This window comes from Scardinius erythrophthalmus (genome assembly GCF_964197995.2).
Source record: "Scardinius erythrophthalmus genome assembly, chromosome: 4".
NCBI lineage: Eukaryota > Metazoa > Chordata > Actinopteri > Cypriniformes > Leuciscidae > Scardinius > Scardinius erythrophthalmus.
The window spans coordinates 39,916,096-40,060,274 of NC_138224.1; the positions used below are offsets into that span (position 1 = coordinate 39,916,096).

General features: G+C 38.2%; 2 protein-coding genes across 2 annotated transcripts; both read left to right on the top strand.

Annotated features, from left to right (window-relative positions):
• Positions 1–23,857: 23,857 nt before the first annotated feature.
• Positions 23,858–80,974, top strand: LOC308689304 (NLR family CARD domain-containing protein 3-like; the record flags this gene model as incomplete). Its single annotated transcript, XM_081362957.1, has 7 exons — positions 23,858–25,563; positions 26,675–26,848; positions 39,802–39,975; positions 52,602–52,775; positions 77,690–77,863; positions 80,199–80,245; positions 80,400–80,974. The coding sequence occupies 7 exons, from the start codon at positions 23,858–23,860 to the stop codon at positions 80,972–80,974; spliced, it is 3,024 nt and encodes a 1,007-aa protein (XP_081219083.1).
• Positions 80,975–133,602: 52,628 nt separating this feature from the next.
• On the top strand, positions 133,603–134,223 carry LOC308689306 (putative inhibitor of apoptosis; the record flags this gene model as incomplete). Its single annotated transcript, XM_081362959.1, has 1 exon — positions 133,603–134,223. The coding sequence occupies one exon, from the start codon at positions 133,603–133,605 to the stop codon at positions 134,221–134,223; it is 621 nt and encodes a 206-aa protein (XP_081219085.1).
• Positions 134,224–144,179: the final 9,956 nt, after the last annotated feature.

The following is a 144,179-nucleotide window of genomic DNA, read 5'->3' on the forward strand; positions in this document are numbered from 1 at the left end:
ATAGGGCAGGGGATCATCCGACGCGATGCATCAATCAGTCGTAGATGGCAAAACGGGAAGCTCTCTCTCTTCTCTCTCCACGGGACACACCAGCCAGCTGGGGGTCTCCCTCCTTCCACAAGCCGGCGGCAGTTGAAATACAGCAACGGACAGTAACTTCCCCACAGAACAGTGATGACAGCATTCAATGGCGAAGGGCAGTTTCTCTATGTTCACAGAACAACAGTGGTGAGTACAGGATTCAACAGTCAACAACTGGGTTTTCTTACCACAGGATGGTAATGGTAGAATGCAGCGGCGGATATCAGGATCTCTTTCTCTGTTCATAGAACAACAATGGTGAATACAGGTTTCAACAATCAGCAGCTGGGTCTTCTTACCACAAAGCAGTGATGGCAGCATTCAATGGCAGAGGCCAATTTCTCTATGTTCACAGAACAGCAGCGGTGAGTACAGGTTTCAACAGTCAACAGCTGGGCCTTCTTTCCACAGGACAGTAGTGGCAGAATGCAGCGGCGGATATCAGGATCTCTTTCTCTGTTCATAGAACAACAATAGTGCGTACAGAATCCAACAGTTACACTGAGTTTTCTTACCACAGGGCAGTAATGGCAGAATGCAACGGCGGATATCAGGATCTCTTCCTCTGTTCATAGAACAACAATCGTGCGTACAGAATCCAACAGTTACACTGAGTCTTCTTACCACAGGGCAGTAATGGCAGAATGCAGCGGCTGATATCAGGATCTCTTCCTCTGTTCATAGAACAACAATAGTGCGTACAGAATCCAACAGTTACACTGAGTCTTCTTACCACAGGGCGGCAATGGCAGAATGCAGCGGCGGATATCAGGATCTCTTTCTCTGTTCATAGAACAATAGTGCGTACATCTCTCATAAATCCTCTTCAACTCCGACAGGATGAAGCTGCATTCCTGTACGGCATATGCTCAACACACAGCAGTTAATTAATTTCAGTTTGACCTTTGAGATCCACGAGTATGCCAACTGGGGAACGAGCAGACATAAAATTACAGTTTCCTCACCGGTGCATAATTCAGTCACTTCAAATGATCACACGTGTTCACTTCACATTAGGCACTGCAACTCACATCAACTCACAGTGAATAAGGTCTCCTCTCGTGGTCCCAGCCGACTCTCTCCGCTCAGCTGCCAAAACTGTACATCCAGGGCTGTGTAGGTAGTTGGCTCAGTTTGAATCAAGTCCGCTTTGCTTGTCTGCACCTCTCCTCTTCAAACTGCCGCTTCTCTCTTCTCAAGCCGTCATGCACAAAAGAGCATCTTTTCACAATGCCACTCTCCTCCGCTTCGGCCAAAGCCGAGCTCGCCAGCTGCCCGCTGCCTCCGTTCTGCCCTTCCGCTTTACCGCCCTGCTCTCGGAACGCTGCACGCCGAGCGTTGAAATAGCCACTTCATAATTCACTGCAGCTGTCGCTCATCAACACGGGCAGCCATGACAGGCCACCGTAACCGGCCTGGTGTCCCGCCGGAACTGCCTCCCCACGGGAACTCGTTTAATTAATTATGGTTCCTAGTTGTCACTCCGTGACACTTACCAGAGAGGATTTTAGATCCCTGTTCACAGTTTGCTGGAGTGAGGCGGGTAGCAACCTTCGAGAAAAGGAGGAAGACACAATCTTCTGCTGGGAGCTCTTTCTGAACAAAATTCAGGGTAAACAGACTAGACTTTCAGTGTCATTAAAGGGATAGTTTAACCCAAAATAAAATTTCTGTCATAATTATCTCCCTGTTGAGTTTTTTCAAATCTGTATAAATATCTTTGTTCTGGTGAACACAGAGAAAGATATTTTGAAGAATGTAGGACAGCAAACAGTTCTGGGGCACTTCTGACTGTCATTGCCAAATTTTCTACTATGGTAGTCAATGGGGTCCGAAAACCCCATTGATTACAATTACTCGTCAAAATATTTTTCTTAGTGTTCATCAGTACAATGAAAATTATACAGATTTGGAACAACTAGAGAGAGTAAAGGATGACAGAATTTTTATATTTGAGTGAACTGTCCTTTTAACGTGGTAGCTTTTAGGATGACTAACAGATGATTAAATACTACAGCCTTGTGGTTGTTTTCAAGATTGCAGACAATACTGCACACAATACATAAAAACATATGTATATGTACCTACACTGTACATATTAGGACCATTTTAAAAGACAGCTTGGTTACATTTTTTGATTATTATTACTGACTGTGCACTAATAGACTTACCTGCTTCCAGTCTGGGAAAAGCAGTGTTGCAAAAAATAAACTCTTTGAAATGTAATTGCTGTGTGGCCAGGTGCAACAGACTAGTTGTTATCAAAATGTTTACAGGTTCTTTCTAATTTTACAGAAAAACAATCACCAATCACCTTTGAGGAGATATTGGTGTTCATTACTGGAGCAGACAGTATTCCTCCATTGGGCTTCCAAGGACAACCATCCATAGACTTTTACACACCCGAAAATCGGAGGCTGCCATTTGCGTCTACATGTGGGATGGTCCTGTTTCTACCTCGAGGCATCCAAGAAGAGGAGGAATTAACCGACATGCTTAACACAGCACTCAAGGTTTTGGAAAAATCTGAATAATTTGATAATCTGTTACTTATTGTTATTAACTTTTAGTTATAGTTGATTGATTATAGTTGAACATTTTAATAGAATATTAAATGAGTTCAGCAAAGTGAATTTGTTTGCAAACCTTATTACTTATATGTTATTGTGAAACTGCAACAGAATATACAATATACATCAATTGTACTTGAAAAATGTAAACTTTAATTAGCATAGAGTTGTATTACTGGAAAGTAACTTGGCAATTGTGCATACAGTATTAATAGACCTTAAATAAACATTCATTTAAAAAACAATCTCATTCTTACATTTTTCTAACAAATTTGAAGAAATTAAAAGTATTCAAGTTAATCTTTTACAAAAATATACAATCCTTGTGGAGTTAGGTTATGATTTTGATTTGTTTTAATAGCCATTACAAAGAGCTTAATGAAATGCTGAGTAATATTGAGAACCTAAGGTTGTCAGGTTTAATTATAGCCAATTACTCTCCCTCATTGTCAATATTTTGAAGGAAGTTAATAACTTGCTCTAGAAGATCAGTTCCTAAATCATCCCGCCTCCCACCAAGAGGGTTGACAAGCTGTACAAGTTGTTCCATGTGTCTTTGTTGGATGTTGAATTGGTTGGCAGGAATTTCAACAGCCTCTGGCCAGTGGAATACAGCATGAGAACCAGGAGGTGGAACAACTGCAGCTGGGGGAGTGTCAATTTCTTCAACTGGTTCCTCATCTGCGCCAAGAATTCCCTGTATACCAGTGTGGTTTCGATGTAGCTGTGAGAGACATCCTCTGATAAAGATCTGGTGGGGAGACATGTAACGTGCAGTTCTACCAGAAAGACTCGGGAGAATTGATACTGTAACAATAACATTTATTTAGAAGCTCAGCAAGCAATCAGGTTCTTTGGCGTAGGCCCCGTTCGTAACTCGCATTCAGAGGGTACGGAATCTGCGAGTCCCGCCTGAAGACGAAGGCGGGGGTGCAGCTCACCCCCGGCGGAGGAAGGAAAGGGGCCATCTGGTGGTGGTGGGGTGGATGGAGGAAAATAACATTCTGAAGTCTTCAGGATGGAGGGGATAGCCTGACTGATGGTGTTGTGGTTGATAGAGGGAGGACCCAGCTTGGTGGAGTAGAGGAGTTGGAGGAAAGATCCCATCTTGGTAGAGGCGGGGAGGATGGAGGTACTGGTGCGACAGCATCTGCGAACTCAGACATGTGTAAGCACTACCCTTTTAAGCTACAGTAAATGATATGATTGGATAGATGAGGAGGTAATTAGTGACGCGAACGATTGAGTCTTCCTGGCAGAACTTGCGCTAGCTTCATTTCTTAGCTTGTGGTGGTTCCACTGATTAACGAACAGTTGAAGATCTCTGTTGATTCGAGGTATATACACATAATGCAATGCCCAGAGATGCATTTCACTAGAGCTGTCAATTTTACCCTCACTCTCCAAAAGCAGGAACAAGGTGTAGTAAGTATTAGTGATGCCCCGCCATACATCACCCCACAGTCTCTCAATCCTTTGATTGTGCGTGCTCCATCCTCTCAGAGCACTTCCTCTGTTTGTGCCCCGGAAAACGTTCATAAAAAGACAGACTGCGTTGTTCTCACCTCCATTATCACAGCGAACTCAAGAAGGTAGTCCGTGTTTTCCAATGGCCTCTACAAAACTATCAAAAACAGTGTTATTGTTGTCAGAAGCCTTCAAGAAAACAACAAGTCTGCTGTAACCGTCAATTCCACCGTGTATGACAATTCCCCACCTTAAAAAAAAGGACATGAGGACAGGATTATTTGAAAAAACATACAGTAGCATATATAAAATTATAACATTATGTAGCGTATACGACTCTGGGTAAATGTGAATTAGCTCAAGAATATGGGGAATTCTGGGAATATTAATTTTTATGACTCATGGTCATAATTCATAAGTCGCATGTACATTTATTTTATCAATTATCGAGATTACCTTGTTCTGTAACTGGTCTGACCAACATTTAATTCGTCCAGCGAAATAAATGTAAAATCATTACAGTTAAGAAGAGGTATTCACAAACTTCACGAAGGTTTTATGTTCTGGCCACGGACATCAAACTTTCTGAGTTTATTAATTAAAACTACTCAAGTAGTCTATATATCGAGCTTTGTAGCTTATAGTTGGATCTTTTAAAGTTTCATTGACTTACAAGGTGGATTTTCAAACACATAGACAGTGAAAAGTATTTATGAATTTTAATAAATGCAAAACTAGAGATTATATGAGCTACGAATATAAACGTATGTAAAAATGCAAACAATAAACAAACAAACATATAACCAAACAATAACATAAGTGATCAGAATGAAACGAAATGAAAGAAAGAAAGAGAAGTAGAGAGAAGGGAAAATTAGTAATTATTACATACAGAAACCTTTGTTCACAAGACCCCTGGAAACTGTTTTTATCAGATAATGTACTTGCAGAATTCTGTGCTCTTTCGAGTGATGCTGAGGCAGGAAGCGAGGGTGGTGTCCTGTTTTCCGCTGCGTCTTCCAGTGCCGCGAAGTTTAAAAAAAATGAAATGTAATATTACCGAGAAAGTCAGGTGTGTCTCCCGGGACGGGAGAGGTTTCAAATCTTGGTTGCAAAGACGGCAGGCTTTTACATGACGCGGGGTTTGCGTCCCAGAGGCCAAGGCGAGGCCTGTCCAGCTGGAGCAGCGCTGCACGTGGAGAAGGAGGAGGAGGTCAGGGACCGGAGAGAGAGGAGGAGAGATCAGCGGGATCGATGAGAGAAGAGAGGGTCGAGGTGAGAAGAGAGTGAAGAGTGGGGGTCTCGTTCTTTTAACAGACATCTGTTTTACGCCCTGTTTGTAACAACAGCGAATCAGGTCTTCTGATCTGATGCGGGAGAAGTCTCTTTGTGTAAAGAAAAACACGCCCCCTTTTACCATATGTCTTATGAGGGAAAGGATTCATACTTAGAAATATGATATTTCCTGGAACAAATGCATATTATTGTACTTTGCAGTCAAGATTCGTCTCCGTGAGATGGAGAGGATTACAGAGATATCAATTATGACAGGTAAAGATTGGGGAAACATAACGTTACATTTATATGCATAATTACACACAAATAAAGTTTGATTAAACACACAATAAGGTTGTCAGTGTTTCCGTTATGGCAAGTGACGACACTTTGAGAAACATAGGAATACATATCAACGTTTTTAGTGGCTTGTTATGTGGGGGAATATCTGTTTCAAAGTCCAGAGTGTGTGTGTGTAATTCTGGAATGCCTGCTTTCCTGGGTCGTAAAGTTTTATGGTCTGAGGTAGGGTTACCACAAGACACTATTGAGGAACTTCTTTCGTGAACCTTCAGAATTAAAGATTTTACTCTTAGCAACCCACATCTCTATTATACAGCAAAGCTAATCACACACATACATATCGGAGGGTATACACTCAAGAGCCATATTTCTACATGAAATTGTACTCAAAGGAGGTTTTGTGTGTGTGGGGGTGTGTGTGTGTGTGGGTCATGAGGTTGTAAAGTCACAGGGAGTCCATGCTGAAATGGGGGTTTTAGAGGAGATTGTCCAGAACAGGTTTCCTTTTGTGACTAAAATGTCCCTCTGGGGAACAACAGATTGCAATTTTGACATGTCCAAGCAGACTTAGCGACGCCCTGGACAGACCCATTGTCTGAAAAGACAACGAAGGATGTGTTTGGAGACAAGGATTTACTAATTGGAACATCATGTTACCGCAAGTCAGGCATTGTCGCTACAATTATGTGACATACTGGCTGTCATCTGTACTACATTTACATTTATTAATTTAGCCGACACTTTTAGGAGCTACCATGTTACTAGGAGAATTAAAGCTGTACTAGATTTGTTTGTATTTGAACATATCTGTGATATCACAGGAATATACTTCAAAAAGACTCTAACATATCTTAATAAATAATAAAAGCCAAAAATATGTAAAATGTATTTTAGGTTTTAACACATGCTATTGTATCTCTGTAACCTAAGAGAAAAAATTAATAATACCTGATTAACTTGTGGTTGCCATCCAAATGCCATAATGAGTTTGGGCCTGCAACTCGTTAAATTCTTCGGTGTAGTCTGCGCGTGGTGACCCTCTGGGCTGCTCCTATTGGATTGGTCCTGATCAAACTTTGTCGCACTCTGCGCCGCTGCACTACAATCCCCTGACCTGCCAGACGAGCTCTCACTGCTTCTGCCCCAAGCTCATCGTTGCCTCCAACTACTTCTCTGACCAGGTTATCAAGATCAGAGTCTGATAGATTGCTGTATCTGTCTCTAAGTGAAATGTTGTACTTCCTGTTAACAGAAAAAAGCACATTAGAGACACAATGGAATATTTTTTTTGTTAAATATCAAGTGAATAATGTACCCAATCCAACTCAAAGTAGTCGCACTCTAGACCATGCCACACTTCTGGCCATTGTCTGCATTCTGTAATTCATAAACATAACTAGATGTAGTAAAACTTGCAATCTTTATGTTGGCTTGAGAAAGAGAGAGAGGGAGACAGAGACCACAACCAGGAAATAACCATGCAATAAAATGTATGTGTTATAAACATGGTTTCTGAAGCTAAAGTGTTCTGTGACAGTACAAATTACCATGCAGCATGCAAATATACAGTAACGTTAATACTGTTTTTAAACGTGGCTTCTTGTCCCCAGTTTATGGTAACACAGAACGTTTAACATAATTTTGACATAAAAAACACTGTTGTTGTAAGGCATGGCATTTATCTTCTATTATTTCATTTAGCATTTCAAGTTGCTGGAAGTCAGCCATCTTGTAAATGTAATATGTTTTGGACATACCTGGTTATGATGATATTCAAATCATCCTCCGTGTTATAAGAGGATGTCAACTGAACGCAGTTGGTAAAAGTTCTTTGACAGTTTACAAAAAATTTCTAAGAGCCATTGTAGAGAGCAATCCACTTTTTTTTTTTTTTTTTTTTTTTTTACTAAGCACTTTTACACAACTTGACATTGAACAAAGTGCTGTACAAACACATAAACAATCATAACAACATACATCATTAACACCACATAAAATAAACATGAAATTAAATAAACCCCTCAGTTTGATAAACCTACAAATGTAACTATACCCCATTGAATGCTAGAGCTAGGAGGTATTCCTTAAGCTTATGTTTAAAAACAGTAAAAGTACGTTCCAGTCCACTTTTCCACGTTACCGGAGACAAAAAACCTGCATGAGTACAAACGGGATGAGATGCCACAGCATGACACAGCACTGACATCACAACCAACGTATGCATCATTGACTCTAAAGTTTTACGCTTGCCTATGTACATGCCAACGTAAAATTACGATCTTATTCATGAACAAATGTTTAGTGTGACGTTTGCATAGGTATTTGCTTACCTAACAGCACATCATCCCTCACGGAAAGAAATGTCGTCTGATGTTTATATATGTATACAGCAACGTGCCATCGCATCACAAATGCAAATGAAATCCTAAATAGAGCAACGCTATTGGCTGTTGTGCGGTCTGACGCGACACCCGAACATATACTTCGTATTTACGCGTACAAACTGTGCGTGTTAATGCATGCAAATTTCACGCGTTGCATATAATAGTTATTGTCCCCAACGGCGTTCCATACTGCTGACTCGCAGCACTTCAACACGTGTGTTTTTTTTTTCACTTGGCAAGCCGAGCTGACGTGACATGGGGGCGTGACAGCATCGACGATTCTATTTTTTGATTCGATAATCGAGATTGAGCATTAATTTCGATCGATTTCGATTTAAAATCGATTTAAAATAAATAAAACCACTTGTTACAAGCATATGACTATATTTTTCCACACAGTGCTATCAAGAATCGATAAGAGAATTGTTAAAGAATCGGATCGATAATCAGAATCGTCAGTGGCATTATTATTGATAAAATCTTATCAAATCCCATCCCTATGTGAAGACAGTAAAATTATAATCAAACATTAAAAAACATAAATGTTTTTTTAATAGTTTTTTTTTTGAGAGTTAAAAGATTTTGCTAACTTGAGGTCTTGTGTCACTGTCAGTCTTTTTACATCAGTGCAAAAATAGGGTATGCAGATTAAGACCACAATTCATCAGCATGCATTGATTAATCCCATGGCATAAAAAAAAAGGTGCGACCAAATCATATGTTGGTGCAACCAACTAAGAAAGTTGGTAGCACCAGTGCAATCAGTGGAAAAGTTAGTCTGGAGCCCTGTAAAGTATATCTTGGTGTGAAAGGCCCCAGGTGGCATAGTCGAGCACCCTAGAGTCAATACCTTTGTCATATGACATGGCTAGTAGCAGTTTGCTATCTAGATCATCCGCAGCCCTACTCATTTAATGTTGAAAAACTAGTTTCATTGGTTTAACTGGTTCTGCAGAATAAACACCTCCACAGTCGAAGTTTCAGAGCTTCAGTTACAAAAGACGTGGGTTCAGGGGAACAATGAAGATCTCCAAACATCATTATTCGTGGTAAGTCACTAAATATTGGCTTAGAAATGTTACTCTGTTTAGTAAGTTAACTGTTTATTACAGTGAAATATTTCTGAACTGGGTTTAAAATCATTGAAGACTGCAGGCAATAGTGGGCCAAATATGATTTGTTTTCCTGATATGCGACACACCTGTTGTTGTTTTTTCCATAACAGTTTGAACTGCACAAATGGAATCAGGTCTTTTCTGTTGAAGTAAAACATTTAGTTCCTTTGTTACCACTTCCATTTCTGTAAACAATTCCAGTGCTGCTATCTGAACTTATTTATTTAATAGCAGACTTCCTTATTCACAGAGCTGGACAAAAGATTTATTTTAATCGATCTCATCCCAGTGTTTTTTGTTTTGTTTTGTTTTTTGCTTAATCTGTTGAACTTTTACAGTATAATCAGGATGTGTCACAGCTTGTTGAAAAAACATGAAAGAAAAGGATCTAAACATGGCACCTTTAACTTTATTTACACAAGAACTCAAAACACTAGACTGGGACAGAACTAAAAGCAAAATTTGATGACAACAGACAAAATGCTAAAATGAACACACCCCAAAAATAAAAATGAATGAATTAAAATTAAACAAACTTAATAAACTAATAATAATACATTAATTAATATAAATAAATAATAAAAATACTCACTCAGTACATAATTATAGTATGTAATACAAAGTATGTAAGGCATCATATGTAAAGTATAGTATTTATGTTGAATCAATAAAGTTTATTATAGAGTTTAATAAAATAATTAAACCATATATAAGTGTATGCACATAAATTGACAAACAACAGATTTAACCATTTAACCATTGCACCATTGGGTAAGTTGTGTCAAAAGGGAGGCTCACTGTCTTAGACTTTGAAAACCCCTGCATTATACTGTCACACATGTTTTCTCTTTCTCAACTGTTTATGTTCGGAGAAAATGAAAAGAGTGATTGAGGAGAGGCGGGTTTGTGTGTAACTCGCTGTCGGAGAGATGTGAGAAAGCGCAGCTGGTATTCTGTCTATTCTGCGGAAAATGAGTATTGGAAGCGTTTCAGATATTATATTTATATATACAGACAATTTTTGGTCCATTTTATATCGCTTTACAAATTCGCTTCCACAAATTCAGTGGTTCAAATTCAACAGAAAATTCAACATTTGACTTCCTGGAACGGCAGGAATTTCAGTAGATTGTCGATTGATAATCTCCATAGCTGTTAGTCGGCCTCACCAGCAGGGGGAGCAAGTGGCTGTTGACGAAGAAAACTATAGAGCAACGGGTGAAAGACTCATTCATTCATAAAAAACGGATTTACAGAAATGGAACAACCAGTAAGTATTTGTGACGATTATCAGGGCCAGCATATGGAAAAGCTGATAAAGACACAAAATTATCAATCGGCAATCTACTGATATTCCTGCCGTTCCCAGATGTGAAATGTTGAATTTTCTCTCAAATTTGAACCACTTAATTTGTGGAAGAGAATTTGTAAAGTGAAATAAAAATGGACCGAAAATTGCCTGTCAAATATTAGGTTGTATTTTTAAACAGAATTAATATTTTGGAAGTGAAATCTGAAAGGTGAATATGGATTATTTAATTTTGATTAATGAAAATGTGTGTGAAATGTTTTGAATTGAAATATTCACAGCTTAAATATACAACCATTGTCAAATTTCAGCCCTTAAAAATGCATGTTGGGTTAATGCAACGCATATTTTTGCAAGTAGTGCAATTCAACAAGCTTTTTTATTTCAAAAACATTTGTCATTATTTTACTTCCATATGAAGCAGAATACAGGAAAGCAAGAAGTTATAGCATTGTTTGAAATTCAGCAGATCAATAGCCTTGAGCAAACCATCAGTTTAGTTCTAACGCGCCCTTCTTTAAAAGGGGTAAGGATACTTAATGTATCAAATAATGAGACTAAGTTTGATACTTGCATGTCTCGCCCATTTTAATTAAACTGTCCTGATGCAATCTGTTGAGTTTCCAGTTGATCTTTGCTGATGTGGTCTTGATGAAAGAGAACCAGTGGTAGTTAGAGGATCCTTGGCGAATGTAAAGACAAGGCCGCAGCCTGGCACAAGCTTGGGGGCCCTTAGAAACTTCTAGTTCAGCATCATCTTCCCGTCAGGATTTCAGAAAGGAATTAAGAGGCGTGATCTTGTGATCAGTGATTTTTAAAGCATGAAGATGTCACACCCTCTGGAGGTGTGTGAGCCAATAAGAAGTTTAATTAAACAATTTGAAAAAAATCGATTGAATTCAAAAATTAACAAAGGGGGGACGAAGATTGGAGTTTAAAGAGACCAAACATGCTGTACATATGATTTTTGTTAACCATAGTATGCAAGTCTGAAACATTAATCCAAAAGAGTTTAAAAGAGAGAATGAATACATAGGCCAAACCATATAAAAGGAAAATCATTAGATGGGAAAATTAGATACATGTTTATATAGGACTAAATACATGTTTATATAGGATTAAAAGAGGTTTCCCCCCCTTCTCAGTAAGAATTAAAGGAGAAGTTCACTTTTAAAATGAAAATTCTGTCATCATATACTTACCCTCATGTTGTTTCAAAGCTGTATGCATTTCTTTCTTCTGCTGAACAGAAAGGAAGATATTTAGAGGAATATCAGTAACCAGACAGTTTTTGGGTCCCAATGACTACCATAGTAGGAAAAAATATACTATGGTAGTCATTGGGACCCAAAAACTGTCTGGTTACTGATATTCCTCTAAATATCTTCCTTTCTGTTCAGCAGAAGACAGAAATTCATACAGCTTTGAAACAATATGAGGGTGAGTATATGATGACAGAATTTTCATTTTAAAAGTGAACTTCTCCTTTAAGTGAGAGTCACAACTCTCTGCAAATTCCTTCTGGATCGTAAAAGTCTTATCAGTCTTGATGTGTCCTATAACAGGACACCTGGTTCTGCCAGTGTGTTAGCTTCATTTGGGATGTTAATTGCCTTTTTGGGGGGGAGTTTCATAGACATTGGGAGAGTGAGTTTGCTGTATTATTCATTAAATATAAAGAATAATTTGTATGTGTCTGATTGGTCTAGATGCTACACAGTGGTATATGGAGTTATTTGGTCACTCTGTGAATATGGAAGATGGCAGCAAAGTTAGTCAGTGGAGGAGGTACAGTGAGCAGTTATACTGATAAGTATTATGGTGACAGTTCTATTCAAGAAACTACACTCACCTAAAGGATTATTAGGAACACCTGTTCAATTTCTCATTAATGCAATTATCTAATCAACCAATCACATGGCAGTTGCTTCAATGCATTTAGGGGTGTGGTCCTGGTCAAGACAATCTCCTGAACTCCAAACTGAATGTCAGAATGGGAAAGAAAGGTGATTTAAGCAATTTTGAGCATGGCATGGTTGTTGGTGCCAGACGGGCCGGTCTGAGTATTTCACAATCTGCTCAGTTACTGGGATTTTCACGCACAACCATTTCTAAGGTTTACAAAGAATGGTGTGAAAAGGGAAAAACATCCAGTATGTGGCAGTCCTGTGGGCGAAAATGCCTTGTTGATGCTAGAGGTCAGAGGAGAATGGGCCGACTGATTCAAGCTGATAGAAGAGCAACTTTGACTGAAATAACCACTCGTTACAACCGAGGTATGCAGCAAAGCATTTGTGAAGCCACAACACGCAAAACCTTGAGGCGGATGGGCTACAACAGCAGAAGACCCCACCGGGTACCACTCATCTCCACTGCTCACCAAAATTGGACAGTTGAAGACTGGAAAAATGTTGCCTGGTCTGATGAGTCTCGATTTCTGTTGAGACATTCAGATGGTAGAGTCAGAATTTGGCGTAAACAGAATGAGAACATGGATCCATCATGCCTTGTTACCACTGTGCAGGCTGGTGGTGGTGGTGTAATGGTGTGGGGGATGTTTTCTTGGCACACTTTAGGCCCCTTAGTGCCAATTGGGCATCGTTTAAATACCACGGCCTACCTGAGCATTGTTTCTGACCATGTCCATCCCTTTATGACCACCATGTACCCATCCTCTGATGGCTACTTCCAGCAGGATAATGCACCATGTCACAAAGCTCGAATCATTTCAAATTGGTTTCTTGAACATGACAATGAGTTCACTGTACTAAAATGGCCCCCACAGTCACCAGATCTCAACCCAATAGAGCATCTTTGGGATGTGGTGGAACGGGAGCTTCGTGCCCTGGATGTGCATCCCACAAATCTCCATCAACTGCAGGATGCTATCCTATCAATATGGGCCAACATTTCTAAAGAATGCTTTCAGCACCTTAGAATTAAAGCAGTTCTGAAGGTGTAAGGGGGTTAAACACAGTATTAGTATGGTGTTCTTAATAATCCTTTAGGTGAGTGTATATTCAACTAAATTATATGGATAGATAAAACTAGATGAGAAAAACGTTGTTCTTTTTCCTTGTCTCTGTCTTCCTTATCACCTGTGCACAATTTCCCTGACTTCAGAGGCATATCACCTTTATAAATGAACACGTAAATGCTGACTTCAGTAACCTGTGTATTTTCATATGACAGTGTGCTGTCTTTGCTGATATTGGCCATATTTATTTGATATTGGCCATATTTATTTGATATTGGCCAAGCAAAAAAATCATATCTGAGAAATAAATCATAATTGAGCACTAAGGCTTGCAGTGTGAACGTAGCCTAAGATTATTTATGTTGAGCTACATTTGAGTAAAGTGTACTTAACATTAACAATTAGTGACATATAATTATGTTACACTTCTGCTTACTCCTGCAGGAACAAACCTTCACTGCTCATCCTCATAGCACTACTCAGCATTGTTTGTAGAACTGCTGTTTTCAGTGTTGTTGTAATAACGACAAATCTTTTTCTTTTGGTCTAGCTGAGGTGATTCAGGAAAAGATGACATCTGTTTCACAGCAGCTTCTGGACACATTAGATACTCTAGACAGAGTAAAACTGAAGAGGTTTAAATGGCACTTAAAGCATGATGGTCTTGCTTCAACTGCTGATGTGGAGAAGGCAGATGTCATTGACACAGTGGATCAGATGGTGGCACGTTGTGGACCAAAAGGAGCTGTGAAGATCACACTGGACATCCTTAGAAAGATGAAATACACCCATCTGGCTGAACAGTTAGAGGACAAAATCAAAGGTAACAAACTCAGGATGAATTCAGCATTACAAAAATTCTAGGGGAGAGAGTCTTTTGGAAATCCCTCAATTCAATTCAAATCGAACCCAAATTTCAGTTCGTTACATGCATAGATTTAAAATCTATGATCAAATCTAAAATCAAATCTATACATATATCGAATTTAAATTTTATTCAAAATCGAGAATTGAAAAGCAGAGAAATGAACAACAGCTACTGTTAGTGCCAATCGAGCGGAAGTTATTTAAATTATACACACCTCATAACTGTGTTAATTTAATCTAGCTAATCTAATCTTAATCTAATGAGTGAGCATCAAGTAGACAGACATATATATGAAAGGAAGTGACTATCATCTAGATCTGGGTTGCGTTTTCCAAAAGCATCGTATGCCTAAATTAATTGATTGGTAATCGTTCTACGATCAATTTAAGCTTATGATGCTTTGGGGAAAAGCAGCCCTGATCATTGGCCGATCGTTTGGAGTTAGAGATATGAATATGGGCCATTGCATTCTCAATATTTATTACTTTAGCCTCAGATAAAGGACATATTCATTCTCTTTTATAGGTGGGTATTTGTTCACTACCACAGAAAACCACTTGAGCATTCACGTTGAACATGCTTCTTGTATGTAAAAACGAAAATAGCCTAAGTGTACATGGAAAGATCTCATAAAAGCTTGACGTGTGCTCGACTAACTAAATTAAACATTATTTAAGGCAATTTTCTATTTGTTAAGATATTGATATGAACTGCTGTTGTCAAGTATAAGCTTCATTCATAATGCTTCCTCCGTTGTGAGTCTGTGCGCTCTCTAAACTGTCTGGTAGGTGCTGCACTGCCGCCTTCTTTGAATTGACATCACATTATTAAACATTTAGAAAATAATTTTTTGAAATTTGTGAATCGATTTGAATCCGCGGAAGATAGAATTAACCCTTCGCAGGGAGCTTGATTGACAGGTGATCTGACCAATCATACTTCGCCATCCGCCATTTTGTCCGACAAAGCAGTGAGGAGAGTTAGTAGATTAACATGGGAGGATTTGAACTTGAAAAACGGAGTGTACTAACGTCTTTCCGTGGTTAAAACAACATTCCTTCTTATGTTCATTCATGTTTATTTGAGGCCATAAATTAACTAGAAGGAAGAGATGATCGGTTCACAAGAACAGCTTTAACTGATGCTCTACAGCGATCTGTCATGGCACATTAAAGAGCCACAAAACGGTATTTATTGTTTAAATTTCTTTTAAAAAATGACCAAATTTGAAAGGTGAGACTTTGTTTAATGTCATGTTAAATAACATTTAATAACATGTTTAATATCAAACGTAACCGAAAAGTAACCTGGTCTGTCCTGTCTGTCATCGTGTTGTCAGTCTCCTCTCTGCTCCGCAATGTATTTTTCACTGCGTGAGAACATGGTGTGGCGTGAGAACGGCGTAGCTTGTCGGACATAGCGACAGTAACTAAGGGGGGCGGGTCTTTGCGAACGGTCAATTGTGATTCATATATGAATAGATTTTTTCCCCCCACCCCTAAATAATTCCAATGCAAAGAGTGTACAACCTCTAGCGGCTACTTGGAAAAACATACTAAAAGACACTGAGAGGCTATGTCAGGGAGTTTTGCATTTGTGGCTCAAAGTTAGTGTTCAGGCTCAAAATACTCTTGATTCCTTATATTGCAAAACATATATCACATCATGACAATAGTCAGGAGTGCTTTTAAAACACTGTTTTGTGAAGCTTTGAAACTTTCTTAAATTATTTGATTCGAACTTGTTGTTCAGAGTGTGTATAAAACTGTAAATGTCATGTGATTTAAGTAAACAAGGCTTCTTTCATTTTATCTTTTTTTTTAAACATTTTGAAATGTCAATGGTTTGCTGCAAGGGGGTGAAATCTATGAACTCATGAACCAGTGTTTATACACTGATCAGTCCCAACAGCTCTGATGCATCTATACATGTACTTCCCAAGAAATTGTCTGTGATATCTTGTGGTATCTGCCACCAAGACATTAGCAGCAGATTCTTTAAGTCCTGCAAGTTGCGAGGTGGGGCCTATGTAGCTGGTTTAATTTTTAAAAAAATGTAATGAATATTATTATGCCGAGTTCAGACTGCACGATTTTAGGCCCGATTTTGGCTTGCCGACAGGTTTTGAGAATCACGCAATGTGAATGAGCAAAGACGCGACCTGAGAGAATCGCAGACGAGTCGCCGACGCCCGTGAGATATTTGGCATGCTAAATATCTGGACCTGTATGCAATTCACAATCCTGCTGTGTGAAAAGTGTTGTGACTGAAAACTACATCAGCGATGACCGACAGCCAATGAGAAAGCAAGATACAGAGCAGCGGGGAGTTCGGGGAGGAGTTATAGACCAGAATATCAGTATTTTAACAGATATATTTACAATTATATCAAACAGAAACAAAGCACAAACATTTGCTTGACCAACAGCAACAGCAGCACATTATATATTTACCCACAACTCTCTTTGCAGAACACACAGTCCTTGCTCCCCTCGTCTTCCTAACCATTTCCTCATGCATAATATGTTTTTCTTTTTCTCATTTTCATGCTGTGGTCTCACGCAAGCGTGATCTTGCGTTAGAAGTGCGTGCGTGAGACCGGAGCTCTCGCAAGACTGAAATTGTTATTAAAAATGATCGCCTGCAAGAAGATTGCGATCCAAATTGAGAAATGAGAAAAATAAACAGTTTATGCAGGAGGAAATGGTTAGGACTGTGTGTTCTGCACAGAGAGTTGGGGGTAAATATATAATTTTGCAATGTGCTGCTGTTGCTGCTGGTCAAGCAAATGTTTGTGCTTTGTTTCTGTTTGATATAATTGTAAATATATCTATTAAAATACTGATATTCTGGTCTATAACTCCTCCTCGAACTCACCGCTGCTCTGTCTCTGATGGCCTGCCCATAGTACATACTGCTGCCATCCCTTCCCCAGGTAGATGCTGCATATGCACCCAGCCATCCACCTTTTCTAAAATAAAAATTAATTAGACCAGACAACATTCTTCCATTGCTCCATGGTCCAGTTCTGACAGTCACATTCCTGTTGTAGGTGCTTTCGGTGGGGGACAGGGGTCATTGTACTGTGACTACCGTCGCATCATCCAAGTGGATTCTGCACACTGGTGGGGTTGAGGAGAGATTCCCTGATGTGATTGTTAAAGTGTTAAGATTGTTTCACTTTCCTTTGGAATGCTGTTCCCTTTCTCGAAATGCCCTTCAAGGGTGCAAATACGTCATTTTGAATTTTCACATACATTTCTCTCTCTCTTTATCTCAGAACAATTCCAGATGAGCAGCAGTGCTCAGATTAGAATCGGTGTTGATGTGAAAGCTGAAACAGGTGCAAATGTAAATGTTCCTGTATTCACTGGAAACACCATCACAGGAACAGTAAACATTTATGGCTCAAATGCTGCAGCACATGGTACATTTACTTTACTATGACATGACATCACTTAATATTTATCTGATGCTGTATTTCTGTAATTTACATATTCTTTGTCCTCACAGATCAACAAAAATGCATAGAGACAGCAGATAAACACACAGAAAAACAAGGTAATCCAACATAAATGTAACAATAAAAACTCAGAGCAAGTTGAACAGATACAACAAAGTATTTGTACAGCCTTAAATTTGAACAATATGTAGTAACACCTGCGATACAACTACACCACTCCAATTTCTCATGGGAATCCTAATTAAGAAAATACCAAAATGCTTAATATAATACTATTAATCATTGGATTCCAAGCTTTACCAATACAGAAGATAGTTCATTCATTCATAGCTGATGTGATACTACACAAAGAATGAAAGGGGGAATTATTAAATACTTGATACTGAATCCCTTCATAAAAATTCATGAAATCAACAAAAAACAGTAAACTACTCCAATTGCTCATGGCAATCCTAATTAAGAAAATACAAAAATGCTTAATATAATACTATTAATCATTGGATTGCAAGCTTTACCAATACAGAAGATAGTTCATTCATTCATAGCTGATGTGATACTACACAAAGAATGAAAGGGGGAATCATTAAATACTTGATACTGAATCCCTTCATAAAAACAGTGAACTATCTCAAGAGTGTTAAATTAATACTTATAATTAATATTAATACTTATGTTGCAGTTTAGACTGTGTTGTGCAAATTACTTCCAAACTGTAATACATTATAGATTACTGATTGTTACTGTTATTTAAAAGTTATCCTTTACCTTACAATATTACTGTCTCGGAATTGTAATGCGTTACATTACTCCTGTATTACTTTTGAGTTACTTTCACCAAAATAACTACAGAAGTAGAACTTAACATTCTAAAATGACAAAATGTACTACAGAGCATTTTACATCCAGTAGAAGGCGATACGATGTATCATAATGACTGTGGGCTATCCAGGCTACTAACAATATAGCATAGAATTGGCAAAGTGAAGGCTCAAGACAATGCAAGAAAGGATGACAGACAGAATCACAAGCGATCCAAGTCTGTTAAAAGCAGTAGAGCGGGAAAGGGGGCTGTGGACTAACATAATATTGTACTTAAAAACGTGAAATAAAAAAAATAAATGGACAGCTTTAACAAACGCTCTTATGCCTAATGTAGTGAGTGTTAAAGCTACGGAGAAAATGAAATAAAGTTTGAATTTGTCATGCTTTGTTCCGATCAGAGCATGTGAGCGGAGAGCGTATTTCTGAATATTCCGCTCCGCTCACTCATTCCACTCAGGGTCGCTCGCTCAACCCAGAATGGCCTGCTGGTTCGAAAATATGTGGAATAAGGGCTGCCTCCGACTAAAGTTTTTTTTCTAGTCGACTAGTAGTTGTTCATTTAAGCCATTAGTGGACAAATTGCCACTTTATATTAATTTAATTACTTAAACCCCTGGGGTCGGCAGGGGTTGATATTCGCTTTTAGGGGTCGGTACTCGCTTTTTTTCTTATAAGTGCAAAAGAGACTCAAAATACTCTGTGATTTTGATCTTACATATAATTTGATGTAAGTGTCTATGTTTTTTGTGTATACTCACAATAAAAAAAGTGTTGTGCTTTTTGCCAAATAAAGAAAAATAAACATGATGCGAGTTCAGCCTTCTCTCTGTCAATAATACAATCGTAATAATAATCCTGGGAAATATACCTCAGAAGTGCGGTTTAGTTTCATTTCGAGGAGCAACGGATCCAGCTGAGGATTGTAGTAATTTCTTTATTCTTAAGTGCTTTGTTCTAATCGCGATATGAAATAGTGTCTGTAAACCACAAGAATACTGTTTAAATATGAATCGCGTGTGAATGAACGCACAGATGTTTACTTCAGATGTTAATTCACACTTGCACTTACTTTAGTAAACATGTTATTTTTACATGAACACATCTACTAGTTTAGCTTTTACCAAACTATATTGCTATTCTGAGATGAGTAAAACAGACGAAATATGAATTTTTAGACAAGATGTCGTTGATTAGTTTTGTATAGATTATAAAGTTTTTTTTACAGTAAAAGACTACTGTCACATCAAATAAGCTTTTGTTCGCCAATTTCTGCTCATATGTTAAATATATAGTGATGTTTTGTCAAAAATAAAGTAGGTATTTTGAATTATCAACTAAGATGTTATTATAGTTTTTGTTCCAGTATTCAAACTAATGAATCCTTAACTTTGAAATACGTATGATAAAATGCACTTTTTTAGCACTTTTTAAAAAGAAAGATAACACTTGAAATATTGTTAAAATTTTAATTGTTGTTGATTTATATGTGAAAACTGTTTGATAAAATAGCAAAACATATATTTACAAGGTAGAAAGCAACATCTTAATAGGTCAATATAAACCTTCTCATTAAATTATTTATTATTGTTTTTTATTAACCTGTTAAGCTGCAACCCCACTTTTGAAAAATCCCCAGAAATGACATACCCAAACTGAAACAGATACAGTTCATGATCCCTTTGCACTAAAAGCACAAGTATGATCTCATTTGAAAGCTGACACCTGGTAGTTTATTGTAAATGTAGAATTAATTATTGTCATAATGAATTTAAAAAAAAAAATAGCTTCAAAGTTTTGTAAAGTTATTAGAAATTTATTTTTATGAAACATATTCATGAAAATACAATTGAAGTTGGCACTGTAGCAATCTAGAAATGCACTGCAGCTAAAGCCACATGTGTGACCATGTTCTATTTAAAATCTGAAAATGATAAGTCTAAAACTCTGTATTTAGTTATATGTTTTTCAAGATCATGTCAAATTACTTTATTTTGATTAGACTCTAAAAATGCTACTGATGTTTAGTCATCTTCTAAGCATCCATTCAGTATTTTGTCTCTATTGTTTTGTGGAGCAAATGATCCCCATTCAGTCTCAGTCTCCCCCTGCACACATTCACACCTCTCCAGCCTGGTTATGGCTCTAAATATGCATTTCTTTTGTCTGCATTATAGTTACTAACGACTGGCTATTCACAGGCTATTCATAGGGTTTCAATCCCTAATTTCTTTTAACAAAGTTCTCACTTCACAAAAAACTGTTGAAACTGTATCAAATGCACTAAAACATTTCAGTAGCTGCTAAGCATTCCTTTTTAGAAAAAAAATCATAAAAGAATAACAGGTGGCAGGTGCACCTGGGCTAGCTAGCATGTTAGCTTAGCACACCATCAATACACGACCATTTATGAGATTAAAACCATGTTTGTGCTCCAAACTTACTTTTATAACGCAAGTCGAGTGTTTTAAATAATCTTCTGTGATCTAATTTGGCTTCAGATAAAAAAATCAGACAGAAAACATATTATTTATAGTTTTCTGCACGATGATAAAGTCTATATAGATTAGCATTACATTATAAATATAATCTATTATTATGAAAATACCTGGCATGGCTTGAAGAACACAGGCAAGTCAAATATCATTGCAATCATGTTTATTGTCTTCAAAACGTCTGTATCTGCATATTACAGCGATATCTGTTGTGTTAGCTTTGTGTGTATCAGTGACGTCCTGGAATGTCACATGATCATGGCTCTTCTTCATGTTCCATATATGGACTATTATTGTGCATAATAGCGCCCTCAGGCTATTGGTATGAATTGAAAACACAGTATCAGAGTATTCAAGCGCTCATAATGATTACATCGACGCATTTGGGTATAAATTCAATAAATATTATTCCTGTCTATAGAAATATGATGTGAATCTATGAGAATATATCAATATTTCTCCAAGTCTGCACATTTTTTAGCTAAAAGCCCTGAGGGACGTTGTTTTGTGTATCGCTGTCATGACGACAGCACAGAGTTTTTTTTTATGAATGGGAGCGGCTGACGCGCATAATTCATATTAAAGGTATCGACTCATTTTTTCATTTCATAACTCCTGACACAAATTAAGACATAACTGTCACTATAAGTTTCTCAGAATACAATAGTGGTCAAATACTGAAACTTATATATTTTTAATGATGTATAGTTTGTCAAGGTATAACATTAAATCTGATAGTAAATTTGAACTAAATAAAAAAAAAAAAACGCTTCAGTGCGCCGACGCACTGGTGAGGCTTAACAGGTTAATGACACATTTGGGGAGAGGATATATTCCAAAACTTTCTGAAAATACAGTATGAAAATTAACTGCATATAGTTACTAGAAATGTTTACCTTGGATATTATACAATTTGCATGCATTCAAAATAAGTCCTCACATTCTTTACTTGTGGTACTCTCAGTGACACATCTGAATGAAAGGCTCATTATGCAGCTCATTATGCGGGTCATTGTCTTCTCAGGTGTGAATCACGCCCCCATGCATATTGCCTTTCCAAACAAAATGTGTCTTACAAAGTTTAAATCAATGTATTGTTTTATGTGAATGATTAGGCAGGATGATTTTGGAATATTTATTCTCTCCCCAAATTTGTCACTAATAAAACATAATAAAAATTATTTAAAGAAAAGGCTTATATTTACCTTTTAATAGTTTGTTTACATCTACCTTGTAAATATCTTTTTTTTATTAAAAAGGTTACAATTACAACAACAATTCAAGTGTAATCTTTCTTTGTAAAAACTAAAGTATACATTTTATCATACATATTTCAAAGTTAAGGATTTGATTGATTATTTGATTACTTTATTTTTGACAAAACATTAATATTATATATTAATAAAACATGATATTTTACAGTAAAAATGTATAATCTATCCAAAACTAATCAACGAAATGTTGTCTTTCATATGTCTGTAACATAGGTCTTTCATTTTTATTATAAGAAATATAAATGTTAATTTGCAGTTTAATACGTTGCTTATACAAATACATGTTATTTCAACATATTTCAGATCGATTTTTACTCAGTATAGCAATACAGTTTGCTAAAACTGAAACATTCATTCACACACAGAAACGCCTGACTGTAACGTTGTTTTATGAAATATTAGGGCATATAAATGTTAATTTGCAGTTTAATACGTTGCTTATAAATAGCCTTCATTTTATTTCAACATATTTCAGTCGATTTTTACTCATTTCAGTATAGCAATACATTTTGCTAAAACATCATCATTCATTCACACACACACAGAAAGGCGATTTAAATTTAAACTGTCTTGTTGCGAGCTGTGGTAAACAGCGCGCATCTCTGCGGCTGCCGTTCATTCATTCACACGGAAACGCGATTAACTTGAGAAGGAAAAAAATCTTACTACAGTATTCCTCACTCAGTCGGATCCTCGCTCCTCGCAATACCCGCACTCTGAGGTAGATTCTACATTATTATTATTCCTCACAGCGCTGCCAGATGGTGTAAACACGTAGGCTACAATGATATGATTAAACTTGTGTTTTCTCGAGCTGATATGGGGGCGTTCACAGGTTTGCCTCAGTAATTTGCATTTGAATAGCACACGCTCTCCGTGGGCGGGTTCACATTACATTTGAATTAGCTCTAATGAGCTCGACTGGAATCGCTCTCTTTTAATACAGATTTCACAAGATGAGAATATTTGTTTTTTATATAAATTACCTCATTTAAAAGAAGAGAATTCAAGCTTCATGCCTGTGTGTCTGTATGCCTGTTTGAGTATTCGCTGAGTTACAGTTCATTTTCGGACGCGTTTCAGAATGGATTTAACTGACAGAGAGAAGGGAGAACTCGCATCACCTTTATTTTTCTTTATTTGGCAAAAAGCACAACACTTTGTTTTTATTGTGAGTATACACAAAAATAATACACATTTAACAGAATCGATTGATGTATGAAACTTGCTTGTAATATCAAAGTCAACAGAGCAAAATTTATTTCTTTTGAACTGAACTGAAAAAAAGCAAGCCTATCGCACCGGCGCGATTGTCGACCTCAGGGGGTTAAAGCTTTTTCCTCAGTCCTATTTGTGTTTTTTGGGTTTTTTTTACAGAATTTTTAAAGCTGCAAAAGTTTATGGAAACTCACAAAACCGGCATGAAAAGAAAAGTACAACACATTTTTGAGGGGAAAATGGAAAATGAGGTACATCTTAAGGACGTTTACACAGAACTCTTCATCACAGAGGGAGATATTGAAGACGTCAATCAGGAACATGAGATTCTGAACATTGATGATGCTTTCAAGATGAAAAAATCACAGGACAGACCAATCAAATGCAATGAAATATTCCGTTTATTGAGGGAAAACAATGAGAAAAAAATTGTGCTAACCAAGGGAATCGCTGGCATTGGAAAAACTGTTTCTGTGCACAAATTCATCCTGGACTGGGCAGAAGGAAAAGCCAATCAGGATATACACTGTGTGTTCCTGCTTCCATTTCGAGAGATTAACATGTTAAAAGACAAAGAGGTCAACCTCCATGAGTTTTTACTGGTATTTTACCCTGAACTGAAGGACCTGGAAAATTCAAAGTTATATTCTAAATGTAATCTAGCATTTATATTTGATGGACTTGATGAGATTCGACTGTCTTTGAACTTTAAAAGTGGAATTCTGTCAAGTGTTAAGGAAAGATCATCTGTAGATGTGCTGTTCACTTGTCTCGTAAAAGGGAAATTGCTTTCATCAGCTCTTGTATGGGTGACCTCACGACCAGCAGCTGCCAATCAAATCCCTTCTCAATATGTAGGTTTGTTCACAGAGGTGCAAGGATTCAATGACCAACAGAAGGAAGAGTACTTCAGAAAGAGAATCAAAGATGAGACTCAGGCCTCCAGAATCTTCTCACACATTAAGACATCTCGAAGCCTTTATATAATGTGTCATATTCCCGTGTTCTGTTGGATCACAGCCACAGTACTTCAGAATATTCTCATCAGGAACAATGAAGAGAAAATCAGCACAACACTCACTGAAATGTACATTCATTTCCTGCTGATACAGATGAACATGAAGAGCCAGAAGTATGATGGAAAAGAAGAAAGAGAACGTAAAAAGCTCTTGGATTCAAACAGAACAATGATTTGTAAGTTAGCCAAACTAGCATTTGAACAGCTGAAGGAGGAGAACATTACGTTCTATGAGGAAGATCTGATAGCATGTGGTATTGGTGTGAGTGAAGATACTGAGTTCACAGGAATAATCGCTGAGATCTTTAAGATGGAAGATGGACTTCATGAGACTAAGGTCTTCTGCTTTGTGCATTTGAGTGTTCAAGAGTTCCTTGCTGCAATGCATGTGTTTCTCTGTTACCTGAACAAGAACAGGGAGGGGCTTCAGTTTTTCTTTGATGACCAAGAAGAAAGCTTCACACTGAAGGACCTACTAGAGAATGCAATTGATAAAGCCGTGAAGAGTCAGAGAGGACATCTGGACCTTTTCCTGCGGTTTCTGCTGGGCATTTCACTGGAATCCAGTCAGAAACTTCTCAAAGGCCTACTCGCATACAATGAAGACACCACAGAGAGCCTCCAAAAAATAAGTAAATACATTAAACAATTACAAGACAGGTGCCCAATCTCAAAGGAAGCATCAGTAAACCTATTTTACTGCTTACTGGAGCTCAAGGATCATTCATTATATGAGCAAATACAAAAATGCCTCAGTTCAGATGCAAATCCAAGAAGAAAACTCTCATCGTCATTATGTTCAGTGTTGGTCTATGTACTGCTGATGTCAGAGAAGGTGCTAAACGAGTTTCACCCAAAGAGGTTTGTGTCATCGACAGCAGACTGCATGAGACTTGTCCCAGCTGTAAGATGTTGCCGAAAAGCTCAGTGAGTAATTTAATTGACCAAGGTTTAATCAACAGTTTTACTTTACAACACTAAGTAATTGTGTCAAAATACAGTATGAAAAAGCTTTCTGTCCTGATTTTGAAGAAAGAAATGTTTAATTGCAGAAACATTAGAAATTAATTCATATAAGTATTGGTCAGAAATACACAAAGTATAGAGGAAATCTTAGAGATTGAGATTGGGGAAACAGGTTATATTCTATATGTTGGTAATATACCAGATTCAGTTAATAATATGATTAAATATTTACTAGCAGCAGCAAATAAGTGATTACTCGTTTATGGCTTCAACATCTTGCCCAACAAGAACTCAGTAGGAACATATTGTCATAAAAATTTATAAAATTGAAAAGATTATGTTCAAGTTAAGACTACAAAAAGAGACTTTTGAAAACACTGGGGAAAATGGACTACACATATCGTCCCCTTGGAATTATAAGGTTCTATCTGTGTTCTGAGCAGTTTTGAAATATTGAGCTTTAAAGTTTTTGCATTCCATTCGACTATGTAGAAAGAACCTTTTTATTTTCTAAATAAAAAGTTCCAAAATGTACACAACTTAAAAAACAACATCACATAATGTAAAGAAGGGGTCACAGAATAAGAATATGTGAATAACTAAATTTTGACAAAAAAAAAAACCTTATAATTCCAAGGGGACGATATATCAAAACAGAGAGAAGGGAGATAGACGTATGGATATAAAATTCCTTTCACACATGTAACCACTGTGAGAGAATATTATTTCAAGCTGCATAAAAGTATGGCTATGGACATGAGAGTATTTGTGTTTGTATGCATGTCTACTTATGTATGATTCTACAAGCACGAATAAGTATATATGTTTACATGATAACCTGTTGACTTTTTTTTACTCAAGGACCTCTTGTACTTGCTGATTATGAAAAGAGTTTTTTATTTTATTACATTTTTTATTTAAAGTTACATTTTGAAATAATTTCTATGTAAATACACATGAAGCTATGTGTTGACTGTTTGTTACTGTTTGTCTTTTTTCATCTTTTTTCTGAAAAGTTATATAAAAATGAAGTTAAAAAAATGTAATTCATATAAACATTTTGGATTGGCAGATTTGATGGCTGTAGTCTTGATGAAACATGCTGTGGAACTGTGTCTTCAGCCCTACAATCTTCAAACTCCCATCTGAGAGAGCTAGACCTGAGTAACAATGACCTGCAGGATTCAGGAGTGAAGCTGCTCTCTACTGGACTAAAGAGTTCAAACTGTCCACTGAAAATACTGAGGTTTGATTTTCAATTTCATTCGCTCAACATCTGAGGCTGAATCATTGAGTAATTTATATCAGATCTGTTTGTTTCATGAATGATTTATCAGCAGTGTTGAACACCAATGCACAGATGACTTGTTAACTTAGACCAGGGGTGTCCTGAATAGGTTCCTGCTGAGTTCAGCTGCAACCCTATTTCATCACCTCATCTGTAGTTCCCTATCAGTCAGTCACATTCAACGTTACGTCAGACTGAACTGACGTATTGGGATTTCGCCTGAGAGCCCAATCACCTTTGAGTGGTAACAGAACAACTCAATGCACATTGCAAGCCACTCCCCGCCAGCTGGGTATATAAGGCAGCATGCATACTCCTACACTAGGCTTTCGCTTCAGAGCTGAGCGGATGTTGTGTAACGAAATCAGCCCAAGTGAGGGGCATGTATAATTAATAATCAATAATTAATAATTAATCATACTGGTTATGAGCCATATTACCTACACTAGAACTGAAGATCTTTGCCCGAACCCGACGGGTTTGGTCTTAATTTCGATCATTTTACACGGGCTCGGGCCAGGATCGGGCTTGCGCTTGCACTCCGGGTTGCGCGGTAAATGAATGATCAGGTGATGCGTTTTGATTAGCGCGAAAATGGATGCTGAGGAGGTGAAACGGAGGCTGGCCTCTGGTGATTATGTTTTGGTTGCACAGACAAAGAAAGCAAAGTCTAAGGTGTGGAAAAATTTTGACCTTGTGCATAATGAGAACAATGAGACAGTGGGATATGTGAAATGCAAAAGATGCGACATTCGGTTAAAGTACGACAGCAAAACGACAGGGAATTCGTTGCTGAAAAGGCATGTTGATCGAAGCTGTTTAACCCTCTGGGGTCTGAGGGGTTTTTGGGGTCATTGAGATGTTCTGACATGCCCTGACATTTGTGCTTTTTTCAGTTGCTTATAAACATATTAATGGCAAAGGTGTAAATTCACTCTATTTAGCACAAACAGGTCTACCATAATATGTGAACAACTTGCATGTACATGTTTGTATTTTTGATAGAATAATGTTTATGCATGGTTTTTTCAAAAACAAAAAACTAAAGTTACTGAAATAAGGCCATAAAACACATTCTAAATATATGTAAATAAGACTTTTGACTAATGGATGACGTTGCCTAGAATTTTTTCTTCAAAATTATGTGAAAATCATCCTGCCTAATCATTCACATAACACAATACATTGATTTAAATCTTGTAAAACACTTTTTGTTTGGAAAGGCCATATGCGGGTGGGCGTGATTCACACCTGTGGAGTCAATGGGGCCCGCATAATGAGGCTGCATACGTAATGAGCCTTTCATTCAGGTGTGTGACTGAGCCACAAGAATGCAAGGACAATATATAACTGGTTTGTTGTTTTTTCCACAAATTTTGCTTGCAAATTGTACAATATCCAAGGTAAACATTTCTAGTAATTGTGCAGTTAATTGTTCTCATACTGTATTTTCAGATTTGGAATATATTCTCTTTCCAAATGTGTCACTAATAAAGCATAATACAATTATTTAAAGAGAAGGCTCATAATGACCTTTTAAGATTTTGTTTACAACTATCCTTATATATATATATATATATTTTTTTTTTTAAGGTTATACAATTACAACAACATTTAAAATTGTAACAATATTTCCAGTGTAATCTTTCTTTGTATTCGCGATTCATATTAAAACAGTATTTTTGCCAGCTGTAGTAGCTCCACAACAGCACGCATCTTTGCGTTCATTCATTCCGATTAGAACAAAGCAAACAGAACTGACCTAATTCCTCAGCGGGATCCGTTTGCTCCTCGAAATGATACTTCCAGAACTTCTGAGGTAAATTTTTTGCAGGATTATTATCAAGATAGTATTATTCCTCACAGCATCGTAAAGTACATAAGTCTGAAAGTAAACTCGCGCGTGTTATCCAGCTGATGTGGGCGTTTCACAGGTTTGTTTGGATCGCCTCACATTTGCGTTTGAATAGCACGCGCTCTCCGTGGGCGGAGCACATTAAAACTTAATTAGCTGAGATGAGAACGACTGACATCTCTCTCTTTGCATACATATTACATAAACTGTGAATATTTGTTTTTTATAAAAATTACTTCATTTAATAGAAGAGAATTCAAGCTTCATGCCTGTGTGACTGTATGCCTGTTTGACTGAGTATTCGCTGAGTTACAGTTCATTTTCGGACGCGTTTCAGAATTGACTTCACTGACGGAGAGTAGGCAGAACTCGCATCATGTTTATTTTTCTTTATTTGGCGAAAAGCACAACACTTTGTTTTTATTATGAGCATACACAAAAATAATACGGAAAAAAACGAGCCTATCGCGCCGGCGCGATAGCCGACCTCAGGGGGTTAACACCTGCTAGTGCCCAGGATCAACCTACAATCACATCGTTTGTTACAGCATCAAAACCCATCCCTGCTAAGGTGAAACGAACGGTGACGGAGAAGTGTGTCAGCTTTTGCTGTAAAGACATTAGGCCTTTTAATATCATAAATGGCAAGGGGTTTGAAGAGCTGGCGCAAGAACTAATTAATGTTGGGGCTGCGTATGGGAGGGTTCCTGTAAATTCTGTTATTCCGCGCCATGTGACAATTGTGAAGAGGTGCACTGACATGGCAGAAGAAAAGAGGGAAGCTTTAGTACAGAAACTTAAGACTTTGTTAAAGGATGGCACAGTCGCAATGACCACAGACATGTGGACAGAGGATTATCAGAAGATTAATTATTTGACAATCACATGCCATTTCATAAGTGAGGATATGGAACTGGTGAATAAAACCCTGACAACTACAATGTTCCCTTTGGAAGAGGCAAAGACGGGAGAAAATATCAGACGGGAGATACTGAAACTACTGGTGACAATGTTTGGCCTTGACGCTTCCTCTCTCAGCAAAATTGTATGGGTGACCGATGAGGGGGCAAATATTAAATTAGCTCTGCGGCCATACCAGAGATTGGACTGCATTGACCATCTCATTAATAGGGGTACTGCGCCATGGACTCGACATTGCCGAGTTATCCAAAGCTGACGTGCAACGGACATAGGAGATACCATTTCTGCTGCTAAATCATTAGTGAGGTACATTAAACAGACGGGGTTGGCTGCGCAACTGTCAACAACATTGCTGCAAATGGGAGACACTTGGTTCAGTACGGTGTACCTCACACTGACTTCTATACAGGCCATTTATCATAAGCTCCATGAAAAGCTGGAGGCACGAGGGGAGAGCGCACGCATTGAGACAATAGCACCAGACACACTGGACTTTTTGATAAACTTTCTGAAGCCATTCTATGAAGCACAGAGGGAACAGAGGGAGACAAGTATCCAACACTTAATAGTGTGTGTCTCTGGAGTGAAAAACTGAAATGCCACTGTCAGCCCAATGCCCTGGACTCCCCTCAGCAAGCTGTCGTGCGTAAACGGCACGAAGACTGGCTCGCGTGTAAAGTGATCATACAGGACCTCCACAAGATCGCAACATTACGCTGGACAAAATTTAACCAGCTGAGAATGTTGTCATACTCAGACAGGAATGCCGTACATGCTCATTTCCACACTCTTCTGCAAGCCATGGCTGCAGGTGCACCAGATGTGGAGATTCGAGACCCAGAGCTCTCAGGCCCCGGAGTCGAACCCAGTGACAGTCCTCTGGCGAAAAGGGTGAATTTTGCGGAGTGGGAAAATGTAAGGCAAGCTGACTGGGAAGATGACGATGTCACTCGCTACATTGAAACGACTGCTGTCATGGAAAATGAAATGTATGTTCTTGGCAGGTGGAAGACCAACAAACCATCCTACCCAAAACTTGCAAAATTAGCCAGATCAGTACTATGCATCCCGGCCAGTAGCAGCAGCAGTGAAAGGGTGTTCAGTGCTGCTGGACGCACCATCAGTGAGCGCAGGACCGCGCTGAAGCCATCTATGGTGGATTCAATAATTTTCCTCCACAAAAACATGTAGCTTAATCTTGGTGAGTAAAGGTTTTTCAAATTATAACTAAATATTAATTGAGTCTTAAATGCATAATGTACAATGAACAGCAGAGTATAGGCTACAGGCTAATGTTGGCATTATTATTTTATTATATTTCAGCTGCTGTTCACTGTCACGTTGAGGCCGGATTGTGGAGAGAAGTGGCGAAGCAAATCCTGCGTCTTTATCTTAATTTCGTTATTGCCAAACACCCATCTTAATTTAGAATTTATCTTAATTTAATTAGTTAAGAAAGACTCCTATAAAGACGCTTTATTAGCGTGTTGGCCTTTTTATATTCGTATTGGTGATTGTGGAGAGAGGCGGCCTCAAGCAAGTCGCGTTTTCGTTTGTCTTTATGTAACTTTTCGTTTTATTTAGTTATTGCCAAATACCTATCTTAGTTAAATTTGTTAAGAAAGACTAATTTTTATAGGCATGTAGGCCTATTTATAGGCTAAGTGTATGCCTAGGCATATGCTGAGATGTTATATTACAGATTTATTTTATTTCTTTGTTCCTTCCAACTTCCAAGTGGCCTATACGTTAGTCATGAATAAATGATGTTAAAAATGTATAAATGAAATGACTCATTCTTGACTTGACTTTACTTGGCAAAAGAGCTGTGTGCGTGCGCACATTTGAATAATGTCGGGCTGTAAAGGGGTTCGGGCTTTTAAAAAGCTGTCAATCAAATTGTACTTGTCGGGCTGGGGCCTTGTCGGGCCTAACTTTTAAGGCCCGATTAAAGCTCTAACATACACATTTTAAATAGCCCAAAAAGGGAATACATAGCCCGTATATTTGTATCTCTATATATAGATAATTAACCACAATAAATTACAATCAATTATGAATTTACAGATGGGCTATAGATCAAATTTGTGAATGCCTACAAAATTAATGTCACACTGAATAATTCATTCGTCCGCCAAACGAATTATGCGATTTTCTTATCGACTCTCAAGGAGGATTCTTCAAAACTCTCAAGAAAGGCTATTCCTCTGGCCATAAGATTACGAACTTGTAGGCTACTCAACAATATAAAGCTTGTAGCTAAGATCACACATTTAAGAGGCTTTGTTCTATGAGCATCAGACAGAGACAATTAAAGGTACTGTATGTAACTTTTTTTATAAAATGAATCCTTTTTTTTATTGCCCGTCTGTGAAGGGGTTGTAATCACACATTACAATGATCCACTTTTCGTGTTTTGCTATTACCTCTGAAGGCCAGTATTCCTATTTTTATGTGAAGTCTCCGGGTCGGATTTTCTGCGAAATCCACCGCATGTGACGTGCATGCGCGCTCCCGAGCCTCTCCGTTTTATATATACAGTCTATTGCGACGGCACTGCAGCTAACGAATTTATCTGCTGAAGCTCGTCAGGCCAAACGTCAATCGGATCGACTCAGGACGAAAACACGGATCAACATTGGCAGAGCATTTTTTATTCTGGTAAATTACACGTTTTCAGATATGCTGAAATAAATAATTATAAACTGTAATGAAATAGCAAGGTAAAATATAACATACATGAGACATGAAATGAATACAAAAGACTGTTCCATGATAACAAAAAGCAGGTGCTTTAGGATGTAACTTTTATTTTATGTACTAGATCTACTGTCTAACGTCACTCATCCCACTACGATCATATTGTTTATAATACAAAGTTCCAGACACGTTCAGTAGGCCTACAGTAATATTACTTCCTACTGTCTTATTGTTACACTGAAATTGTTCAGTCTAGTTGACTAACCGTTTTTGTTATCATTCATTGACCTATGTTGACATTGCTGATTGTGAAAGATACACGAATAGTTAGTGAAATTAATGCTAGATAACACCACATGTCGGCAAAATACAGTCAATGTAACGTTATCATGGTACGAGCATGGAGCATTAGTTCTACGTCAAGCTGATAAAAGTAGCCTATTATGGTAATGTTGCAGTGGGAGTTTACATGAGTTTCCAGCATGTTGTGTGATGCTTTCTCCGTTGTGTTGAAAGTCTCAGTGTGGCCGCCGGTAGTGAGTGCGCACTCTTGAGTTTGAGCACGCGCACGAGCGCTGTTGTTGCAATCTGAAACATCACCGCTAGAGGCCGCTGGATCCTACATACAGCACCTTTTAAGCGTATAATGGGTTTTAATAAATTAAACTACAACTACATTTAACAAAGAATATATATATATATATATATATATATATATATATATATATATATATGAACAGTATAACGAAAGTAAAGAAAGAAAGAAAGAGCAGATCACAGAATGGCAAACATATCACAAACAATGATCCTTTGAGAGCCAGCAAAGAATCAAATCACCTTAAGCAGGGATAGACAACCTTACATGCATTTAAATCTTGGTAAAAATAATACTTGCATTGATCTTTATTGCTGAGCAGGAATGCATGTGTGTGAGTGTCCATTCTCTGTGTGTCAGTTAGTTGGAAGTGTTCTTTCGTTTCCTCTGGAGCTTGTGTCGTTTGCGGGAAGTTCAAACAGTTCCCTTTTAAGTAGAGTTGCCGAATAAATTAAGTTTAAGTCCGTTTCGCTCATAGGTAGAAATGAATGAACACGAGACTAAAACAAGACAAGAAGCCGGTGATACGACTAATACAAAAAGCTAAGAAGCAAAAGTATAACACAAAACAAAACGGAGAGTGGATAAACTTGAAGAGAAGACAAAGCAAAGACAAGACAAGACCAAACAAGAAAAAAAAACAAAGAACCATGGCGTGTGCATCCGTCTTTAAGGAGTTTGAAATCCACACCTCTTTTGGGTGGTTAGACCAATCGGATTAAGAAATTTTGAGCGGGAAAGAGTTTCTTTGTCTCCGCTTGACGGCCTAATTTGCATGGTTTATGACGGTGTTAGATTTTGTCATTTCTACTCCAAATGATGGTAAAGACAGTATAATACATTTTATCATAACCTACTACATATATTTAGCTTAGGCACACCAAGAGGTTTATTTAGGTACCAAGATTGGTATATCTGGAAGATACAAACAGAGAGATACATTCTTATTCTTTAAAGGAGACATATCATGCTTTTAAATTGTTCCTTTTTACATATAAATCATACATTTGTGGTCTATATAAAGCGGAACTGCAATGCTTGGGTCTGAATTCCTCATTATTATAGCTCCACGGGCCCCTTTTTTACCCCTTTTCTGAGGTGCTTCTGAGAGCAACACGTTTTGGTGCGGTCTCTTTAAATACAATTGAGACACTTCATACCCCGCCCCCTCTCCAGGTTGCAGAGGTTCAACTCCACCCCTTTCGGCCATTTTTGTAGTCTGATAGCAGAGATAGGATTATCTAGCGGCACAGAAACTTTTTATTCACACGTTATTAACAAAATGTCAACAACGGAAGACTTGTCCAGCCAGCCTTAGATGTTCGAGCCAGAGTTGGAGCCAGAGCGAAATGAAAATGAAGACGACGAACCTGCAGAACAACGTCTTCATATGGATGTATCGCAATGGTGTGTTACTGTATTTATACATGAAACTTTGGTCTTCCGACCTTTTACCACCGTGCTGATTTATTTTGATTAATATGTGCGAGGGAGAGAGAGCAAGACAGCGTCTAGTTTGGAGACGGTGATGTCTTGTTTACACTTTCGCCGGGCTCCGAGAGAGAGAGAGTGCGCGCGAGACCGGGTCTCTCTCTCTCTCTGCTCGTTCTTTCAGTTAAACATGCGCCACAAGCGTGGCAGTTCATCTACATTAGACGGTGTAATGAAGCGTGTGGGTTACTACATCCAACAACCGATAATTTTAACTTACCCTCTCGTAACTTCTGCATCCTTTAGCTTGGACTACAAAATTACAGCGAGAAATAATAATGGCGGATTGCTCGAAGTGTTGGGCCGGAAGTCAATGTCCTTATTTGGCAGTTCTGCTGCAAATACTGTGACGTGATAGTTCAAAAAACGTCATAGATAACAGAAAAATCTGAACAGGTTGAAAAATATGACCAAAACAGAATATAAAGATATCAACGAAGCACCTGAAGAGAATAATTTCATCTTTTCTGTACTTCTAAACACTCCAAATATACAACAAAATGCATTTAAGGGCTAAAAAAGTGCATTTAGCATGATATGTCCCCTTTAAAATAAGCACTTAGAGTTCAACTAACACAACTAGGAAGTCACACGAGGCTAATAAAAGGGGCTAAACATACATGCATACAGGAATATGTCACATACACTTTTGAAGAGTTAAATGCGAAGAATGTTCGTCTGTTCAAACAGATCGCAATCAATTAAAACCCCTTTTCTCTGCAAGCAAGAAGTCTAGATGGCTCGAAGAGACCTCTCTGTGATGCCATAACAACGTTTAAATATTTTTAGACAGTAGTCTATATAATAAATGTACACAAAGTGACGTCACCTGAGGGCGGCATAATGCGTATTAAGAAGTTAATATAGGTAATATACAAATATATAGTCCATCCATCCATCCATCCATCCATCTTCTTCTGCTTATCCGGGGCCGGGTCGCGGGGGCAGCAGTCTAAACAGAGATGCCCAGACTTCCCTCTCCCTAGACACTTTCTCCAGCTCTTCCGGGTGACACCGAGGCGTTCCCAGGCCAGCCGGGAGACATAGTCTCTCCTGCGTGTCCTAGGTCTTCCCCAGGGTCTCCTCCCAGTGGGACGCGCCCAGAACACCTTCCCGGGAAGGCATCCAGGAGGCATCCGGAACAGATGCCTGAGCCACCTCAGCTGACCCCTCTCGATGTGGAGGAGCAGCGGCTCTACTCTGTGCTCCTCCCGAGTGACCGAGCTTCTCACCCTATCTCTAAGGGATCGCCCAGCCACCCTGCGGAGAAAGCTCATTTCGGCCGCCTGTGTCCGGGATCTTGTCCTTTCGGTCATGACCCAAACCTCATGACCATAGGTGAGAATAGGAACGTAGATTGACCGGCAAATCGCGAGCTTCGCCTTGCAGCTCAGCTCTTTCTTCACCGCGACAGACCGGTACATCGACCACATTACTGCAGAAGCTGCACTGATCCGTCTGTCAATCTCCCGTTCCATCCTTCCCTCACTCGTGAACAAGACCCCAAGATACTTGAACTCCTCCACTTGAGGCAGGAACTCTCCACCAACCTGAAGTGGGCAAGCCACCTTTTTCCGACTGAGGACCATGGCCTCGGATTTGGAGGTGCTGATTCTCATCCCAGCCGCTTCACACTCGGCTGCAAACCGTCCCAGTGCATGCTGAAGGCCAACAGGACAACAACATCCGCAAAAAGCAGAGACGAAATCGTGTTGTCACTAAACCTGACACCCTCCGGCCCCTGGCTGCGCCTAGAAATTCTGTCCATAAAAATTATGAACAGAACCGGCGACAAAGGACAGCCCTGGCATAATCCAACATGCACCGGGAAGAAGTCTGACTTACTGCCGGCAATGCGAACCAAGCTCCTGCTTCGTTCGTACAGGGACCGGACAGCCCTTAGCAAAGGACCCCGGACCCCATACTCCCGGAGCACCCTCCACAGGCCACCGCGAGGGACACAGTCGAATACCTTCTCCAAATCCACAAAGCACATGTGGACTGGTTGGGCAAACTCCCATGAACCCTCCAGCACCCTGTAGAGGGTATAGAGCTGGTCCAGTGTTCCACGGCCTGGACGAAAACCACACTGTTCCTCCTGAATCCAAGGTTCTACTATCGGCCGTATTCTCCTCTCCAGTACCCTGGCATAGACTTTCCCAGGGAGGCTGAGAAGTGTGATCCCCCTGTAATTGGAACACACCCTCCGGTCCCCCTTCTTAAAAAGAGGGACCACCACCCTGGTCTGCCATCCCAGAGGCACTGTCCCCGACCGCCACGTGATGCTGCAGAGGCGTGTCAGCCAAGACAGCCCCACAACATCCAGAGACTTGAGGTACTCAGGGCGGATCTCATCCACCCCCGTGCCCTGCCACCGAGGAGTTTCTTGACTACCTCGGTGACTTCAGCCCGAGTGATGGACGAGTCCACCTCTGAGCCCTCAGCCTCTGCTTCCTCAATGGAAGACGTGACGGCGGGATGGAGGAGATCCTCAAAGTATTCCTTCCACCATCCAACGACATCCCCAGTTGAGGCCAACAGCTCCCCACCTCTACTGTAGACAGCGTTGGTAGGACACTGCTTCCCTCTCCTGAGGCGCCGGACAGTTTGCCAGAATCTCTTTGAGGCCAGCCGATAGTCCTTCTCCATGGCCTCACCGAACTCCTCCCAGGCCCGAGTCTTTGCCTCCACAACCACCCGGGCTGCAGTTCGCTTGGCCTGCCGGTACCCGTCAGCTGCCTCAGGAGTCCCGCAAGCCAACCAGGCCCGATAGGACTCCTTCTTCAGCTTGACGGCATCCCTTACTTCCGGTGTAAGGCCCGTGAAATTGGTCCAATGGAGGTTTTCCAATAACACAGGGAAGGTCTCACGTGCTCTGTCCTCACTCATGCGAAGTATTGGTTGGTTAAATGCAATATATATTAATCACATATTTACTCGTTTATTTCATCTGACTCCATAAATGAAAAGGTTTTAATGATATCTGTGGATCATTAATCATGAGTGAATGTTTGACTATTCCGTTTAACTCTTCAATGGAAATAATATCAAAGTCAGTTAGAATAATCAAATGTAACAATTTATTATGTCAGGTAAATGTATCATGCCAATTTCATAATCAATTCAAAGATAATCGATACAAAACATCAAATTCTCCGGAATAAAGAAAAGATGCAAACCCAACTTTAAGAAATACATGAGGCTGAGAGATCTCGGTCTCTCAGCCTCACGGGCCATCTGAAGTACAGAAAAAGGCCCCGATCTCCCTGCTGTACTCCATTAAATAGCCAGACCTCTTTCACATGTAAACATGTGCTAACAATAGTAAATTTGCATTCTGAGGTACACTGTAGCACCTATTGGGGGGTGTGACCATTTGCTTGAGAGATCAACCCCTCCTTGTATGCTAGTTATCCATAAACCTTCAAAAACCTTATTGCCTTGTGTTTTACTTATTCTGAGATGAGAGAATTGTACCAGTCGCACTGTGACATTTTAAACGATACCAAACATGAATATACTCTGTGATAATCATTCCCATTAAACCATACATTTTCTTGGGTGAAATCAGGTTATCACCTGAGCATGAGAGAGAGGGGGTGAAGGGGAGAGGGAAGGAGATGTAGATTAGATGACTCGGGGGTGAGACTTTCGTCTCGATGGTGCATGAGAGCCAGTTCAAATGCTAATCTCCAGAGAGGTCCTTTTGTTCTCTCAGGGCCTGGTCACCCCCAAAACAGACTGTCTGGAATTTCCTAATTTATCAATTCTTACACCGGTGTCCACCACCGGGTTCGGGGATTGCCCCCTCGACAGGCACCGGAGACCTTACGGCCACAGCTCCGAGTGGCCGCTTCGACAATGGAGGTGGAGAACATGGTCCACTCTGACTCAATATCTCCAGCCTCCCTCGGGATCCGGTCAAAGCTCCGCCGGAGGTGGGAGTTAAAGATCTCTCTGACAGGAGACTCGGCCAAACGTTCCCAGCAGACCCTCACAGTACGATTGGGTCTGCCGAGTCTGTCCAGCTTCCTCCCCCGCCATCGGATCCAACTTACCACCAGGTGGTGATCAGTTGACAGCTCCTCCCCTCTCTTTACCCGAGTGTCCAAGACATACGGCCGCAGGTCAGATGAAACGACCACATAGTCGATCATTGACCTACGGCCTAGGGTGTCCTGGTGCCACATGCACTGATGGACACCCTTGAACATGGTGTTAGTTATGGACAAACTATAACTAGCACAGAAGTCCAATAACTGAACAAAGCTCGGGTTCAGATCAGGGGGGCCGTTCCTCCCAATCACACCCCTCCAGGTGTCACTGTCGTTGCCCACGTGGGCATTGAGGTCACCCAGTAGAACGTCGGAGTCCCCAGTTAGAGCACTTTCCAGCACCCTTCCCAGAGACCCCAAGAAGGCCGGGTACTCTGCACTGCCGTTTAGCCCGTAGGCACACACGACAGTGAGAGACCTATCCCCGACCCGTAAGCCCACGGAAACGACCCTCTCGTTCACCGGGGTGAACTCCAACACATGGCGGCTGAGCTGGCGGGCTATAAGCAAACCCACACCAGCCCACCGCCTCTCACCATGGGCAACTCCAGAGTGGTGAAGAGTCCATCCTCTCTCGAGGAGTGTGGTTCCAGAGCCCAAGCCATGCGTAGAGGTGATCCCGACTATCTCTAGTCGGAACCTCTCAACCTCACGCACAATCTCAGGCTCCTTTCCCGCCAGCGAGGTGATGTTCCCTAGAGCTAGCTTCCGTGTCCAGGGATCAGGTTGTCGAGGCTGCCTTCGACTGCCGCCCGATCCTCTCAGCACCGGCCCCTTACAGTCCCTCCTGCAGGTGGTGAGCCCACAGGAAGGCGGCCCCACGTCGCTCCTTCTGGCTGAGCCTGGCCGGACCCCGTGGGGGGAGGCACGGCCACCAGGCGCTCGCATACGAGCCCCAACCCTGGGCCTGGCTCCAGGGTGGGGCCCCGGCTGCGCCTTATCGGGGCGACATCACGGTCCTCGATTTAATTTTTCTCATAAAGGGCTTTTGAACCGCTCTTAGTCTGACCCGTCGCCTAGGACCTGTTTGCCTTGGGAGACCCTACCAGGGGCATATAGCCCCTGACAACATAGCTCCTAGGGTCATTCAGGTACTCAAACCCCTCCACCACGTTAAGGTGGCAGTTCAAGGAGGGGGTTCACTATACAAAAATATAGTATATAGATTAATTAAAATATTTATTATAGTAAACTGTTTACGAAGATTTATATAATTTTAAGCATTGTCAGACATATTAAGTCATTGACATTTAATGGGTGTTTTAATTACTAAATCCTTGATTGTTTTGTTCAGATTGGCAGGATGTAGATTGACAGGCCAGAGCTGTGGAAGTGTGTCTTCAGCTCTACAATCTTCAAACCCCCATCTGAGAGAGCTGGACCTGAGTAACAATAACCTGCAGGATTTAGGAGTGAATCTACTCTCTTTTGGACTAAAGAGTCCACACTGTCAGCTGAACATACTAAGGTTTGACTTTCACATGTACTCATTCACTGTAAACATCTGTAGTGATCACATTTTGATTCACATTTTGAGATAATCAGCTTCAACTGTTCCAAATCTTCGGATTACCGAGGGTATTTTTTCATCTAGTGTCACTTTAAAACTAAAACAAACACTTCTCAAATTAATTTCTGTTGGATGCTTACGTTTTTATTGTAAAACAAAACAAAAATACTGAATACAAATGTTTGTGTGTGTGTGTGTGTGTGTGCTCTAAGACAATTTCATAATACAGGAAAAAAAAATCAGTTTTTTTTTATAAAAATTTATCCAGATTGGTTGGTCAAATCAGATTTAACTCTTAATGCAACACACAATAAGTGTGTTCGACATCAGCTGCGGCTGGATGTAACCGATCGGCGAGAATTGCCGCATGCAGTCGGGAGGAGCTGAAAACGGAGATGTGAAGTCGGACACTTTTTGATTCCCGTAGTGACGCTCACGCTGTGTTTCCATACTTTAACACAGCTGAAGTCAAGTCAAGTCACATTAATATATATAGCACTTTTTTACAATACAGATTGTTTCAAAGCAGCTTTACAGAGATAACAGGAAAATAATGCAACAAAGTTTGTTTCCAGAAGAAAATAGCGTCACAGTCCAGCTTAAGTAAGTTCAGTGATGTTTCATTTTTGCAATAAACTAGAAACGAAAATTTGATTTTTGTAATTTATTACTGAAAATCACAACTCACACAACAATAGTGAACAGTTTTTGTTATGCTATTTATGCTAGTTATGCTAAATAATGCTATTTATGAAGTTATTCTCTCTCTCTCTCTCATAAGCCCCTTTTACACAGTGTGATGATCCCGGCAAATTGCCAGAACGCCCTCTGTTTGAACGCAAACACGACCCGGGAATGATGCTGGCATCGATGCCAGGTTGGGGATCTAGTAACTTTGTGTTTAGTCCCGGAACACGTGCTGTGTGAACAAAAGCCGTAATAATGCCATGTCGTAGTGATGACGCTGAAGCCAGGATCGTTCGCCAGCTGTGAAACGGTAGCCTACGTAATGCGCAAGTTTATGATCGAATTAGAGAAAAAAATGCACAAGCGTGGTTTCTCAAGAGAGAAATCGCAGCTCATAAGCAAACTTAAGATGCTGCTGAGACATTACAAGTCATATCGATATCACGTGTCTTTACGGGATTTGTACGGGTTGTCTGTGAACGCACTCTCTGATTCTGGAAAATCACTGGCAGTGTGAATGAACCAAAATCAAACAAGCTCAGGTCAAATCCCGAGTCACTTTATCTGTGTATTTTCCGGAATCTCTGTGTGAAAGGGGCTATAGATCTCTGTGCGCTCTGTAATACTCCGCTCCGTTCGCTCTCTGTCTGTTCCACTCGACGCTGTTTGTACATAGCTGTCCCTTACTATGGTACCACCCCTTTCAAGGCTACAGAGTCTTTTGATTAGCTAAAATACATCATGGTGGTAACCTTCCTCTGATTGGGTAAGAAAAATATTCCTCCCAGCGGCAATTTTTCCTATTGGTCGTTGCGCGTGGAATCTGCCTAACAACATCGATTTCATTGGCCTTTATACGCAGTTGTATTACACAACAAAGAAGTGTGTATATATATACAAACTGGATACCACTGTTTTCAGCGGAATCTGAGGAAGACGTCAAAAAAGACAAATCTCTATCATTAATAGTTTTTAAGATAATTACACATTTGTAAAAGTATACCATTTTGGGCGGTACCGCCCAATCCGTCCCCGGAGGGTTAATACTTTATGTACTGCTCAATACAGCGTCTGTTTGTAAAAGAATAAAGTTCAACATAAGCCTATACTATTTAAAACCCAATGATACTTTTTTTTAATACCCAGGGGGCAAAGGGGGTTTAGCAGACATGGGCTGCTGTAAAAGGTTGTCATATAAAAATGAAATCTATGATGTCTGAGGATCACAACCTGGGTGGCCAACCCGGTCAACAAGCTGCTGGAAACTTGTAATTAGGGTCAAAACAATGTTACCTCAAATTCGGCTTTAACCCCCTGAGGTCGGCTATCGCGCCGGCGCGATAGGCTCGTTTTTTTTCGTATGAGTGCAAAAAAAAAATAAAAAAAAAATATTAATTTTTATCTTATATGCTTGTGTTATACATCAATCGATCCTGTTTAATGTGTTGTTTTTTTTTTTGTATGCTCATAATAAAAACAAAGTGTTGTGCTTTTCGCCAAATAAAGAAAAATAAACATGATGCGAGTTCTGCCTACTCTCCGTCAGTGAAGTCAATTCTGAAACGCGTCCGAAAATGAACTGTAACTCAGCGAATACTCAGTCAAACAGGCATACAGTCACACAGGCATGAAGCTTGAATTCTCTTCTTTTAAATGAAGTAATTTTTATAAAAAACAAATATTCACAGTTTATGTAATATGTATGCAAAGAGAGAGATGTCAGTCTTTCTCATCTCAGCTAATTAAGTTTTAATGTGCTCCGCCCACGGAGAGCGCACGCTATTCAAACGCAAATGTGAGGCGATCCAAACAAACCTGTGAAACGCCCACATCAGCTGGATAACACACACCGCGAGTTCACTTTCAGACTTATGTACTTTACGATGCTGTGAGGAATAATACTATCTTGATAATAATCCTGCAAAAATTTACCTCAGAAGTTCTGGAAGTATCATTTCGAGGAGCAAACGGATCCCGCTGAGGAATAGGTCAGTTCTGTTTCTTTGTTCTAATCGGAATGAATGAACGCAAAGATGCGTGCTGTTGTGGAGCTACTACAGCTGGCAAAAATACTGTTTAAATATGAATCGCGTTTCTGTGTATGAATGAATGAACGAACGCACAGATGCGCGCTGTTGTGGAGCTACTACAGCTGGCAAAAATACTGTTTTAATATGAATCGCGTTTCTGTGTATGAATGAATGAACGAACGAACGCACAGATGCGTGCTGTTGTGGAGCTACTACAGCTGGCAAAAATACTGTTTAAATATTAATCGCGTTTCTATGAATGAATGAACGCACAGATGCGCGCTGTTGTGGAGCTACTACAGCTGGCAAAAATACTGTTTTAATATGAATCGCGAATACAAAGAAAGATTACACTGGAAATATTGTTACAATTTTAAATGTTGTTGTAATTGTATAACCTTAAAAAAAAAATATATATATATATATATTAGTGCTGTCAATCGATTAAAAACTTTAACTAGATTAATCACACATTTTTTCTGTGATTAATCGCAATTAATCGCAATAAAAAAAGAAATGTTTTTGTACGTTTTTAATATATTTTATAATGTAATAATTTCACAGTTAATCAAATTAATGTAGAAACAACATAAAAACAGTATATTTTAAATACTTGTTTAATGGCATCTTTTTATGAATGAAGGCCAGTATTACTGATATTAATACAGCTACTGATTTTTTTTTTCTCACATTTATTAGGCTTCAAAAATATAACAGTTTTTAATTTAAGTGAACTTAAAACAATGCTAACATAAACCCATAATAAATGTCATATTTACTCGTGCCCTTCCTTAGCAACGTGTTGACTAACAGTGTTTGTTTCCATTACTGATTAACATTCCTCTGCTATTATTTTGGTGAGAGGACACTCACTAATATTAATATAATATGTTTTTACTAGTGCTGTGTTAGGAAATATACAGAAATTTAATAAAGTTATCAAAGTTATATGCAGTCTGCACTGCATAAACTATAAATTAAATAGTTAATCCTTATTAAAGCTACAAAAGTTATTTAGACAAGAGCAGTGAGTCATTTTCTCTGTTCCCTTTGTTCTTTAACTTTACTGACAGGAAGCTTTATTGGCTGCTGTCCCTTTAAGAGCAGACAGACACGCGGATCTCACCGTTTATACTGTCTATGGATCTCACACGCGCCTCATTCTCTCACAACTCTTTGTTCATTTTAGACTTTATATAAATCATTTAAGTCTGCTCTTATGAGTATAATCGACAAAACTGACATTTTGGGATTGTTATTGTTATTGTTAGTTCAAGCGCGAAAGAGAACTGGATTCTGGCGCCCTGTCTATGCATTGTGTGTGTGTGTGTGTGTGTGTGTGTGTCACATAAGGACATTCACAGACAGCGCATTCTCTTTTGTCTTGCCGCGCTTGAAATGTTTAAAAGCATTTAAATGAATAAGAGCGTGATCATATAATGTAAGCTAGCCAACGGATGGCAGAAAAGACGGATGCTGCGTTAATTGCGTTAAATATTTTAACACGTTAAACCAGACAAAAATTATTCGCATGCGTTAACGCGTTAACGTTGACAGCACTAATATATATATATATATATATATATATATATATATATATATATATAAGGATAGATGTAAACAAAATCTTAAAAGGTCATTATAAGCCTTCTCTTTAAATAATTTTATTATGCTTTATTAGTGACACATTTGGGAAGAGAATATATTCCAAATCTGAAAATACAGTATGAGAACAATTAACTGCACAATTACTAGAAATGTTTACCTTGGATATTGTACAATTTGCAAGCAAAATTTGTGGAAAAAAACAACAAACCAGTTATATATTGTCCTTGCATTCTTGTGGCTCAGTCACACACCTGAATGAAAGGCTCATTACGTATGCAGCCTCATTATGCGGGACCCATTGACTCCGCAGGTGTGAATCACGCCCACCCGCATATGGCCTTTCCAAACAAAAAGTGTTTTACAAGATTTAAATCAATGTATTGTGTTATGTGAATGATTAGGCAGGATGATTTTCACATAATTTTGAAGAAAAAATTCTAGGCAACGTCATCCATTAGTCAAAAGTCTTATTTACATATATTTAGAATGTGTTTTATGGCCTTATTTCAGAAACTTTAGTTTTTTGTTTTTGAAAAAACCATGCATAAACATTATTCTATCAAAAATACAAACATGTACTTGCAAGTTGTTCACATATTATGGTAGCCCTGTTTGTGCTAAATAGAGTGAATTTACACCTTTGCCATTAATATGTTTATAAGCAACTGAAAAAAGCACAAATGTCAGGGCATGTCAGAACATCTCAAGGACCCCAAAAACCCCTCAGACCCCAGAGGGTTAACTTCCAGAATCACCCAAACATGCTAAAACGGTTTAATTATATTCATGAATCGTGAGCCATATCTCCCTGATACTTTATGATAGAAACAAACTGAGCACACCTTTAGAAAGAGTGGAAGATAAGCTTTCATCTGATACCTTGATTGTACATGTAATTAGAATGTAAGAGTTAACAATGCCTCTTAATTCATAGGTAGGCAAAAAAAGAAAAAAATATTGAACATTCCATTTGTAATCGGTAGCATTATTTTCCCTTTGTTGTTGTTACAATAAACAAATTACCATGTAAATTTAACTTTTACTGGATGAAATCTTTTTTTTTTTTTTTACTAACCAGACAGTCCTCATGGCCCATAACTCATTTAGAGGGAATTCAATGTCAAGCCTATAATAGCCTGTCAATTCAAACAAGGCCCAAGAAAGACCATTAACTGATGTTAATTGTATACTGCTCTGTTTCTGTATGTACAGTATATCGTTTGCATATTATGCAATATCTATTATTTGTATTGCAATGTCTATTTCTAATATTCTTTCACAAGTGGGATAGCTTTATTTATTCTATTGAAAAAAAAAAGGGATTTGAGGATTTTGGGTTAGGCTGGTTATTGTTCAATCCTGGTGTTTGGAGTGTGAGACAAAGGTACTGACAACTACAGTGCCCTCCACAATTATTGAACCCCCTGGTAAATATGATCAAAATTGGCTGTAAAAAATAAATCTGCATCGATTATCCTTGTGATCTTTCATTCAAAAAATGTGCAAAATTCTAACCTTTCATTGAAGTAAAAGAATTGAAAGTGGGGGGAAAATCACATTATGAAATAAATGTTTTTCTCCAAAACACGTTGGCCACAATTATTGAAACCCTTTTATTAAATACTTTTTGCAATCTCCTTTTGCCAAGATAACAGCTCTGAGTCTTCTCCTATAATGCCTGATGAGTTTGGAGAATAACTGACAAGAGATCAGAGACCATTCCTCCACACAGAATCTCTCCAGATCCTTCAGATTCCCAGATCCATGTTGGTGCTTCTCCTCTTCAGTTCAGCCCACTCATCAGGTCAGGGACTGGGACGGTCATGGCAGAAGCTTCATTTTGTGCTCCACAACAAATTTTTGTTTTGATTTTGATGTTTGTTTTGGATCGTTGTCCTGATGGAAGATCCAACCACGGCCCATTATAAGATTTCTAGCAGAAGGCGTCAGGTTTTGATTTTTTATCTGTTGATATTTGATAGAATCCACAATGCCATGTATCTGAACAAGAAGTCCAGGACCTCCAGCAGAAAAATATGCCCACAACATTAAAGATCCAATGGTATATTAAATTGTACACATGGGGTACTTTTTATCCTTGTGTTCACCAAACCCATCTAGTGTGTTTGCTGCCAAAAAGCTCTGTTTTAGTCTCATCTGACCACAGAACCCTGTGTTGTTTGAAGATCCAGTCGTGTCTGACAATTAAATTTGCTGGAATTTGTTTTTGGATGAGCGAGGAGTTTTTTTTTTTAAACCCTCCCAAACAACATGTGGGGATGTAGGGGTTGTTTGATAATTTTTTTTTTAGGCTTTCTGACCCTAAGACTCAACTAATCTCTGCAATTCTCCATCTGTGATCCTTGGAGAGTCTTTGGCCACTCAAACTTTCATACTCGCCGTGCATTAAGACAGTATAGACACACGTCCTTTTCCTGGCAGATTCATAACATCTTTAGTTGGTTATAACTTCTTAATTATTGCCCTGATGGTCAAAATGGGGATTTTCAATTCTTTAGCTATTGTCTTACAGCCACTTTCTAGTTTGTGATGCTCAACAATCTTTTGCTACGCATCAGAACTGTATTCTGTGGTTTTACTCATTGTGATGGATGATTAAGGGGATTTGGCCTTTGTGTTTCCTCATATTTAAACTCCTGTGAAACACTAAGTCATAGCTGGACAGTTTCATGTTCCTAGTCACCCTGGTGTACTAAAAAAGGTAAATATTAATGGGAATATACTTCAGAGATATTTTACTCGTAAAAAATTCTAGGGGTTTCAATAATTGTGGCCAACATGTTTTGGAGAAAAACATTTATTTCATAATGTGATTTCCCCCCACTTTCAATTCTTTTACTTCAATGAAAGGTTAGAATTTTGCACATTTTTTGAATGAAAGATCACAAGGATAATCGATGCAGATTTATTTTTTACAGCCAATTTTGATCATATTTACCAGGGGGTTCAATAATTGTGGAGGGCACTGTAAATGCTGAAAGACTAAAACACACAGGAGTCATGTGTGGAGTAGGTTTAAACGTATTTACTGATTAAAACTGTTACATTAAGTAGCAATTTGTACCAAAAAAAAGTGCATCTGTCCATCATAAAAGTGCATCTGTCCATCATAAAAGTGCATCTGTCCATCATAAAAGTGCGTCTATCCATCATAAAAGTGCATGTGTCCATCATAAAAGTGCAACTATCCATCATAAAAGTGCGTCTATCCATCATAAAAGTGCGTCTATCCATCATAAAAGTGCATGTGTCCATCATAAAAGTGCATCTATCCATCAACGATTATTAAAAACATTCGATTTGCGTTATAAAGTAAGTTTGGAGCACAAACATGAATTTAATCTCATAAATTGTCGTGTATTGATGGGGTGCTAAGCTAACATGCTAGCTATCTCTAGGTGCACCTGCCACCTAGCAGTTATTCTTTTATGATTTTTTTCTAAATAGGAATGCTTACTGAAATGCATTTAAGAAGGGCATTTATTCAAGAAGGGCATTTGATACAGAAGGGCATTTGATACAGTTTCAAATGTGAAGTGAGAACTTTGTGTGAATAGTGTGTGAATAGCCAGTCGTTAGTAATTATAATGCAGACAAAATAAATGCATATTTAGAGCCATAACCAGGCTGGAGAGGTGTGAATGTGTTCAGGGTAGACTGAGACTGAATGGGGCTCGTTTGCACCACAAAACAATAGAGGCAATAGACTGAATGCTGGATGCTTAGAAGATGACTAAACATCAGTTGCATTTTAGAGTCTAATCAAAATAAAGCCATATGACATGATCTTGAAAAACATTTAACTAAATACAGAGTTTTAGACTTATCATCTTCAGATTTTAAATATAACATGGTCAGACATGTGGCTTTAGCTGCAGTGCATTTCTAGATTGATACTAGTGTTGCACGGTGCACCGATACTTCTAAAGTATCGCGATTCTCGGAAATTAAAAACGTCACGATTCCTAAATTTATTAGTATCGATACTTCTAAGAATGACCACGTTCCAGATTTGTAAGGCTGGCGACACACTGGATGCGTGGCGTGTCCGTTATTTCGGCTCCCATGTTAACAGGTTAGAGCTAGCACACTGCCTGCGTGACAAGTGCCCGAGCCTCGCGGAAAACGCGTGCATGCTAGAAATAGAGCCGACGCCTATTTTTCACGCGACACGCAAGCGTGTTGGAAGCGTTTCCAGGCAAAATAGAATAGGAAAAGATGTTTCTATGTCATTTTGACACGAATACATATTAATAAATGACATTTTGATGTTTGAAAGTCTCTAGGTTTTGACATAAATGCAGATATAAATGTAATTTAAAAAAAATATGATCGATTTTCAAATATTGCACCTGTCAATACAGAACGAAAAATATGCGTTTCAAAGAAAATATGCGTTTCTTCGTTGCCGTCAACACTGCCGACGTTGTCTTTGCTGCTATATATTTATGTTTAACATGAAGTATAGACCTTCCACAACTCTCTCCCCATATGTCTAATATATATATATATATATATATAAGATATTATTTATATTTTGATATTTAATCTTCTGAGTTCAGAAACATTGTTTAATATAATCGCTTCAGAATCAAGATAAAGTTATTACCGATAACTCTTGTTTCTTATGATAACTGAGATAATGCTGCTAAATTTATTTAAAAAAATTTACCTTGAATGTCATTGCTCTAATTTATTTTTTATATTTTGATATTTCATATTTTGTTCAAATGTTTAATATATCTGCTGTTCATATGTTAATTTATTAGTGTGTTATATGATTAAAATGTTGTCCCGGTTTTAAAATAAAGCACAGCAATGATATTTGAGAGTGTTTCTCCCTTTTCAGGAAAAGTATCAAAAAAGTATTGAAATCGCAATTCTTGACATGGTATCGGTATCGAAACAATAATTTTGGTATCGTGACAACTAGGGCTGTAATCTCCCAGTCGATTAGTCGATTATTTGGTCGATACGTTATGGCTCGACCAAAATTCTGATTGGTCGATTTTTTTCATTTCATTAGTTTTGCCACGTTCATGTCATCAGTTTTGCCACGTTCATTTCATCAGGTGGAAAGCACTAATTGCTAATGGTGGTGTTTTCAGAGCACCCCTGTTTCACTGGTAACAGTCTGTCTTCAGAACACCCCCCTTGTTTTCACGTCTTTTGGATTAGCCCAACCCACTGGAGAAGAGAGACAGATTGAATAAAGTAGGCTACTAAAAGGTATGCTGAATATTATTACTTGATCTGGTTTGTTTAACCCTCTGGGGTCTGAGGGGTTTTCTGGGTCCTGGAGGTGTTCTGACATGCTCTGACATTTGTGCTTATTTCTGTTACTTGTGACATTTTCATGGCTAAAGTCTGATTACACTGTATTCAGCACAAACTCTTCTACAATAATATATCAGCAGCAAGTATAGAAAAGTTTGTAGTTTTGAGATAATAACAATTTATGTGTGGTTTGTGAAAAAAAAAAAAAAGTCACTGAAATAAGCTCATGAAACCCATACTGATTATTTCTTCATAAGACTTTTGAAAATTGTTTGGCGTAGCCTAGAATATTTGCTTCAAAACTATGTGAAAATCATCCTGACTGCTCATTCAGAGAAGACAATATATTGATTTAAAATTTGTAAGACGTGTTTTGTGTGATAAAGCTTTATGCAAGAGGCGTGGACATCTCATTAATATGTAAACTTTTCACACCTGAGAAAGACAAAGACACTCCCTAATGGCCCTATTTTAGGAGCTATCAGGCCCTATCATTCTGAGCAACCTTGCACAAAGAATGAGGAGATTTAAAAAATAATGACTTTTTGATTGTTTGGATTTATTTACAACACAACATAATCCAAAGATACACAAATGACAAAAAAACACATTATTTAACACACTGAACTAAAGACAGAGACTTGAACTGTCACACACCGTTGTGCCATTCCTGAAACATAGTACATACCTTTCATTTCCATGGTGTTTGATTTTTCACTTTAGCATGTTCATGTATGGAGACTTATGTGAATGTTGAAGTCAGCAGGACTCATCAGTGACATCTTGTTCCTCTAAAAACAACAACAACAACAAAACAGCTGTGAACATGCTGATATCAAGAGAAACTATGCTGCACAATTTGGGGAATACATTTTAGATTTTTCAGGTTAAAATAGCTTTTTAAAATGTACAGAATACACACACACATACACACACACACACATATATATATACTAGCCTACTTTTACCATGCTGTGTCTTATTATAGAATATAAAAACATCCTTGTGTCGAACATGTATACAAGCACTGAAAGGTTGCCTACCATTCTAGTTCACATTTCATGTTTCTGTCTATATATACACGTGTACATATGACATTAGGCTTAGTTCATGTTTTTACTCCAAACTCATTTCATAACATACATTTTAATCTGGCACCACCAGTTTTTATCTTACCTTAAAAATCGTCTCATCTTCAAATCACGTTCTTCTAATTCTTCTGAGATAAATCCAAAGTAAACAGCACAGCACAAACTGTCTTCCAAACTCGATGAAAAGCAGAGGAGTAAGTTACCAAAGTTTCTGATTCTTTGTTTTGAGGTGATGAGGGCGTTTACAGGTCTGCGTTTCTTCGCATGAATCATTTGCATGTCAATCGCTCGTGCGCGCGTGGGCGTGTTCAAATGAAATTTAATGAGGACGCGTTTGAGAAACTGTACATGCCGCTGCTTTCGTACGGATTACTTAAAAATAGAGTATTTGTTTTTTATATAATTTACATACTTTAAAAATAGAGATTCCAAGCGTTGTATAGACATGCATTTCAAGTCTGTGTGACAAACATTCGCTGAGTTACAGGTCATTTTCTGTCGCGTTTCAGAATGAGTTTCACATTGAGAGAGACGGCAGAACGCGCATCATGTTTATTTTCTATGTTTTACGAAAAACACAACATTTTGTTTTTATTATGAGTGTACACAAATAAAAGAAGACATTTAACAGTATTGAATGATGTACAACACAAGTATTTAAAATCAAAATCAACAGAGTATTTTGCACTGATATGAAAAAAAAGAGCAGATCACGCCGGCGTGATTGCCGACCTCAGGGGGTTAATAAATATAATTATTTTATTAAAGTGGACGTGCCTTTTGTGTTTAAGAGTAAAAGCTTTAAGTTAATAGTCTATTCGTGTCTCAGCCGTGAAGTTGAGCTCCTATGTTCAGCCTCACTCGAGCTGCACAGAGCGGCTGAAATTATAGTGTCTGTCAGTTATTATAATACATATGACAAAAACAATTGTCTAAATTATGTTGCATATTCCTCAAAAGTTCTTGTGATATCACTAGTTGACATAGTTGATATTGATATTGCACAGGTGCACGTGACGCAATGCCGTCAGAGCCGACAGACTCGTGTCAGACTAATTTCAGTGCAAAATAATTAGGTCAAAAACGATTTAATATACTGCAAATAGCCTACTAGTTTTTTATGTTTATTTATAATTCATTTAGGCGGACAACAAGGCTACCAGTGCGCAGCTAATTAATTTAACGTTTTTTTTCCCTAACGTCAAGTCAAGTATATTTGCATAGCGCTTTTCACAATACAGATTGTATCAAAGCAGCTTCACAGTATTAAATTAAAATAATACAACAAGGTTTGTTTCTAGTGGAATTTATTGATTGATAAAATTAAAATTAAATATCCCCAAAAATCCCCAACTGAGCAAGCCAAAGGCAACAGTCATTTTTAGACGATGTTTAAATGACGTTTAACGTCATTTTTAGTCGATTTTTAGTAGAAAATTTCTGGACTTCAGTCGACCAAGATTTTCTTTGGTTGATTACAGCCCTAGTGACAACACTAATTGATACAATGCCAACTTCAATTTTATTTTCATGAAGATGTTTCATAAAAATACATTTCTAATAACTTTACAAAATTTTGAAGCCATTTATAACTATTTTTTTTCATTATGACAATAATTAATTCTACATTTACAATAAACTGCCAGGTGTCAGCTTTCAAATGAGATCATACTTGTACTTTTAGTACAAAGGGTTCATGAACTGTATCTGTTTCAGTTTGGGTATGCCATTTCTGGGGATTTTTCAAAAGTGGGGTTGCAGCCTAACATGATAATATAGTGTATTGTACATGTGAGTCAGAATGTGTCTAAGTAGTGTAATGGTTATTGTAACAGGAACTAATTTCTCCCTGTTTTATTGTTCTGTTCAGATTAGTCATCTGTAATCTCACTGGTCAGTGCTGTGAAAGCTTGTCTTCAGCTCTACAGTCATCAAATTCCTGTCTGAGAGAGCTGGACCTAAGTAACAATGATCTGCAGGATTCAGGAGTGAAGCTGCTCTCTAATGGACTGGAAAGTTCTCAATGTCACCTGAACATACTGAGGTATTTAACCCTCTGGGGTCAGCAAACACTCTGGCACGTTTTGCTAGATTTTTTTCACATAGCAGCAAAATAGACTTAAAATACTCCGTCATTTTTGGTCATACAGACTTAAGAAATATGAAAAACTAAACTGTTAAATGTCTACTTTTTTATGTGTCCACTTACAAGCAAAAATTCACATTTGTGCGCTATTCAAATGCAAATGATCTGAGGTGACCCATGCAAACCTGTGAACCCCCACATCAGCTTGATAAAACACATCAAGTTTAATCAGATTAATGTAGGCTACTTGTTTACGCCATCTCGTGACACTGTGGGGAATAATACTGTCTTAATAATAATCCTGGAAAATTTACCTCAGAAGTGCTGGTAGTTTCATTTCGAGGAGCAACGGATCCAGCTGAGGAATAGTAAGTTCTTTACTCATAAGTGCTTTGTTCTAATCTCAGTATGGAATAGTGTCTGTAAACCGCAAAAAAGACTGTTTAAAGGGCACCTATTATGCCCCCTTTTACAAGATGTAATATTGGTCTTGGGTGTCCCCAGAATGTATTTGTGAAGTTTCAGCACAAAATACCCCACAGTTAATTTATTATAACCATTTGAAAATGTCATTTTTGGGGCCTGTTTTAACCCCCTGAGGTCGGCTATCGCGCCGGCGCGATAGGCTTGTTTTTTTCCGTATGAGTGCAAAAAAATAATAAAATAAAAATATTAATTTTTATCTTATATGCTTGTGTTGTACATCAATCTATCCTGTTAAGTGTGTATTATTTTTGTGTACACTCACAATAAAAACAAAGTGTTGTGCTTTTCGCCAAATAAAGAAAAATAAACGTGATGCGAGTTCTGCCTTCTATCTTTCAGTGTAGTCCATTCTGAAACGCGTCCGAAAATGAACAATAACTCAGCGAATACTCAGTCAAACAGGCAAACAGACATACAGGCATGAAGCTTGAATTCTCTTCTCTTAAATGAAGTAATTTATATAAAAAACAAATATTCTCATCTTGTGAAATCTGTATTAAAAGAGAGCGATTCCAGTCGACCCTTATTACAACTGATTCAAATGTAATGTGACTCCGCCTACGGAGAGCGCGCGCTATTCAAACGCAAATGAATGAGGCAATCCGCGCAATCCTGTGAACGCCCCCATATCAGCTTGAGAAACACAAGTTTATTCAGATCATTACTTGTTTACACCGTCTCGCAGCGCTGTGAGGAATAACAATAATGAAAAAAGTACCTCAGAAGTGCGGGTATATCGAGGAGCGAGCTGAGGAATACTGTAAGGTTTTTTTTCTTCTCACGTGAATCGGGTTTCTGTTTTTGATGAATGAACGGCAGAGATGCGCGCTGTTTACCACAGCTCGCAAAAAGACAGTTTAAATTTAAATTGCGTTCCTGTGTGAATGAATGATGATGTTTTAGCAAACTGTATTGCCGTACTGAGTTGAGTAAAAATCGACAGAAATATGTTGAAATAAAATGTAGGCTATTTGTATAAGCAACGTTTTAAACTGAAAATTAACATTTATATGCCCTAATATTTCATAAAAACAACGTTACAGTCAGGCGTTTCTGTTTGTGTATGAATGTTTCGGTTTTAGCAAACTGTATTGCTACACTCAGTAAATATCGACTAAAATATGTTGAAATAAAATGTATTTGTATAAGCAACGTATTAAACTGCAAATTAACATTTATATTTCTTATAATAAAAATGAAAGACCTATATTACAGACATATGAAAGACAACATTTCGTTGATTAGTTTTGGATAGATTATACATTTTTAATGTAAAATATCTGCCACCTCAAATAAGCTTTCAAATAAGTTTGCCAATATTTGCTTATGTTAAATATAATATGTTTTGTCAAAAATAAAGTTATCAAATAATCAATCAAATCCTTAACTTTGAAATATGTATGATAAAATGTATACTTTAGTTTTTACAAAGAAAGATTACACTTGAATTGTTGTAATTGTAACCTTTTTAATAAAAAAATATATTTACAAGGTAGATGTAAACAAACTATTAAAAGGTAAATATAAGCCTTTTCTTTAAATAACTTTTATTGTGTTTTATTATTGACAAATTTGGGGAGAGGAAAAATATTCCAAAACTGAAAATACAGTATGAGAATTAACTGCACAATTACTAGACATGTTTTCCTTGGATATTATAGGCCAAATTGCAAGCCCAATATGTGGAAAAATAAAAAAGAATTGAGATGCTTCCAACTGTTGCTCTTGCATTCTTGTGGCTCAGTGACTCACCTGAATGAATGGCTAATTAAGTATGCAGGCCCCATTGTCTCCTCAGGTGTGAACCACTACATATACATGACCGTTGACGCCCACTCCGCATATGGCCTTTCCAAACAGAAAGTGCTTTGCAAAATTCAAATCAATGTATTGTGTTATGTGAATGATAAGGCAGGGTGATTTTCACTTCATTTTGAAGAAAAAACACTAGGCAATGACATCTTTTAGACAAAAGTCTTATTGGCACATATTTAGAATGTGTTTTATGGCCTTATTTCAGAAACTTTAGTTTTTAGTTTTTTCAATAACCATGCATAAACATTATTCTCTCAAAAATGCAGACATGTACATTCTTGTTGCTCACATTTCATGGTAGCCCTGTTTGTGCTAAATAGTGTGTAATTTTTTTTTGCCATTAATATGTTTATAAGCAACTGAAAAAAGCAAAAATGTCAGGGCATGTCAGAACATCTCAAGGACCCCAAAAACACCTTAGACCCCAGAGGGTTAATAAGAGCTGTTTTGGTGTGTACCACCTTAAATGTAAATGAGCTGCATATCCCCGCCCTGCTGGACCCAGATAATGAAGAGACTCCGGCAGAAGAAACACGAATGAGAATGGACCAAGACGTCTCGAAATGGTTATTTGATACATTTATGTAGTTACAAAGTTTTAATCGCATCCTCTTTGCAATTATGGATGTGCAACACACACACACACACACACACACACACACACACACACACACAAATTGTGATAACGTTCACGCAATTTTTTGAAACTACTCACACACAAATATTGTAACGTTTGCTAAGTACAAACAAGATTATATTTATGCTGTTGCGTCATGTTGACATTACTTGTCGTGCAGGTGCTTATGTGGCAAATGTGAGGAGATGGCTACAGAACCAGAAAACATATGCTGCAGGGAGATAGACGTTTATATATTGTCTATGGAGATAGAGCAGCTATTAATTTATTTACATTTGTAATTGCTGCAAAAAATGATATGTGACATAAAACTTGTCTGACGTTGTTTGTTGAGACATCCTATGACGACGACAATATAGCTTTAGACGCATCCCAGTCAGCAAATTTCCTTTGGCAAAGATGTGGGCCAGATAAACAGCTGAGCTGTGGCCCAGATTAGTTTGTGTTTGCCGGCCCAGATATGGCCCACATCTCCTTTGCCAGAACTGAACCAAAGGACTGCCATAACTCCACCAAGCATGAGCCAAATACTACAATTTCATGTGGCCCATATGTGAGCCTGGTATGCAACTTTAGTATGGTTGAGTTCTGTTAAAATCTAATGGCCCTTATGTGGCCCACATGCAGCTGACAGTATTTAAAGTCTTATTAACTCACAGGTAAATTAAACACTCAACAACAAATGTACTCAAAACTATTTATTTTGACAAGCATTTAAATAATTACAGCTAAAGTGTTGTACTTAATTACAGTAGTATTCAGTTGAAAACATTTCATAAAAATAAATATAATTACAGCAACAGAGTTGAATTTAATAATTACAGTAGTATTCAGTTGAAAACATTTCATAGAAATACATAGAATTACAGCTACTCAGTTGTACTTATTTTAAGTAGAATTCAGTTGAAAACATTTAAGAATACAAATGAATAATATAAATAGCATTCAAAGTAATTTTTTTACACCAAAGTTCAAAACACTTGATCAAAGCGTGTATTAATGTTATGTTCAATTAGTCTAATGAGAGTAATACAAATAAATCACAGTAACTTGGTAAAGAGAACTTTAAAGAGAAATTGAGAAAGTTAAAGCAAACTTGAAAGGTAAAGAGTTGAGAAGTGTGTTGATGTGCAGAGAAGTCTCCAATGAGGGTCGGCAATGTGTTGACCTTTTCCAGTAAGGGGATTCTGCCTGACTGCACCTGCAGAATAAAGAAGAATTTAAATAATGTTAGCAGCAATACAACCTGGAAGCTAGAGCTGCAGGATAATGAAAAAAATAAATCATTAATGTAAATCCCTTTAATATTTTAATTGCAATTATTAACAAATTAAATACCTCTGAATTACCAATGTATGAACGTTTTTTCCAGTAAACTTTCAAAAGGAATCGCAATTTGTATTTTTCAATATGTGGGCCAGAATTATACCATAATTCCTTATGACAAATTATTTAGATTTTTACTTTTGCACCAACCGGTTAAAATTTACAGCACTGCATGTATTCTGCTTTTTTTTAAAAAGACATGCACACTCTAATGTAAAAACACACCAACACAGATAGCATTAATGCCATGTTTTAGTCCAAAGACAGAGTCTACAAAAAGAAGTGTTTAAAATAAAATAAACAAAATAAACTCAAGATAATCTGCAATGATGCGAGACAATTTGGAAGCAGAAACACACAAACAAGTACTGAATGCAAGGAGGAACATAAAGGGTTAGTTCACCCAAAAATTCTGTCTGTAATTACCATAGACTGTAAAAAAATATGGACGTAGTGTCCGTGACGTCACCCGTAGGTTTCTGAAGAGCATTTTTGAAGCCTAAAGTGGGCGGAGCCGTCCGTCGCCATCTTGGCCTTGCGTCACTCCCGGATAACAGAAAATAGGCAAACAAGCGGGGCGTGAGTGGAGCTGAGGAGCCTGGCCATAGATATGAGCCTGGCTATCTGAAATCACCTAGCTCGACGTGATCGAGTTAGCTGATGATTTAAAGCCAGTTAAACGTTCCTATTTTTGCCCTTCGAAATATTATAATAGTTAAAATACATGGCTACAAGTGAGACTGTGTATTACTTCGAGAGTGTTTGTGTGTGTGACAGTGATTTATGTGCATACATGTCCGTCACTCTTTCATGGTCCATCAGCGCGGCATTGCTCAAGTTCGTAGAGAGCTTATTCAGTCCATTTTAAATTCTGATTTTGGCCGTCTCTCAAATGGGTTAAACCATAGATATATTGCCTTTGAAGTGCAAGTAAATGCGCTAGAAAATCCGCGCTCATTCATGGATGTGCATTTATTGCATGGACGGAGAAAGCGCCGACGCCTGCATGATTTCATCTGACGGTACATAAGCATATTATAATCCATCTGTTCCGTGAGAGCAGAACGAACGAGCCTTTATTGACGTTTTAAATTTGAAAACCCCAAAAAGCAACGAAATTGTCAGACATCCATTAGTGCATGTTCACGGAGGAAAACAACTGAAATACAGCGCTGGTTGTTCTCTCGAACGATAACGACGGAATCCAAAGACGTGGGCTTTGTACCCAAGTATTAAATTGTATGAAATAATCCCGAAAAAAAGCACAAACACTGCAGAGATGGCAAGTTCAGCAGCTAACATTTGCTGAGGTGAAGTGACGGCTAGTAACAGCAGACAAACGGCTAGCAGCAGCCTAGCACTGACACCGGCAATCCATCTGTCACTCAAGTGGCCACGCCACACCCTTAAATTTAAATATTAATCAACTAAACGGATGAGTTATAAAATAATTCACCCCCCTCACAGTTGTTATGAAGGGCAAAATTAGCTGTATAGACCAAAGCCACATAGAGATCCAGGCTGTAAACATGTTTTTTTCTGCTGTAAAGTTGGTAATTTTAACATGAGGGAGATACAGATTTGACTCACTTCTGCAGCCAGGCCAAGCGGCCAGTCAATGAATTGCAGTTTAACTCACTTCCGTGTTGGTTTCAAGAGAGAGACGGGGAGGTTGCCGCTTGGTAATTACCCTCAAGTTTTTCCATCTAATGGGTTGTACGTCAGAGCGTAGACTCACTATTGGCCAACGCTGGTCATGTGTGTGATGCTGGCCAATCGTGAGCCTACGTTCTGACGTACAACACAGAAGCGCTGTGCTGTTACCCTATGTGAACTCACTTAGAGGAAAATCAAGAGTTGAATAAAGTCGTTATTTTTGCTTGTTTTGCGCACAAAAAGTATTCTCGACACTTGATAAACTTAAGGTTGAGCCACTGTATTCTTGGACTATTTTAACAATGTCTTTACTAACTTTCTGGGCTGGCAAGTTTCAATAACAGAGAAGCCTATGGAGGAGTGAGACAGCTCTCAGATTTCATCATAAATATCTTAATTTGTGTTCCGAAAATTTCTTACAGGGGTTGGAACAACATGGGTGAGTAATTACTGACAGAATTTTCATTTTTGGGTAAACTAACCCTTTAAATACACAGTGATAATGAACTAAATAGATAGTTGTAGGCATGCGATGGTATGAGACTTTGACAGAATGATAATCTTATATTGTGATTACATCTTTAAAATGTCTGATTGAAACGATATGATTCGCAATATATAAAAAATAACTTTCTTTAAAAACAAAACATAAAACTTCTAAATAAAAAAATGCAGTCACTTAAGTGAGCCACGGATGTGATCAGGTAATGACAAAAAAAGAGGGAAACCCAGAATAGCTAACCCCATCCCCTGTAAGTATTATTAAATAATAATTATAAATACTGTAAATTATTTTATTTATTTATAATGCATTCATAATAACAACAACATTACAATAATATTTCGATTGCTTCTGATAAACAATAATACACTTCATCCTTACGCATCGCTTTCTGTGAGGACTTTTACATGCTTTTCCCAAATCACGGAAGTGACCTCGACGTCAGGGTTAGCAGTAGCATTCGCCGTCAGGCAAGTGTTATTTAAATAAACTCCCGATGTACTTACAAACTTTCCAATGCCTCGTTTTTTGAGTACAGAACCTATTTGTACTACTGTAGAAGTTTGGTACCATTCTGGGCATTATTAGTGGGGTAATTTACGAGATAAACCTGGAGCCATTAGCGCCTGCACCAAGTCATACAGCATGAATTTGTGACTATTACTATTACTGAGATAACAGAAATAAAAATACAATGTTCTGTAAAGCGGTTTTGAAAAGTTGTGTATTGTGCAAAGTGCTATACAAATAAAAGTGACTTCTAAAAAAGGTCTCACCAATGACAACTTCCTTTACGACCAGGCGTTGGACACCAACCTTCCCATTGACTTCTCTCCAATTCATCAACGTGCCACAGCAGTTGTAAAAGTTGTAAAGGTGCCTTTCAGCACTCTCCACACGGTGTTATTCAGGTCAAAGCCACCAACCAAACCCAGATAGGTAATCTGATAGGAAAAAAAAAAATTGTGTAAGTGGTTGAAATATGCATTTACAACACATTCTCATACCCAAGGCGTCACTTTTTGTCACTTTCAACCATGCTTCAATATCTGACGCTCAAAGCACCCTTTAGCGTCCATATGTGACGCTTCGGTTATGGGTAGGTTTAGGCGTCATGTAACTGACGCTTTCGAAAGCGTCAATATCCGACGCACAAAGCACCCTTAGCGTCAATATGAGACGCTTCGGTTGGGTAGGTTTAGGTCTGTGGTAGGGTTATGCGTCTCATATGGACGCTAAAGGGTGCTTTGAGCGTCAGATATTGAAGCATGGTTGAAAGTGACAAAAAGTGACGTCTTGGGTATGAGAACGGGCTGGCATTTAAATAGACCACCCTAAAATGAAAGTGCTTTTATATTCAAAAATGAACTAGAAACTATTACTTACTCCATCTGAAACCATATTTTCTAGGTTTTTAATATGGACATTATTGTCATTGCCCCACCCATACCGCACATTAGGGCTTGGGCGGTATGACAGTATACCATAGCATGGTATATAATCTCTATCGTTAGAAATCAGAGTAATTATAAAAATTTCCTGCCACTTCCAAGCTTTATAATGGCAGTGAATGGCCGTTCAATTAATTGATAGTTAACAGAAATACAGCAATTCATTGTTTGTTCATGTTAGTTCACAGTGCATAGGCCTACTAAAGTTAACAAGTACAATTTTTGATTTGAATGTGTTAGTAAATGTTGAAATTAACATTAACACATTAATATATTTGTTTTTAGTGGTGCTATATAAATAAAGTTGAGTTGAGTAATATATGCTGTAGAAGTGCAGTTCATTATTAGTTCATGTTAACAAGGTATTTTAATCAGGTATTGTATCGAAAGACGTTACAACTTTAATTTTAAAGATGGAAAAGTCATGAGAAAAAGTCTTGGTTGAATAATATAATTTCAGAGTTAGATACATACAAAGATAAAAAGATACATACAATAATGCACACGTATTAATGTGTTTATTCTTGGCATTTTTATATTATTATGATTAGTTGAATGATTGTGAACACAAATTAGGATTTAGGTTTTTTGACAAACAGTAACACCGACATTGGACCGCGTCACCTTAATTCACAAATAGGCTACTACACATGACAAACTATACTATTTTATATGTGTACGACAGTGTGCTGTTGATTTATAAACAAAAACATCTTAATTTAAAACGGCAAACCAGCGAACTGCTATAGCCTACATTAAACTTTATTGTAAGTTATAGCAGTAAACTGAGGAAAATTTAGTTCAACCCCTTCCTCGATGAAACGAATAACTAAACGCATAATAACATGCAATATTGACACATAATGCTGCATATTTCAATTATGACTTTAAAATGCCAAAACATCACTTACCTGAATGTACACAGTCGTGAGGAAAGCAGAGTAAATGGCGTCACCTGCTGCCCAGCGTCACAGTCAAATTTGCGCCGTAGTCTCTCCGCCAATAGGAGGGAAGATGCATAGCAACCTGAGGTGTGGAACGGCGGATGTCTGCCGCACTTGATTTCAGGATTCCTGTGTTTTTCCATGTATAAGCCAAATGTTTACCACAAGTCTGTGTTTCTCACTGTGTGCCATAGCTCAATCACATGTGGTTCTCATGTGTTCGTTGTTAGCTGGGCCATATACCTCAAAATCAGTTGTGAACCAAGAGAGCATTTCCCGCATATTTTAAAGTTATGGCAAAACAAATATGGCTACAATTTGGCCCATATCTGTTCAGCCATGCCACATCTAGGCCATATGTGCCAGATAATACCCGCATGTGGCCCAAACATAATTGCTATCTGGGATTTGTTTTTGAACTGGCTGACATCGATTGAAATGACTATTTGCTCAAAAATCATAAAATACACTTACTTCTTCTGGAGGTGACGTTGGATCGTGAACAGTAGGCAACGATCCACACTTGAGGATTAACTTTGACCCTCGTTCACTAAACAGTCAGTCAGAAAATGATTCTCGCAAACATAAACGTATTTAGGAAGTTTAAGTGGCACCTTTTCTTCATAAATAGCCTAAAATCCATCCGCTGTGTTTTCAGTGGCTCTGATGTCAGTGAAGACTACTATGTCCATTCTTACATCCCACAACAGATAACCTACATTTCATAGGAGACATTACCAGCTGTCGTTGAAACAATGGCGATGGTGTACAGATCACCGAGGGCGGGGTAACCACAGTGTCAATCAAACCATATCGGTGGGGCTTGCGCAATTCTACGTCACACTGCGCCGAATCTTAGAACAGCTCATTCTGAGAGGTGCTTATGATTTATTGAGATTGTAAAAAAACCACTGGGTGGATTTGTATCATTCCAGGGTGGTTTTGCTCACACACTGCCAACACACATTTATGTTCAAACACCATGTAAAAGTGAATTTTGCATAATAGGTGCCCTTTAAATTTGAATCGCGTTTCTGTGTGTGAATGAATGAACAGCTTTAAAAAAAAAAACAGGTTTTTTGAAATAGGGCTTATTCACCTTCTTTCCTACATTTAGATAGGTGGGCAAATGCATTTTTGTCTCAGTGCATGCATTGTTTTAGTTTGACAGGGTCGGCGCTAGCTTAGCTTAATGAATGGAATCCTTTGTTGCCAGCTAGCATGTCCTGAGTAAAAGTGATCAAAAAAAAAAACAAAAAAACCCACCTAATTACTTCTTGTGGCCTGCGTATTCACAACGAGTACAAATAGCGATGCAGATTAACATTAGGCGATTTCCTAGGCAGATATTGACTTGGGACTATATGTGACCTGATCCAGCAAAATGAGTCACAGTGACCCAAATTTCAAAATTGAGATTTTGGTATTAATGGAAAGAGGAGACCATAATTTCAAATTATATCCTAGTCAAAGTCATACCTTGAATGGTTGTAAAGATATACACATTTGAATTATGGTCGTCTGCTCTCTTTTTCCAATTGAAAACCTGAGAAAAGTTTTTTGCCCATTTTTTTGTTGATATCTTTCAAAATCCATTGCATTTAAAGGTGGGGTATGTGATTCTCTTTTTTGTCCATTTTTTTCAAAATCACTTGAAATCCTATTCCTAACCCACTTACAGCCACTGAGTTAGAAGCATTGAAATGAAAATTAAGCAATTTAATCATCTGTGGAACAGGCATGACTCGAAAAACTCCAACCAATCATTTCCAAGACCACCTAGAATCATTGGACAGTAAGTTTGTCAATCAAACGGTTGTACCATATCCCCTCCCCCCATACCCCTCCATGGGTGGAGTCAGGGCCAGCGTTGGAGGAAAGAAGGTAGAAGGTAGGACCATTTGAGTTGTGTATTTTCAAAATCTGCCGGCCGTTTTGCAAATCCCATACCTTACCTTTAAAGGGATAAACTATTTATTTTACAGTTTAATTTGACCAAAGACATTAATATATATAAATGTCATTAAAACAGGCTGAAGCTCAAATTATTTTAAAGTTTTTATTTGAATAATTTAAAAGGCACTTTAACAAAAAATTACTAAAATCAGAAAGATTGAACAGAGGTGTTACATTTTTGCTTGAGAGAGAGTATGTTTGTGTGTGTGTGTGTGTGTGTGTGTGTGTGTGTGTGTGTGTGTGTGTGTGTGTGTGTGTGTGAGAGAGAGAGAGAGAGAGAGAGAGAGAGAGAGAGAGAGAGAGAGAGAGAGAGAGAGAGAGAGAGAGAGAGAGAGAGTGAGAGAGAAAGTGAGAGAGGCAGAGAGACAAGGAAAACAGAGGACAAATAATGTTAGCCTATGCAATCATATATTTGTGTAGGCTGGTTGACAATAACAGTGTAATAAATTCGGAGATACCAACAGTTAAATATTGGGTTAAAATAAATCAAATACATTGTAATGGATTCTCCTTGCAGATAAATAAATACCACAGGGCTGTCACTTTCGCTGAAAAGAAGAAGGTGAATAAACCCTATTTCAAAAAACGGTGGAGTGTTCCTTTAAACTGCAAATTTACAATTATATGCCCAAAATAGACTACTGCCATATCAAATAAGCTTTTGTTTGCCAATTTCTGCTCATGTTAAATATGAATAGTATGTTTTGTCAAAAATAAAGTCATCAGCTAAGATGTTATTATAGTGTTTGTTCCAATGTAGGCTATATTCAAACTAATGAATCCTTAACTTTGAAATACGTATGATAAAATTTATACTTTAGTTTTTACAAAGAATGATTCACTGAAGGCAAGCTGGTTGAGAACCTAAATGCAACTTTACTTAAAGCTACACTGTGTGGGATTTACTCCCATCTAGCGGTGAAATTGTATATGACTACCAACTGAATATTACTTTCTAGCTCCATCCATTCCAAAGGCGTTTTAACTCCTACGGTGGCCGTATTATTTCAAATCTGCCGGCAGTCACAAGTAATCTCCCTCTCACATTCGTCACGGTGCCACTGCGTGTAAAAACGCAAAAGGCGAAGCTTGTATGTCCCTCTTTGGCTAATGTAGTTTCAAGATGGAGGGGCAACATGGCGACCGGCATTCGAACCCCTCACCCGTATGTACTTTCAATGGCAGACTATAAACTTACGAGAATACTTTATTACTTGAAAGAAGTAAATATACATTAATGAGCACATATATTTTTGAAAGAACTAAGTGTCCAGGACCAGATTTGGGGAGAGGATACATATTCCAAATCTTTCTGAAAATACAGTATGAAAATTAACTGAAAAATTACTAGAAAATGTTTACCATGGATATTGTACAATTTGCAATCATACACAATTTGTGGAAAAATACCCAAAAAATTTGAGATGTTTCCAACTGTGAACAAATTTTGTTGCATATATATATATATATATATATATATATATATATATATATATATATATATATATATATATATATATATATATATATATATACATATATATATATATATATATATATATATATATATATATATAGTACAGGCCAAAAGTTTGGACACATTACTATTTTTAATGTTTTTGAAAGAAGTTTCTTCTGCTCATCAAGCCTGCATTTATTTGATCAAAAATACAGACAAAAATGTAATATTGTGATATATTATTACAATTTAAAATAATTGGTTTTCAATTTATTATACTTTAAATTATCATTTATTTCGGTGATGCAAAGCTGAATTTTCAGGATCATTACTTCAGTCTTCAGTGTCACATGTGACATCCAGTCGATCACATGATCCTTTAGAAATCATTCTAATGTTCTGATTTATTATGAGTGTTGGAAACAGTTCTGCTGCCTAATATATTTGATGAATAAAAGGTTAAAAAGAACTGCATTTATTCAAAATAAAAACATTTTTTTTAATATAAATCTTCTTTATTATCACTTTTTATCAATTTAACACATCCTTGCTGAATAAAATTATTGATTTATTTAAAAAAAAAATAAAGAAAAAAATTACTGACCCCAAATTACTGACCAGTAGTGTATATTGTTGTTATAAAAGATTTCTATCTTGAAAACATTTCCTTCTTTTTTTTTCTTTTCTTTTTTCTTTTTCTTTTTTTTATTCATAAAAGTATCCTAAAAAAGTATCACAGGTTATGAAAAAATATTAAGCAGCAGAACTGTTTCCAACTTTGATAATGAATCATCATATTAGAATGCTTTCTAAAGGATCATGTGATAGACTGGAGTAATGATCCTGAAAATTCAGCTTTGCATCACCGAAATAAATGATAATTTAAAGTATAATAAATTGAAAACCAATTATTTTAAATTGTAATAATATATCACAATATTACATTTTTTTCTGTATTTTTGATCAAATAAATGCAGGCTTGATGAGCAGAAGAAACTTCTTTCAAAAACATTAAAAATAGTAATGTGTCCAAACTTTTGGCCTGTACTGTACATTTATTTTTTGTCCTTGCATTCTTTCTTGTGGATCAGTTACACACCTGAATGAAAGGCTCATTATGCAGCTCATCATTATGTAGGTCATTGTCTTCTCAGGTGTGAACCACACCACATTCATGATCATTCACACCCCCACACATATTGCCTTTCCAAACAAAAAGTGTCTTACAAAATTTAAATCAATGTAATCTTTTATGTGAATGATTAGGTAGGATGATTTTCAGATCTTTAGTCAACATCCATTAGTCAAAAGTCTTGTGGATTTGTGGCCTTATATCAGAAACTTTGATTTTTTATTTTAATTTTAAACCATGCATCAACATTATTCTCTCAAATATACAAACATGTACATACATGTTGCTCACATATTATGGTAGCCATGTTTGCGCTAAATAGAGTGTAATTACACCTTTGCCATTAATATGTTTATAAGCAACTGAAAAAAGCACAAAAGTCAGGGCATGTCAGAACATCTCAAGGACCCCAAAAACACCTTAGACCCCAGAGGGTTAAGAACACAAAAATACTGTGATCAAACCAAACATGCATCTTTAGTCCTGCTCTTGATTAATGTCTCAGTAGAACGTCTTGGTTACTGATGTAACCTTTCTTCCCTGATGGAGGGAACAGAGACATTATGTCAAATACTTCACTTGGGAGCCAAAATGGCAAATGGAATGACTCATTCAGGTTTATGCTGAGGAGCCAACACGGGATTCCAGCCTTTCAGCTATGTGTTGTTCAGGATTTTGGCAGAAGGAACATAACGTCTCCATTCCCTCCATCAGGGAACGAGTGTTACATCAATAACCAAGACATACCCTATCTTTCAGCCACGTTCAAAGTTGTGTCAACGACTGATAAATGGGGTCCCTATGGAAAACACCACAGACACTGAACTGTGTTATGAGTGTTGGAGACAGATGCTGGCAAGCTGTAGCATTCCCTTTTGGCAGCTGCACCCCATAAAGTCGTAACCTACCCAGAGCCCCACATAAGCCCTCATACAAACTATAAATAACAGTTCTCGATAATAATAACAATAATAGCTGTGTCTTCCCGACGAGGAGAGCACCACTCAGCAAACAGACTCCACTTCAAAGCATATGCTTGCCTGGCAGAGGAAGCTCTGGCTTGAGTGATAGTCTCTACAACACTGGTGGTAGGCCACTTAAGTCCTCCGTGTCCCATGCAGAAGCCACAGGAAGTTTCATAGTTCCAGACAAGGGTGCCATATGGTGCCCTGTCCCTAAGAAAGAGGGTCCTTCCTCAGGTGAATCTGCCAGGGAGGCATGTCACAAGGAGCATCAGGTCTGAAAACCAGGTCACTGAGAGAAACATGTATTTGAATTGGCCCCGGGGCCAGCTGTGGGCCAACGAGTCCGTGCCGAGGGAGTAAAAGAGCTGGTAGTGGGAGAACTCTTGGGAGGCAAACAGGTCTGCTGGTGTATCCCCAAACTGACTTCAGATCAGCTGGACCACCGGGGAATGGAGCTTCCATTGTAAGGGAATTTTGGATCAATATTACAATATATTATAATAATATATTACAGAAAAGTAGAACCAAGTTAATAAGTAAATGATTCAGAATTAATATTTAACACTTTATCAACCATTCGTCCACTGAAGGCACTCAGAAATCAGGTGCCATGGATTAGTTTTAAGACCCTCTAATACCGCAGTGGGGAATCTCCCTGATCTGTGGAATATAGTGTTATGTTCATTTGATGTGCTTTGTTCATGGATAATCCTACACCATTCTCCTGGGAGCATGAGCAATTGTGAGAGCACGTTGGCCACATGATTGAGCTTACCCAGAATGTAAATACCTGAGCTGCTGCTGATTCCAGAGGAGGAGATGGCGGGTATACGCAACCGTCTAGGGTTGGGTACTGAAAACGGGCACTGATATGGAACCGGTACCTAAGTAACCGGTATGTAACCGGACCGAATCAAAACGCAGATTTCAGTGCCTCATTTCGGTGCCACTTAAATGCCTCAGCTGTCTGTTGAAATATTTGCTCTCTGGTTCTCCGAAACGGATGTAAGAAGCATCATCACCGCATGTGATCGCTAGTTAACCCTTTGACGCATACGATCGTTCACACACCGGTGTGATTGGAACGTTCAGATCATGTGATTATCAACTTCTAAATTAAAATTTGCGTTCGCAAAATTACACTGTTACATGAATTACATGTAACGCAACCAATCACTGTTCGTTTTGTTCTGCGTCATGTTTAGTAGTGTGAAAATGTAAATTCGATGTCCATACAGAAACAGACCAGCGTACATCTAATAAATTATTCATTCAAGAACGTTGTGCAAGTTCACTGCAAGAATAGAGCCGCGAACCTCACATTCTTTTGAAAATCCAGCCTTCAGTTGATCCTGACGAGCGCTTATTGTCACAGTTGTAAATAACCGCATTCTTCCACGAGGGGTTTCGCATCACGGCATTTAAGGTGATGCGTTCTAAAATAACGCGCACCTTGTGCAGGAAATGCAACAAGTCAGGAGAGGTGTCGTATTTGGCCAGAGAAGACAAAAAAATTAAAAGAATTGCTGAAATTTAAAGCTGGTTTTCTAACATACCGAATACAGACTACTTTGCTGTTATTAGTACTGTAGTGTTATTTAGTGTTAAATTACTGTATTTAGGTTAGGTGGCTTAGGTTTTATTGTGAATTTGTTATGTAAATTTGTTGTTTTTTTTGTATTTAGACTACTTATATTTATATATTTACTCTACAATTTTAATATATTAAATTTTAAGAAATTTTGATTTGACTTCCGGTTATGGCCGCAAACTAGAAGGTCACGTTCGAACCTGCTCTCTACAACAATCCTGATTAATCCTTTTAATTGAGCCAAAACTTTCCGAAGCTGTGAAACTGGTGCAGAAATGCCTAGCACTGGAAGAGGGAGTAGAGATAAACCCAAATCAACTACGCAATCCAAGTTAACAGGCTTTGGAGCGCACGGTATAGAGCAGCCAGATAACAAGGATGCTAACGTTACGAACGAGGCTAGCGTTAACGCTGCTAGCAAAGAAACTAACGAAGGGGATGTAAACAATAATGCGACGATTCCGGCCGTCAATGATCAACAGCTGCTAACTATGGTTAAAGATGAGATATTGGGTGAGATACGCAATTTGAAAACAGAGTTCGCGGGAAGATTTGATGGAGTAATGAAAGCTATAGAAGAAACAAGAAAGGAGATGTCTGAATGCACAGAGCGGATGGCCGAGGCAGAGGTGCGTCTGTCTAACGTGGAAGACGAGCAGGGAGAATTGAAAGCGGTGGTCGAGAGTTTACAGAAAAGAAATAAGCATCTTGAGGACAAAATGGTCGATATGGAAACAAGATCACGTTTGAACAATCTTAGACTGGTGGGTCTCCCTGAAAATTGTGAGAGCTCCGACATGTGCGGGTTTTTGGAGAGTTGGTTGCCAGACGCGCTGGAGTTAACCCCAACGCGTCACCCTTTAGTCCTGGAAAGGGCTCACCGCGTCGGGCCAAAGAAAGACACCGATGCCTCGCCAAGAACGGTAATCATGAGATTTCTTAATTACAAGCAGAAAGAAACCGTACTGAGAGCTGCCAAAACAAAGAAGGATATCCTCTACAAGAACCAACGTGTGAAGCTGTTTGCTGATGTCGCTACGGAGGTGCACAGGCAGCGGAAGCAATTCGATGTTGTTCGCGACCAGTTGCGTAAACTAGGGGTGCGGCATGGCATTCTTTCCCCATCCACGCTAGTACTGACATACAAGGAGAAAGTCCACAAGTTTACTTCACCAGCGGAGGCCAAGATCTTTGTCCAGAAGATCCAAATGGATACAGAAGGAACAGAATGACTTGTGTTTATAGGTACTGCCACTGCTGTAACAACCACATATTGTAGGTATTTTTGATAAGGCATTTTTGAAGATGTAAATGCAAGTACTGTTCACAAAGGATACATTATTTGAATACAGTAGCAGGTGAGCGTTGAGATGTGTTTATACTGACAACAGTTCAGATCTCAGAAATCTGACGGTGTTAGCGGTTGGAAGTAGAGTACTTTAGGGGTTTACCCAGTTAGCTGGGAAGGGTGGTTTTTTTTGTTTGTTTTTTTGTTTTTTCTTTGTGATGTTCGTGCTGTTCGCAACTTTTAGTTTATGTTTCAGTGTTCTACTGTATGTTAGCTTTCAGACACATTTATATAGTGCTAAAATAAGGTTTATGTATGTTTTGTTCGGATGACACAAAAATTTGAAATTAAATATACTTCCTGGAATTGCAGGGGCTTAAATAAACCTAAAAAGATAAAGCAAGTTATGAATAAAATAAAAGATCTAGGCTCTAAAATAGTTTTCCTGCAGGAGACCCACACTCTTGAGGAGGAAAATATTAGAATAAGCAGGAGGTGGCAGGGATCGCTGTATGCATCCTCATTTACATCTAGAGCTCGAGGTGTAATTACACTAATTCATAAATCGGTACCATTGCAAGTCACAAACGTTATAAAAGACAAATTTGGAAGATACTTGATTATTCAAGGATCTATTTTACATGAAAATTTCAACTTAGTGAATGTATATGGACCTAATATAGATGATGATCGATTCTTTATAAATTTATTTCTAACCATTTCTTCTCTCTCAGGAAAAAATATTATTGGTGGTGATTGGAACTGCGTTTTGAATCCAATCCTTGACCGATGCACCGGAATTGACCAGACTCATCATAAAAGCAGAGAAATCATCCAGAACTTTATGAAGGAATTGCAGTTGGTAGATATTTGGCGACATTATAATCCAATTGATATTACATATTCTTGTCACTCTAAAACATTTAATACATATTCTCGCTTAGATTACTTTCTAATTTCAGCAGACTTGTTGCCCAATATGGGAGAATGTTCCTATGATAGTATTACAATATCAGACCATGCTTCATGTAACATAAAATATACTCATAAAGATTTATTGATAGACCCTCCTAGATGGTGCTTACATCAAAAATGGCTCAAAGATGAATCTTTTGTAGGATATGTGGGGAATAAAATTGATGAATATTTTAGTATAAACACAACACAAACCACTGCTTGTATCAAATGGGATGCTTTTAAGGCCTGTATAAGGGGTTATATCATTTCTTATACTTCTTCAAAATCTAAAGAATTGCGTAAGAAAAGACAACAACTAGAGGAAAAAATAAAGAATTTGGAGAAGCAGTTATTTAGATATAAGAATTCACAAGTAGAAAAAGAGCTGTTGCTATTAAAAGCACAGTATAATAAAGTTACAGCGGATAGGGCAGCCTCCAACATATTAAGATTAAATCAGTCTTTCTATGAACAGGGAGAGAAGCCCGGTAAGATTTTAGCATGGCAAATAAAACAATTAGATGCACAAAAAAATATAACAACAATAATAAATACAAAAGGAGAAACAATTGTGGATCCAATAGAGATAAATAAAGAATTTAGAAATTATTATGAAAAACTTTATGATTCCCAGGGTCAGACCGATCTAAACGCACAAAAAAAATTCTTAAACAAGTTAAACATACCAACTATTGCAGAAGACCTTAGCCATCAATTAGACTGTGACATTAGTGAAGATGAAATAATCAAAGTAATTGATAGCATGAACACAGGTAAAAAAGCTGGACCTGATGGGTTTCCAATTGACTTTTATAAAAAGTTTAAGGGAAAGTTGGTAAAGCCAATATTGGAAATGTTGCAGGAAGCTTTTATAGATGGGGACCTCCCCAACTCAATGGTCAGTGCATTAATTATTTTATTACCTAAGCCTGGAAAATCTAGGGATAGATGTGAGAATATGAGGCCAATAAGTCTGCTTAACTCAGATCTTAAGATAATCAGTAAATTACTAGCAATTCGTTTACAGGAAACCCTTCCATTGATCATCCACAGGGATCAAAACGGCTTTGTTTTGGGTCAGCAAGGTCTGCATAATGTTAGGAGGGTTCTCAACGTCATTCAAGCATTAGTCGACACTAAGGATACGGCCCTCCTCTCCCTGGATGCTGAAAAAGCGTTTGACAGGGTAGAGTGGGCCTATCTTTTTGATGTGTTAAGACGCTTTGGATTTGGACCGAAAATTCGAAAATGGATACAGTTACTATATCTAAATCCTATTGCTGAGATTTTAACAAATAAAAACGTATCTTATGTGAGAGAAATGTTCTTAGGAAGTCTTTGACTATCCTGGAGGATACATCTCACATTTTGTTTTTAGAATTTGAACTGCTTCCCTCGGGAAAGCGATATAGAGTGCCCAAGTGGAGGACCGTTAAAGCTTCAAGGTCTTTTGCTTCGAATGCAGTTATGAGTGTAAATACTTATTTGAAACAAAGATAAAGGTGCCGTAAATTTTAAATAGTAGCTATATGAAGAATTATTATAAATGCCCGGGGTTTGTTGTTTGTTTTTTTTTTTTTTCTTTTTTTTTTTTTTTTGTTTTGTGATGTTTTTCAAAATGTTTTGTGATGTCATTCTGTTTTTATAAAAATTTGTATGTTTGTGAGGTTGAAGCTACTTAAATTGCCTTGTAAAGGGACAAATAAAGATTTTACTACTACTACTACTACTACTATCTAAACCAATTTCAATTAAACGCGGATGTCGACAGGGGTGTCCGTTATCTCCGTTGCTCTTCACTTTAGCAATGGAGCCCTTGGCTATAGCAGTACGGTCACATTTACATATAACCGGAATTTCAATTGGTCGGGTAGAACACAGACTGTCGTTATATGCAGACGATGTAATTGTATTCCTTTCAAAACTTAATTCTTCTATTCCTGCTTTGTTAAAACTAATTGAGGAGTTTGGTCACATTTCAGGATATGTAATTAACAGATTAAAATCTTCTATTTTGTTGCTAGATAAAGGAGAGAGAGAGAATCCACCTATAGTAGTTTCACAATTCAAATCAGTTTCTAAATTTACTTACTTAGGAATATATATCCTTCCAAATTTAGATTTAATTGTTCAGCATAATTATGAATCAATAACTAACGAAATTAGAGATAATGTCAATAGATGGATTCTTCTTCCCATGTCTCTTATTGGTCGAATTAATATTTACAAAATGAATATACTTCCTAAATTGTTGTATGTGTTTCAGAATATTCCTTTGCCACCCCCTGCTGACTGGTTTAAAACATTTAAGAAACTACTTCTTGATTTTTTATGGTCAAACAAACGTGCTAGAATACGACTGTCGTTACTTCATTTGCCCTATCATGAAGGAGGCTTGATGTGCCCAAATTTAGTATGGTACTACTGGGCAGCTCAGCTTAGATCTATAGGGTACTATTTTAGCAAAAATGACACTCCCCAATGGACAGAAATGGAGAGTAACATTTTGAGTCCTTCGTTACCTTTGTACCTTTTTTCTGATACAGAAGCTAATTTGTTGAAGAAAACAAAAAATCCAATAGTTAAAAACATGGTCAAGGTGTGGTATAATGTTAAAAGATACATTAAAGAACCAGTTATTTTATCACAGCTAACCCCAATTTGGGGAAATCAGAACTTCTCCCCAGGGAGAGCCGATGCAGTGTTTAAGCAATGGGCTTTAAATGGATTGGAGAAAATTCAAGATTTATATCCAACAGACTCAGACAATTTGATGTCATTTGACATGCTTAGACACAAATTTAATATTCAAAGGAAATATTTTTTCAAATATCTCCAACTCAGAAGTTATATAGGAACCAATCAAAACAACTTACGGAAACCACCCAAATCTGAGTTAGAAGAAATGATAAGTGAAAAAAGTTTTAAAAGGGGAGCAACTTTATAAACTACTGTTATCACACTCCCCGGATAATTCAACCCTAAAATTAGAAGCCTGGAAGAAAGATTTGCAAATAAATGTAACACCAGATGAGTGGGAAATGGCTTGTAGTAAAGCACATAAGCAAACTATAAATTCTAGGTTGAGATTATTACAATACAAGTGGCTTATGCCTGTTTATGTCACTCCTGTTAAATTAAACCAATTCAATCCAAATATCCCAGACATATGTGCAAAGTGTGGAGAAGAAAAGGGAACATTGTTCCATTGTATTTGGGATTGTAGAGAAATTAGAACATTTTGGGGTGTAATAAAGCAAACTGTGAATGATATTATTTCTAAAGATCTTCCTCTGGAACCTTCTTTAATCATTTTAGGCTTGTACCCCAAGCACATAGGATATACAAAAAGTGAGATGCTGTTCATTGATATATGTTTATTACAAGCTAAAATGTTGATAGCATTGCACTGGAAAAGCACAAGTAGACCAAGTATTGGACAGTGGGTTAAGCAGATGTTGGCTACTCTTCCATTGGAACGCATCACATACTTGCTAAAAGGAAAAAAAGACTTGTTTGAAAGTATTTGGAGACCTTTCATGCTCTTTGCAGAAAGCACAGACTTAACCGAAGATCAAGAGGAAGATGACACTCATGAATAGTTTCACAGTCGGGGTTCCGCCCGTTGGGAGATGGCTAGTCTCTGTTTACTTGTGTCAAAGGGCATATTGGATATGTTATATATGGTAACATTGTATTTTGTGTTTGAAAGCAGGTTCTGTTGTATGTTATGTATGTTACTCTAAAAGTCAAATAAAAATATTGTGGGAAAAAAAAAAAGAAATTTTGATTTAGATTTTTTTTTTTCAATAAAAAAGCCATTATTTAATGTCATTCACCATTGTTTTCAGGCTGTCTTTTTTTTAAAGTATCGGTTCAGGCAACGTTTAGGCACCGGTACCGTTTTAAAAGTATCGATTTGGCACCGGTATAAAAAAAATAAAAAATAAAAACGATACCCAACCCTAGTGTTGTCCGTCTAAACAAAGACGTGCTTGCCCTGAAGCAACTGCTTGAAGGTGTGCTAGAATGAGTCAGTCGATTAGAATGTGAATGGCCACTTCCCCTAGAGCGGGAAGGGCAGCCTCTGTAACCATGGTAAAGATGTGGGGAGATGGGAACAGCCCAAAGGGGAGTTCCTTGTACTGGTATACCTGACCCTCGAAGGCAAACCAAAAAAGCGGTCTGTGTCGAAGCAGAATCGAGATGAGGAAGTACGCTTCCTTCAGGACAATTGCTGCAAACCAATCTTGGGGATGAAAACAAGTGAGGATGTATTTCTGCATTAGCATCTTGAACGTGAGCTTGTGAAAGGCCCGATTTAAGACTCACAGATCCAAATTCGGCCGTAACCCACCGCCTTTCTTTGGTACGATAAAGTATGGTTCAAGGTGAACTAAATCACATAGCCAAGTCTGATTGTCAGCAAGAGCCAGTGGGACGGGTTGGTAAGCACTAGCCAGGCTCCCATGCTACCGAGAACTGCTGGGCAATAGTCCACTCTCCGATGCAGAAGGATCTGCGTCATCACTGCGGGAGGTCCATGGCCCAGCGGAAATGTTCCCACTGTAACCCTCAAGTCTTCAAGAGTGTTAACCATACTCGAAGCTCTGCATTGTGCAGAGGCAACAGGCTGGGTAACTTCAGAGGGGACTCTAGCCTTCACAAGAAAGAAGGGTCACAACCGCAGTGTTGTCATAGTCATGGTCTTGCAGTAAGGACATGAATCATCCATGAACACAGTCCCAGAATGCTCTTGCCCCAGGCATGTGAGACAGTAATCATGGCCATCAGATGAAGACCATAAATGACTGCATCCAGAATGGGTGTGGGTGATCTGCTCGTTTTTTTTTATATCAGTGCAAATTACTCTGTTGATTTTGATTTTACATACTTGTATTGTACATCATTCAAAACTGTTAAATGTCTTCTTTTATTTGTGTACACTCATAATAAAAACAAAATGTTGTGTTTTTCGTAAAACAAAGAAAATAAACATGATGTGCGTTCTGCCGTCTCTCTCAATGTGAAACTCATTCTGAAACGCGACAGAAAATGACCTGTAACTCAGCGAATGTTTGTCACACAGACTTGAAACGCATGTCTATACAACGCTTGGAATCTCTATTTTTAAAGTATGTAAATTATATAAAAAACAAATATTCTATTTTTAAGTAATCCATACGAAAGCAGCGGCATGTACAGTTTCTCAAACGCGTCCTCATTAACTATAATGTGACCACACCCACGCGCGCACGAGCGATTGACATGCAAATGATCCATGCGGAGAAATGCAGACCTGTAAACGCCCTCATCACCTCAAAACAAAGAAGCAGAGACTTCGTAACTTACTCTTCTCTGCTTTCATCGGGTTTGGACAACATAAGCTGTGCTGTGCTGTGCTGTTTACCTTGAATTTACCTCGGATTTACCTCAGAAGAACGCGATTTAAAGATGAGAAGATTTTTAAGGTAAGACATGTTAAACTGGTCGTGCCAGATTAAAATGTATGTTATGAAATGAGTTTGGAGTAAAAACATGAACTAAGCCTAATGTCATATATGTAGCCTACATGTAGACAGAAACACGAAATGTGAAATGTGAACTAGAATGATAGGCAACCTTTCAGTGCTTGTATAGCCTACGTGTTCAACACGAGGATGTTTTTATATTCTAATAAAACACAGCATGGTAAAAGTAGGCTAATATATATATATATGTGTGTGTGTGTATTCTGTACATTTTAAAAAGCTATTTTAACCTGAAAAATCTAAAATATATTCCCCAAATTGTGCAGCATAGTTTCTCTTGATATCAGCATGTTCACAGCTGTTTTGTTGTTGTTGTTGTTTTTAGAGGAACAAGATGCCACTGATAAGTCCTGCTGACTTCAACATTCACATAAGTCTCCATACATGAACATGCTAAAGTGAAAAAACACCATGGAAATGAAAGGTATGTAGCCTACTATGTTTCAGGAATGGCACAAAGGTGTGTGACAGTTCAAGTCTCTGTCTTTAGTTCAGTGTGTTAAATAATGTGTTTTTTTTGTCATTATGTTGTGTTGTAAATACATTAAAAACAATCAAAAAGCCATTCTTTTTTAAATCTCCTCATTCTTTGTGCAAGGCTGATCAGAATGGCAGGGCCTGATAGCTCCTAATAGGGCCATTAGGGAGTGTCTTTTGTCTTTCTCAGGTGAGAAAAGCTTACATAATAATGAGATGTCCACAGCTCTTGCATAGAGCTTTCTCACACAAAACACGTCGTAAAATTTTTAAATCAATATATTGTCTTCTCTGAATGAGCAGTCAGGGTGATTTTCACATAGTTTTGAAGCAAATATTCTGGGCTACGTGATACAATTTTCAAAAGTCTTATGAAGAAATAATCAGTATGGGTTTCATGAGCTTATTTCAGTGACAATTTTTTTTTTTTTTCACAAACCACGCATAAATGTTATTATCTCAAAACTACTAACTTTTATATACATGCTGCTGATATATTATTGTAGCAGAGTTTGTGCTGAATACAGTGTAATTAGACTTTAGCCATGAAAATGTCACAAGTAACAGAAATAAGCACAAATGTCAGAGCATGTCAGAACACCTCCAGGCCCAGAAAACAGCTCAGACCTCAGAGGGTTAAGTACTTTTAGTACATTGTCAAACTGATGTCATGTGAACTGTTGCTGTCTTTGTTTGTAGATTGTCTGGCTGTATGGTGAGAGAGGAAGGCTGTCGCTATGTGTCTTCAGCTCTGAGTTCAAACCCCTCTCACCTGAGAGAGCTGGATCTGAGCTACAATCACCCAGGAGATTCAGGAGTCAAGTTACTCTCTGATACACTCAACCATCCTAACTGCATGCTGGAAAAACTAAAGTATGTTGAGCAGGAAGTGTCACACTACTGTCTGTGTGTATGTCTTTAACCCTATGGGGTCGGCAAAAGCACGGGTGCGTTTTGCTCGATTTTTTTCACATAGTAGCAAAATAGACTTAAAATACTATGGACATACAGACTTAAGAAATATGAAAAAATAAACTGTTAAATGTCTACTTTTTATGTGTCCACTTACAATCTAAACAAAAAAACGTGCTTTTGTAAAATAAAGAAAATAAACAGGCTGTGCTTTCTGCCTCTCCATATCCGTTAACTTTTTTCTGAAACTTAAACAAAACTCAGCGAATACTATTCACCCAGGCATGAGCTATATATCTTTATAATAATGTAAGTGTGTACTTTTAAAATATCTAATTCAAAATGAAAACAAATATTTTCTGTTTATGTAATCTGTATGAAAAGAGAGAGATGTCAGTCGTTCTCATTATAGCTCATTATATGCTACTGTGAACACGCCCACGGAGAGCGCGCGCTATTCAAACGTAAGTGATCTGAGGCAAACCATGCAAACGTGTGAACGCCCACACATCAACTTGATAAAACTCATCAAGTTTAGTCCGATTCATGTACTTTACGTCGTCTTGCGACGCTGTGAAGAATAATACGATCAATAATAATCCTGGAAAATTTACCTCAGAAATGCTGGGTTAGTTTCACTTGGAGGAGTAATGGATCCAGCTGAGGATTGTGAATAGTAAGTTTTTTATTCTTAAGTGCTTTGTTCTAATCACAATGTGGAATAGTGCCCTCTAAACCGCAAAAAGACTGTTTAAATATGAATTACGAGTCTGTGTGTGTGAATGAATGAACTGTACAGATGCGTGCTGTTGTTTACTACTGTCGTTGTTTACTACCATCTGTGCCGTTCTTTCACACTCGCATTTACCAAACTATATTGCTATGCTACTGAGATGAGTAAAAATCGACTGAAATATGTTGAAAGAAAATGTATTTGTATAAGCAACGTATTAAACTGCAAATTAACATTTATATGCCCTAATATATCATAAAAACGATATGTTACTGACAAAATATTAAAGACAACATTTTGTTGACTAGTTTTGGATAGATTATAAAGTTTTTACTGTAAAATAGACTACTGCTACATCAAATAAGCCGTTGTTTGCCAATTTCTGCTCATAATGTTAAATATATAGTATGTTTTGTCAAAAATAAAGTCATCAACTAAAATGTTATTATAGTGTTTGTTCCAATGTAGGCTATATTCAAACTAATGAATCCTTAACTTTGAAATACGTATGATAAAATGCATACTTTAAAAAAAGAAAGATTACACTTGTAATATTGTTAATTTAAAATAGCAAAAATAGCTTCTCATTTATTTTTTATTATTATTATTAATGACACATTTGGGGAGAGGATATATTATTCCAAAACTTTCTGAAAATATAGTATGAGAATTAACTGCACAATTACTGGAAAATTTTACCTTGGATATTATACAATTTGTATGCATAAAAAATTTGTGCAAAAAGACAAAAAAGATGTTTCCAACTCTAACTTTGAACCAATTCTCTAGAATGGCCCATATAGCCTATTTGAACAGGATTTGTTTCCAGGTATGACTATGTACTATATATATATATATATATATATATATATATATATATATATATATATATATATATATATATATATATATATATATATATATATATATAGAGAGAGAGAGAGAGAGAGAGATAGATATAGATAGTATATATATTTTTTGTCCTCACATTCTCTCTAGTAGTTCCCTCTCAGTGACATACCTGACTGAAAGGCTCATTATGCGGGTCATTGTCTTAGGTGTGAATCAGAGCATTTTCATGATCATTCACGCCCCCACGCATATTGCCTTTCCAAACAAAAACTGTCTTGCAAAATTTAAATCAATGTATTGATTTATGTGAATGATATAGGCAGGATGATTTTCAGATCATTTTGAAGCAAAAACTCTAGGCAACAACATCCATTAGTCAAACATCTTGTGGACACATATTTAGTATGTGTTGTGTGGCCTTATTTCAGAAACTTTCATTTTTATTTTTTTTTTAATAACCATGCATAAACATTATTCTCTCAAAAATACAAACATGTACAAACATGTTGTTAGTATTATATTATAGAAGCCCTGTTTGTGCTAAATAGAGTGTAATTACACCTTTGCCATTGATATGTTTATAAGCAACTGTAAAAAGCACAAATGTCAGGGTATGTCAAAACATCTCAAAGACCCCCAAAACACCTTAGACCCCAGAGGGTTAATTATTGTATCATATGTGCAGAATGTGAAACTTTGTGTGTTTTATAGTGTGGATCATGGAGGAGAATTCAGAATTACAGCAGGACTTCACAAATGTATGTGTACACACACACACACACACACACACACACACACACACACACACACACACACACACACACACACACACACACACACACATACACACACACACACACACATCTTTAGTGATTGTTGTTTTGTGTTATAAATGTTCTCTCTTCTGTTCAGATGCCTGTGATCTCACACTGGATCCAAACACAGCACACACTCGTCTAATTCTGTCTGAGGAGAACAGAAAAGTGACACACGTGAAAGATTATCAGTCATATCCTGATCATTCAGAAAGATTTGATACATGGTCTCAGGTTCTGTGTAGTGAGAGTCTGTCTGGACGCTGTTACTGGGAGGCTGAATGGAGTGGACATAAGGCTGTTATATCCGTAACATATAAAAGAATTAGCAGGAAAGGAGTGAGTGAAGACTGTGTGTTTGGATACAATGAAAACTCCTGGAGTCTGATCTGCTCTGATGACACATTCAATGTCTGTCACAATAATAACGAAATTGACACCCATGTTCTCTCACGCTCCTCTAAAAGAGTAGGAGTGTATGTGGACGTGTCAGCCGGCACTTTGTCCTTCTACTGCGTCTCTGACTCACACACACTCTCACACTTACACACATTTGCCTCCACATTCACTGAGTCTCTCTATGCTGGATTTATGTTTTATTATTTGAATTCCTCAGTGTCTCTGTGTCTGAATGCAAAGCCTGTGAGACATCACACTCTCACATCCGACTGAAAGCAGTACTTTCACTTTATATACCTTAGTGCTGCCAGTCACCCAGTATGCTTTGGGGCTGTTTGAGCCTGGGTTTTGTGGTCTTTTTACTTTTTACAGAATAATTGTGTGAATATCTGAAAGGGGGTTTGCTGTTGTTTGTACATCACGTTTTGTACAGATAATACTCAATCAGAATAGGTTTGTTAACAATGTTATTAAATCATGGTTACTGAAATTCAACAACATGCATTAGCTGCTTGACTTTCTCTATAACCAAAATTTTGGAAGTGATATGTGAAGTGATAAACATTGGGCTAATTCTGCGTAGATAAATCAAGAAAAATGCTATAGTTGAAAGAATTAAAGTTATTTTAAACTTATTAATAACTTGTTAGTACTGTATGACTCATTTGCACAGTGCTAATGTTATGAAGCTGGAGCTGAAAAGATGGCAGGCGAAGTAGATCTATTTGCAATGGGCTTTTAGTAAATAAACAAAAGCACTGGGAACACGAACCATCTACACAAAATGGTAACATATCGATTTACTTTTGTGCCAATAATAATGAACAGGAATCATTTCTTTTCAAGAAACTAATGAAAATATAAATTGAAACTGAATAAAATATCTTTGAAACTAAAAAAGAATAAATCGAAAGCAAATTGTTTGACTTCGTTTTTAATACACTGTATGTTTTGCTGGCTATTTCTCAATTTCTATCACTGATCTGAACTTACAAATGCGCTTCCAGAGTTTGCATTTACGCTTCTGAAGTTTTCGTTTACGCTCCCTGAGTCTTCATTCGCCATTCTGACACATAGCTCTCATGGGGGCGGGGCTAGTAGCAGTGTGTTCTCATTGGCTACTGCGTTTTTGATTGACAGATTCTTGACCTGGAAGTGAAGACGTCAGTGTTATGTTTAGCGTGTGGATGTGAGCGTCTGTAAGCTTAACTTTCTATTTCATTTTAGTGATATTAAGTTTATATCTGTATTTATTTGCTGCTACACTATATTGTTGAGATGATTTCATATAGAAGGAATAGTACAGATGAATGATATCATTATCATTAGTCATCGTCGCTATCAGGATACTGGATACTCATAAGTCTGATTTTTTTATTTATTATTAATACTATATACTAATACTATTTAGAATACAGTACTTGCTTTTTCAGGTGGAGAGGCATTTTAGAGCTCAGTGAGAACCCATAACATTATACAGCAGTGTTGTCTTGATTTAACTGTTAGCCCAATCATTACATGACTTGTTTATCTATATTTGGTTCTTCGATTAGATCATAATTGCTTCGATTAGATCATATATATATATATTTTTTTTTTTAGATCATATTATCTTTTTACACCAAGTACCACCTCAGAAAATATTTGGCTCTCCAAGTACTAATGACCAATATGAAAATACAGTAGCATAGTAGGCCTAACTATTCAGCTACAGTTATGCACAGCTCAAAAATGAGGCAGCTTAATTTCTAATAAGAATATTTATTATTGTCAGCCACTTTAAACATAGTAAAAAGACAGTTTGAACATTAACAATGCACTGTGCTGCTTACATACAGGTAAATAAAAAACTTAAATAATGATTCAATTCAAATGTATTGCACCTAAAAGTGAAATAAAAACTGTAGCCTACTGTACTTAAAATATTAAGTAAAAAAAGTACTGTACTTAATAAAAAAAAACACAAGCTGTGTATTCATATTTAACCTTTTTAAACGTACATTGCTGTGAGTTTTTCAAGGCGATCATTATTTAGAACTGATCACTTTATTGTTTCCATGGTGACGCGTCATTGCTTGTCATTGCAAAAGCCAAGGCAACAGTGGCAAGGAACCAAAACTCCATCAGGTGACAGAATGGAGAAAAAAACCTTGGGAGAACCCAGGCTCAGAAGGCCAGTTCTCCTCTGGCCAACTAGCGAACAGTGTATGATTATGATTCAGGCAGCATTACAGGTCAGAAGTCAGATTTGATCAGAACATTCAGAATATTATCCAGTTCCATCTGGTTGGAAGTCAGAGTCATCACGCCGGTATGGAGACGGGTTTGTTGTAATACTGTACAGCTACTGGTATGAGAGTACTGTACAGAGTACTGTACAGTATCCAGGGACGTACTGGGATTGAAATTCAGCCCAGGACTTTAAGATGGAGAGGCCTTTTACGCGAGTGCCCTTGGTGCATAAACAGAAGGATTTTTTGCAGTTATTTTAATTCTAATAGTGTTTTTATGGTATAAAGAGAATCAGATTACGCTGAAGACCTTCAAGAAAATTTAGGATGACACCTGCCTCCTCAGGTTGTATAAGCAAGTCACCACTGCACTGAACACAAGCGAATAACTTTACATCTGAGGCGTTTAAAGACTCCATTTGTCCATTATTTATTTCTAAAGAAACACGACAATGTATAAAAGGCTCCATTACCTTGTATCTTACGTTATGGACCCCGTAGAAGCCGTTTTTGTAAAAATAGGCTAACGATTGCGTCATAACCACGCGACTCTCTGGAAATTACCGTATAGGCAGGAGGAGAAGCTTGCAGTCAATCGGGGGGGACATGGAGGCATAAAGTCAAGGGAGAAGCCCATAGAGAGTCATAAAGTTGCTCCTGCTCCTAGCTCATGGACACCTCCTACTCACACTCTCCGTCTCTGCAAGTTTCGGAAGGGAATGATTCAGATTTCTGAGTGCTTCTAACTGACTTCACTTATCTCCGTTGAATCCAATGGGGTCGCTGTGTCCAGTTTATATACTGTCTATGGCCAGGCCGGTCGTGCATCATTAAAAAAAAAACAACTCTTTGACCACCAGCCGGTTCGGCCTGAAATGGACCGGCCGTTCGGGATTGTTCCCGGTATTTCCGATTGCCAATCCGCCCCTGACAGTATCTGTTGTAGGATTATCCTTGAACAGTCCATTTCATATGAACACAACACCACATTCCACAGTTCGGAACGATTTCCCAGTGAACCATTAGTAAGTCATAAAACACAGTCATGGTGCCGAGATGGCTAAAGGAGATGTCACCCCCCTTCCCCTTGTTGTGCATGTCTAATCTCATACCAGTGATGCCAGGACCGCAGGAAAAGACTCCTCTTTGTTCCCCAAACTTAAGACAAAATGGCCAAGAAACCCTGTGGTGACCCCAATGCATAAATCCACAGCCTTATCAGGAAACAAAGGATGCTAAAGCATTCCTATGGCCCAGAATCACCACAAACCCTAAACCAGGGGACACCTCCTTTCTGCAGTTGTAAATTCCAGAGACTTTTGTCTCCAAAACCAATAGACTGAAATTAACCCACTAACCCATTAACCCAATGGTTTAATACAAACAACGGTCTCAAAATTGCTTCCAATAAGCTGAATTGATCACCAGTATTTACCTCACATATATCTTAAGTATCATGTATATTTTATGTAACCTGTGGAGTTCTTTCTGTGTGTTTAACTTTCTGTCAGGTAGAGTAAGGGAGCGAGGGCTCAATTGCGAGAAAAAGGTCTTTTATTCAATATATCACAAAATAAAACAAAATACAAACAAAAACTACCTCAAGGGGGAAAACAAGACAGACTTAGACTTGGACTTGAACTTCGACTTGGACTTGACTTGACAGAAGCACACAGCAGGGAAACACACAGTGTACGACGACGAACCAGCACAGGACTGAAGACACAAGGAGAATAAATAGGGAGAGCAAACAAAACAGGTAACGAGGGAGGACAGGTGGGGAAAATGAACTAATAATCCGGTAACAAGATGGGAGGGGCTAGACAATTGACAGGAGAGCACATGGCACAAGGAAACACATGACAAGCCATGTGCTCACAACAAACAGGACTAGAACACAAAACGAGACATGAACACGCAGCTAGTGAAAACTCATAAGCCACGTGTTCACACAAAACATAACATGAAAGCACACAGCCAGTGAAAAACAAGCTGTGTGCTACACAGCACAAGACAAGAAAAAAAACACGCAGACAGAAGAGCGCGCGGCTCGAGCGAACTCGAAACCGCGCGCGCTCACGTGACAAGACAGAGCGCACGAGAACGAGCGAAAGCTCATTCCGTGCGCTCACAAAAGAAAACAAACACGCGGAGCATTGATGTCCGAATCCCGACACAGAACCGAAACCTAACTAGACAGACGTGTCGGGATCCAAACACCATGCCCCGCACATATAACAAGGCACGTAGACAAGTGAGTGCACGGCCCGGGCTGCCAACTTTTGAGTTTAGCTTGGAGTGAGATGGGGGGGGGGGGGGAGGTATGTCAAAACAAATATTGCATCACAATAAGTGTAATTGTGGTTGTCAAAAACAAATATTGCATCACAATAAGTGTAATTGTGGTTGTCAAAACATTTGGTAACTAAATAGAATTTTATGAAGTTTAATGACAACATGTTACAATGTTTACATTGTACAATGACTGGTAGGATACAGTTTTTATTATTGCTTGACAAAAATTTCAAGATTTCAATTCCATTCTTGTGATTTGATTCTGATTTTGATTCAACATTGACTAATTTGGATACATGTTTATTTGAAATTTTATTTAAAAAAATAATCTCACCTAATGCTGTAAACATAGAGGGCCCAATCTGCTGGTATTATTAAAGGTTAAAAATAACAAATTAAATTAAATATAATGTAGTTTTTGTTATAATAACAATTATTTAATGACATAAGTAAAAATATAATAAATATGTAATATAGTGCTCAGCAAAATCTCCTCTCTAGCTATTTTTCTATTCAGTTAACATGCTATGGACATTAAATGGCTTTCCTAAGGTAAATGTAACGTTATGTGACATAATTGTTCTCCTGCTGTTATACTGACCTCTTTCCGTGGTTGAAAAACACAAATTGGTCGATATTATGTATACTTTCGGTAAGTTGTACTGCATCTTTAAATAAAAAAGTAACAGATGATCGGTTCACGTGCACTTGAACTGAGGCGCTCAGCGATCTGTCACGTCACATATACAAGCGCCAAACGTATTTTTGTCTGAATTTCGTAATAAAATTGACGGAATCTAAGAGCTGTGAATTAGTTTAATTTTAAAAGTAGCCTACCTCTTCGCTCCGCAATTTTTCTGTGCGTGAGAAAATGGATGTGTGGCGTGAGAGCGTGTGAAAAGTGTCAATTGCGTGAGTCTCACGCTCAATGCGTGAGAGTTGGCAGCCCTGCAGAGCTCTGTCACAAAACCAAGAAATTAACTAGACCGAAGTGACAGAACCCTGACACTTTCATTACAGCATATTTGTAAGGTTTTCTACCTCAGTTATAGGAACTAATCACCAGAAGTTGCCTCATACATGTGTATTCTCTGTATTATGTATGCTTTATATTACTGAAGTTAATTTTGTGTGTTAAACACTTATCACAGCGAAATCCTTATTTACTTCCACCTCAACTATGGGAAGTATATGTATTTTGGTACCTACTTGATGGGTAAATGATTTCTAGAATTTTGAAATAAAGTAGATGTGTGTAGGATGCACCATATTTAAACTATTAAGTTTGCTTATTAAAGCATTTAACTAAACTCTCAGGAGTTTGGGCACACGTGATCACGTGGACATTACGCTAATTACATGCAAGAACCGGAGAACGGGGCGTAGGTCCCGCCCAAGACAATATCTGATTGGCTGTCGCACTAGGAAGGACGGGTCAGATGCAGTGGCGATTCTAGGGGGTGGCCTGGGGTGGCCGGGGCCACCCCTGAAAGCTCATTGGCCACCCCTGTGGCCACCCCAGATCTGATAGGTAGTTGGTCAAGTTCGTCAACCCAAGAAATGAGAAATGTTGCCAATCAATGATGACAGCTGATCAACTGATTTAGGGCCAGTTTAAATTTTTTAACTAACACAGTAACGGTCAAACTGAGACTTTGAGAGCTGATTTCTGCTCAGCGGACGTTTGGCCATGCAGGTCAGGTGACTTATGAGATGAAAGTACGTGCGCTGCACGGTGCACCTGCTGCTGCTAGTCCGTGAAACAAGAGGACGGTGACGGTCACACAGTTGCAACAATACAACAACAATAAAAACGCTGGAATCAGTCTATTGAGAGGTATGGTCGGGATCCAAAGCAGCAGAGTGCGGCTCGGGAATATAGATCTGATGGCCGAGTGCGGGCACGGGCGGTAATGCACTCGTGTGTGTGCTGGTTGCGGGGGAGAGTAAAACGATTCGCGGGACTCCCGCAAAATAGAATTATCTATAAACTGAACATCTAAAAACAAATAAATTGTCATTCATCTGTTGCACAAAAGCAACAAGAACAACTAAAACAAAATAGAAACGATTTACAGGCCAGAGTCTCTATGTATAACATGTTTGCATTTGCAACAATGTAGCCAATCACAGACATATGTGTTGATTTCTTGAACGCAGTGGCCAATCAGAGACATTTAAGATAGAATCCCCTCACCGCTCAAAATGGACTTTTTGTTCAGTGCTGATTTCTGCATAGGCTACTGGCAAATCATCTGATTATAGCAAACAAAGTGTATATATTATGAAAGATTCATTATGCAGCCAGTTTCATTGATAATAACAGAGATTTGTGAGATCACGATGAACTGAGATGTCAGCTTTTTAGGAATTATTAAGGGAGAAATCCGTCCTGCGCAGGTCTCTAATGTAGACTTTAAAAAGTAAGTAAGAATCTAAGTAAGAATCTTTATTGTCAATGTATATCAAGTATACAATGAAATTGCAATGCTCTACGGCCAGTGCATAATAAATATAAAAATTGTTAAAACAATAAATAAATAAAAAATATAAGACAGAATTTAAGAATATATAAGACAGAGACTACAGCTCACTCCATATTGTCCACATGTGTTATGAATTGAAAAACAAACGACTAACATTATATTTACATTAAAAGTAGCCTAGGCTGCAATCTAGTGTATGTGAACCTTTTTGCAGATAAACACAAGTGCATTTTCAGACAAAGTTAATGGACAAGTTAATTGAGTAGCCTAAATCATATTCCCACTACGGTAATTAATAACAGACTATAGTAAACACATCTCCTAAATAGGCCTGTGACTGTATCTTACATTTTATGAAATAGTACCATTATTTAAAAATAAAGTTTGCACTTTGTTACTATTATTAAAATCCTCTATTGTTCATAAGAGTTTAAGGGTTTTCATAACATTACTTTATAGTAGGCTATATATGGCCACCCCACTCAAGTTTTGTGTCCCATCTTGGCCACCCCAGTAAAAATGTCCTGGATACGCCACTGGTCAGATGGACACGCTTATAACCCAATGACAAGCAGCTATGCGTTGCTTTTTGCCTGCCTTGTGCCTCGCTTTTGCAGTGACTTTTGCTCTTGCTGACCTTTCCATCGTCCAGCGTGTATGCTTACATACTCTTCAAACCACCAAGAGCTCACTCAAAACTCATCAACTCTTCTGTAAGATCCTTCGTTGAACTTCGTCAAAGAAACCCCTCTCAGAGTCGCTCCAGACTCAGAGGAAACTCCGTTGCATAGCAACCCGCAATCCAGGAAATCCCGCGAACGAAGCGCCACCCGGCAAAGCCAACCAACCACTCACCATCGAGTGCTGTCCCTCAGAACGCATCATCGACCGACTGCCAGCCAATCAGCGCCAGAGATTCCCAGGTCAAGAAATAGTGTCTAACGCTAGACATTTGGGACTCCATTCACCCTCCATTAATAACATCACTCTCTGTCACTGTTTGAATGAATGTTTGTGTGTTTTCGTTAGTTTAGTTTGTGTGTATTAGAGTAGTTCAATAAAGTCTTGGTTGATTTTACATACAAGCATCTTGTGCTGTGTGCTTACAAGTTACTGCCTTAAACTGTAGATTTTGCTACCTTGCTCATGTTAATCAGTTATCATAACTTTATGATATTATTACCGTAGGCCACGGGATAATATTCTGTCCAGAATTGATAAAATACCCTAATCTCAACTTATCGGTGGACGAATAGTTGATAAAGTGTTAAATATTAATTCTGAATAATTTGCATATTAATTCGGTTCTTATTCCCTGTAATTCAATCCCCTTTGAGTTATATTGATCCTAATTCCTTTATTAATCTTACACTGTACTGTAGGGCTGTCAACGAATATTCTAAATTCGAATATATATTCGAATAGTTTTAAAAAAACGAATTTCGAATGTGAAAAATTAATATTCGAATAATGTGGAAAAACGCCCGGAGTAGCAGAGGTGCGGCTGTCTGCTTTGCGAGTGGGGACAGGTCACAGGAATAAGGCGTTAACGTTAAACAGAAACATTACTAAAGTGTAGGCTACTGTACTGAATGAACAGATACTGCATGAATAAGGTAGGTTAGATACAGCAGTTTCATGCACTGCAGGCTTCCACTGGTTTGATTATTTACCGTTTCATGTCAAGGAAATGTTATATGTTTACCACAACACAGCTCGCTCGGAGCGTTCAATGTCGGATTCGCGTCTACAGCGTCTAGTTGGACTCTTGAACATTTTGAATCCATTCGCGCGTCAAAAGCAAAAGTTTGAAGCGAAATTGACGCGCGGAGAGCGTGACGCCTCATTCGCGCCGCAAGACCCCCAGACGCGCGTAAACGCGTCTTTACATTGACTTAACATTGAAATCACTCGCGCCAGACGCTCTATTTGACGCTCCGTTTGGTGTGAACGCAGCATGAGCGTGAGGGCGAGAGAGAGAGAGAGAGAGTCCGAATGAGCGAGCGAGCGAGAGTGAGGTCTGCGGTCTTGGCCATTAGGTGATTTACTTGTTTTTGTGTAGGTAATACGTTATCAAATATGTTTAAACTTAAATAAACTACCTATACAAGTAGTTATGTCTCTTTGTATTAATTTGTCCTGTTATTGACGTAACGCGCTTCATTGACAAAATGCACAACCAGATGTTCGAATAGTTCGAATATTCGTGTGTTTTTTAGAGGGAATATTCGAACGTCATTTTTGAGCAGTTTTGACAGCCCTACTGTACTGTAGCCTACAGTACAAAAAGTACTGTTTCAGACGATGACCGATGCCATTGGATCAGAGCGCTGTCAATCACTGCCTGATTCAACTTTGGCAATGTAAAGCCTTTTTTTACCATGCCAATAAAGCTATTTAAACCTGAATTTATCAATTGCTGATTAATTTGCGATGCAGAGTTTTTGAAAGAGGAAAGACACGACTTGACCACAGACCACGTCTCTATTCATAATATGTAAACACTCAATTATTTTGAAGTATCGCCCTGGTCGCAATATTTATTCTGATTACTTTAATGTGATAAAGATGACTGATAAAGCTATTATATGTAGCTAGTATGAGTAACTAAATGCTTTTTCTGTGTCCATATTTGACTAATAATAATGCAAAAATGTGCACTTTAAATGAACATTTCTGAGAAAAATGTTTAATCTTTAATAATAAATATATGTCCAAATACAAAACCTAATACATGCAAGTAATTATGACTGAAAACATCCAACAACTAGGGAATACACAACCATGGATATATGTTTATATATAGGGCTATACAGCGATCTACTGGTTACACAACAGTATTACAGATGAAAAATGGTGCACGACTCAGAGGTAAATATTTAGTACTGTAAAATCCCTTAAACCATTTATATAATTTGTTTGAAATAAATATTTTAAGTCTGCAACGTGTTACTGTATGTGTGAGTTCAAAGCAGTTTGTATTGTTAGATTATAATACATTTCCTTTCTCATTTTCCAGGGAGTGGAGCAACTTTTCCATAAACAAAATTCTGATGCTGACACAGGATGGAGTGATAGTACCAGAGATCCACTGTCCCTATCAGACAATAATCTTACTTTGTACAGACACATCACATTTGAATGACTGGGATCTCGATCTTCAGACACCTGGTTTATTTTAATATTATAAAATAGCAAATATTTTAATTTCCTCTAGATTTAAAACAAACACAGTTCACAAGTACACAAGAGGCTGCACTTTATTCTTATAGTCTATGCTGATCTTGGATTAGCATACCAACAGCATATGAATGTTAAAGGAATACTCCACTTTAAAATGAAAATTCTGTCATCATATACTCACCCTCATGTTGTTTCAAACCTGTATGAATTTCTTTCTTCTGCTGAACAGAAAGGAAGATATTTAGAAGAATGTCAGTAACCAGACAGTTTCTGGTATCATTGACTTCCATAGTAGGAAAAAAATATATACTATGGAAGTCAATGAGACCAGAAACTGTCTGGTTACTAATATTCTTCTAAATATATTCCTTTCTGTTCAAATCAAAGCAGTTTAGAGTGAGATAATTTTAGAGACAAAATTGCCCATCTTTTGCTACTAATTATTCATATTTATATTATGTGAATTGTAATTATGTAACGGTCACCAGCTGGAGTGCTCTTGAAAGCCACCAGAGGGCACTCCACACCACATTTACATTTACATTTATTCATTTAGCAGACGCTTTTATCCAAAGCGACTTACAAATGAGAACAATAGAAGCAGTTAAACTAGCAGTAGGACAACAAAATGCAAGTGCTATGACCCTTCTCAGTTTAATTCAAGGCATTTTTTTTTTTTTTTTTTTTTTTATAGAACAGAATAGAGTGGTAGAGAGAAAGTGTTAGTATTACTGGATCAAGTGCTGTCGAAAAAGAAGTGTCTTCAGCCGTTTCTTAAAAGTGGCAATGGACTCAGCCGCTCTGGTTGAGTTCGGCAGATCATTCCACCAGCAGGGAACAGTCATGGTAAAGGTCCGAGAAAGAGATTTTGTGCCTCTTTGAGATGGCACCACAAGACGCCGTTCACTTGCAGAGCGCAAGTTCCTGGAAGGCACATAAGTTTGAAGTAAAGAGTTAAAGTAAAAGGGAGCAGAACCAGTGGTTGTTCTGTAGGCAAACGTCAGTGACTTGAATTTGATGCGAGCGGCAACTGGCAACCAGTGCAATTTTGTGAGGAGAGGAGTGACATGTGCCCTTTTCGGCTCGTTAAAGACCACTCTAGCTGCGGCGTTCTGGATCAGTTGCAGAGGTTTGACTGTGCAAGCTGGAAGACCAGCCAGGAGAGCGTTGCAATAGTCAAGTCTGGATAAAACAAGCGCTTGGACAAGGAGTTGAGTTGCATGTTCTGATAGAAAGGGTCTGATCCTCCTAATGTTGTACAAGGCAAATCTACATGACCGGGCAGTTCTTGCAATGTGGTCTGTGAAGTTCAATTGATCATCAATTACCACACCAAGTCCCTGGCTGATCTAGATGGAGTTATGGATGACGAGTCTAGCTGAATGGTGAAGTTGTGGTGAAGTGTTGGGTTGGCCGGGACCACGAGTAGCTCTGTCTTCGCAAGGTTTAGTTGAAGGCGGTGGTCCTTCATCCAGCCAGAAATGTCTGTCAGGCAGGCTGAGATACGATCAGCTACCGTTGGATCGTCGGGCTGGAATGAGAGGTAGAGTTGTGTGTCATCAGCGTAGCAGTGATAGGAAAAACCATGTTTCTGAATCACAGATCCTAGTGATGTCATGTAGATGGAGAAGAGAAGTGGTCCAAGCACTGGGCCCTGAGGCACTCCAGTAGCTAGATGTTGTGTCTTAGACACCTCACCCCTCCACGAAACCCTAAAGGACCTACCTGAGAGGTAAGACTCGAACCATTGGAGTGCGGTTCCCGAGATGCCCTTCGTCTTTAGGATTGACAGGAGGATCTGGTGGTTAACTGTGTCAAAGGCAGCAGACAGATCCAGCAGGATGAGAACTGAGGATTTGGAGGCTGCTCTTGCCAGTCTCAGAGCTTCAATTACTGAGAGCAGGGCCGTCTCAGTTGAGTGTCCGCTTTTGAAACCAGATTGATTGTTGTCCAAGAGGTTGTTCTGTGTAAGGAAGGAAGAGATCTGGTTGAAAACAACTCGCTCAAGTGTTTTCGCGACGAATGGAAGGAGAGATACTGGTCTGTAATTCTCCAGATGTGCTGGATTTAGAGTGGGTTTCTTAAGCAGTGGGGTTACACGAGCCTGCTTAAATGCTGTGGGAAAGGTACCAGTGTGAAGAGAGGTGTTTATGATGTGTGTGAGTGTGGGTACAACTGAGGATGAAATGGCTTGAAGTAGGTTAGTGGGAATAGGATCAAGCGGACAGGTGGTAGGGCGATTGGAAAGGAGGAGATTGGAGACTTCTGTCTCTGAGAGTAGAGAGAAGGAGGGTAGAGAGTGCGTGTTAGCTGGAAAAGTGTGTGTGTCAATTTGTGGATTGCTAAATTGGCCGCTGATGGAGGTTGTTTTATTTATAAAGAATGTAGCAAAATCGTCAGCATTTAGTGTTGATGAAGGAGGAGGAGGAGGAGGGTTGAGAAGAGAGGAGAAGGTTTTGAAAAGCATGCGAGAGTCTGAAGAATTGTTAATTTTGTTGTGATAGTAAGTCATTTTAGCAGTAGAGATATTATCAGAGAACGAAGAGAGGAGGGACTGATAAAGACCAAGATCAGTAGGATCTTTTGATTTGCGCCACTTCCTCTCTGCACCCCTAAGTTTCGAACGATGTTCCCGGAGAACATCAGATAACCAGGGGGCAGAGGGTGTGGCGCGGGCTGGCCTGGAGGAAAGGGGGCAGAAGGTGTCCAAGCAGGATGTTAAAGTGGAGAAAAGATTATCAGTTGCACTGTTAGTATCTAGTGTTGAAAGCTGATCAGGTGGAGGAAGTGTGGATGAGACCAGAGAGGATAGACGAGAGGGTGAGAGTGAGCGTAGGTTTTGCCGAAAAGTGACCTGTGGAGGAGTGTGTGTTGTGTTCCGTGGCAGGTTGATGTTGAGAGTGAGGAGGAAGTGATCTGAGGTGTGCAGTGGAGTGACCAGTGTATGGTCAGTGGAGCAGTAGCGTGTGTAGATAAGGTCCAATATATTACCTGATCTGTGAGTAGTCGCAGTAGATACTCGCTTGAGGTCAAATGAGGCAAGCAGAGTGTGGAAATCAGCAGCCTGAGGTTTTTCTAGGTGGATGTTGAAGTCTCCAAGAACAACGAGAGGAGTACCATCCTCAGGGAAGGACGAGAGTAGCACATCAAGCTCTTCCAAGAAACTGCCGAGCTGCCCTGGGGGACGATATACAACTACAAAATGGATATTAATAGGGCTAGTGATAGTAATTGAATGTGATTCAAAAGAGCTGTTGTCACACAGAGTTAGTAAATGATCAAATTTCCAATCGTTTGAGATGAGCAGACCAGTACCACCACCCCTTCCAGTCAGGCGAGGGGTGTGTGAGAAAGTGAATTTAGTGGAGAGGGCAGCTGGTGTGGCAGTGTCCTCTGGTCTGATCCAGGTCTCAGTCAGGGCCAGTAGACTGAGACCCAAATGACTAGAAATAGATGTAATGAAATCAGCTTTGTTTACAGCGGACTGGCAATTCCAGAGACCAATAGGAAAAGAGAATATAGTACTAGAAGACACCGGAAAAGTACGCAGGTTGTTAGGATTGGACTGCCTCTGACGTGTGACATTTGATTTACGTGTGTTAGTAATAGTAGGGATTTGAAAACACATAGTGTAAGGTCACAAACAAATAGATCAGATGAAAAAGTTGTGTAGACGAGAAAGTAAAGGAATAAATAGGAAAAATGAATACTCAAGTGCTTTGTTGGTGTCCTTGCTCGGTGGAGTCGCACAGGTAGAGTCGTTGGTCTTTACACTCTTCGGTCTTCACACGATGAGGGCTTCACACGAGGGCTGCCGCGACCGCTGCCGCGGTGCACTAACCAATTTTATACACACCTAATACCTCTTTATTGAATACAGCAGGTCCCGCCCTCCTGTTTAGTCAAGCGGAACTACCAAGTCACGACGCACAAACAAAGTCACACGTGCGTTTTTACCATAGTAAAAACACGGTAAAACACACTTCCTAGCAACACAGCCGCGCTAAAATCTACTGGGAAAAGTAAACACTCACAGACTGCTGATCTCTCCTGTTGTTCGACTGCTTCTTCTGATAAGTACTAGCAGTTTCTTAGAATAAATACTTTAACTGGCTTAGGGTCCCGCCCTCCTGTTTAGTCAAGCGAAACTACCAAGTCACGACGCACAAACAAAGTCACACGTGCGTTTTTACCATAGTAAAAACACGGTAAAACACACTTCCTAGCAACACAGCCGCGCTAAAATCTACTGGGAAAAGTAAACACTCACAGACTGCTGATCTCTCCTGTTGTTCGACTGCTTCTTCTGATAAGTACTAGCAGTTTCTTAGAACACCAGACTATCTTGTTCACTCACAGACTACATCTCCCATCATTCTCTGCCTGGACTCATCAGCACTTAATATCACATTCACCTGTAACTCATTATCTTGTTTAGTTCACCCCATATAGCCTGGTGCACCCCATCACTCACTGTGAAGTTTTGTATGTTGTTGCACTGCATTTCTGAGCGCATTTCTGAGCATTTTCTTGGTTTCATGGCTCTTGGTTTTTGGATTTCTTGCCTGTTCCCTGGATTACTCTTTTGCCTCTGACCCCTGCCTGTTTTGTTTGTTTGTTTGTTTGTTTGTTTGGACTGCCTTCCTGTGTTTGACCCCTGCTTGTGCTGATTACGATTCTGGATTACGCTTCAAATAAAGCTGCAAATGGATTTCAACCTTTTTCTCGGAGCAGTTCGTGACAAATTATGTATAATATAATAAATTCATATAATTAATATATTCATTTACAACAAATATTTAGGGGTTCAAGCACGAAGTGGGTACTTTTCTATCCCAGGAGGCAACGGGAGAGGATACATCATGAAGAAGAAGAAGAGGATACATCATAATCGAACATGACAGAAAATCGCTTGTGTTGAACTACTGTACAGTAAACTGTTAAATTGTTTAAGGTGTAAAGACGCTAAATAGTATAGTAAATTTGTGATTTTCCTGATTTTCCTAAGAGGGGAGATCCAGTAAGCACACGTACAGCTCCAAAGTGGATTTACATTCATTTTAAACCATATTCATCTTAAATGCAATTACTAAATGTCTATTTAATATCTGGCAGGAAAATATTTGATAAGAATTGCAAATGACCACGTCTAATAGATATGAAATAGACATCTGAGTGATTTATACTGTATGTGCTATTGTGTAGTAGAATTCACTGTTGTCAACACTGTTTCCATTAGACGAATGTATGTAATGTAAATAAATTCACATAAATTAACTAAAGATAAGTAATCTATTTCATTTGTCCATTAGTACTGTTGAAAAATTGTGGAATATTTATGATGGATCAAAAGCTACTTAACACATCAGCAACAACCTCAACATGTAAATGTAGTGTTGAGCTCATAGTACAGAGGTAACGTGAATCTTGTCTGGATGTTACAGGGACAGATGTACACACACATCTGCTTATCCGGTGGAGAGTGGCTCATGAAGCTGAATGCTGCCATCAAAGGCTTTGAGTGAGTATACTGCATAAATAATTAAAAATCAATTTAGATGTTTATTTGTAGATTATTTCAATTATTATAATTTCAAACAGAGATATTACAGCACAGCACTTTTTTGATTCTTGATTTCTGTGAATTTGCTGTAGAGCTTTTGTGGTGGAGCAGAGGATGCAGGCAGGGTGACGGCAGCATTTGTAAAAACAAAAACAAAAAAACAACAGGGGTAACTCTGAAACAAAAATACAAAGTAAGATCATTTAGTTATAATAATTTAGAAATTAAATCATTAAACATTGTGCTGTTAAAATGACTGCTTTTGTATCATGCTTGTGCATTTTTGTAGGATCTGAAATGTCCGCAGACTGGGGTAAGCACTGAAGATGGAGAGGCCACAGCAGAGTGGCAAATATAAAGTAATAAACTGTACCCCAGTGTTTCCCAAACAACCTGGTTCTGTTATAGGCCGGTCAGCACTGAACATTTTGTCTCTCTAATCATGATTCAACTTACTATGGTAGAGACTCTTGCAAGACTAAAAATGAATGTCGGATAGGAAAGACATCCAAAATGTGTACTTTTGCTGATAATCCAACACCAGAGTCAACAACCACTGTCTTCCAGCAGCATAACATTTTTATCCAGGTAAATCCATGTAATTTGTTGAAAACATCCTGTTGTTGACTTGCAAAATGTTACTCAAGTTTTCCACGTCAATACTGTTGGGAATATAATTCATTACAAAGATTTAAGCAAACTCAAACGCTTCTCACAGTGTGTCTGGGCTTGCCTGATAAATTGTCCATGCAAACACAGTTCAAACGAGTACCGCTCTTTCGTTCCGCATTTGATGCGTCAATTCTGTGGTGCGCAGTCTAGACATCTATCAAGACCTCAGGAGTTCAAATAAAGGTCAACCCTCTCGACAAAGTCAAACACAGACCTACTGTAATTAAACACTTACCCTAACAATGTCTATATCAACGTTCTTTATTTTTCACTATTGTAATTCATTTATTTATTTGTGCAATTTATTTCACTTTTCATAATATCTTGTTAGAATTACTTATGAATCCCTTATTAAACATACAGGACTCTACATTCCATATATAAATACAGATATATATATATATAACTTTGGACTTTCTCACGTTAACACACCCACACTTAAAGCTAAATCCGAAATCACAGCCTAAACCCTCATTCACTGTTCCCGTTAATCCACTAAAAATGTTCACTTGAGTGACTGACCGAATTCGGACAACCGTTGAGCGTACATTGGTTAAACACTCGTTATTGCAGTGCAATGCGCAATGCGATGAATCTATTCGAATCTAGAGTACGGTGCTTCCATGATAATGCAATTTGATGCATACTTTTTCATTTGTAATGAAGATGTCTTTCAATCTACACCAATGTCACACCTGCAGAGTAATTAGCAGTCTAGACAGAGTTGAACACGTGACAAAGTGCACAGGACAAACTTATAGATACACATGTAACTAATTAAAAGTCTGCAAAGACCCTTAAATCAAAGAAAAGTAAGACATATACCAGGGGTTCCCAAACTTTTCCATGACAAGGCCCCCCAAATACCACTAGGTTCTGGCCAAGGCCCCCCTTTTGCTAGCCTGGTTCTACCAGACTCTCGTACATTTCATTTGTACAGAGAGTCTGGCCTCGCTCCATTGAGAAACGTTTACTTCCTTGAAGGCGGGTTCTCTGTTAAAGTTCAAAACTATTGGATCTGCCCAGAGTCACTCAGGATCTGCCATAGCCAATCGCTAACGTGTGGTCGTCCGAATGATCAGAGGATTATGTTTAGAATAAGATGTCTGTCTTTTATAAAGTTTATAAAGCGACGAGAATACTTTTTGTGCGCAAAAACAAACAAAAATAACGACTTTATTCCACTATTCATTTCCTTCTCTCTGTTCCTCGAGTCTTGATAGAGCAGCGCGTCTGTGTTGTACGTCACATGTAGGCTCACTATTGGCCGACGCTAGTCATGTGTGTGATCACATCAACGTCATCGTTCTCAGCAACTCCCTCTGTTCGCTGATTGGTCCTACAAAAAATTGGTTTCTGGAAACCTAAGAATATACAGCAGTCCCAGACGTAGTACTGAAGGAAAATGAAATTGAGCGGAAGTGCGTAGGAGGGCGGAGCCAGGCTACCCTTTTGCGGGATGTGTGATTGAACCCATCGACAATACTACGACAAATGTAGAAATAAATAAATAAAACATCTAGGTGAACATCCATTAACTTTTATTGGTGTTGTAATAATAACATTTGTATGTCAGATCTTCATGGTAAAGAAATTAATTTCAACATCTTCAAATCTGGTACAGTAATTTCAACATTCAACATTGTACTGTGTGTGTGTGAGAGAGAGAGAGAGAGAGAGAGAGAGAGAGAGAGAGAGAGAGAGAGAGAGAGAGAGAGAGAGAGAGAGAGAGAGAGAGAGAGAGATTTTTTTGATTTTTAACAAAACTTTTATTACAATACAGTATACAAGACATTACCTAGTATTTACCATAGACTTCTACACCAAAGTATATATGTACAAAATAAATAAAAAATAAAAGAAAGAAAGAAAGAAAAACTCACAGCACAAAAATCAATTCACCCTCAAAAACAGAACACAGAGCCTCCTTGTAGCACCAAATACATTAGTGAACAAACTCCATCGCACACCTGCAATTGATAGGTGCGTAGGATAATGAGACCAACCAGGTGGATCGTTTCAACAGACAGACAATTCCCGCACACTATCGTAACTTGCAAAGAAGTATTCTTTATTCACACAACGTTTCGGTCACACGACCTTCATCAGGAGTATACAAATGTTCAAATTCATCTCTTTTAAGATAAACACATGACCAATTACCAAAGCTCCATCTGTAAACAATTACGCTCATTAGGAATCTAAAATCACATCATAAACAGTTGCAAATTATGATAGTTACAACGATCAATAAAGATCCCACTATAGGTTAACAAGATAATCTAATACACATGATCAACACATCGTCATCAAACAGCCTCAAATTTGTTACAACAATCACTCAAACTCATTGTGAATACATAATAGAAACAACACATCATTCAAAACCATTACATCACTATAACATTACATTAAATGGTGCTTCATCGTTCATACCCATAGGAAATAAAGTTTGAAGGGTGTAAATCCAAAACAGTTCGCGTCTCTGTAGAAGTAGTTCAATGTCTCCACCTCTAGGTGGCAAAGTTACTTTCTCAATCCCACAGAAACGTAAAGAGGTGACATCGTGATTCAAATTTAAAAAGTGCACCGCAACTGGATAGTTCATATCTTTTCTTCTGATCGAACTCTTATGTTCACTAATTCTTTGTTTCAATTGACGTGACGTTTTTCCCACATAGCCTATACCACAAGGACAACGGATCAAGTATACAACATCGGTGGAAGCACAAGTAATCACAGATTTAATGCTATATTTTTTACCAGTTCTAGGATGACAAAAAAATGATGTTTTGAAAGTATTATTACACTGAGCACAATTCCCACAACGATAATTGCCCTTCTGTATAGGACTAAGTAAACTCTGAGATGCACGAGGACTAACGCTCTGAAAACGAGCATGTACCAAGCTATCTTTTAAATTATAGCTGTATATAATTATAATGTATATAAACGCGCCAGGAATTTAAAAGATAGCTTGGTACATGCTCGTTTTCAGAGCGTTAGTCCTCGTGCATCTCAGAGTTTAAATTTGTTTTAAAACTTTTTAAATTTGAATCACGATGTCACCTCTTTACGTTTCTGTGGGATTGAGAAAGTAACTTTGCCACCTAGAGGTGGAGACATTGAACTACTTCTACAGAGACGCGAACTGTTTTGGATTTACACCCTTCAAACTTTATTTCCTATGGGTATGAACGATGAAGCACCATTTAATGTAATGTTATAGTGATGTAATGGTTTTGAATGATGTGTTGTTTCTATTATGTATTCACAATGAGTTTGAGTGATTGTTGTAACAAATTTGAGGCTGTTTGATGACGATGTGTTGATCATGTGTATTAGATTATCTTGTTAACCTACAGTGGGATCTTTATTGATCGTTGTAACTATCATAATTTGCAACTGTTTATGATGTGATTTTAGATTCCTAATGAGCGTAATTGTTTACAGATGGAGCTTTGGTAATTGGTCATGTGTTTATCTTAAAAGAGATGAATTTGAACATTTGTATACTCCTGATGAAGGTCGTGTGACCGAAACGTTGTGTGAATAAAGAATACTTCTTTGCAAGTTACGATAGTGAGCGGGAATTGTCTGTCTGTTAGCACCAAATACATTCAAATATAACAAAATCATCAATAGACTTATAATATAAAAAATCTACCATAACTCTTGACTTTACCAAGTTAGAAAACAAGGCAACCATATTCTGATTTAAATTCTGTTCTATTTACTTAAATAAATGGCCAGTTTTGCTTGGCCTAGAACAAAATTCAGAAGCTGACAGACAACACTTTTTTTCCTCACATACTTGTACCCCAAAATAAACGTCTCCAGTGAAAAGGTCTCATTGCACCTCGTAAAAACATCACTTACAACTTCAAACAAAGGTTGTAGTCTACAACAATTCATGAACACATGAAAAATGGTTTCTCTAGTAGAGCAAAAAGGACATCCAGAGTCAACCTCAGGGTTTAAAACTGAAACAAAAGCGTTAACCGCAACAGCGCCATGAATGATCTTCCATTGTAAATCACCTGTTCTCTTGGTCAACGGTGGTTTATACAAAGACCTCCACTCAGGCTTTACGCCTTCATCCAGTTTAAAAACAGCACGCCAGGGAGTATCAACTCTTGTACTTAAGACATTTTTGCTAAACACCAAAACACAAGACCTGTACAAAGATTTACCAGCACTTAAAAAAAAAGTCTTTACACAGAGATGCAGAATTTAAAAAAAAGGGGAAATGATCCCTTCAACATTTATAGACAAAGATAAACAAGGAAAATAGTCTTTGGGATTTGCAACACAAGAGCCTTCACAATATTCCGTTAACAATTCCATTTCAGTTGTTTCAAGAGCAGCTTTCCATTTCATGAGCAACTGGGTAACTAGACGAATAGACCTGATTCCCAAGTGTTGAGCTAGAGCCACTTCATCCTTGAAATCCGGCCCCACAATGTTCAGTAGCTGACTCAGAAGAAAAAAGGAACTGTCCGTTAAATCCAACCGAGCGCCATAGATTAAAGGCTCCTCCAGTAACCAGAAAAGAGAAGGTGAGTTTTCTGGACGTTGAACAACAAAGAGACTCCAAACATTAAAAGTATTCCTATAAAAAATTGGCAACTTAGAGGTGTCCAGCTTTAGGGGATTCATTAGGAAAAGTGCTTTGTCCAGTCCCAAACCTGCAAAACTCCGTAGAATCAGGCATGAAACAGCGCGCCAGTTACAGTCCGAAGGTCCATCCAGCAATCTTTGCACAAACTGCAACCGAAAGGCTGCAATTCTGCTTTGAAGATGCATTAGTCCTTGGCCACCCTCCTCCTTAGGCAAAAACAAAACATTTTGTGAAACCCAATGTAACCTATCCCAAAAAAAGTTCACCATGAGAGTCTGAATTTTTAAAAGTAATTGCAAAGGAGGATCTACACAGGCAAACCTATGCCATAAGGAAGATGCCACCAAGTTGTTAACAATAAAAAATGCGTCCTCTGTATGACAATTTTGGAGACAAATACTTCCACTTGTCTAGACGTCCTTTAACTTTTTCAATTAAACCTTCCCAGTTTTTCTGTACTACTGTTTCCTCACCCAGAAAACCCCCCAAATATCGAAATCCTTCTTTTCCCCACTGTAAACCAGAAGGGAGTTGTGGTTTTCCACTTTCCCAGCTTCCTATCAGAAGGGCTTCACTCTTATTCCAATTTACATTAGCAGAAGACAAGGTTTTAAAATCTCCAAGCAATTCGAATAAAACCTGCACATCACTTTGCTTACTAATCATAACTACTAAATCATCAGCATACGCTGATAATGAAAAGTTGCAATTACACGTTGGCAAAGAAATACCTTCAAGTTTCAACCTAATTTGCTGTAATAAAGGCTCTATGGCCAAAGAATAGAGCATACCAGAAAGGGAACACCCCTGTCTAATACCTCTGCAGGCTTTAAAGGGAGCACACAAACCACCGTTAACCTTGAGAATGCTCTGAACGTCACTATAGAGAACTTTCACTTGATTTATAAATGTTTTGCAAAAACCAAAGGCTTCCAGAACTCTCCATAAATAAGTGTGCTCAACGCGATCAAAGGCTTTCTCTTGATCTAATGATATTAAGCCATAATCTAAATTTAGCCTCTTAGAGACATCAAGAAGATCACGAATCAGAAAAACATTATCAAAAATTGACCTCCCGGGGACGCAGTATGTCTGGTCAGGATGAATTACCTGGTCCATAACCTCTGCCAATCGATTAGCTAAGACCTTAGAAAGCAGCTTGTAGTCGCCGCACAGGAGGGAGACCGACCGCCAGCAACTGATGTCCGTCAGATCATCCTTCTTGGGTAGGAGAGTCAGGACCGCTCTGCGGCAACTCAACGGCAGAAGCCCTCCGGCTAAACTGTCATTCAGTACCTCTAGCAAGTCCTCTCCAATCTCTGACCAAAGGGACTAATAAAAGTCAACAAGCAGACCATCAATCCCTGGTGCTTTTCCCAACGCCATGCCTTGGAGGGCTTTAACCAGTTCCCCCATGGTCACAGCACCTGAGATCTTTGCGTTGACTTCCTCTGCCACTTGAGGAAGATTCTCAAAAAAATCACTGTCACACCTATAATCTGGACCTAATTCATTTTTATATAAAGACTCATAAAAATTGGCTGCTCTCTTACGGATGTCCTTAGGGTCAGTCAGCAATGCTCCAGATTCAGACCGTAAGGCATGAATAACTCTGTTCTGCCCATTTTTCCTTTCCAAGCTAAAGAAAAACCTTGATGGTGAATCCATTTTATTTATGCTTAGAAACCGTGACCTGACCAGAGCACCCTGCGTTTTTACCCCTAAAAGGTCAGATAACTGAGTCTGCTTACTTTTTATAAGAGACTCCACCTCAGGCAAGTGAGCCAATTCTTGCAATTTTAAAATATCAGTCTCTAAGGAGCTCAAACTCAGGGTTACCTCTCTAGTGACGTTCTGAGAGTATTGCTGACATAGTTGCTTTATCTGGACTTTCCCAAAGTCCCACCATTGCTGCAGTGTTCTAAAAGAATTCTTTGTAGTTTTAAACATACTCCAAAAATATTTAAAACTTTCCCTAAAACACTTGTCGTCAAAAAAAGTGGTATTTAAGTGCCAATAGGCACTCTTTGGCTTGATAGAATTTAAACAGATACCACACTGCACCATACTATGATCCGAAAGACCTGATGGAATAATAGAACAGCTCTCAACAATACTGCCATGATGTTTAAAAACATAAAACTTATCCAGTCTTGCTAAAGAAAATGTATTACCACGAACATGAGACCAAGTATATTGCCTTTTTTCTCCATTAAGCTGCCTCCAAATATCAATTAATTCATGTGTTTTTTTTAACTGAACAAGACGCTGACGTGAGGGTACATGAGGTTCCACATGATTCCTGTCCAAATTAGACTCTGTACAATTAAAATCACCACCCAAAATTAAATACTCGTCAACAGCAACATTTTGTAAGACAGAAGACAAAGTACTTAAAAAAAGCATTCTCTCAACAGCTGAAGTCGGTATATACACACAAATAAAAACAAAGACAACATTTTCAAAAGAGGCTCTTACTTTTAAAAGTCTACCTTTAATAACCTCTTCAACCTGATAAGAGTGTGGGCTGAAACCCTTAGCAAACAGAACAGCAACTCCACCACTAATTGTGGTATTGTGACTTAGAACAGCAACCCCATTCCATTCCACTGCCCAATCAGCAGCGTTATTAAAATCAGTATGTGTCTCTTGTAGCAGCATGTTACATTCTTAGGGACGTTTATAGTGTTTTTGGTGTGTTTTTGTGTTTCTCCTTTTGGTCTCTTGTCTCTCTCTCTCTTTCACTTTCTTAGGCATCGCTGATTGGCTGTTTTGCCTGTCAGTCATTTGTAATGAGTTGAGTGGGTGTGCCATGTGAGGCGTGATCCTCATCATTCTGATGCTTGACACCTGGAGAAGCCCTACTTAAGGAACATGCTACTGCGAGCGAGCAGAGAGACTTTTTGTTTGGTTCTGTATTATGATGTGGTTGTTTTCTGTTTGCTTGATTTAGTTTTGTTAAGTAGCTTATGTATTGTCATGTAGGCCTAACTTGTGCCTTGTTTTTGATTGCCCCAAAAACTTCTTATTTGTGACTTATGAAAGAGTTAAACAGCTTTGCAAAGCTGGGTTAAGCGGAAAGGAGGAGAGGGGATAGGTAAGACTGTCACGTGACATACATTTACACACTTAGCTAAATTTCTGTATATATACACTAGGTTAGGGATTTGTGCCACCCTCTGTATTTTTGTTATTAGTTAGAGTAGTTTAGTTACGACGTCTCGGACGTTGAAGACTTTTTCTTTGATCTTTATTTTTTTTTTTATTAGTTTAGGATTAGAGGTAAATGGTTTAGCTAGTTCCTTTTGGATTATATTAATTTTGTTTGTTTGGCACAATCCTGTTTTCCCTTTTTGCTCCTTCCGTTTTTGTTTTGTTTCAGTGTAAAATATTAATTACTTTATCTTTAATTAAATCAATCTTTACTTGATTTTGTTGTGTCTCTCTCGTTCTCATTTCATTTAGTGATCAATGATGATTGGTGTTACTGAATTGGTTTTATGTTCCCCTTCTAACGTACCTAGATAGTACAGAGCCAGAGAAGGGTCGTAACATATGGGGGCTCGTCCAGGATTCAAGTGAATTAATATCTAAACATGAGTTAACAATCCTGAGTAATAAATAACCAGTTCATGACACCATCTCTTGTATCACTGGGTGTGTTGAGAATTCGTATGCGTGTTTGTACAGCGTCAGGATGTTTATTTTGGAAAGGTTTCTGGAAAGTCCCTCGCTAGAACAATTAGATAGTTGTAGGAAGGATGATTTGGTAATGATAGCAAGTCATTTTGAGCTTTCAGTAAACAAGCAGTCTCATAAAAAGGACATTAAGTCTGTGGTATATAATCGGCTAGTGGAGTTGAATGTGCTTGTGTTGCCGGAGAAAATAGTTGGGGACAGTGTGGAGGTGGGTACGTTTGGTAGGAGTGAGAATGTGAGTGGGGAGGAGCTAACGCCTACGGCGGAGGCTGAGGCTAGGGCGGGGTTGCCTCCCTTTGACCCGTTCTCCCCTATGTCCGTTTGTTCAAAAGGGGAAACGAGACTTAAGGTCCGTTTGGCCCGTCTGCAACTTGAATCGCAGGAGAAGGTGCAGGCTCGGCAGGCGGAGATGGATTTGAAATTACAAGTTCGTAAACTTGAGATCGAGGCGGAGAGGCAGGTAAAAATGCGACAGCTGGAGCTTGACGCAATGCGAATTGTGGGGGGTTCTGCTGCGCGACCAGATCTCCCTCGAGTTGTTTCCGCTGCCACTGTTGACCGTTCTCCCATTGTAGTGCCTACTCCTACTGTTGCCCCAGTGTCTGTTTCATCCGTAGCAACCGAGTCATTCGATGTTGGTAAAAACATTACACTAGTGCCACATTTTCGTGAGACTGAGGTAGATTCCTACTTTAGAGCTTTTGAGCGCATTGCTGTCTTTTCGTTGGCCAAAAGAGTGTTGGGCTTTGTTATTGCAATGTCGTTTAATGGGTAAAGCGTTGTAGGTTTTCTCTACTCTTTCCTTAGAGGATAGTTTGAATTATGACGCTGTAAAACTAGCAATTATACGTGCCTACGAGTTAGTTCCAGAAGCATATAGACAGAAATTTAGAGGGCATAAGAAGAATTCTTCTCAAACATTTGTTGAGTTTTCCAGAGAGAAGGCTCTTCTCTTTGATAGATGGTGCAGTGCAACTAAGACTGATGATTTGAATTCCTTAAGAGAATTAATTCTGCTTGAGGAGTTCAAGGGATGTTTATCCGAACGTGTGGTCGTCTATTTGAATGAACAGAAGGTTAGTTCATTGACGCAAGCTGCTGTTTTGGCAGACGAGTTTATGCTCACTCATAAGGGTGTATTTTTTGTGACGCACACTGAAAAGAGTGTGACGGGTAGTTCGTCTCAAACTCAGGGAGTTCGGGAAAAGTCTGGTATGCCGAAGTCAAAAGAGCTAAGGGAGTGTTTTTATTGCCATAAACTCGGACATTTGATTGCTGATTGCCCGGTGCTTATACGTAAGCAGCAGTCTAAGAACCCGAAAAGTGTTGCATTAGTAAAGACTGTACCACCATCTGAACTATCGTGTTGTACTGAGGTATTTGACGCAAATTATAAACCTTTCGTTATGTCAGGATTTGTTTCGTTATCTGGAAAGGAAGAGGATCGCACAGAAATCTGCATTCTCCGAGATACAGGGGCCATGCAATCAATTATGCTGTCTGATGTTTTACCGTTCTCCGATGAATCATTTTGTGGCTCAAACATTTTGATTCGTGGTATAGGAATGCAAGTAGTGTCTGTTCCTTTGCATAGTGTGCATTTGCAGTGTAACCTGGTTTCAGGTGTCGTGCGCGTTGGAGTTCGTAGTTCACTCCCTGTAAAAGGAATTACACTCATCTTAGGAAATGATTTGGCTGGAGGCAAGGTTTTGCCAGCTCCAGAGGTGACTGATGTTCCGCATGTTTGTCCACTTGTTGATGATGTCATTAATTTGCACCCTGAAGTGTTTTCTGCTTGTGCAGTTACTCGCGCTCAGTCAGTTAAAACAGTGGACGAAGTTGATTTGGCTGACTCACTGTTGGGATCTGCATTAGCGGATGACGGACCCTCTGAAACTAAGGTACGTGTGGAAAATGTTTCTAAGCTGAAAAATTCAGAGTATTTGCTAGAAAGTGTTAATTCGTTAGATCTGCAAGTTACTCGTTCTCAGATCGTATTGCACAAAACCATGATCCCTCTTTGAATAAATGTAAGTCAGCTGTGATTAGCTCCGATGCTGCTAAGAAAAGAAACACCGGATACTTCATAGACCATGGTTTACTTATGCGGAAGTGGTGTTCTAAAGTGGAAGAGGATTTGGATTGGAACGTTGTATATCAAGTCGTAGTTCCAAGCAAATATCGTTCTCATGTATTGTGTTTGGCGCATGAACACTTGCTATCTGGACATTTGGGGGTAACGAAAACTTACCATCGTATTCTTCAGCATTTTTTTTGGCCTGGGTTGAAGCGAGACGTTGCAAAATTTTGTCGTACATGTCATACTTGTCAAATTGCAGGGAAGCCGAACCAAGTTATCTCTCCCGCTCCACTGTCTCCTATCCCAGTGATAGGAGAGGCGTTTGAAGAAGTACTGGTTGACTGTGTCGGACCATTACCGAAAACGAGAGCAGGTAATCAATATCTATGTACAATAATGTGTAGAGCGACTAGATATCCCGAAGCTGTTCCATTGCGGAAGATAACAGCTCCTGTTATTCTGAAAGTTTTGACTAAGTTCTTTTCTACCTTCGGACTTCCCAAAGTTGTCCAAACAGACCAAGGTACAAATTTTTTGTCGTGAGTTTTTACCCAAACTCTAAAATCTTTGTCTATCGAACACCGAGTTTCTAGTGCCTATCACCCCGAGAGCCAAGGTGTAATCGAAAGGTTTCATCAAACCTTAAAAACTATGCTTCGAACATTTTGTATGGACACAAGTAAAGATTGGGATGAAGGAATTCCTTTAGTGTTGTTTGCAGTACGCGAGAGTGTGCAAGAATCGCTCGGTTTTAGTCCGGCCGAGATGGTTTTTGGACATACTCTTCGGGGACCGTTATGTCCTTGATCAAATGTCCTTGATTACGTTAGTAGATTTCGAGAGAAACTGCATAGTGCTTGTGATCTTGCGCGTACCTTCTTGAAAAATGCACAGTCAGAGATGAAGGATCGATTTGACAGACGCGCTGTTGCACGATCTTTTCAGCCTGGTGACAAAGTGGTGGTATTATTACCGATACCAGGGTCTGCATTGTCTGCTAGATTTACTGGTCCGTATAACATAGTTAGAAAACTTAGCGATACGGATTATGTTATATGCACTCCTGAAAGAAGGCGTAAGACGCGTGTTTGCCACATTAACATGCTTAACCCTCAGAGGTCGGAGATCACGCCGGCGTGATCTGCTCGATTTTTTTCCTTATGAGTTGATTGAGACCCGAAATTCTCTTTTGACTTTGATTTTACAAAACAAGTTTCATACATCAATCGATTCTGTTAAATGTGTATTATTTTTGTGTATACTCACAATAAAAACAAAGTGTTGTGCTTTTTGCCAAATGAAGAAAAATAAACACGAAGCGAGTTCTGCCTTCTCTGTGTCCGTGTAGTCCATTCTAAAACGCGTCCGAAAATGAGCTGTAGCTCAGTGAATACTCAGTCAAACAGGCATTCAGACACACAGGAATGAACCTTGAATTCTCTTCTTTTTAATGAAGTAATTTATATAAAAAACAAATATTCTCATCTTGTAAAATCTGTATTAAAAGAGAGCGATTCCAGTCGACCTCATTAGAGCTATTTCAAATGTAATGTGACTCCGCCCACGGAGAGCGCGTGCTATTCAAACGCAAATGGCTGAGGTAATCCGCGCAATCCTGTGAACGCCCCCTGTATCAGCTCGAGACAACCAAAACACAAGTTTATTCAGAACATTACTTGTTTACAACACAGCGCTGTGAGGAATAATGAGGAATACGAGGAATACGAGCTGAGGAATACTAGTAAGTTTTTCCTTCTCGGGTTTCATTCTGTTTATGAATGAATGAACGGCATATGCGCGCTGTTTACCACAGCTGGCAAAAAACAATATTACGTGACAGTTCTATGGACGCGAGCGCTCTAAAACTTTCACAGAGACCTCAAAACAGAAAGTAAAAATCCTTTCTTTAAAACGAATTTCGTTTTGTATCAATTGTATCTTAATTTTAATAATTTTTTCATTAACAAATTTCCTGGATTTAAAGTAAATAGGCCTATAGGCTAGCAATCACAACATAAGGTGCTTGAACTGGAGATCATCATGAATCATGAGCCTACTCGCCTCACATGTCTAAAAAATGTGAAATATATTTACAGAAAGCTGTTTCTAAACAAAACCATCCAAAACAAAAAAACGATAGCCTAATAAATGTGCATTTATCCGGTGCGTTCACTAGCCTACTGCAAAGATCGCGAGTCAAAAGCCTATCGTCAACGAATGATGATTTTTTTAGCAAACCGTATTGCTATACTGAGATAGGTAAAAATCGACTGAAATATGTTGAAATAAAATGTAGGCTATTTATATAAGCAACGTAAACTGCAAATTAACATATATATGCCCTAATATTTCATGAAAACAATGTTACAGTCAGGCGAAATATGAAAGACAACATTTTGTTTAGTAGATTTGGGTACAGTTTTTACTGTAGAATATACTGCCTCGTCAAATAAGCTTTTGTTTAGCAATTTCTATATATAAAATAGCCTACTATTTTTGTCAAAAATAAAGTCATCAACTAAGATGTTAGCTGTAATGAATACATAGATAAAATGTAGGCCTATAATCTTTTTTTTTTTTTTTTTACAAAGAAAGAGTACACTTGAAATATTGTTGAAATTGTAGGCTAATTATTGTTGTAATTGTAACCTTTTTAATAAAATAGCAAAACATATTTACAAGATAGATGTAAGCAAAATCTTAAATGGTCAATATAAGTCTTCTTCTAAATATCCTTTGTCCTTGCATTGTGGCTCAGCCAGTTTCACACCTGTGTGAATGGCTCATTATGCAGAGTGGGTGGTAATTCAGGTGTAAACCACTCCTCGTTCACGCCCCCTCGCATATTGGCTTTCCAAGCAAAACCTGTTTTACATCAATTTAAATCAATGTATGGTTTTATGTGAACAATAAAGCAAGACTATTTTCAAATAATTTTGAAGAAAAAATTCTAGGCGAGGACATCCATTGGTCAAAAGTCTTATTGACACATATTTACTATGTGTTTTGAGGCCTTATTTCAGAAATTTTAGTTTTTAGTTTTTTCAATATCCATGCATAAACATTATTCTCTCAAAAATGAAAACATGTACATTCACGTGGCTCACATATTATTGTAGCCCTGTTTGTGCTTTATAGAGTGAATTTACACCTTTGCCATTAATATGTTTATATGCAACTGAAAAAAGCACAAATGTCAGGGCATGTCAGAACATCTCAAGGGCCCCAAAAACAGCCCAGACTCCAGAGGGTTAAAGCATATCATGATCGTGACGAATGTGGACCTGTTAAACCAGTCACTGACAGTGCAGCTGTGTTGATAACGTCTAAAGTTTCTTCTGTTGTAGGAGGTGACCTGAATGAGGATGAGGATGGACTGGTATTGAGAAATACTCCACAACAATGTAGTAAGCTGGATAATTCCGCTATTCTGTCCAAGTTGTCTTCTCATTTGTCTTCTCTACCTGATGAGCAAAGGAATGATGTGGTAGCTCTCATCACATCATTTCCCGTTCTATTTTCTGATGTCCCGTCCCAGACTGGGGTGTTACAGCACGATATTGATGTTCGAGATGCTAAACCGATAAAACAACACCCTTATCGAGTTAACGAGATTAAGAGATCCGCTATGAAGACAGAAACTGACTATTTATTGGAGAATGATTTGGCTCGTCATAGTTATAGTCCGTGGAGCTCCCCATGTCTTCTTGTTAAGAAACCTGATGGTTCTTTCCGTTTTTGTACGGATTACCGAAAAGTCAATGCTGTCACCGTGCCTGATTGTTATCCGCTCCCCAGAATGGAGGATTGTGTCGACAGTATGGCTGCGTTCGAAACCGCATACTTCCCTACTATTTAGTATGGGAAAAAGAGTAGGCGAGCGAAAAAGTATGTATGAATCCAAAAGAGTAGGCGAGAATTACCTGGGTGACGTACTAATTATCGCGAGATTCGGACTTAAGTGCGTTCGAATATGCCTACTTTCCTACTATATAGTAGGCGAAAACAGTACGTGAAGGAAGCAGTACGTTCGAAACATCAGTATTCATAAAAGAGTAGGCGAGAAGTTCCCGGATGGCTTACTCGCTTCCGCCCAGATTTTTGAGTGCTCAACGATGGATACTCTTCTATCCCAGGAGGCCACGCGAGAGGATACGTCATAAAAAAGAAGAAGAAGGATAGGTCATACTCGAACGTGACGGAAAGGATGACGGACGAGACTGTTTTCAAATGTGAGTATTACAAATCAAATGATCGCATGTGTTGAACTACTGTACAATAAACTGTTGAATTGTTGAAGATGTAAAGACGCTATATTTGTGATTTTGCTGTAAATCACATTTTATTATGTAGCTAACAGAGAAGCTCCAGTAAGGACACATACGTCTCCAAAGTGGATTTGCATACATTTTAAACCGTATACATCTTAAATACAATTACTAAATGTCTATTTAATATCTGGCAAGAAAATCTTCTATAAGAATTGCAGATTACTACGTCTAATATAGATATGAAATAGGCATCTGAGTGATGTATGTGTGCTATTATGTAGAACAAATCTATAAAGTAACTAAACATAAGTTATCTATTTTATTTGTCCATTAGTACTGTTGATAAATTAAGGAACATTTATGTAGGATAAAAAGTTAAAACAACCTCAATGTAGTGTTGAGCTCATAAATCACAGAGGTAATGTGAGTCTGGTCTGGATGTTACAGGGACAGATGAACAGATGTGTGTTTATCCGGTGGAGAGTGGCTCATGAAGCTGAATGCTACAATCAAAGGCTCTGTGACATTACAGAAATGAATACAACAACTATTTAAATATTAAGTTGTAGTTTATTTTAATTATTGTAGTTTCAAACAGAGCTATTACAGCACTTTTCTGATTCTTGATTTCTGTGCATTTGCTGCACAGCTTTTGTGGTGGAGCAGGACCTGCAAGGAAAGATGATGTGGCGGCATTTGTGGAAAAAAAGCTCTATTGCCTCAGATTGTGAAGCACAACACATCACGCAACAACCTCCGGCACGAAGGCACGGCTCACCTCTGGCGGTCAGCTGATTCATCAGAGCCGCAGAATGGGAACCGCTGTGTTGAGATGGCAGAAGGATGTGGTTCAGCGCCTGTAGCCTACATACATACATGATTGACTGTAGTTTTAATAAAGCTTTGTTTCATGTGTTGACTTGTATATGCATTTGTTTATTGTGTGATGGTGACTTTGATTCATTCTTTTACTAATTTATTAATATTTCTCATTGTTGTCAGTAAATAAAATACAATTAATTAATGCTTTATTTATTGTTTGAATGAAAATGTAGATGTTCACTATATACACATCTAGAGTGTATTCATGCATAGCTATTTCAAATGACATACATTACATTTTGTTTGTTTTATTGAATTATATAATTTACAGTAAAAAGTAATATAATTAATTGATCAGCATTTATCGTTGTTATTATTGTATGTTTTGGGGCTGGAATAGCAATGCAATTCATTCTGGGGTAATATTAATTTTTAATAATGATACTTAAATTTTTCGAGTATAAAATCAACAGTTTTCTCCAAAGGTGAATCTCCCTTTGTGCAGACATTACAAACGCTGAGGAAAACCGTTCTAGGTAGGGCTGTCGAGTTACTGATGTTATGAGGTATATCATGTAGGCTATGTATGTATATATATATATATATATATATATATATATATATCAATCATGGGTTTGCAAACATATTATGATATTTTATACACAGGAAAAAACCTATAAGGTTGAATATCAATATTTATTTTCTTAAATAATTAATTATATAATACATTTAAAAAAAAAGCATTTTCTGTTATTTATAGGCCTGAGGGATGAAACGAGAGTTAAATTTAACAAGAAAAAGAGGAAAACAAAGCAGTAAGCCACTTTTGCTTATGGATGAAAATGTTTGGATATAAAATAAAGAAATTAACAACATATTCAAGAGATGACAATTTTGGGATTTCGTAATAAAAATAAATATCGTTAAGGATAAAACGGTGGGTCACATTAGTAGGGTTAAATATAAGAACTTAAATCAACCCTAAATGTACTCACAAAATAAATGGGAAGCAGTTTTTTCAAAAAGACCACAAAATGAGCAAGTTTAATCAATATCATGATATTTACAGACAGATTAATTAAGCGTGTCGTTCAAATCTTTTAAGTTGTTGCGCTTGTGATAACGCGTCGTAGGTCACATGATAACGTCAACATGGCAGATGTCCGGTTCTCATTCATACTCAACGAGATCTGGCTATAAAGTATCTACTCTTTTAGCGCTCGTTAAGTAAGTACTCATTGAAATTAAGTACCTACTCATTGAGTATGCGGTTTCGAACGCAGCCTATCGGTTCAGCTAGATTCGTTAGCAAACTTGACTTGCTTAAAGGCTATTGGCAGGTACCATTAACCCCGCGTGCATCCGACATATCTGCATTCGTAACTCCGGATTGCTTTCTACAATATCAGATTATGGCCTTCGGGTTACGAAACGCACCTGCCACGTTCCAGCGATTGATCCAAGTCGTACTCGCTGGGGTACCAAATTGTAAGGCATATTTGGATGACTTGGTGATCTTTTCTAATGACTGGAAAGAGCATTTGTCTTTGTTGCACACTGTGTTTGAACGTTTAGAACATGCGTCTTTAACACTTAACCTCGCTAAGTGCGTGTTCGGTCAAGCCACTGTGACCTATTTAGGAAAGCATGTAGGAAATGGACAAGTAAAGCCGGTAGATGAAAAAGTTGCAGCTATTACTAAGTTTCCTGTACCTGTTACACGGCGAGAGTTAAGACGATTTTTGGGTATGATTGGTTACTACCGAGGTTTTTGTAAGAATTTTGCTACGGTAGTAACCCCTCTTACTAACCTCCTCAGCCCTAAGCAGACTTTTGGATGGACGAAAGAGTGTCAGGTGGCATTTGAGAACGCTAAGGCTTTGTTGTGTTCCAGTCCAGTCCTGGCAGCTCCACAATTTGATTGTGCATTCAAGTTGGAGGTCGACGCAAGCGCAGTAGGTGCTGGAGCAGTCCTGATTCAGGAGGGTAAGGATGGTGTGAACCATCCAGTTTGTTTTTTTTCTCGGAAATTCAATAAACATCAAGCAAACTATTCTACCATCGAAAAGGAAACCCTAGCTTTACTACTAGCTTTACAGTTCTTTGAAGTCTATTTGGGTTCTTCTAGTTTGCCTACAGTTGTGTTTACTGATCACCATCCCCTTGTGTTTTTGTCTCGCATGTATAATGCAAACCAACGATTGATGCGTTGGGCTTTGTTTGTGCAGAATTTTCACTTGGAAATTCATCACAAGAAGGGTTCTGAGAACATCCTTGCTGATACTCTTTCTAGAGCTTGAATTTAGGTATGTGGGTACCTTAGTGTTTTGGCTTAGGCCATATGTTTAGTGTTTATTTATTTTTGTATCAAACTATGAGTTTGATTTTTAAATGTGGGGGTGTTACATCCTTAGGGACGTTTATAGTGTTTTTGGTGTGTTTTTGTGTTTCTCCTTTTGGTCTCTTGTCTCTCTCTCTCTTTCACTTTCTTAGGCATCGCTGATTGGCTGTTTTGCCTGTCAGTCATTTGTAATGAGTTGAGTGGGTGTGCCATGTGAGGCGTGATCCTCATCATTCTGATGCTTGACACCTGGAGAAGCCCTACTTAAGGAACATGCTACTGCGAGCGAGCAGAGAGACTTTTTGTTTGGTTCTGTATTATGATGTGGTTGTTTTCTGTTTGCTTGATTTAGTTTTGTTAAGTAGCTTATGTATTGTCATGTAGGCCTAACTTGTGCCTTGTTTTTGATTGCCCCAAAAACTTCTTATTTGTGACTTATGAAAGAGTTAAACAGCTTTGCAAAGCTGGGTTAAGCGGAAAGGAGGAGAGGGGATAGGTAAGACCGTCACGTGACATACATTTACACACTTAGCTAAATTTCTGTATATATACACTAGGTTAGGGATTTGTGCCACCCTCTGTATTTTTGTTATTAGTTAGAGTAGTTTAGTTACGACGTCTCGGACGTTGAAGACTTTTTCTTTGATCTTTATTTTTTTTTTATTAGTTTAGGATTAGAGGTAAATGGTTTAGCTAGTTCCTTTTGGATTATATTAATTTTGTTTGTTTGGCACAATCCTGTTTTCCCCTTTTGCTCCTTCCGTTTTTGTTTTGTTTCAATGTAAAATATTAATTACTTTATCTTTAATTAAATCAATCTTTACTTGATTTTGTTGTGTCTCTCTCGTTCTCATTTCATTTAGTGATCAATGATGATTGGTGTTACTGAATTGGTTTTATGTTCCCCTTCTAACGTACCTAGATAGTAAAGAGCCAGAGAAGGGTCGTAACACAGCATAACATAAATTTTTTTCTGATGAATTACTTCAAATAATGCTGCTCTTTTATACATATCTCTGGCACCATTCAGATTCAGAGTAGCAACATTAGCGTGACACATACTTAAAGAAAAGAAAAAAAAAGAAAAACAATGCCCACAGAAAAGACCCACCAAAAGTCATGGAATTAGGTTTCCCCCCTATCCTCATTACTATGCTCAAGTTTCCTCACTATTTTTTTTAACTGTAGACCTCTTTATGTGTAAAAGATCCCTCCATCATAAAAGCCTTAGTATTCTCAACAAACTGCTCTGTATTAGGAAAAAATAATTAATGCACACACCCCTCTTATTCTTAGTAGCTCTAAGAAACAGTTTAATATCATCAACCTCATAATGACCAGAAAAATCACTCTGAGAAAGACAAACACTTGAATCAGATGATGCACTATCACTTTCCGTGTCATCATACAACTCACTTGTATCTGATTTTTTCGCGTGTCTATCAATCCCAGTTCTACCAGGCTTCCTCCTCTTTAACGGGACTTTAAAATCTGCCTGCGCCGTTTCCATTGGAATGACGTCACCTATGTTCTCCACAGTAGGCTGCAGCTCAACATCGAGAGCATCGTTTAAATGCTTCTCCGTCTCAATAACGGCTCCCCCCGCCTGAACATTAGACACAACTAATGTATCACCAGAAACTGTCCTTTCAAGCGCAGATTCTTCAGTTACAGAGATCACAGAAACAACATCACTTGTAGCCTCTGAGACGTGTAACCCTGTCCCTGACCCACCCGGAGCCTCATCAACCAGCCCTGCTTCAGTACTAACAACAACATCACTTCTGACGTCACCACCACCTGACACATTGTTTGAATTTTTCCCGGGACAAGCACGAATTAAATGACCAGTTTGGCCACAACTAAAACATCTCATGTTTCCCGATGTCACATAAATGATGTAATCATAATCATCCGCCCGAAAGTGCAAAGACAGATCCATATCAGCATCATCATTCACTACCATGTAGACGAACCGCCTAAATGAAACGACATGCTTCAGTAAAGGCGACCCACCACCGATAGGGATCTTTTTGATGGGAGAGACAAGTTTTCCATACCGAGACAAAGCCTTAGCTAGTATCTCATCACTTAAAAATGGCGGCACATTAGATAGCGTGACTTTCTTTGAAGGTGTAGAAAGCGGAAGTACAGGGTTAAACAGATCGTCAACAACGATTCCTGCCTCAACTAATTCATTAACCTTTTCGACAGTACTGAGAAATACCACATTGGCATTATTCATCCTAGAGGCAGACATTATGTTTTCATGCCCAACTACCTCTCCCACTGCAAGACAGCACTTCTCCACACTAACCGCGGACGCCACTTTCACGCCATGACGCCGGGTCAATGAACCCAAACAACACTGTGAGTGTGGGGCCGTCATGCTCCCGGTAAGGCGGCACGCGGCCCAAAACAACTACAACAAACCCCCCAAACCACACAAAAACAACAAACAAAAAGAAAGACCAGAAAAAAGCCAGAAAGAAGGAAAATTAGATTCACTCACACTCACAGAGTCCAAACGCACTCGGCCCGTACTCAGCACTCACACCAGCAGTACTCTCACCGCAAACTCCGCCCACTCACTCACAGCATCCGCTCAGAGAGAGAGAGAGAGAAGAAGAAGGAGAGAGAGAGAGAGGAGAAGAAGAAGAAGAAGAAGAAGAAGAAGAAGAAGAAGAAGAAGAAGAAGAAGAAGAAAGAGCATATCAATGGGAGGGCTGGGCCTGGTGGAAACATTCAACACTGTGAGTGTGTGTGTGGTGTGTGAAAGAGAGAGAAAAGAAGAAGAGAGAGCATATCAATGGGAAGGCTGGGCCTGGTGGCAACATTCAACAACTGTGTGTGTGTGTGAGAGAGTGTGAGTGAGAGTGAGAGTGAGAGTGAGAGTGAGAGTGAGAGTGTGAGTGAGAGTGTGTGTGTGTGTGTGTGTGTGTGTGTGTGTGTGTGTGTGAGAGAGAGAGAGAGAGAGAGAGAGATAGAGAGATAGAGAATATTAAAGGAGAAGTTCACTTTTAAAATGAAAATTCTGTCATCATATACTCACCCTCATGTTGTTTCAAAGCTGTATGAATTTCTTTCTTATGCTGAACAGAAAGGAAGATATTTAGAAGAATATCAGTAACCAGACAGTTTTTGGGTCCCAATGACTCCCATAGTATATTTTTTTCCTACTATGGATGTCATTGGGACCCAAAAACTGTCTGGTTACTGATATTCTTCTAAATATCTTCCTTTCTGTTCAGCATAAGAAAGAAATTCATACAGCTTTGAAACAACATGAGGGTGAGTATATGATGACAGAATTTTCATTTTAAAAGTGAACTTCTCCTTTAATGGGATGGGTGGGTCTGGTGGCTTCTACACAGTTTGTCAAGTCTGGGCTCTATGTCTGTCAGTGCAACATGCATGTCACTCTCCACATTTAGACGTGCTCTGTGTTTTGTTTTAAGTACTTTTAAAGTTGAAAAGCCAGACTGACAAGTAAGTGGTTGCAAAAGGAAGAAGGCATTTCAGAGCACTCTCAGCTAGGATGGGAAAGTCATTTCTTACATATATCCAGTAGTTAGAGAGGGAAAGAGCCTCAAATTTCATTTTTAAATCCCATGAAGAAGTCATCTCAATCAGCTCCTCCTGTGATTTTAAGTCCAGACAAGAGCCTACATCAGGGGCAAATGGGTTCCTTACCCAGTTTTGATGAGTGCTGTCAAGGTCAGGGAAATAGTCTCTGAAATATCCCAGGAGGTGTTCCAGGTGGGATTGTATCAGTGGAGAAATAGTGTCCGACTCACCACCAGATGACAGCAGCTCTTGGTGTAGTAGTGGGAACATTTCTGTAATTCCCTCCTTGAGCTTGTTTGACCACAGTGTAATCTTTAGGGAAAAAGCACGCACTTTGTCTTGCATATGCACTATGTATGTGTTACGCCCTTGCATGCTTTGGTTAAGCACATTCAGATGACAAAAAATGTCAGCCATATATGCAAGTTGGCTGCATTTGAATCCAGAATCCAGGCTGCATTTGTAAAACGGTCAGCCAGCTGATGTTTCTCAGACAAGAGAAACTCTGCAACCTCCCTCCGTAACTCATACACACGGTTCAAAACTGCCCCCCGTGAAAGCCAGCGTACGTTTGAGTGAAGCAACAATCCATCAAAACGGGCTCCCATTTCTTTACACATGAGAGCAAACAGTCTGTGTTTCAAGGGGCGGGCCTTAATGAAGTTTACTACATGTATTATGTCCTGTAGTACCTGATTAAGCTCATCATCCAACCGTTTAGCCACCAGAGCATACAGTGCGCCATGAACGCCGCATTCGGGGCCTTCTGTTTGATGAGAGCCGTCACCCCACTGTTCTTCCCAGTCATAGCCGCGGCGCCATCAGAACACACACCCACGCAACAAGACCAGTCAAGTCCATTTGAACAGTGTTGGGGTAGTTACTCAAAAAAAGTAATTAGTTACTAGTTACTTCTGTAAATTGTAATGAGATTACTTTACTAGTTACTGCATTTGAAAAGTAACTTCACTACTTATTACTTTACTTTCCCATTTCTTAATTTACCGTGTAAATACATGGACAAACATCATAGACCTATCATCACTTAACCTGTCCGCATAGTGTTTATAAATGTAGCCTATACAAAATGGCATGTAAAACCATATGAAAGAACAATATCCATGTCTGCACAAAGAAATATGCCTCACTGTAAAATCCACAAACAGGATAAAGGACAAATGTCCGCGGTGATAGACACATAATCAGGGCTGGACTGGGACAAAAAAAATCGGCCCTGGCATTTTGGCCATAATAATAATAGCACACTAATAGACATATATTGTAAAACAAATGCACTGAAAAATAAAGGAAACTTTCATAATTAGTTTTAACTAATAACTAATAACTAATTTCTATACTTGAAAGAGATAAGCACATGATCTTTTATTTTGACAGAAACTGCATCAAGCTTTTATTTTGGCGGAAAACATGGTTTTCAAACGCGTCTCATTAAATATATAGTAAATTACGGTAATCGTCAACTATGCAGATGTGGAAATAATGCGTTACTGGGTAATGGGTTTTTTACAGTCTATGGTGCCTACACTCATGACATAGCCTAAGTGTTTTGAAAGTAACTGTTAGTTCTGCTTACCGCAGGCTCTACACTTTCTCATCTCTGTCCTGATCCTCCTCACTATCCTCATCATCAGCCAGTGGAGCTGATGAAGGTCCTGCTGCTGCAGAAAACATTTTGACACATTTTACAGCGTCTGCTTGAAGGGCCTGTGTCTATTTTTCACACTATTTCTCTGCACATTCCTTGCGTTTCTTCTCCATCTCTCAGACTATTTTGACAGATACAAACTGACACACTGCACGCTCGCTCAAAGCCCAAAGGGGGAGGTGTTTAAAGATGTGATTGGACCAGCCCAGTGTCAATCAAGAAAAGATCCAATGGGCCAAGGTGTTTCATGGGCCGGTCAGCTGTCAGGGGAAAAAAGTGTCACAAACTTTTTTTAACTAAGTTAATGCATTACACCGGCAAGCACTTACTTAACCCAGCGCCGCCAATTAAGCAAAACGAATGGGCCGCCGATATACGAGTTTTATGGTCCGTTAAGACAAAAAACAGAAAAAGAAAAAAAGTATGAGATGTCGGCCCAAAAGGCACGTCAGCCCACTGGGAATCTCCCAGTAGTCCCGATGCCAAGTACTTGCTGCCTGGGCATAGAGTGCATTTCACGCGAATATTTTTGTCCTTTCGAGCAATAAACTGAAAGTAATGTGAATATCGCCACTGGCCGAAACCCCCTGTCTCCGTCTCCATTTCCCGCTCCCCTTCGCACCAGCAGCTACGTCACTCAAATCGATCTCTATGACAACGGTGCAAGCACACACACACACACACACACACACACAGAGCTTTACACGCAGACAAACACGGCTTGGGTAATGCAAGAAAGCGCGTTCCTGTAGTCTAGTAAAGTAGTGTAGTTACCGATATTTTTAGTGTAATGCGTTACTTTACTTCGTTAGCCAAAAAAGTAATATCGTTACTGTAATTCGTTACTTTGTAACTCGTTACCCCCAACACTGCATTTGAATCAATATATTCGTCCATCACTTGAAAAATCTCTCTCCCGGTGGTTCTACTTTCGAGTGCTTTACAAAATAGTATTTCCTCAACGAACATTAGTAGTTATTACCCTATGGCACCTGTCAAAATGATTGATGACTTCCGGTCCCGCCCCCAGATAAGACATCTGGTCACCGCCCTTCCGGTTGTCCGTTGACCTGTCCCGCCCTTTCTGGCGTGTATAGATATGGATATGGATTGTCGTATTGACCGTTCGATCATGTGTTTTGACAGTTTTATCTACCGGTGTCTTTCCGGCATATGTTGTTGTTATGGTTTGCCCTATCGTCCTAGCTAGTCGTAGATCATTTGGTTTGACAGAAAGTTTTTGACCCTATTTGACCCTTTTTATCCGTAGATCATGTGGTTTTGACATAAACACTGATATCTCTGCTACACAGACGTCCACCCTCACATTCCTGAGGTAACAGCAAAAGTGAGAAAAAAGAGAGTTGTCCCTAATCATGTTTTATATTTCACACAAATGATATACAATAATATCTTAGCAAAAATCTACTGAAACCATTTAATTCAGTTTTAGATAAACAAAAGAATAAAAAATCATATTACATAAACATTCCGTTCTTTAGGCCTATAAGTGTATAAAATAAAATAGCTATCTTGTTAATTTAACTAAAGTTGAAAACCATTCAGTTCTTTATAAAAGTATATAATGAAATGCTTATAAAATAAATATCTTATTGATCCAATTGTTTTTGATAAACAAAAGAATAAAAATCATATTACATAAAACATTCCGTTCTTTATATACATTAAAATGGTTATCTTGCTAATTTAACTAAAGTTGAAAAACATTCTGTTCTTTAAAAGTATATAAAAAAATAAAAAAATAAAAATCTACTGAAATTTCAGTTTTAGATAAAAAATAAAATTCATCTAAGTCTGCTGACTGAAGATTTCATGAAGCACCAGACAAATGGTGTGTGTGTGTGTGTGTGTGTGTGTGTGTGTGTGTGTGTGTGTGTGTGTGTACGTGTGTCTGTACGTGTGTCTGTGACAGGTTCCGGTAAATTAGCGTGCCGTCATCTTTCTGAATTTATTTCAAAACATAATCGTAAAAGTTTAAATATGATCTTTTAAAATTAAAAGACTGTTTAAATAAAATCTTTGAAGTTTGAATACATTCATATCTTCTATTTATCTTTTAGAAGATTACTGTAATGATTTTGTTTAACGGTGACCTAAAGTATAATTGTTATTAAACAATGTCTGTCTGTTCAAAAACTTTAGATTGTAGAAAAACTGTACTTTTTAGTCGTCTTAAATCTCATTTATATGAAAAGATTCAATCAGCATTTTTTTGTCCATGCGGGGTTTCAATTTTTATGGTGGGGGCTTTCCATAGCTATAATGAATTTTGTACCGTACACCTAAACACAGAAAACTACATTTGTACATTTTCAAAATGAAATAAATAAACAAATCATTTAATATAATTTTGTGCACACACACGGTTCTAAAAAATGAACTAATCTCTATTTTAAATTAAATTATTATTAATAACATATGTTACTAAAATGTAAACAAAGTTTTAGCTAAATAAATATATAAACAAAAACACCTTACAGCCCCAGATCCTTCAGAGATAAACCACAGTGTGAACTGAAGCTTCAAGAAACAGGGTATCAGACCAGATGAGTCTCGGGGGACAATGTCACAGTAAATCTAGTCTGCTAACGCCTTTCCAGAGTACATCCAGAGTTTATACTAAATTCATTTAAAAGCATAACCTTAAAAGTTTAAATCAAATCTTTAAAGTTTTATTAAAATCATATCTTATATTTATCTTCTAAGAAGACTTATGTGTTATTTTTAATAAACAACGTCTGTTCAAAAACATTAGATTGTTGAAAAACTGTGCTTGGGCATCTTAGATCTTTTGTCCATACAACATGTTGTCAAAGTTTTGTTGTTGTGTTGTTTTTAAGAAATCCGAGGACTCCACATTGCTCTTATTTAGACTAAGTTGTATCATTTGCAAAATCACTGACACGGCATAGCCTAAGTAAAGTTGGTCTTGAGCGAATATTTAATTTTACTCGTCTTAATTCAAAGTATAAGATCATATCATTTTTACTTGCATCTCCCGAACTATCCTTAATCAGTGTGGAAACACACAGGGTGAAACCCTTTTCTGAGAATATCGGTTATCTACTCAAAATATATGTAGAAGTGTAAATCTGGTGTTTAAAATCTGTCTGGTGGCCGCATGAATAGACTTTGGGGAGAGCTGATGATACTATCTATAGCAGGAAGCATGCCCTTTGACCTCCTCGATTGTGGAGGCTTTTTTGTTTGTTTTTTGTTAAAGACCCAACTACAAGTTAGTTCTCCCAAAAGAATTTCTCCCATCTAGTGGTTCTCCCATCTACTCGCTTTTTCAAATGCGTGTTGCAACTGCGGTAGCCGTAATGTGTCAAGAAGCTATGACAACATGGCTTCCAATAGCACATCATTGAGTTTAACGATACATGTTCTACTGTTATGGCAGCTATATAATGATTTACACAACCAAGCAATGAAAAAAGCTTGTAATTTAGACCATACCTTTGACTTACCTGTCGAGAAGAAATCAGGCAACTTCCCTTTCAAAGTCTTTCTCCTTCATTAGCTCTTTCCACATGGGGAAAAGCTATCCCGATATTTATTTACATACCGATAAATTAAGTTTTAGCTTTTAGGCGATGAGGATTCCTTCTCCTGCATAACTATGATCCAGCATTATAATGTACTGTGCAGCCTTTTCAAATTTGTCTGGGGCAGTATTAACGTCTCTCATATGGTCTAGCGGTTAGGATTCCTGGTTTTCATCCAGGTGGCCCGGGTTTCGACTCCCGGTATAGGAAGACAATTTTTTTTACATTGTCAACAAAATTCAAGTTCATCAATAATCATTTTTAGTTATCCATAGTCTTGGAGGCCTACACGAACTGCAGAAACAAGCAGAAGATATGTAAAAACTCATAAATGCTGTTTCAGTACTGAATCATTTTCACAAATACAATTATATAGAATTCAGAAAATTTCACTATGGAATATTTACTTTATCATTTAGTACATCATCATTTAAACTTTTCATCTCATAATTATGACGCATAGTCATAATTTTAATTTAAACTTTTTGTCATAATTATTACTTAATTCAGAATTACAATTTTTGTCAATTACGCCTTTTTAACATAACACTATTTTGATGGTCCTTTTGAATGTGCTGTTGACTATAGTAGTGTTGATGATGAAACGTCTTGAGTTAGGCTAGCGCTTTTTGTCCCTCTCTGTTATTATAGTGTTTCAAGATGGCGGAACGGCACGGAAGCCTCCTTGGACTTACCCGCCCCATGTAAATAAAGATAAGAAATGTTTCGCTTACGAGGATAAGTCAGATCATTGGCAGAGGTCATTTTACACCCATGAGGACATATTTTATGAATACAGACAATGATTTTAGCTAATAAAATACCATTTTTTTCAACGAGCGAATCTACACATGAGAGGCCTTCAGAAGTCATAACTTCAGGGGTCAACAGCTTAGGCCCGTTGGTTTAGGTATTTGTAAAAATCAAATACTGTATTACACTTTTCAAAGTTACAATAAAAAGACCTGTTGTGTTCTGACACAAGGCCATTAACTTGTTTTTATAAATGTATTTTGCTTATTTCTACAAATATCGGCCTGAAAATTGAAAAATCAGAAAAAGAAGAAAAAAACAGTGTTTTAAAATACAACTAAACCATGATAATGTTTAGTTTAGATGTTGATGACTAAGCTTCTGGCATATAGTGCAACCACGCAACAAGAAATCTAATATTGGTGTAATCTTTGCTAGGTCTCACTCACGACACACAACTTTGTAAATAAAATAAAATAAAATATCATTGTAGTCATTGTACTGTAATTTAACCATATTTTATTGATTAATATTATGGCTTCATGTTGATTTAAAGTTTTTAATTGTTATTAACTAATACCTTTATCTTTTAACATCCGGCACAAAATGAAAGAGATGTATTATTTGAAAAAAAAAAAAAAAAAAAAAAAAAAAAATTGGAATGTTCACAATCACTATGTGTCAAAAACAGTATGCGTGTAAATAGTTGTGCTAAGTTCCACACCCTATGGACTAACTTTAAAAAACAAAACAAAAATACACATACATATATATATATATATATATATATATATATATATATATATATATATATATATATATATATCACTGATTCTTGAGATAAGGGACAAAAGTACTTTTGAAAAGTGACAAACAAAAAATCGATACTACATTCATTTGAATTGGATATCTTCATAAACACGGGTCTCATCTATCATACTATGAAAAGGAACAGGTTTTTTATTTAACCACTTTTTATAAAAATTGACATTTACTCACTTAGTAACCTGACATTTGTCAACTCCGTCTGACACATGAAAATGTTTTTTTTGTGTGTTTGATCAATTCAACAACACTGTAAAGTCTTTAAGTGTGTAGAAATGGTGTGCCTTAGCAAGGTTAAGTGATAAATTGCGTTGTATACACTTTTAATATTATTTTACATTGTTTTTGAATTAGCCATTTTAAATTACCTTCATTTAGTTTACTAATTTTTTAATTTTTAATATATACAATCAGTGGTTTTGTGCACAAGACACTGATGCATGTAGATAAGTTGGTGTTTTAATGTATGAACACACTCAATCGAACAAAAGAAACATACCTTTTTATATAAAAATGAAAAACCTCCATCTTACGGTGTTGACACACAAATGACGGTGTTGACACACAAATGACGGTGTTGACAAACTAATCGAGAATAAAACTGATTAAAGATATTTACCTAGTTTTGACATGGCAAAGGGAGAGAGTATCAAGGGAAAGGGTATCAAACTTCATACAAAGAGTACCTGGTGTCAGGATCTTGGCACACATGAAAATGTCAAAATGTTCCTGGTATCAAAAGAAAAAAGCAAATGTATCTGGAGGTCCTCTGTTGGTCATCTATACTGAACAACACGTTTGTTTTTGCCCCCATTCTTCATGATCTGAACTCAAAGATCTAAGACTTTTTCTATGTACACAAAAGGCCTATTTCTCTCAAATATTGTTCAGAAATCTGTCTAAATCTGTGTTAGTGAGCACTTCTCCTTTGCGGAGATAATCCATCCACTTCACAGGTGTGGCATATCAAGATGCTGATTAGACAGCATGATTATTGCACAGGTGTGCCTAAGGCTGGCCAAAATAAAAGGCCACTCTAAAATATGGATCAACCGATATGGATTTTTTAGTGCCGATGCCGATACCAATTTTTTTTCATCAGCCTTAGCCGATGACCGATACGGGGTGCCGATTTTCTTGGGCCGATATTTGGAGCCGATACTGCTTTTGCTCACTCAATTTAAATCATAAAAATGACACAATGATGATAACAAATGTTACAAGTCTCAAATAAAAATAAGGAAAATTTATTGAACTAAAAAAAAAAAAAATATTTGACAAATATTAAAAACAGGTGAGGTAGAACAAGTAAAAAAAAGTTCAGTGCTAAAATTATTGAAAATAAATAATAAGCATAATTCAAATTCTTTAAGTAAATTCTGAAAATAAATATTTAAGCATGAATAAAATAATTACACTATTGCACACAGTAGCAACAAGCAAGCAGCATAATAAACGTCTGTCGTTGCTATGGAGCCATGAACTGCGCTCTCCATGATGACATGGAGGAAGGATTAATTTATTTCCTGCCCTTTACGAATATATTTATGGAGATGAGAAATAAAAACCCGCCCTGTCCAGCTATGATCAGCTGTTCGGCCGATCTTTCGATGTTGTCGTATTATTCCACCACGCTTGCGGCATTCTGAAAAGTTGAGATGTTTTTATATCGATGCGGCGCGAACGCGCTTGGAAAAAACGAGCCCGTCGCTTCCATAATGAGCGTGCATACCGCGCGCCTACATTTGAAATAACGAACTTGAGCACGCAAAAGACGTGATATGTGAACAGGCCCTAAAAAGTTTCGATGTTTTCATCTCACCACGGCATAGGAGCGCCTGGACAAACGAGCGCGATGTGTCGCAACCGCGTCGCTGCTTTTATGATCACACGTCCAAACCTCAGCCAGGTGGTGGCTGAATAAAACTCCCACAAATATCACGAAACAACGTCGGCATTATTTAATCCTATGACCAGTGTTCGTAACAGCTGCCGTATGCATATGGATAGCCTCAAACTTAGCTATTTGCAGCTCCCTAAATACAATGACAAGCAGTTTTATAGATGAGGCATTCGCGTTTTCCATTTGGACCCACAAATTTGCTTAGTTGCACGCACATATAGAGCAACGTGTTTCCACTTTTAAAGTGTATGTCAATATTTCAGCTAAGTCAAACAGTTAAAAGATGCTTTGAAAGTTTAAAACTTGCCATTGTCTTGAAGAGGCTTCCAGCACTCTGCTAGTGTGGGAGGGGCAGTGCATGGGCTGCACGTGAACTGCCGTGTCTCCAGCAACACAGAGCTGCCCACGGACGCCTGTCTGTAAATAATGCCGGGAAAAAACTATCGGCGAACGCAGCAGCCGCGTATCGGCCGATGCCGATACACGTCAAACCCGCAAATATCGGCCAGATTTATCTAAAATGTGCAGTTTTACTGTATTGAGGGGGTCTGAAAACCAGTCAGTATCTGGTGTGACCACCATTTGCTTCACGAAGTGCAACATCTCCTTCGCATAGAGTTGATCAGGTTGTTGATTGTGGCATGTGGAGTGTTTGTCCACTCCTCTTCAATGGCTGTGTGAAGTTGCTGGATATTGGCAGGACCTGGAACACGCTGTCGTATACGCGATCCAGAGCATCCCAAACATGCTCAATGGGTGACATGTCCAGTAACTATGCTGGACATGCAAGAACTTGGATGTTTTCAGCTTCCAGGAATTGTGTACAGACCCTTGCAACATGGGGCCGTGCGTTATCATGCTGCAACATGAGGTGATGGTCGTGGATGAATGGCATAACAATGGGCCTCAGGATCTCGTCACGGTATCTCTGTGCATTCAAAATGCCATCAATAAAATGCACCTGTGTTCGTTGTCCATAACATACGCCTGCCCATACCATAACCCACCGCCACCATGGGCCACTCGATCCACAACGTTGACATCAGCAAACCGCTCACCCACACAATGCCATACAATGCTGTCTGCCATCTGCCCTGTACAGTGAAAATCAGGATTCACCCGTGAAGAGAACACCTGTCCAAAGTGCCAGATGCCATCGAATATGAGCTCTTGCCAACTCAAGTCGGTTACAACGCGGACTGCAGTCAGGTCGAGACCCCGATGAGGACAACGAGCATACAGATGAGCTTTCCTGAGACGGTTTCTGACAGTTTGTGCAGAAATTCTTTGGTTATGAAAACCGATTGTTGCAGCAGCTGTCTGGGTGGCCGGTCTCAGAAGATCATGGAGGTGAAGATGCTGGATGTGGAGATCCTGGGCTGGTGTAGTTACACGTGGTCTGCGGTTGTGAGGCCGGTTGGATGTACTGCCAAATTCTCTAAAATTCTCTACGGCTTATGGTAGAGAAATGAACATTCAATTCACAGGCAACAGCCCTGGTGGACATTACTGCTGTCAGCATGCCAATTGCACGCTCCCTCAAAACTTGCAATATCTGTGGCATTGTGCTTTGTGATAAAACTGCACATTTTAGGCCTAGTCCACACTGACAGGGGTATTTTTATAACTGGAGTTTTTCCTCCTGTGTTTTAAAAAAAAATCCGTCCACACATACTCTGTTTAAAAGAAATGTCCGCCTAAATGAAAACGCAAAAACACGCTATCAAGCACTGTCAAGAGCATGCCACACCAGCAGGCGGCGATATAACCCTAATCGTAAAGCCACGTTGACCAATCAGAAGCCTGAATCAGAAGCAAAAACCCCGGTTTTACTGTCTACACACAACACTGCAACCGGCGTTTCTGAAAATCCTCACCCCGGCAGGGGTTTTCAAAAATGTTCGGTTTCAGTGACCTGATACTGTGTTTCCGTGTGGACGAACGGCCGAACCGCGTAAAAAAAAAGTCACGGTTATAAAAATACCCGTGTCCATGTGGACAAGGCCTTAGAGTGGCCTTTTATTGTGGCCAGTCTAAGGCACACCTGTGCAATAAACGTGCTGTCTAATCAGCATCTTGATATGCCACACCTGTGAGGTGAATGGATTATCTCCGCAAAGGAGAAGTGCTCACTAACACAGATTTGTGAACAATATTTGAGAGAAATAGGCCTTTTGTGTACATAGAAAAAGTCTTAGATCTTTGAGTTCAGCTCATGAAAAATGGGGGCAAAAACAAAAGTGTTGCGTTAATAATTTTGTTCAGTGTATATTTGAACTAAAATGTAAATCTAACAAATGATTTGCAAGAGGACACAATAGGCTGAGAGCTAACTAAAAATACTTTTTTATTAAAGTTATTATGTGGCATTTGGGTATATTAAGATATTTTAAGTCAATCAACATGTATACTTAGATCATATTATCATGTTATGTAGTTGTTATACATTACTTAATGAGTCCTTGGAAGCACTTTTCCACTCCGTCAGCTTACATGTCAACACCGTCAGACAAAATATCTGACAGAGTTGACATCTGACGGAGTTGACAAAACAACATGTTTTTTCAACTTAATCACGTCTAATAAATGGTAGCCATTTTTATTTTCCTCAGTTGCCAGCTGCCATTAAACTAAACAAAACTACCAATTTTTATTTCAAAATTCTTGATTGAAATCATCCCTACTTTGAAGACAGTGTTGACACATAAAAGCTGTGACCACAGGGATTTCAACTTGTTTGCTGAATATATATATAAAAAAGTAAACTTACGAGACCATGTGTTGGACTGCTGCATTCATCAACAGATAGAAGTCAAAGGGGGTCCTCAGGGTTAAGTTGACCAAAATATGCCTGATTTATTTAGAATTTGAAACATTTCTGACGGAGTTGACATGAATTGATGACAGATTTTGAAAGGCTATTGTTAATGTATAAAATAATGCAATGTTCACTTTAAGTATTTTGTGATATTTTATTAAGCCATCCAATTAACCTCATATTCATATTTGTGCATTTTGGGCATTTTAAAACACTTTTTTTTTGCATTTTGATTTTGTGACCTCTATGGAGGACGAGTTCATTTGCATGGGCTTTCATAGTGCAGTGCCGGTATTTTATAAAATTCTATGAAATAATATAAATATATACAAAACTAAGGGTCTAAACATACACAAGTCTTTCATATCCAACTTTTAAAGCCTTTTAAATTAAATAATTTATTGTTTTTTAAGGTAAATTGCAACATTTTGATGGGGGACATGTTTTGTCCCTTATCTCAAGAATCAGTGATATATATATATATATATATATATATCATTTCTTAACTAAGCAACTGCTTCTTAAATTATCAGACACTCACCGCACTGATGTTAACATCACCATATGTTGTGTTTTCTACCATGATTGTAGTAACTATTGTCCCACCATTCTTCTGGGCAATTGTTAAGTTAAGCTGATTAGGGTTCTGAATTAATGGCTGTCCCAATGATGTAGAAATATTATGCTTTCGTCGTTGTGGAAGGTTGTTAGGCTGTTGAACGTCACCATCTGTTAAAAAATGAACAATTAAATACACAACCAAAAACCATGTAAACATTATAGTAAAGCTTATTGAAGATTGAGAAACATATTGATTACTAACAAAGTAAATTATACAACTTTTCCTACGTTTGATATTCTTTTTTCTGATTTTTTTCACTATGGACTTTTTATCCTTTTTCATGCTGTTTTCTCTCCATATTTATTCTGTAGTTCCTCTACTGTGTCTTCCAACCTCCCTGTTGTTCCTCTCCAGCTGTGTTAACCAAAGACAAACAGTTAGAAGAATAAAATGTATGTACAATAGCAAAAATAAAGTTGGTCATTAGTTGTTAGGGTTAGATACACCTGTAGACACATTCATACACCCGTTCGCCTGTTTTCATTTAGCATACACCAGAGTTCAAACATTCACTTTTTCACTTTTTATTTATTACATCAAGAAAACATGAATACGACACACTGCACTTGGATGAATACATTTATTAGATTTATTTAATAATATTACCAGTTCCATATTATCTTTATTAAAAAATAAGGCAATAAATGATTTTATTTTTTAAATTTGACTGCATTCTTTACTTTTTGATTTATGAATTATAACAGACTGATGGGAAAAACATTATTTTGCAGTTACTTTTTTAAAATTTGTTTTATTATTCAACTATCTCTTTCTTTTTGTTAGATTTTATTAGTTGTAATTTTATATATAAACATTTAACTTTTAAAATAAATGTTTTACAACAACATCACCATCTTCCGCTATATTTGGGCCTCCATGCTCATCTATTTACAGTATATGATATTGGTGAAGGGGGCCAGCATGAATATATTTTTTAGGGGGCCCCCGAATTCTCTACGGCCCCGTTCACATCGCATCGTAAGCGCATAATATCACCTGCTCAAGTACTTCTTGACGAGTTTCTTCTGTATTAAACAGCGAATCTTCTCAGTCAGATCGTCGCAAGATCTCAGGAATCCTCTCACACTGCTTGTGTTCACGAGCTCCATCGCTGCAGTTGTGTGTGTATGACTCGAACGATTCAAACTTCTCTCTGGCGACATGTAGGACTTGTTGGTTATGCAGGAACTAGTTATTTATGGCTTTCCTGAGGCCAACCTCCATACATTCTACACAACAGGGTGGGTGGACCCCAGCCTGATAAATATTTCAGGACATTACACGCTCTACTCTAGCTCTACTAGCCTCGGACTGCTGCGCCACTGCAAAAAAAGTTGAAAGTCCTGTTTGTCTGAACCTGACGCAAACTTCTGACCCACAAACTTCTGCGCATTAACGCACGATTGTACCGCAAGGGAGATTCCAGGAACATTGCAGGAGATTCAGGAGACTCTTCGAAAAGCTGAAAAAATGGCGACGCAAAACCTAAAGGAGAGCGACTCCCCGTTGAGTTCTGGCGATACGGGGTACAATTATCCTCCGGTGTGTGAGTGTGCCACGGGCAAAGAGTGTCGTTTAAGAGCTATGCTGGACTCTATGTTTAAAGATTATTTTAGAGGCCAAATGGTTGGCTTGATGCACAGGATCATCGACGCTGCGTGTGATATGAAAAAAGATTGTGCGCAGGACACCAAACGTGTGACAAATCTCAAAAATGAAATGGATGACGTAAGAGGCTTGACAAAGCCATGGCCTGATGTAACGCCCATGTTTTTTGACGGCAAAGAGCCGAACGGCGTAATCCTCAGAAAAGTTATGGATGTGTTGCGTGAATGTTGTGACAAATTCGAAATCATTGAAATACTCGCTATATGGACATTTGTAACGGATCTCTGTGTGTCACTGGTGTCAAAAAATGCAAAAACTGACGTTGGGGAATTAGTTGAAAGTCTGGTCAACTATACCCTGGAGCAAAACATGATAGCCTGCAGAGATTTTCTATTCTGGTTAGACCATCTGTAAATGTCTTTCACTCAAATTTCTTCTTCAATGTATGAAAGTATAATGTTGAAATAAAAATTTCTGGTTAAAAAAATGTCTGAGCTCATTAAAATAGAATACATAAAAATAATAATATTTAGAATAATAAAAAATACTACACGATTTAAAAGATTAAATATTTAAATATTTGTATTCCTGAGGCGGCAACCATTTCCAAGATGTGAATACCTGAAATTGTGTGGTGATTTTTCAAATGATACAACTAAATTGCCCGCTGTGTACAGAACAGAAAAAGGACATTTTGTGTTGTTGAACAAAATTTGATTTTGTTCTTAGCATCGGGTCCTGCATCATAGACGGTATTTAATCAGTTTAATAAGATTATGTGTTCGGACGACTAGACACTAGTCATGGGATGTCCAGCAGAGAGAAGGGTTTGAGTGGTCACAATTTTATGTCTTCATCCAGAGCCTTCATCAAAAGTGCCTTTTCCCCGCTTCGCAATGTAAATGTTGGACTATATGTCCACACCCGTAACATCGACCACCACGGCATCCGTTTCAGGCCAAACAGAGGAGCGGGTGGGTTACATGGATATGTCTCACCAGGATATGTCTCACCAGCGCCCTCCGGCTTGTCACAATCTTGGCATGCGTCGGGAACAGGAACGCCTTGACACCTTTAAGAAATGGACTCCTGCTGCATTATCTCCGGCCGAGCTTGCCAAAGCTGGCCTCCACAACTGAAGCAAGCCACTCTGTCGCCCTGGCCAAGGTAGTAGAAACCAGCTTTGGCAAGCTCAGCCGGAGATAATGCAGTATCAGAGCACCAGAGACATTACCCCAGCTGCCGTTTCGTTCGAGGTGACTGTGCAGATAATGTACCTTTATCTAGCCCTTTCAATGTATCGGCAATGCAACGGTGTGAAGAAAGGTTGCTCACATTTGTCTACTGGCCCTCAAGAATAACTGTTCGACCAGAACAATTGGCTAAGGCTGGTTTTTACTATGTTGGTCGTAATGATGACGTGAAGTGCTTTTGTTGCGATGGTGTACTCGGATGTTGGGAGTCTGGTGATGATCCATGGGTAGAACATGGCAAGTGGTTTCCAAGATGTGAATACCTCTTGCAAGAAAAGGGCCAAGAGTTTGTTCATCAGATTCAAGCAAGATTGCCAAGACTATTTGAGCAGCTATTGACTAATGGAGACAGCGACTCAAGAGAATTTGTGAGAGAACAAGAGAACAATCCTGTGGTGAAGTCTGCTTTAGAGATGGAATTTGAGTGTGGCCCGATGCCCCAGACAAATGAAGCTGCATCCCCTAGTCAAGATCTTTCAGACTTGCCTATGGAGGAACAGTTAAAAAGACTTCAAGAGGAGCGCACATGCAAAGTTTGCATGGATAAGGAAGTGAACATTGTCTTCATCCCCTGTGGTCACCTAGTTGTGTGCAAAGAATGTGCACCTTCTCTGCGCAAGTGCCCCATATGTAGAGGATTGGTCAAAGGCGCTGTCCGTACTTTCCTATCCTAAAGTTTTCCTATCATTTGCATTTAACTTAATAAATAATAAAAACAAAGGAGAAGTTTATTATTTTCACTCAGTCCAGTAACAAAATTTGTTTAAACATTACACGTTTAAAACATATGGCTAAATTGTTCACCATAAGTTCTGTTACACACATTTAGAAAGTAGCTAGGATGCGCAGGCTTTAAGTTAATTTGACCAACAAGATGTTAAAGTTCATAGAGTATTGAGTTAAAATGAAAACGTGATAAATATCGCATCATAACTTCAATAGTTATCAAGCACCAGCTGATTTAAGTTTTTCTTCAAACAAAAGTAATTTTCTGATCAATCATCGTACACCTACACGTGTTTTGTTGTATGCACAGATTTTAAGGGTCGCTTATAGAAAGAGGTATCCTTGTCTTTATTTTTAAAAACACAGAACCAGAGAACAGAGAACCTTGTGCGGCATATCCGCATAAAGGGTTAAAATATACATTTTAGCGCTATTTAAAAACTAGGACGGTATAATGTAAATGTCTCAAGTGAAGATGATGGTTTAAAACATAATTTTATCAAATCAAGCCAATTCATGCGAATACTGTCGTATATGAACAAAGAGAAGACCTAGAGTTCACTAACATTACAGCTAACTGCAGGAAACAAATATCCGGGGTGAGTGTAAAGAAAACGGCATACAAAACATTACAATCCCAGCCGGCAATACGATAAGTGTTGCGATAGTGATGTTAAAAATTGTTGTTTCAGAAGAAATGCAAAGATGTGCTTTTTACGAGCGCCCCGCTCGACACATGACGTCACATCTCCGCGCTGCTGTTTTGGCGCGCTTTATGGAAGTTTGAATCGTTAGCGATGGAGCGCGTGAACACAAGCAGTGTGAGAGGATTCCTGAGATCTTGCGACGATCTGACTGAGAAGATTCGCTGTTTAATACAGAAGAAACTCGTCAAGACGTACTTGAGCAGGTGATATTATGCGCTTACGATGCGATGTGAACGGGGCCGTAGAGAATTCGGGGGCCCCCTAAAAAATATATTCATGCTGGCCCCCTTCACCAATATCATATACTGTAAATAGATGAGCATGGAGGCCCAAATATAGTGGAAGATGGTGATGTTGTTGTAAAACATTTATTTTAAAAGTTAAATGTTTATATATAAAATTACAACTAATAAAATCTAACAAAAAGAAAGAGATAGTTGAATAATAAAACAAATTTTAAAAAAGTAACTGCAAAATAATGTTTTTCCCATCAGTCTGTTATAATTCATAAATCAAAAAGTAAAGAATGCAGTCAAATTTAAAAAATAAAATCATTTATTGCCTTATTTTTTAATAAAGATAATATGGAACTGGTAATATTATTAAATAAATCTAATAAATGTATTCATCCAAGTGCAGTGTGTCGTATTCATGTTTTCTTGATGTAATAAATAAAAAGTGAAAAAGTGAATGTTTGAACTCTGGTGTATGCTAAATGAAAACAGGCGAACGGGTGTATGAATGTGTCTACAGGTGTATCTAACCCTAACAACTAATGACCAACTTTATTTTTGCTATTGTACATACATTTTATTCTTCTAACTGTTTGTCTTTGGTTAACACAGCTGGAGAGGAACAACAGGGAGGTTGGAAGACACAGTAGAGGAACTACAGAATAAATATGGAGAGAAAACAGCATTAAAAAGGATCAAGTCCATAGTGAAAAAAATCAGAAAAAAGAATATCAAACGTAGGAAAAGTTGTATAATTTACTTTGTTAGTAATCAATATGTTTCTCAATCTTCAATAAGCTTTACTATAATGTTTACATGGTTTTTGGTTGTGTATTTAATTGTTCATTTTTTAACAGATGGTGACGTTCAACAGCCTAACAACCTTCCACAACGACGAAAGCATAATATTTCTACATCATTGGGACAGCCATTAATTCAGAACCCTAATCAGCTTAACTTAACAATTGCCCAGAAGAATGGTGGGACAATAGTTACTACAATCATGATAGAAAACACAACATATGGTGATGTTAACATCAGTGCGGTGAGTGTCTGATAATTTAAGAAGCAGTTGCTTAGTTAAGAAATGATATATATATATATATATATATATATATATATATATATATATATATATATATATATATATATATATATGTATGTGTATTTTTGTTTTGTTTTTTAAAGTTAGTCCATAGGGTGTGGAACTTAGCACAACTATTTACACGCATACTGTTTTTGACACATAGTGATTGTGAACATTCCAATTTTTTTTTTTTTTTTTTTTTTTTTTTTCCAAATAATACATCTCTTTCATTTTGTGCCGGATGTTAAAAGATAAAGGTATTAGTTAATAACAATTAAAAACTTTAAATCAACATGAAGCCATAATATTAATCAATAAAATATGGTTAAATTACAGTACAATGACTACAATGATATTTTATTTTATTTTATTTACAAAGTTGTGTGTCGTGAGTGAGACCTAGCAAAGATTACACCAATATTAGATTTCTTGTTGCGTGGTTGCACTATATGCCAGAAGCTTAGTCATCAACATCTAAACTAAACATTATCATGGTTTAGTTGTATTTTAAAACACTGTTTTTTTCTTCTTTTTCTGATTTTTCAATTTTCAGGCCGATATTTGTAGAAATAAGCAAAATACATTTATAAAAACAAGTTAATGGCCTTGTGTCAGAACACAACAGGTCTTTTTATTGTAACTTTGAAAAGTGTAATACAGTATTTGATTTTTACAAATACCTAAACCAACGGGCCTAAGCTGTTGACCCCTGAAGTTATGACTTCTGAAGGCCTCTCATGTGTAGATTCGCTCGTTGAAAAAAATGGTATTTTATTAGCTAAAATCATTGTCTGTATTCATAAAATATGTCCTCATGGGTGTAAAATGACCTCTGCCAATGATCTGACTTATCCTCGTAAGCGAAACATTTCTTATCTTTATTTACATGGGGCGGGTAAGTCCAAGGAGGCTTCCGTGCCGTTCCGCCATCTTGAAACACTATAATAACAGAGAGGGACAAAAAGCGCTAGCCTAACTCAAGACGTTTCATCATCAACACTACTATAGTCAACAGCACATTCAAAAGGACCATCAAAATAGTGTTACGTTAAAAAGGCGTAATTGACAAAAATTGTAATTCTGAATTAAGTAATAATTATGACAAAAAGTTTAAATTAAAATTATGACTATGCGTCATAATTATGAGATGAAAAGTTTAAATGATGATGTACTAAATGATAAAGTAAATATTCCATAGTGAAATTTTCTGAATTCTATATAATTGTATTTGTGAAAATGATTCAGTACTGAAACAGCATTTATGAGTTTTTACATATCTTCTGCTTGTTTCTGCAGTTCGTGTAGGCCTCCAAGACTATGGATAACTAAAAATGATTATTGATGAACTTGAATTTTGTTGACAATGTAAAAAAAATTGTCTTCCTATACCGGGAGTCGAAACCCGGGCCACCTGGATGAAAACCAGGAATCCTAACCGCTAGACCATATGAGAGACGTTAATACTGCCCCAGACAAATTTGAAAAGGCTGCACAGTACATTATAATGCTGGATCATAGTTATGCAGGAGAAGGAATCCTCATCGCCTAAAAGCTAAAACTTAATTTATCGGTATGTAAATAATAGGGGTGTAACGATATATCGTGGTACGATTTATCGCGATGCAAAAATGTCACGATATGTATCGTAGAGTTATGACGATATTCAACAAATTTTTTTTATTTTTTTTTTTATGATTTGACGTCCGTTTTATCCTATTGGTTGAGCTACCGCAGCCGCGTCATACGTCACGCTTGCATTCAGGCTCAAATGAAGAATCGCTTGAACTGTGAGCAGTAGCAGGGCAAAATGAGTTCGACTTCATCTGAAATTGTAATTGAAATAGAAGATGCTCCGTCCACTTACAAGTCTGACGTCTGGCAGCATTTTGGTTTTCCAGTTACTCGACAGGAGGACGGTAAAAAAACAGACAAAACACGAACTGTGTGTAAACACTGTAAACAAACACTGTTATACACGACGTCGAACACTACAAATATGATGTGTCATTTAAAACGGTACCACAAAGAGAAACTCCTGCAACCGGGTGCGAAAAAGAGAGTGAAAGAAGGCCAAATATCTTTAGAACGTAGTTTTGCTTCAACATGGTCTCAGTCAAGTGCAAAAGCTCAAGAAATAACCAGGTGCATCGGAGTTTTTATCGCAAAAGACATGAGGCCATTCTCGGTCGTCGAAAATGTTGGATTTTGCGAATTGGTGAGGGTACTGGAGCCCAGGTATCATATTCCGTCACGCCCGCACTTCAGTCAGGAGGTAATTCCAGCCCTGTACAACGAAGTTAAAGCAAATGTGACGGATGTTTTGAAAAATGCTGAGAGTGTGGCGATAACAACTGACGGATGGACTTCGCGGGCTGTTCAGAGTTACATCACAGTCACAGCGCATGTTATTACCACAGAGTGGGAAATGAAAAGTTTTGTGCTTCAGACTCGCCCGCTTTTCGAGTCGCACACTGGTACAAACATAGCTGATGTCTTAAAAGCAACCATACAAGAGTGGGAGCTTGAAAGATCTGCTCATAGCATTGCTGTCGTTACAGACAACGCACGCAACATGGTTGTGGCAGTGAGGGAAGCAGGGATGTCACCGCATATTAAGTGTTTTGCACACACTTTGAATCTTGCTTCGCAAGCAGGATTGAATGTTCCCCGCGTCAGTCGCTTGCTGGGTCGCGTGAGGAAAGTCGTGGCTTTCTTTCACCGCAGTACCACAGCAACAGCTGTGCTCGCGGCAAAGCAAAATATGCTTGAGATCGCATCACACAAGCTTATCATGGATGTTGTTACACGCTGGAACAGCTCAATGGAGATGCTGGAACGCTATCTCGAGCAACAAGCTGCGATAACGGCAGCCCTCTTGAGCACTGAGGTGCGCAAAAATGCACGTCAACTCGATACTATGGATAGCGCTGACATCAGTGACGCCGAAGAAATCGTAAACCTTCTTAAACCGCTAAAAAAAGCCACCACTGTCCTGTCTGATGAAAAGAGCCCCACGCTGTCACTCATATTGCCCTTGAAAGCCATGATCGAACAGAGCATGACACCGGACGAGAAAGACTCCACAACTATTGCTAACATGAAGACAGCCATCCTGCAAAACCTCTCAAGCAGATTCACAGAGGAACAGGATTATCTACTAGAGGGTACTGCCTTGGACCCCAGATTTCGGTCATTGCCCCACTTACTCCCTGAACAACGTGAAGAGGTTTTCCACCGGTTGAAAAACAAATCAAACCAGTTACAGCAGGTATGTCTGCATTACAAATTGTCTGAGAATCTATGTATTTGCACTTGTGTGTGTTTGTCACTCTAATTGCATGTTTGTGTAACCTATTTTGTGCACACATTTTGTGTATGTACTTGAAACTACACTTACTTACTAGTATACCTTACCTTAATTATTTTATTTATTTTATTTTATTTTATTTTATTTTATTTTAAGGCTGTCACTGGGAAGCAAACGAAGGAGGGAGGTGCCAGTGATGGAGATCCCACTGATGCAGCAGATCAAAGAGATGCAGCACACAGAGTTGAGCCAGAACAGCCACCTAGTAAAAAGACAGCACTGGAAGAGCTCTTTGGTGCAACTTTTTCTGAACCACCAGTCACCCAGTCCAAAAGTAGGATAGAAGTAGAGATTAACATGTACAAAAAGGACACTTCTATTCCCCTCACTAGCTGTCCACTGAAATGGTGGAAAGAAAATGCTCAAATGTACCCACTTCTTTCACCTCTTGCAAAGGCTTACCTCACAGTTCCAGCAACTTCTGTTCCTAGTGAACGTGTTTTTTCGACAGCAGGGGATATTGTTAATGCGCAAAGATCCCAGCTGCTGCCAGAAAATGTAGATATGCTGGTTTTCTTGCAAAAAAACCTGTAAGTAACCTAAAAAAAAAACCAAAGCTGTTTGTGTTGAAATTACTTGAACAGGACACTACTTGATGTGTTTTTTGTTGCACTTGTACTGCTTAAAGAAGTTCTCTCTTGGGCTATCCTAATTTTAATTTCATGATACAATTCAGTTTTATTGGTCGGTGACACCTAGTAGTCATTGTTAATTTATTTACGTACTGAAGGTAAACTAAATCTTGATTTATATTGAAGTATTGTATATTCTTTAAGTTGCATGTATAACAAGACAGTTATTGAACACTGTTAATGTTAAATAAATCTGTTATTTGATTTTCAGTTGAATTTTTTAATTTTGTTCAAAATATCGTGATGCATATCGTATCGTGAACCCAGTATCGTGATACGTATCGAATCGTGAGCTGAGTGTATCGTTACACCCCTAGTAAATAAATATCGGGATAGCTTTTCCCCATGTGGAAAGAGCTAATGAAGGAGAAAGACTTTGAAAGGGAAGTTGCCTGATTTCTTCTCGACAGGTAAGTCAAAGGTATGGTCTAAATTACAAGCTTTTTTCATTGCTTGGTTGTGTAAATCATTATATAGCTGCCATAACAGTAGAACATGTATCGTTAAACTCAATGATGTGCTATTGGAAGCCATGTTGTCATAGCTTCTTGACACATTACGGCTACCGCAGTTGCAACACGCATTTGAAAAAGCGAGTAGATGGGAGAACCACTAGATGGGAGAAATTCTTTTGGGAGAACTAACTTGTAGTTGGGTCTTTAACAAAAAACAAACAAAAAAGCCTCCACAATCGAGGAGGTCAAAGGGCATGCTTCCTGCTATAGATAGTATCATCAGCTCTCCCCAAAGTCTATTCATGCGGCCACCAGACAGATTTTAAACACCAGATTTACACTTCTACATATATTTTGAGTAGATAACCGATATTCTCAGAAAAGGGTTTCACCCTGTGTGTTTCCACACTGATTAAGGATAGTTCGGGAGATGCAAGTAAAAATGATATGATCTTATACTTTGAATTAAGACGAGTAAAATTAAATATTCGCTCAAGACCAACTTTACTTAGGCTATGCCGTGTCAGTGATTTTGCAAATGATACAACTTAGTCTAAATAAGAGCAATGTGGAGTCCTCGGATTTCTTAAAAACAACACAACAACAAAACTTTGACAACATGTTGTATGGACAAAAGATCTAAGATGCCCAAGCACAGTTTTTCAACAATCTAATGTTTTTGAACAGACGTTGTTTATTAAAAATAACACATAAGTCTTCTTAGAAGATAAATATAAGATATGATTTTAATAAAACTTTAAAGATTTGATTTAAACTTTTAAGGTTATGCTTTTAAATGAATTTAGTATAAACTCTGGATGTACTCTGGAAAGGCGTTAGCAGACTAGATTTACTGTGACATTGTCCCCCGAGACTCATCTGGTCTGATACCCTGTTTCTTGAAGCTTCAGTTCACACTGTGGTTTATCTCTGAAGGATCTGGGGCTGTAAGGTGTTTTTGTTTATATATTTATTTAGCTAAAACTTTGTTTACATTTTAGTAACATATGTTATTAATAATAATTTAATTTAAAATAGAGATTAGTTCATTTTTTAGAACCGTGTGTGTGCACAAAATTATATTAAATGATTTGTTTATTTATTTCATTTTGAAAATGTACAAATGTAGTTTTCTGTGTTTAGGTGTACGGTACAAAATTCATTATAGCTATGGAAAGCCCCCACCATAAAAATTGAAACCCCGCATGGACAAAAAAATGCTGATTGAATCTTTTCATATAAATGAGATTTAAGACGACTAAAAAGTACAGTTTTTCTACAATCTAAAGTTTTTGAACAGACAGACATTGTTTAATAACAATTATACTTTAGGTCACCGTTAAACAAAATCATTACAGTAATCTTCTAAAAGATAAATAGAAGATATGAATGTATTCAAACTTCAAAGATTTTATTTAAACAGTCTTTTAATTTTAAAAGATCATATTTAAACTTTTACGATTATGTTTTGAAATAAATTCAGAAAGATGACGGCACGCTAATTTACCGGAACCTGTCACAGACACACGTACAGACACACGTACACACACACACACACACACACACACACACACACACACACACACACACACACACACACACACCATTTGTCTGGTGCTTCATGAAATCTTCAGTCAGCAGACTTAGATGAATTTTATTTTTTATCTAAAACTGAAATTTCAGTAGATTTTTTTTATTTTTATTTTTTTATATACTTTTAAAGAACAGAATGTTTTTCAACTTTAGTTAAATTAGCAAGATAACCATTTTAATGTATATAAAGAACGGAATGTTTTATGTAATATGATTTTTATTCTTTTGTTTATCAAAAACAATTGGATCAATAAGATATTTATTTTATAAGCATTTCATTATATACTTTTATAAAGAACTGAATGGTTTTCAACTTTAGTTAAATTAACAAGATAGCTATTTTATTTTATACACTTATAGGCCTAAAGAACGGAATGTTTATGTAATATGATTTTTTATTCTTTTGTTTATCTAAAACTGAATTAAATGGTTTCAGTAGATTTTTGCTAAGATATTATTGTATATCATTTGTGTGAAATATAAAACATGATTAGGGACAACTCTCTTTTTTCTCACTTTTGCTGTTACCTCAGGAATGTGAGGGTGGACGTCTGTGTAGCAGAGATATCAGTGTTTATGTCAAAACCACATGATCTACGGATAAAAAGGGTCAAATAGGGTCAAAAACTTTCTGTCAAACCAAATGATCTACGACTAGCTAGGACGATAGGGCAAACCATAACAACAACATATGCCGGAAAGACACCGGTAGATAAAACTGTCAAAACACATGATCGAACGGTCAATACGACAATCCATATCCATATCTATACACGCCAGAAAGGGCGGGACAGGTCAACGGACAACCGGAAGGGCGGTGACCAGATGTCTTATCTGGGGGCGGGACCGGAAGTCATCAATCATTTTGACAGGTGCCATAGGGTAATAACTACTAACATTTCTTTGGAAATTAATCTGATGTACACAAGCAACTCGGCAGTGTTAGCCACATCCGTGCTCTCATCTAGCTGCAGTGCGAAATATTCGCTAGCTCTCACCTGGTCCAACAGTTGAGCAGACACATCCTCAGCCATGTCACCAATACGTCTGCTCACATGTCACCAATACGTCTGCTCACAGTGTTATCAGAGAGTGGTACAGCGTCAATTTTCTTCGCAGCATCCTCACCCAGTAGCTCTTTAACAATGTCTTTGGTAGCTGGCAGTATCAAATCCTCTCCAATTGTGTGCGCCTTCTTAGCTCGCGCAATGTGAAAGGAAGCCAAAAACGATGCCCTCACAGCTCTCTCAGGGACAGTAGCTTGCCACACGAATGTTGCTGACTGCCTGGTCAAATGTTCTTCCTTTCTTTTAAAAAAGTCGATTGATTTTTCGGCCTCTGCTGGATGCTTCTGGTTCAGGTGACGTTTAAGTTTTGATGGTTTTAAACATTCGTTGGAGAGGATCTCGAAGCAGAGAACGCATTTCGGGCACTCATGTCCATTCTTATGCGTGACGCATGTAAATCCATAATTTATGTATGTTGCCTCATACCTACGAGTTTTACTGGGCCAAGAGTTCGTTTTCTGAGTTTTTTTATCTGAGGTTTCGATAGCTGGCTCTTCAGGTTTATTCCTTTTTAAAAATCTATCCATTTTGACAGAGCTAGCCAGCTAACTAAATAAATAGCAGAATAGCTGAAAAGCTGAGCACTGGCGGTTGTTACTAAGGCTACACTGACAGATTATGTGATGGTGTCAGCCAATCAGAAAGATTAGCATTAAAAGTATAATGTTCAGATATGCGACAAATTATTATAAAACTATTTCATAGCAATAGTCATAATAATTGAATTTTTTAATATATTTATAAAATAAAAAAAATTGCTTTC